General features: G+C 38.1%; 1 protein-coding gene across 1 annotated transcript; it reads right to left on the reverse strand.

Moving 5' to 3' along the window:
* Positions 1-34614: 34614 nt before the first annotated feature.
* Positions 34615-112404, reverse strand: LOC145980571 (uncharacterized). Its single transcript, XM_083113604.1, has 4 exons — positions 112182-112404; positions 107676-107784; positions 102583-102689; positions 34615-34842 (listed from the first exon to the last, which is right to left on the reverse strand). Exons 1-4 carry the CDS (start codon positions 112402-112404, stop codon positions 34751-34753), a joined length of 531 nt encoding a protein of 176 aa, XP_082969730.1. The 3' UTR covers positions 34615-34750.
* Positions 112405-144179: the final 31775 nt, after the last annotated feature.

Genomic DNA, 144179 nt, shown 5'->3' on the forward strand with positions numbered 1-144179 from the left:
TGTTTTTTATATTGCAAGGGCATCGTGGTCGTAGTGAGGCGCGCATGTTATATTCTTATTTTGCGAATTTTGTTTTTTATATTGCACGGGCATCTAGGTCGTAGTGAGGCGCTTTTTTTTCTTATTTTGCGAATTTTGTTTTTTATATTGCACGAGCATCTAGGTCGTAGTGAGGCGCGCATGTTGTTTTCTTATTTTGCCAATTTTGTTTTTTATATTGCAAGGGCATCGGGAACGTAGTGAGACGCGCATGTTATTTTATTATTTTGCGAATTTTGTTTTTATATTGAAAGGGCATCGGGGTCGTAGTGAGGTGCGTATGTTGTTTTCTTATTTTGCGAATTTTGTTTTTTATATTTCACGGGCATCGGGGTCGTAGTGAGGCGCGCATGTTATTTTCTTATTTTGCGAATTTTGTTTTTTATATTGCAAGGCCATCGGGGTCGTAGTGAGGCGCGCATGTTATTTTCTTATTTTGCGAATTTTGTTTTTTATATTGCAAGGGCATCGGGGTCGTAGTGAGGTGCGCATGTTGTTTTCTTATTTTGCGAATTTTGTTTTTTATATTGCAAGGCCATCGCGGTTGTAGTGAGGCGCGCATGTTGTTTTCTTATTTTGCGAATTTTGTTTTTTATATTGCAAGGGCATCGTGTTCGTAGTGAGGCGCGCATGTTATTTTCTTATTTTGCGAATTTTGTTTTTTATATTGCACGGGCATCTAGGTCGTAGTGAGGAGCGAATGTTATTTTATTATTTTGCGAAATTTGTTTTTTATATTGCAAGGGCATCGGTGTCGTAGTGAGGCGCGCATGTTATTTTCTTATTTTGCGAATTTTGTTTTTTATATTGCAAGGGCATCGGGGTCGTAGTGAGGCGCGCATGTTATTTTCTTATTTTGCGAATTTTGTTTTTTATATTGCACGAGCATCTAGGTCGTAGTGAGGCGCGCATGTTATTTTCTTATTTTGCGAATTTTGTTTTTTATATTGCAAGGGCATCTAGGTCGTAGTGAGGCGCGCATGTTGTTTTCTTATTTTGCGAATTTTGTTTTTTATATTGCATGGGCGGGGGCTCGTAGTGAGGCGCGCATATTGTTTTCTTATTTTGCGAATTTTTTTTTATGTTGCACAGGCGGCGGAGTCGTAGTGAGGCGCGCATGTTGTTTTCTTATTTTGCGATTTTTTTTTCTATTGCACGGTTGGCGGGGTCGTAGTGAGGCGCCCATGTTGTTTTCTTATTTTGCGAATTTTGTTTTTTATATTGCAAGGGCATCGTGGTCGTAGTGAGGCGCGCATGTTATTTTCTTATTTTGCGAATTTTGTTTTTTATATTGCACGGGCATCTAGGTCGTAGTGAGGAGCGAATGTTATTTTATTATTTTGCGAAATTTGTTTTTTATATTGCAAGGGCATCGGTGTCGTAGTGAGGCGCGCATGTTATTTTCTTATTTTGCGAATTTTGTTTTTTATATTGCAAGGGCATCGGGGTCGTAGTGAGGCGCGCATGTTGTTTTCTTATTTTGCGAATTTTGTTTTTTATATTGCAAGGGCATCGGGGTCGTAGTGAGGCGAGCATGTTATTTTCTTATTTTGCGAATTTTGTTTTTTATATTGCACGAGCATCTAGATCGTAGTGAGGCGCGCATGTTATTTTCTTATTTTGCGAATTTTGTTTTTTATATTGCAAGGGCATCGGGGTCGTAGTGAGGCGCGCATGTTGTTTTCTTATTTTGCGAATTTTGTTTTTTATATTGCAAGGGCATCGGGGTCGTAGTGAGGCGCGCATGTTATTTTCTTATTTTGCGAATTTTGTTTTTTATATTGCACGAGCATCTAGGTCGTAGTGAGGCGCGCATATTATTTTCTTATTTTGCGAATTTTGTTTTTTATATTGCAAGGGCATCTAGGTCGTAGTGAGGCGCGCATGTTGTTTTCTTATTTTGCGAATTTTGTTTTTTATATTGCATGGGCGGGGGCTCGTAGTGAGGCGCGCATATTGTTTTCTTATTTTGCGAATTTTTTTTTATGTTGCACAGGCGGCGGAGTCGTAGTGAGGCGCGCATGTTGTTTTCTTATTTTGCGATTTTTGTTTTTATATTGCAAGGGCATCGGGGTCGTAGTGAGGTGCGCATGTTGTTTTCTTATTTTGCGAATTTTGTTTTTTATATTGCACGGGCATCGGGGTCGTAGTGAGGCGCGCATTTTATTTTCTTATTTTGCGAATTTTGTTTTTTATATTGCAAGGCCATCGGGGTCGTAGTGAGGCGCGCATGTTATTTTCTTATTTTGCGAATTTTGTTTTTTATATTGCAAGGGCATCGGGGTCGTAGTGAGGTGCGCATGTTGTTTTCTTATTTTGCGAATTTTGTTTTTTATATTGCAAGGCCATCGTGGTTGTAGTGAGGCGCGCATGTTGTTTTCTTATTTTGCGAATTTTGTTTTTTATATTGCAAGGGCATCGTGGTCGTAGTGAGGCGCTCATGTTATTTTCTTATTTTGCGAATTTTGTTTTTTATATTGCACGGGCATCTAGGTCGTAGTGAGGAGCGAATGTTATTTTATTATCTTGCGAAATTTGTTCTTTATATTGCAAGGGCATCGGTGTCGTAGTGAGGCGCGCATGTTATTTTCTTATTTTGCGGATTTTGTTTTTTATATTGCACGGGTGGAGGGTAGTAGTGAGGCGCGCATGTTGTTTTCTTATTTTGCGGATTTTGTTTTTTATATTGCACGGGCGGCGGGGTCGTAGCAAAGCGCTCATGTTGTTTTCTTATTTTACGTGTTTTGCTTTTTATATTGCACGGGCAGCGTGGTCGTAGTGAGGCGCGCATGTTGTTTTCTTATTTTGCGAATTTTGTTTTTTATATTGCACGGGCGGGGGGTCGTAGTGAGGCGCGCATGTTGTTTTCTTATTTTGCGAATTTTGTTTTTTATATTGCACTTGCGGCGGGGTCGTAGTGAGGCGCGCATGTTGTTTTCTTATTTTGCGGATTTTGTTTTTTATATTGCACGGGTGGAGGGTAGTAGTGAGGCGCGCATGTTGTTTTCTTATTTTGCGGATTTTGTTTTTTATATTGCACGGGCGGCGGGGTCGTAGCAAAGCGCTCAGGTTGTTTTCTTATTTTACGTGTTTTGCTTTTTATATTGCACGGGCAGAGTGGTCGTAGTGAGGCGCGCATGTTGTTTTCTTATTTTGCGAGTTTTGTTTTTATATTGCACAAGAGGCGGGGTCGTAGTGAGGCGCGCATGTTGTTTTCTTATTTTGCGAATTTTGTTTTTAATGTTGCACGGGCGGCAGGGTCGTAGTGAGGCGCGCATGTTGTTTTCTTATTTTGCGATTTTTTTTTATATTGCAAGGCGGCTGGGTCGTAGTGAGGCGCGAATATTGTTTACTAATTTTGCGGATTTTGTTTTTTATATTGCACGGGCGGCGTGTTCGTAGTGAGGCGCGCATGTTGTTTTCTTATTTTGCGAGTTTTGTTTTTATATTGCACAAGAGGCGGGGTCGTAGTGAGGCGCGCATGTTGTTTTCTTATTTTGCGAATCATGTTTTTTATATTGCACGGGTGGCGGGGTAGTAGTGGGGCGCGCATGTTTTTTTTCTTATTTTGCGAATTTTGTTTTTTATATTGCAAGGCCATCGCGGTTGTAGTGAGGCGCGCATGTTGTTTTCTTATTTTGCGAATTTTGTTTTTTATATTGCAAGGGCATCGTGTTCGTAGTGAGGCGCGCATGTTATTTTCTTATTTTGCGAATTTTGTTTTTTATATTGCACGGGCATCTAGGTAGTAGTGAGGAGCGAATGTTATTTTATTATTTTGCGAAATTTGTTTTTTATATTGCAAGGGCATCGGTGTCGTAGTGAGGCGCACATGTTATTTTCTTATTTTGCGAATTTTGTTTTTTATATTGCAAGGGCATCGGGGTCGTAGTGATGCGCGCATGTTATTTTCTTATTTTGCGAATTTTGTTTTTTATATTGCAAGTCCTTCGGGTTTGTAGTGAGGCGCGCATGTTGTTTTCTTATTTTGCGAATTTTGTTTTTTATATTGCAAGGGCATCGTGGTCGTAGTGAGGCGCGCATGTTATTTTCTTATTTTGCGAATTTTGTTTTTTATATTGCACGGGCATCTAGGTCGTAGTGAGGAGCGAATGTTATTTTATTATTTTGCGAAATTTGTTTTTTATATTGCAAGGGCATCGGTGTCGTAGTGAGGCGCGCATGTTATTTTCTTATTTTGCGAATTTTGTTTTTTATATTGCAAGGGCATCGGGGTCGTAGTGAGGCCCGCATGTTGTTTTCTTATTTTGCGAATTTTGTTTTTTATATTGCAAGGGCATCGGGGTCGTAGTGAGGCGAGCATGTTATTTTCTTATTTTGCGAATTTTGTTTTTTATATTGCACGAGCATCTAGGTCGTAGTGAGGCGCGCATGTTATTTTCTTATTTTGCGAATTTTGTTTTTTATATTGCAAGGGCATCGGGGTCGTAGTGAGGCGCGCATGTTGTTTTCTTATTTTGCGAATTTTGTTTTTTATATTGCAAGGGCATCGGGGTCGTAGTGAGGCGCGCATGTTATTTTCTTATTTTGCGAATTTTGTTTTTTATATTGCACGAGCATCTAGGTCGTAGTGAGGCGCGCATGTTATTTTCTTATTTTGCGAATTTTGTTTTTTATATTGCAAGGGCATCTAGGTCGTAGTGAGGCGCGCATGTTGTTTTCTTATTTTGCGAATTTTGTTTTTTATATTGCATGGGCGGGGGCTCGTAGTGAGGCGCGCATATTGTTTTCTTATTTTGCGAATTTTTTTTTATGTTGCACAGGCGGCGGAGTCGTAGTGAGGCGCGCATGTTGTTTTCTTATTTTGCGATTTTTTTTTCTATTGCACGGTTGGCGGGGTCGTAGTGAGGCGCCCATGTTGTTTTCTTATTTTGCGAATTTTGTTTTTTATATTGCACGGGGGGCGGGTTCGTAGGGAGGCGCGCATATTGTGTTCTTATTTTGCGGATTTTGTTTTTTATATTGCACGGGTGGAGGGGTAGTAGTGAGGCGCGCATGTTGTTTTCTTATCTTGCGAATTTTGTTTTTTTTATTGCAAGGGCGGCGGGGTCGTATCAAAGCGCGCATGTTGTTTTCTTATTTTCGAATTTTGTTTTTTATATTGCACGGGCGGCCGGGTCGTAGCAAAGCGCGCATGTTGTTTTCTTATTTTGCGAATTTTGTTTTTTATATTGCACGGGCGGGTTGTCGTAGTGAGGCGCGCATGTTGTTTTCTTATTTTGCAAATTTTGTTTTTTATATTGCACGGGCGGCGGGGTCGTAGTGAAGCGCGCATGTTATTTTCTTATTTTGCGAATTTTGTTTTTTATATTGCACGGGCATCTAGGTCGTAGTGAGGCGCGCATGTTGTTTTCTTATTTTGCGAATTTTGTTTTTTATATTACAAGGGCTTCGGGGTCGTAGTGAGGCGCGCATGTTGTTTTCTTATTTTGAGAATTTTGTTTTTCATATTGCAAGGGCATCGGGGTCGTAGTGAGGCGCGCATGTTATTTTCTTATTTTGCGAATTTTGTTTTTATATTGCAAGGGCATCGGGGTCGTAGTGAGGTGCGCATGTTGTTTTCTTATTTTGCGAATTTTGTTTTTTATATTGCACGGGCATCGGGGTCGTAGTGAGGCGCGCATTTTATTTTCTTATTTTGCGAATTTTGTTTTTTATATTGCAAGGCCATCGGGGTCGTAGTGAGGCGCGCATGTTATTTTCTTATTTTGCGAATTTTGTTTTTTATATTGCAAGGGCATCGGGGTCGTAGTGAGGTGCGCATGTTGTTTTCTTATTTTGCGAATTTTGTTTTTTATATTGCAAGGCCATCGTGGTTGTAGTGAGGCGCGCATGTTGTTTTCTTATTTTGCGAATTTTGTTTTTTATATTGCAAGGGCATCGTGGTCGTAGTGAGGCGCTCATGTTATTTTCTTATTTTGCGAATTTTGTTTTTTATATTGCACGGGCATCTAGGTCGTAGTGAGGAGCGAATGTTATTTTATTATCTTGCGAAATTTGTTCTTTATATTGCAAGGGCATCGGTGTCGTAGTGAGGCGCGCATGTTATTTTCTTATTTTGCGGATTTTGTTTTTTATATTGCACGGGTGGAGGGTAGTAGTGAGGCGCGCATGTTGTTTTCTTATTTTGCGGATTTTGTTTTTTATATTGCACGGGCGGCGGGGTCGTAGCAAAGCGCTCATGTTGTTTTCTTATTTTACGTGTTTTGCTTTTTATATTGCACGGGCAGCGTGGTCGTAGTGAGGCGCGCATGTTGTTTTCTTATTTTGCGAATATTGTTTTTTATATTGCACGGGCGGGGTGTCGTAGTGAGGCGCGCATGTTGTTTTCTTATTTTGCGAATTTTGTTTTTTATATTGCACTTGCGGCGGGGTCGTAGTGAGGCGCGCATGTTGTTTTCTTATTTTGCGGATTTTGTTTTTTATATTGCACGGGTGGAGGGTAGTAGTGAGGCGCGCATGTTGTTTTCTTATTTTGCGGATTTTGTTTTTTATATTGCACGGGCGGCGGGGTCGTAGCAAAGCGCTCATGTTGTTTTCTTATTTTACGTGTTTTGCTTTTTATATTGCACGGGCAGAGTGGTCGTAGTGAGGCGCGCATGTTGTTTTCTTATTTTGCGAGTTTTGTTTTTATATTGCACAAGAGGCGGGGTCGTAGTGAGGCGCGCATGTTGTTTTCTTATTTTGAGAATTTTGTTTTTAATGTTGCACTTGCGGCGGGGTCGTAGTGAGGCGCGCATGTTGTTTTCTTATTTTGCGATTTTTTTTTATATTGCAAGGCGGCTGGGTCGTAGTGAGGCGCGAATATTGTTTACTAATTTTGCGGATTTTGTTTTTTACATTGCACGGGCGGCGTGTTCGTAGTGAGGCGCGCATGTTGTTTTCTTATTTTGCGAGTTTTGTTTTTATATTGCACAAGAGGCGGGGTCGTAGTGAGGCGCGCATGTTGTTTTCTTATTTTGCGAATCATGTTTTTTATATTGCACGGGTGGCGGGGTAGTAGTGGGGCGCGCATGTTTTTTTTCTTATTTTGCGAATTTTGTTTTTTATATTGCACGGGCTGCGGGGTCGTATCAAAGCGCGCATGTTGTTTTCTTATTTTGCGAATTTTGATTTTTTTATTGCACGGGCGGCGGGGTCGTTGTGAGGCGCGCATGTTGTTTTCTTATTTTGCGAATTTTGTTTTTTATATTGCACGGACGGGGGGTCGTATTGAGGCGCGCATATTGTTTTCTTATTTTGTGCATTTTGTTTTTTATATAGCACGGCGGTGGGGTCGTAGTGAGGCGCGCATGTTGTTTTGTTATTTTGCGAATTTTGTTTTTTTATTGCACGGGCGGCGGTATCGTAGTTAGGCGCGCATGTTGTTTTCTTATTTTGCAAATTTTGTTTTTTATATTGCACGGGCGGGGATTCGTAGAGAGGCGCCCATGTTGTTTTCTTATTTTGCGCATTTTTTTTTTATTGCACGGGCGGTGGGGTCGTAGTGAGGCGCGCATATCGTTTTCTTATTTTGCGAATTTTGTTTTTTATATTGCACGGTCGCGGGGTCGTAGTGAGGCGCGCATGTTGTTTTCTTATTTTGCGAAATTTGTTCTTTATATTGCACGGGCGGCGGGGTCGTAGCAAAACGCGCATATTGTTTTCTTATTTTGCGAATTTTGTTTTTTATATTGCACTTGCGGCGGGGTCGTAGTGAGGCGCGCATGTTGTTTTCTTATTTTGCGGATTTTGTTTTTTATATTGCACGGGTGGAGGGTAGTAGTGAGGCGCGCATGTTGTTTTCTTATTTTGCGGATTTTGTTTTTTTTATTGCACGGGCGGCGGGGTCGTAGCAAAGCGCTCATGTTGTTTTCTTATTTTACGTGTTTTGCTTTTTATATTGCACGGGCAGAGTGGTCGTAGTGAGGCGCGCATGTTGTTTTCTTATTTTGCGAGTTTTGTTTTTATATTGCACAAGAGGCGGGGTCGTAGTGAGGCGCGCATGTTGTTTTCTTATTTTGCGAATTTTGTTTTTAATGTTGAACGGGCGGCGGGGTCGTAGTGAGGCGCGCATGTTGTTTTCTTATTTTGCGATTTTTTTTTATATTGCAAGGCGGTTGGGTCGTAGTGAGGCGCGAATATTGTTTACTAATTTTGCGGATTTTGTTTTTTATATTGCACGGGCGGCGTGTTCGTAGTGAGGCGCGCATGTTGTTTTCTTATTTTGCGAGTTTTGTTTTTATATTGCACAAGAGGCGGGGTCGTAGTGAGGCGCGCATGTTTTTTTTCTTATTTTGCGAATCATGTTTTTTATATTGCACGGTTGGCGGGGTAGTAGTGGGGCGCGCATGTTTTTTTTCTTATTTTGCGAATTTTTTTTTTATATTGCACGGGCGGCGGGGTCGTATCAAAGCGCGCATGTTGTTTTCTTATTTTGCGAATTTTGATTTTTTTATTGCACGGGCGGCGGGGTCGTTGTGAGGCGCGCATGTTGTTTTCTTATTTTGCGAATTTTGTTTTTTATATTGCACGGACGGGGGGTCGTATTGAGGCGCGCATATTGTTTTCTTATTTTGTGCATTTTGTTTTTTATATAGCACGTCGGTGGGGTCGTAGTGAGGCGCGCATGTTGTTTTGTTATTTTGCGAATTTTGTTTTTTTATTGCACGGGCGGCGGTATCGTAGTTAGGCGCGCATGTTGTTTTCTTTTTTTGCAAATTTTGTTTTTATATTGCACGGGCGGCGGGGTCGTAGTAAGGCGCGCATGTTGTTCTCTTATTTTGCGAATTTTCTTTTTTATATTGCACGGGCGGCGGGGTCGTAGTGAGGCGCACATTTTGTTTTCTTACTTTACGAATTTTGTTTATTATATTGCACGGACGGCGGGGTCGTAGCAAAGCGCGCATGTTGTTTTCTCATTTTGCGAAATTTGTTTTTTATATTGCACGGGCGGCGGGGTCGTAGTGAGGCGCGCATGTTGTTTTCTTATTTTGCGAATTTTGTTTTTATATTGCACGGGCGGCAGGGTCGTAGAGAGGCGCGCATGTTGTTTTCTTATTTTGAGAATTTTGTTTTTTATATTGCACGGGCGGCGGGGTCGTAGTGATGCGCCCATGTTGTTGTTTTTTTGCGAATTTGTTTTTTATGTTGCACTGCCGGCGGGGTCGCAGTGAGGCGCGCATGTTGTTTTCATATTTTGTGAATTTTGATTTTTATATTGCACGGGCAGCGGGGTCGTAGTGAGGCGCGCATGTTGTTTTCTGATTTTGCGAATTTTGTTTTTATATTGCACGGGCGGCAGGGTCGTAGAGAGGCGCGCATGTTGTTTTCTTATTTTGAGAATTTTGTTTTTTATATTGCACTTGCGGCGGGGTCGTAGTGAGGCGCGCATGTTGTTTTCTTATTTTGCGGATTTTGTTTTTTATATTGCACGGGTGGAGGGTAGTAGTGAGGCGCGCATGTTGTTTTCTTATTTTGCGGATTTTGTTTTTTATATTGCACGGGCGGCGGGGTCGTAGCAAAGCGCTCATGTTGTTTTCTTATTTTACGTGTTTTGCTTTTTATATTGCACGGGCAGAGTGGTCGTAGTGAGGCGCGCATGTTGTTTTCTTATTTTGCGAGTTTTGTTTTTATATTGCACAAGAGGCGGGGTCGTAGTGAGGCGCGCATGTTGTTTTCTTATTTTGCGAATTTTGTTTTTAATGTTGCACGGGCGGCAGGGTCGTAGTGAGGCGCGCATGTTGTTTTCTTATTTTGCGATTTTTTTTTATATTGCAAGGCGGCTGGGTCGTAGTGAGGCGCGAATATTGTTTACTAATTTTGCGGATTTTGTTTTTTATATTGCACGGGCGGCGTGTTCGTAGTGAGGCGCGCATGTTGTTTTCTTATTTTGCGAGTTTTGTTTTTATATTGCACAAGAGGCGGGGTCGTAGTGAGGCGCGCATGTTGTTTTCTTATTTTGCGAATCATGTTTTTTATATTGCACGGGTGGCGGGGTAGTAGTGGGGCGCGCATGTTTTTTTTCTTATTTTGCGAATTTTGTTTTTTATATTGCAAGGCCATCGCGGTTGTAGTGAGGCGCGCATGTTGTTTTCTTATTTTGCGAATTTTGTTTTTTATATTGCAAGGGCATCGTGTTCGTAGTGAGGCGCGCATGTTATTTTCTTATTTTGCGAATTTTGTTTTTTATATTGCACGGGCATCTAGGTAGTAGTGAGGAGCGAATGTTATTTTATTATTTTGCGAAATTTGTTTTTTATATTGCAAGGGCATCGGGGTCGTAGTGAGGCGCACATGTTATTTTCTTATTTTGCGAATTTTGTTTTTTATATTGCAAGGGCATCCGGGTCGTAGTGATGCGCGCATGTTATTTTCTTATTTTGCGAATTTTGTTTTTTATATTGCAAGTCCTTCGGGTTTGTAGTGAGGCGCGCATGTTGTTTTCTTATTTTGCGAATTTTGTTTTTTATATTGCAAGGGCATCGTGGTCGTAGTGAGGCGCGCATGTTATTTTCTTATTTTGCGAATTTTGTTTTTTATATTGCACGGGCATCTAGGTCGTAGTGAGGAGCGAATGTTATTTTATTATTTTGCGAAATTTGTTTTTTATATTGCAAGGGCATCGGTGTCGTAGTGAGGCGCGCATGTTATTTTCTTATTTTGCGAATTTTGTTTTTTATATTGCAAGGGCATCGGGGTCGTAGTGAGGCCCGCATGTTGTTTTCTTATTTTGCGAATTTTGTTTTTTATATTGCAAGGGCATCGGGGTCGTAGTGAGGCGAGCATGTTATTTTCTTATTTTGCGAATTTTGTTTTTTATATTGCACGAGCATCTAGGTCGTAGTGAGGCGCGCATGTTATTTTCTTATTTTGCGAATTTTGTTTTTTATATTGCAAGGGCATCGGGGTCGTAGTGAGGCGCGCATGTTGTTTTCTTATTTTGCGAATTTTGTTTTTTATATTGCAAGGGCATCGGGGTCGTAGTGAGGCGCGCATGTTATTTTCTTATTTTGCGAATTTTGTTTTTTATATTGCACGAGCATCTAGGTCGTAGTGAGGCGCGCATGTTATTTTCTTATTTTGCGAATTTTGTTTTTTATATTGCAAGGGCATCTAGGTCGTAGTGAGGCGCGCATGTTGTTTTCTTATTTTGCGAATTTTGTTTTTTATATTGCATGGGCGGGGGCTCGTAGTGAGGCGCGCATATTGTTTTCTTATTTTGCGAATTTTTTTTTATGTTGCACAGGCGGCGGAGTCGTAGTGAGGCGCGCATGTTGTTTTCTTATTTTGCGATTTTTTTTTCTATTGCACGGTTGGCGGGGTCGTAGTGAGGCGCCCATGTTGTTTTCTTATTTTGCGAATTTTGTTTTTTATATTGCACGGGGGGCGGGTTCGTAGGGAGGCGCGCATATTGTGTTCTTATTTTGCGGATTTTGTTTTTTATATTGCACGGGTGGAGGGGTAGTAGTGAGGCGCGCATGTTGTTTTCTTATCTTGCGAATTTTGTTTTTTTTATTGCAAGGGCGGCGGGGTCGTATCAAAGCGCGCATGTTGTTTTCTTATTTTCGAATTTTGTTTTTTATATTGCACGGGCGGCCGGGTCGTAGCAAAGCGCGCATGTTGTTTTCTTATTTTGCGAATTTTGTTTTTTATATTGCACGGGCGGGTTGTCGTAGTGAGGCGCGCATGTTGTTTTCTTATTTTGCAAATTTTGTTTTTTATATTGCACGGGCGGCGGGGTCGTAGTGAAGCGCGCATGTTATTTTCTTATTTTGCGAATTTTGTTTTTTATATTGCACGGGCATCTAGGTCGTAGTGAGGCGCGCATGTTGTTTTCTTATTTTGCGAATTTTGTTTTTTATATTACAAGGGCTTCGGGGTCGTAGTGAGGCGCGCATGTTGTTTTCTTATTTTGAGAATTTTGTTTTTCATATTGCAAGGGCATCGGGGTCGTAGTGAGGCGCGCATGTTATTTTCTTATTTTGCGAATTTTGTTTTTATATTGCAAGGGCATCGGGGTCGTAGTGAGGTGCGCATGTTGTTTTCTTATTTTGCGAATTTTGTTTTTTATATTGCACGGGCATCGGGGTCGTAGTGAGGCGCGCATTTTATTTTCTTATTTTGCGAATTTTGTTTTTTATATTGCAAGGCCATCGGGGTCGTAGTGAGGCGCGCATGTTATTTTCTTATTTTGCGAATTTTGTTTTTTATATTGCAAGGGCATCGGGGTCGTAGTGAGGTGCGCATGTTGTTTTCTTATTTTGCGAATTTTGTTTTTTATATTGCAAGGCCATCGTGGTTGTAGTGAGGCGCGCATGTTGTTTTCTTATTTTGCGAATTTTGTTTTTTATATTGCAAGGGCATCGTGGTCGTAGTGAGGCGCTCATGTTATTTTCTTATTTTGCGAATTTTGTTTTTTATATTGCACGGGCATCTAGGTCGTAGTGAGGAGCGAATGTTATTTTATTATCTTGCGAAATTTGTTCTTTATATTGCAAGGGCATCGGTGTCGTAGTGAGGCGCGCATGTTATTTTCTTATTTTGCGGATTTTGTTTTTTATATTGCACGGGTGGAGGGTAGTAGTGAGGCGCGCATGTTGTTTTCTTATTTTGCGGATTTTGTTTTTTATATTGCACGGGCGGCGGGGTCGTAGCAAAGCGCTCATGTTGTTTTCTTATTTTACGTGTTTTGCTTTTTATATTGCACGGGCAGCGTGGTCGTAGTGAGGCGCGCATGTTGTTTTCTTATTTTGCGAATTTTGTTTTTTATATTGCACGGGCGGGGGGTCGTAGTGAGGCGCGCATGTTGTTTTCTTATTTTGCGAATTTTGTTTTTTATATTGCACTTGCGGCGGGGTCGTAGTGAGGCGCGCATGTTGTTTTCTTATTTTGCGGATTTTGTTTTTTATATTGCACGGGTGGAGGGTAGTAGTGAGGCGCGCATGTTGTTTTCTTATTTTGCGGATTTTGTTTTTTATATTGCACGGGCGGCGGGGTCGTAGCAAAGCGCTCATGTTGTTTTCTTATTTTACGTGTTTTGCTTTTTATATTGCACGGGCAGAGTGGTCGTAGTGAGGCGCGCATGTTGTTTTCTTATTTTGCGAGTTTTGTTTTTATATTGCACAAGAGGCGGGGTCGTAGTGAGGCGCGCATGTTGTTTTCTTATTTTGAGAATTTTGTTTTTAATGTTGCACTTGCGGCGGGGTCGTAGTGAGGCGCGCATGTTGTTTTCTTATTTTGCGATTTTTTTTTATATTGCAAGGCGGCTGGGTCGTAGTGAGGCGCGAATATTGTTTACTAATTTTGCGGATTTTGTTTTTTACATTGCACGGGCGGCGTGTTCGTAGTGAGGCGCGCATGTTGTTTTCTTATTTTGCGAGTTTTGTTTTTATATTGCACAAGAGGCGGGGTCGTAGTGAGGCGCGCATGTTGTTTTCTTATTTTGCGAATCATGTTTTTTATATTGCACGGGTGGCGGGGTAGTAGTGGGGCGCGCATGTTTTTTTTCTTATTTTGCGAATTTTGTTTTTTATATTGCACGGGCGGCGGGGTCGTATCAAAGCGCGCATGTTGTTTTCTTATTTTGCGAATTTTGATTTTTTTATTGCACGGGGGCGGGGTCGTTGTGAGGCGCGCATGTTGTTTTCTTATTTTGCGAATTTTGTTTTTTATATTGCACGGACGGGGGGTCGTATTGAGGCGCGCATATTGTTTTCTTATTTTGTGCATTTTGTTTTTTATATAGCACGGCGGTGGGGTCGTAGTGAGGCGCGCATGTTGTTTTGTTATTTTGCGAATTTTGTTTTTTTATTGCACGGGCGGCGGTATCGTAGTTAGGCGCGCATGTTGTTTTCTTATTTTGCAAATTTTGTTTTTTATATTGCACGGGCGGGGATTCGTAGAGAGGCGCCCATGTTGTTTTCTTATTTTGCCCATTTTTTTTTTTATTGCACGGGCGGTGGGGTCGTAGTGAGGCGCGCATATCGTTTTCTTATTTTGCGAATTTTGTTTTTTATATTGCACGGTCGCGGGGTCGTAGTGAGGCGCGCATGTTGTTTTCTTATTTTGCGAAATTTGTTCTTTATATTGCACGGGCGGCGGGGTCGTAGCAAAACGCGCATATTGTTTTCTTATTTTGCGAATTTTGTTTTTTATATTGCACTTGCGGCGGGGTCGTAGTGAGGCGCGCATGTTGTTTAATTATTATTCGGATTTTGTTTTTTATATTGCACGGGTGGAGGGTAGTAGTGAGGCGCGCATGTTGTTTTCTTATTTTGCGGATTTTGTTTTTTTTATTGCACGGGCGGCGGGGTCGTAGCAAAGCGCTCATGTTGTTTTCTTATTTTACGTGTTTTGCTTTTTATATTGCACGGGCAGAGTGGTCGTAGTGAGGCGCGCATGTTGTTTTCTTATTTTGCGAGTTTTGTTTTTATATTGCACAAGAGGCGGGGTCGTAGTGAGGCGCGCATGTTGTTTTCTAATTTTGCGAATTTTGTTTTTAATGTTGAACGGGCGGCGGGGTCGTAGTGAGGCGCGCATGTTGTTTTCTTATTTTGCGATTTTTTTTTATATTGCAAGGCGGTTGGGTCGTAGTGAGGCGCGAATATTGTTTACTAATTTTGCGGATTTTGTTTTTTATATTGCACGGGCGGCGTGTTCGTAGTGAGGCGCGCATGTTGTTTTCTTATTTTGCGAGTTTTGTTTTTATATTGCACAAGAGGCGGGGTCGTAGTGAGGCGCGCATGTTTTTTTTCTTATTTTGCGAATCATGTTTTTTATATTGCACGGGTGGCGGGGTAGTAGTGGGGCGCGCATGTTTTTTTTCTTATTTTGCGAATTTTTTTTTTATATTGCACGGGCGGCGGGGTCGTATCAAAGCGCGCATGTTGTTTTCTTATTTTGCGAATTTTGATTTTTTTATTGCACGGGCGGCGGGGTCGTTGTGAGGCGCGCATGTTGTTTTCTTATTTTGCGAATTTTGTTTTTTATATTGCACGGACGGGGGGTCGTATTGAGGCGCGCATATTGTTTTCTTATTTTGTGCATTTTGTTTTTTATATAGCACGTCGGTGGGGTCGTAGTGAGGCGCGCATGTTGTTTTGTTATTTTGCGAATTTTGTTTTTTTATTGCACGGGCGGCGGTATCGTAGTTAGGCGCGCATGTTGTTTTCTTATTTTGCAAATTTTGTTTTTATATTGCACGGGCGGCGGGGTCGTAGTAAGGCGCGCATGTTGTTCTCTTATTTTGCGAATTTTCTTTTTTATATTGCACGGGCGGCGGGGTCGTAGTGAGGCGCACATTTTGTTTTCTTACTTTACGAATTTTGTTTATTATATTGCACGGACGGCGGGGTCGTAGCAAAGCGCGCATGTTGTTTTCTCATTTTGCGAAATTTGTTTTTTATATTGCACGGGCGGCGGGGTCGTAGTGAGGCGCGCATGTTGTTTTCTTATTTTGCGAATTTTGTTTTTATATTGCACGGGCGGCAGGGTCGTAGAGAGGCGCGCATGTTGTTTTCTTATTTTGAGAATTTTGTTTTTTATATTGCACGGGCGGCGGGGTCGTAGTGATGCGCCCATGTTGTTGTTTTTTTGCGAATTTGTTTTTTATGTTGCACTGCCGGCGGGGTCGCAGTGAGGCGCGCATGTTGTTTTCATATTTTGTGAATTTTGATTTTTATATTGCACGGGCAGCGGGGTCGTAGTGAGGCGCGCATGTTGTTTTCTGATTTTTCGGATTTTGTTTTTTATATTGCACGGGCGGCGGGGTCGTAGTTAGGCGAGCATGTTGTTCTCTTATTTCGCGAATTTTGTTTTTTATATTGCACGGGCGGCGGGGTCGTAGTGAGGCGCACATTTTGTTTTCTTATTTTGCGAGTTTTGTTTTTATATTGCACGGGCGGCAGGGTTGTAGTTAGGCGCGCATGTTGTCTTCTTATTTTGCGAATTTTGTATTTTATGTTGCACGGGCGGCGGGGTCGTAGTGAGGCGCGCATGTTGTTTTCTTATTTTGCGATTTTTTTTTATATTGCAAGGCGGCTGGGTCGTAGTGAGGCGCGAATATTGTTTACTAATTTTGCGGATTTTGTTTTTTATATTGCACGGGCGGCGTGTTCGTAGTGAGGCGCGCATGTTGTTTTCTTATTTTGCGAGTTTTGTTTTTATATTGCACAAGAGGCGGGGTCGTAGTGAGGCGCGCATGTTTTTTTTCTTATTTTGCGAATCATGTTTTTTATATTGCACGGGTGGCGGGGTAGTAGTGGGGAGCGCATGTTTTTTTTTCTTATTTTGCGAATTTTGTTTTTTATATTGCACGGGCGGCGGGGTCGTATCAAAGCGCGCATGTTGTTTTCTTATTTTGCGAATTTTGATTTTTTTATTGCACGGGCGGCGGGGTCGTTGTGAGGCGCGCATGTTGTTTTCTTATTTTGCGAATTTTGTTTTTTATATTGCACGGACGGGGGGTCGTATTGAGGCGCGCATATTGTTTTCTTATTTTGTGCATTTTGTTTTTTATATAGCACGGCGGTGGGGTCGTAGTGAGGCGCGCATGTTGTTTTGTTATTTTGCGAATTTTGTTTTTTTATTGCACGGGCGGCGGTATCGTAGTTAGGCGCGCATGTTGTTTTCTTATTTTGCAAATTTTGTTTTTATATTGCACGGGCGGCGGGGTCGTAGTAAGGCGCGCATGTTGTTCTCTTATTTTGCGAATTTTCTTTTTTATATTGCACGGGCGGCGGGGTCGTAGTGAGGCGCACATTTTGTTTTCTTACTTTACGAATTTTGTTTATTATATTGCACGGACGGCGGGGTCGTAGCAAAGCGCGCATGTTGTTTTCTCATTTTGCGAAATTTGTTTTTTATATTGCACGGGCGGCGGGGTCGTTGTGAGGCGCGCATGTTGTTTTCTTATTTTGCGAGTTTTGTTTTTATATTGCACAAGAGGCGGGGTCGTAGTGAGGCGCGCATGTTTTTTTTCTTATTTTGCGAATCATGTTTTTTATATTGCACGGGTGGCGGGGTAGTAGTGGGGCGCGCATGTTTTTTTTTCTTATTTTGCGAATTTTGTTTTTTATATTGCACGGGCGGCGGGGTCGTATCAAAGCGCGCATGTTGTTTTCTTATTTTGCGAATTTTGATTTTTTTATTGCACGGGCGGCGGGGTCGTTGTGAGGCGCGCATGTTGTTTTCTTATTTTGCGAATTTTGTTTTTTATATTGCACGGACGGGGGGTCGTATTGAGGCGCGCATATTGTTTTCTTATTTTGTGCATTTTGTTTTTTATATAGCACGGCGGTGGGGTCGTAGTGAGGCGCGCATGTTGTTTTGTTATTTTGCGAATTTTGTTTTTTTATTGCACGGGCGGCGGTATCGTAGTTAGGCGCGCATGTTGTTTTCTTATTTTGCAAATTTTGTTTTTATATTGCACGGGCGGCGGGGTCGTAGTAAGGCGCGCATGTTGTTCTCTTATTTTGCGAATTTTCTTTTTTATATTGCACGGGCGGCGGGGTCGTAGTGAGGCGCACATTTTGTTTTCTTACTTTACGAATTTTGTTTATTATATTGCACGGACGGCGGGGTCGTAGCAAAGCGCGCATGTTGTTTTCTCATTTTGCGAAATTTGTTTTTTATATTGCACGGGCGGCGGGGTCGTAGTGAGGCGCGCATGTTGTTTTCTTATTTTGCGAATTTTGTTTTTATATTGCACGGGCGGCAGGGTCATAGAGAGGCGCGCATGTTGTTTTCTTATTTTGAGAATTTTGTTTTTTATATTGCACGGGCGGCGGGGTCGTAGTGATGCGCCCATGTTGTTGTTTTTTTGCGAATTTGTTTTTTATGTTGCACTGCCGGCGGGGTCGCAGTGAGGCGCGCATGTTGTTTTCATATTTTGTGAATTTTGATTTTTATATTGCACGGGCAGCGGGGTCGTAGTGAGGCGCGCATGTTGTTTTCTGATTTTTCGGATTTTGTTTTTTATATTGCACGGGCGGCGGGGTCGTAGTTAGGCGAGCATGTTGTTCTCTTATTTCGCGAATTTTGTTTTTTATATTGCACGGGCGGCGGGGTCGTAGTGAGGCGCACATTTTGTTTTCTTATTTTGCGAGTTTTGTTTTTATATTGCACGGGCGGCAGGGTTGTAGTTAGGCGCGCATGTTGTCTTCTTATTTTGCGAATTTTGTATTTTATGTTGCACGGGCGGCGGGGTCGTAGTGAGGCGCGCATGTTGTTTTCTTATTTTGCGATTTTTTTTTATATTGCAAGGCCGCTGGGTCGTAGTGAGGCGCGAATATTGTTTACTAATTTTGCGGATTTTGTTTTTTATATTGCACGGGCGGCGTGTTCGTAGTGAGGCGCGCATGTTGTTTTCTTATTTTGCGAGTTTTGTTTTTATATTGCACAAGAGGCGGGGTCGTAGTGAGGCGCGCATGTTTTTTTTCTTATTTTGCGAATCATGTTTTTTATATTGCACGGGTGGCGGGGTAGTAGTGGGGCGCGCATGTTTTTTTTCTTATTTTGCGAATTTTGTTTTTTATATTGCACGGGCGGCGGGGTCGTATCAAAGCGCGCATGTTGTTTTCTTATTTTGCGAATTTTGATTTTTTTATTGCACGGGCGGCGGGGTCGTTGTGAGGCGCGCATGTTGTTTTCTTATTTTGCGAATTTTGTTTTTTATATTGCACGGACGGGGGGTCGTATTGAGGCGCGCATATTGTTTTCTTATTTTGTGCATTTTGTTTTTTATATAGCACGGCGGTGGGGTCGTAGTGAGGCGCGCATGTTGTTTTGTTATTTTGCGAATTTTGTTTTTTTATTGCACGGGCGGCGGTATCGTAGTTAGGCGCGCATGTTGTTTTCTTATTTTGCAAATTTTGTTTTTATATTGCACGGGCGGCGGGGTCGTAGTAAGGCGCGCATGTTGTTCTCTTATTTTGCGAATTTTCTTTTTTATATTGCACGGGCGGCGGGGTCGTAGTGAGGCGCACATTTTGTTTTCTTACTTTACGAATTTTGTTTATTATATTGCACGGACGGCGGGGTCGTAGCAAAGCGCGCATGTTGTTTTCTCATTTTGCGAAATTTGTTTTTTATATTGCACGGGCGGCGGGATCGTAGTGAGGCGCGCATGTTGTTTTCTTATTTTGCGAATTTTGTTTTTATATTGCACGGGCGGCAGGGTCGTAGAGAGGCGCGCATGTTGTTTTCTTATTTTGAGAATTTTGTTTTTTATATTGCACGGGCGGCGGGGTCGTAGTGATGCGCCCATGTTGCTGTTTTTTTGCGAATTTGTTTTTTATGTTGCACTGCCGGCGGGGTCGCAGTGAGGCGCGCATGTTGTTTTCATATTTTGTGAATTTTGATTTTTATATTGCACGGGCAGCGGGGTCGTAGTGAGGCGCGCATGTTGTTTTCTGATTTTTCGGATTTTGTTTTTTATATTGCACGGGCGGCGGGGTCGTAGTTAGGCGAGCATGTTGTTCTCTTATTTCGCGAATTTTGTTTTTTATATTGCACGGGCGGCGGGGTCGTAGTGAGGCGCACATTTTGTTTTCTTATTTTGCGAGTTTTGTTTTTATATTGCACGGGCGGCAGGGTTGTAGTTAGGCGCGCATGTTGTCTTCTTATTTTGCGAATTTTGTATTTTATGTTGCACGCTCGGCGGGGTCGTAGTGAGGCGCGCATGTTGTTTTCTTATTTTGCGAATTTTTTTTCTATTGCACGGACGGCGGTGTCGTAGTGAGGCGCGCATGTTGTTTTCTTATTTAGCGAATTTTGTTTTTTATATTGCACGGGCGGCGGGTTCGTAGGGAGGCGCGCATGTTGTTTTCTTATTTTGCGGATTTTGTTTTTTATATTGCACGGGTGGAGGGGTAGTAGTGAGGCGCGCATGTTGTTTTCTTATTTTGCGGATTTTGTTTTTTTATATTGCACAGGCGGAGGGGTCGTAGCAAAGCGCGCATATTTATTTCTTATTTTGCGAATCTTGTTTTTTATATTGCACGGGTGGCGGGGTAGTAGTGAATCGCGCATATTGTTTTTCTTGTTTTGCGAATTTTGTTTTTTATATTGCACGGGTGGAGGGTAGTAGGGAGGCGCGCATGTTGTTTTCTTATTTTGCGGATTTTGTTTTTTATATTGCACGGGTGGAGGGTAGTAGGGAGGCGCGCATGTTGTTTTCTTATTTTGCGGATTTTGTTTTTTATATTGCACGGTCGGCGGGGTCGTAGCAAAGCGCTCATGTTGTGTTCTTATTTTACGTGCTTTGCTTTTTATATTGCACAGGCAGTCAGGCGCGCATGTTGTTTTCTTATTTTGCGAAATTTATTTTTTATATTGCACGGGCTGCGGGGTCGTATCAAAGCGCGCATGTTGTTTTCTTATTTTGCTAATTTTGTTTTTTATATTGCACGGGTGGAGGGTAGTAGGGAGGCGCGCATGTTGTTTTCTTATTTTGCGGATTTTGTTTTTTATATTGCACGGTCGGCGGGGTCGTAGCAAAGCGCTCATGTTGTGTTCTTATTTTACGTGCTTTGCTTTTTATATTGCACAGGCAGTCAGGCGCGCATGTTGTTTTCTTATTTTGCGAAATTTATTTTTTATATTGCACGGGCTGCGGGGTCGTAGTGAGGCGCGCATGTTGTTTTCTTATTTTGCGAAATTTGTTTTTAATGTTGCACGGGCATCGGGGTCGTAGTGAGACGCGCATGTTATTTTCTTATTTTGTTAATTTTGTTTTCTATATTGCACGGCCGGCGGGGTCGTAGCATAATGCGCATATGGTTTTCTTATTTTGCGAATTTTGTTTTTTATATTGCACGGGCATCGGGGTCGTAGTGAGGCGCGCATGTTGTTTTCATATTTTGCGAATTTTGTTTTTTATATTTCACGGGCATCGGGGTCGTAGTGAGGCGCGCATGTTGTTTTCTTATTTTGCGAATTTTGTTTTTTATATTGCACGGGCATCGGGGTCGTAGTGAGGCGCGCATGTTGTTTTCTTATTTTGCGAATTTTGTTTTTTATATTGCACGGGCATCGGGGTCGTAGTGAGGCGCGCATGTTGTTTACTTATTTTGCGAATTTTGTTTTTTATATTGCACGGACATCGGGGTCGTAGTGAGGCGCGCATGTTGTTTTCTTATTTTGCGAATTTTGTGTTTTATATTGCACGGGCATCGGGGTCGTAACTAGGTGCGCATGTTGTTTTCTTATTTTGCGAATTTTGTTTTTTATATTGCACGGGCATCGGGGTCGTAGTGAGGCGCGCATGTTGTTTTCTTATTTTGCGAATTTTGTTTTTTATATTGCACGGGCATCGGGGTCGTAACTATGTTCGCATTTTGTTTTCTTATTTTGCGAATTTTGTTTTTTATATTGCACGGGCATCGGGGTCGTAGTAAGGCGCGCATGTTGTTTTCTTATTTCGCGAATTTTGTTTTTATATTGCACGGGCATCGGGGTCGTAACTAGGTGCGGTTGTTGTTTTCTTATTTTGAGAATTTTGTTTTTTATATTGCAAGGGCATCGGGATCGTAGTGAGGAGTGAATGTTATTTTATTATTTTGCGAAATTTGTTTTTTATATTGCACGGGCATCGGGGTCGTAACTATGTGCGCATTTTGTTTTCTTATTTTGCGAATTTTGTTTTTTATATTGCACGGGCATCGGGTTTGTAGTGAGGCGCGCATGTTGCTTTCTTATTTTGCGAATTTTGTTTTTTATATTGCAAGGGCATCGTGGTCGTAGTGAGGCGCGCATGTTATTTTCTTATTTTGCGAATTTTGTTTTTTATATTGCACGGGCATCTAGGTCGTAGTGAGGAGCGAATGTTATTTTATTATTTTGCGAAATTTGTTTTTTATATTGCAAGGGCATCGGTGTCGTAGTGAGGCGCGCATGTTATTTTCTTATTTTGCGAATTTTGTTTTTTATATTGCAAGGGCATCGGGGTCGTAGTGAGGCGCGCATGTTGTTTTCTTATTTTGCGAATTTTGTTTTTTATATTGCAAGGGCATCGGGGTCGTAGTGAGGCGCTCATGTTATTTTCTTATTTTGCGAATTTTGTTTTTTATATTGCACGAGCATCTAGGTCGTAGTGAGGCGCGCATGTTATTTTCTTATTTTGCGAATTTTGTTTTTTATATTGCAAGGGCATCGGGGTCGTAGTGAGGCGCGCATGTTGTTTTCTTATTTTGCGAATTTTGTTTTTTATATTGCAAGGGCATCGGTGTCGTAGTGAGGCGCGCATGTTATTTTCGTATTTTGCGAATTTTGTTTTTTATATTGCACGAGCATCTAGGTCGTAGTGAGGCGCGCATGTTATTTTCTTATTTTGCGAATTTTGTTTTTTTTATATTGCAAGGGCATCTATGTCGTAGTGAGGCGCGCATGTTGTTTTCTTATTTTGCGAATTTTGTTTTTTATATTACAAGGGCATCGGGGTCGTAGTGAGGCGCGCATGTTATTTTCTTATTTTGCTAATTTTGTTTTTTATATTGCAAGGGCATCGGGGTCGTAGTGAGGCGCGCATGTTGTTTTCTTATTTTGCGAATTTTGTTTTTTATATTGCAAGGGCATCGGGGTCGTAGTGAGGCGCGCATGTTATTTTCTTATTTTGCGAATTTTGTTTTTTATATTGCACGGGCATCTAGGTCGTAGTGAGGCGCGCATGTTGTTTTCTTATTTTGCGAATTTTGTTTTTTATATTGCAAGGGCATCAGGGTCGTAGTGAGGCGCGCATGTTGTTTTCTTATTTTGCGAATTTTGTTTTTTATATTTCACGGGCGGCGGGTTCGTAGGGAGGCGCGCATGTTGCTTTCTTATTTTGCGAATTTTGTTTTTTATATTGCATGGGCGGGGGCTCGTAGTGAGGCGCGCATATTGTTTTGTTATTTTGCGAATTTTTTTTTTATGTTGCACAGGCGGCGGAGTCGTAGTGAGGCGCGCATTTTGTTTTCTTATTTTGCGATTTTTTTTTCTATTGCACGGCTGGCGGGGTCGTAGTGAGGCGCCCATGTTGTTTTCTTATTTTGCGAATTTTGTTTTTTATATTGCACGGGGGGCGGGTTCGTAGGGAGGCGCGCATATTGTGTTCTTATTTTGCGGATTTTGTTTTTTATATTGCACGGGTGGAGGGGTAGTAGTGAGGCGCGCATGTTGTTTTCTTATCTTGCGAATTTTGTTTTTTTTATTGCAAGGGCGGCGGGGTCGTATCAAAGCGCGCATGCTGTTTTCTTATTTTCGAATTTTGTTTTTTATATTGCACGGGCGGCGGGGTCGTAGCAAAACGCGCATATTGTTTTCTTATTTTGCGAATATTGTTTTTTATATTGCACGGGCGGCTTAGTCGTAGTGAGGAGCGCATGTCGTTTTCTTATTTTGCGAATCATGTTTTTTATATTGCACGGGTGGCGGGGTAGTAGTGAGGCGCGCATGTTGTTTTTCTTATTTTGCGAATTTTGTTTTTTATATTGCACGGGCGGCGGGGTCGTAGCAAAGCGCGCATATTGTTTTCTTATTTTGCGAAATTTCTCTTTTATATTGCACGGGCTTCGGGGTCGTATTGAGGCGCGCATGTTGCTTTCTTATTTTGCGAGTTTAATTTTTATATTGCACGAGCGACGGGGTCGTAGTTAGGCGCGCATGTTGTTTTCTTATTTTGCGAATTTTGTTTTTTATATTTCACGGGCGGCGGGTTCGTAGGGAGGCGCGCATGTTGCTTTCTTATTTTGCGAATTTTGTTCTTTATATTGCACGGGCGGCGGGGTCGTAGCAAAACGCGCATATTGTTTTCTTATTTTGCGAATTTTGTTTCTTATATTGCACGGGCGGCGGGGTCGTAGTGAGGCGCGCATATTCTTTTCTTATTTTGCGAATCATGTTTTTTATATTGCACGGGTGGCGGGGTAGTAGTGAGGCGCGCATGTTGTTTTTCTTATTTTGCGAATTTTGTTTTTTATATTGCACGGGCGGCGGGGTCGTATCAGAGCGCGCATGTTGTTTTCTTATTTTGCGAATTTTGTTTTTTTTTATTGCAAGGGCGGCGGGGTCGTTGTGAGGCGCGCATGTTGTTTTCTTATTTTGCGAATTTTGTTTTTTATATTGCATGGGCGGGGGCTCGAAGTGAGGCGCGCATGTTGTTTTCTTATTTTGTGCATTTTGTTTTTTATATTGCACGGCGGTGGGGTCGTAGTGAGGCGCGCATGTTGTTTTGTTATTTTGCGAATTTTGTTTTTTATATTGCACGGGCGGCGGGGTCGTAGTGAGGCGCGCATGTTGTTTTCTTATTTTGCGAATTTTGTTTTTTATATTGCACGGGCGGGGGGTTGTAGAGAGGCGCGCATGTGGTTTTCTTATTTTGCGCATTTTGTTTTTTTTATTGCACGGGCGGTGGGGTTGTAGTGAGGCTCGCATGTTGTTTTCTGATTTTTCGGATTTTGTTTTTTATATTACACGGGCGGCGGGGTCGTAGTGAGGCGAGCATGTTGTTCTCTTATTTTGCGAAATTTTTTTTTTTATATTGCACGGGCGGCTGGGTCGTAGTGAGGCGCACATTTTGTTTTCTAATTTTGCAGGTTTTGTTTTTATATTGCACGGGCGGCGGGGTCGTAGTGAGGCGCGCATGTTGTTTTCTTATTTTGCGAATTTTTTTTTATGTTGCACAGGCGGCGGAGTCGTAGTGAGGCGCGCATGTTGTTTTCTTATTTTGCGAATTTTTTTTCTATTGCACGGCCGGCGGGGTCGTAGTGATGCGCCCATGTTGCTTTCTTTTTTTGCGAATTTTGTTTTTTATATTGAACGGCCGGCGGGGTCGTAGTGAGGCGCGCATGTTGTTTTCCTATTTTGTGAATTTTGTTTTTTATATTGCACGGGTGGCGGGGTCGTAGTGAGGCGCGCATGTTGTTTTCTTATTTTTCGGATTTTGTTTTTTATATTGCACGGCGGCGGGGTCGTAGTAAGGCGCGCATGTTGTTCTCTTATTTTGCGAATTTTGTCTTTTATATTGCACGGGCGGCGGGGTCGTAGTGAGGCGCACATTTTGTTTTCTTTACGAATTTTGTTTTTTATATTGCACGGGCGGCGGGGACGTAGCAAAGAGCGCATGTTGTTATCTTATTTTGCGAATTTTGATTTTTATATTGCACGGGCGGGGAGTCGTAGCAAAGCGCCCATGTTGTTTTCTTATTTTGCGCATTTTGTTTTTTTATATTGCACGGGCGGTGGGGTCGTAGTGGGGCGCGCATAATGTTTTCTTATTTTGCGAATTTTATTTTTTATATTGCACGGGCGGCGGGGTCGTAGTGAGGCGCGCATGTTGATTTATATTTTGCGAATTTTGTTTTTTATATTGCACGGGCGGCGGGGTCGTAGTAAGGGGCGCATGTTGTTTTCTTTTTTTGCGAATTTTGTTTTTTATATTGCACGGCCGGCGGGGTCGTAGTGAGGCGCGCATGTTGTTTTCATAATTTGTGAATTTTGTTTTTTATATTGCACGGGCGGCGGGGTCGTAGTGAGGCGCGCATGTTGTTTTCTGATTTTTGGTTGTTTTTTTATATTGCACGGGCGGCGGGGTCGTAGTGAGGCGAGCATGTTGTTCTCTTATTTTGCGAATTTTGTTTTTTATATTGCACGGGCGGCGGGGTCGTAGTGAGGCGCACATTTTGTTTTCTTATTTTGCGAGTGTTGTTTTTATATTGCACGGGCGGCGGGGTCGTAGTGAGGCGCGCATATTGTTTTCTTATTTTGCGAATTTTGTTTTTTATGTTGCACGGGCGGCGGGGTCGTAGTGAGGCGCGCATGTTGCTTTCTTATTTTGCGATTTTTTTTTCTATTGCACGGGCGGCGGGTTCGTAGGGAGGTGCGCATGTTGTTTTCTTATTTTGCGAATTTTTTTTTAATATTGCACGTGTGGAGGGGTAGTAGTGAGGCGCGCATGTTGTTTTCTTATTTTGCGGGTTTTGTTTTTTTATATTGCACAGGCGGCGGTGTCGTAGCAAAGCGCGCATATTGTTTTCTTATTTTGCGAATCTTGTTTTTTATATTGCACGGGTGGCGGGGTAGTAGTGAGTCGTGCATGTTGTTTTTCTTATTTAGCGAATTTTGTTTTTTATATTGCACGGGCGGCCGGGTCGTAGCAAAGCGCGCATGTTGTTTTCTTATTTTGCGAATTTTGTTTTTTATATTGCACGGGCGGGTTGTCGTAGTGAGGCGCGCATGTTGTTTTCTTATTTTGCGAATTTTGTTTTTTATATTGCACGGGCGGCGGGGTCGTAGTGAGGCGCGCATGTTGTTTTCTTATTTTGCGGATTTTATTTTTATATTGCACGGGTGGAGGATAGTAGTGAGTCGCGCATGTTGTTTTCTTATTTTGCGGATTTTGTTTTTATATTGCACGGGCGGCGGGGTCGCAGCAAAGCGCGCATGTTGTTTTCTTATTTTACGTGTTTTGTTTTTTATATTGCACGGGCGGCGGGGTCGTAGTGAGGCGCGCATGTTGTTTTATTATTTTGCGAAATTTCTTTTATATATTGCACGGGCTGCGGGATCGTAGTGAGGCGCGCATGTTGTTTTCTTATTTTGCGAGTTTTGTTTTTATATTGCACGAGCGGCGGGGTCGTAGTGAGGCGCGCATGTTGTTTTCTTATTTTGCGAACTTTGTTTTTAATGTTGCACGGGCGGCGGGTTCGTAGGGAGGCGCGAATGTTGTTTTCTTATTTTGCGAATTTTGTTTATTATATTGCACGGGTAGCGGGGTCGTTGTGAGGCGCGCATGTTGTTTTCTTATTTTGCGAATTTTGTTTTTTATATTGCACGGGCGTCGTGTTCGTAGGGAGGCGCGAATGTTGTTTTCTTATTTTGCGGATTTTATTTTTATATTGCACGGGTGGAGGGTAGTAGTGAGGCGCGCATGTTGTTTTCTTATTTTGCGGATTTTGTTTTTATATTGCACGGGCGGCGGGGTCGTAGCAATGCACGCATGTTGTTTTCTCATTTTGCGAATTTTGTTTTTTATATTGCACGGGCGGCGTGTTCGTAGGGAGGCGCGAATGTTGTTTTCTTATTTTGCGGATTTTATTTTTATATTGCACGGGTGGAGGGTAGTAGTGAGGCGCGCATGTTGTTTTCTTATTTTGCGAACTTTGTTTTTAATGTTGCACGGGCGGCGGGTTCGTAGGGATGCGCGAATGTTGTTTTCTTATTTTGCGAATTTTGTTTTCTATATTGCACGGGCGGCGGGGTTGTAGCATAACGCGCATATTGTTTTCTTATTTTGCGAATTTTGTTTTTTATATTGCACGGGCGGCGGGGTCGTAGTGAGGTGCGCATGTTGTTTTCTTATTTTGCGAATCAAGTTTATTATATTGCACGGGTGGCGGGGTCGTAGTGAACCGCGCATGTTGTTTTCTTATTTTGCGAATTTTGTTTTTTAAATTGCACGGGCGGCGTGTTCGTAGGGAGGCGCGAATGTTGTTTTCTTATTTTGCGAATTTTGTTTTCTATATTGCACGGGCGGCGGGTTTGTAGCATAACGCGCATATTGTTTTCTTATTTTGCGAATTTTGTTTTCTATATTGCACGGGCGGCGGGGTCGTAGTGAGGCGCGCATGTTGTTTTCTTATTTTGCGAATCATGTTTATTATATTGCACGGGTGGCGGGGTTGTAGTGAGGAGCGCATGTTGTTTTTCTTATTTTGTGAATTTTGTTTTTTATATTGCACGGGCGGCGGTGTCGTATCAAAGCGCGCATGTTGTTTTCTTATATTGCGAATTTTGTTTTTTTTTATTGCACGGGCGGCGGGGTCGTTGTGAGGCGCGCATGTTGTTTTCTTATTTTGCGAATTTTGTTTTTTATATTGCACGGACGGGGGGGTTGTAGTGAAGCGCGCATGTTGTTTTCTTATTTTGCGGATTTTGTTTTTTTATATTGCACAGGAGGCGGGGTCGTAGCAAAGCGCGCATATTGTTTTCTTATTTTGCGAATCTTGTTTTTTATATTGCACGGTTTGCGGGGTAGTAGTGAATCGCGCATGTTGTTTTTCTTATTTTGCGAATTTTGTTTTTTATATTGCACGGACGGCGGGGTCGTATCAAAGCGCGCATGTTGTTTTCTTATTTTGCGAATTTTGTTTTTTATATTGCACGGGCGGGGGGTCGTAGTGAGGCGCGCATGTTGTTTTCTTATTTTGCGAATTTTGTTTTTTATATTGCACTTGCGGCGGGGTCGAAATGAGGCGCGCATGTTGTTTTCTTATTTTGCGGATTTTGTTTTTTATATTGCACGGGTGGAGGGTAGTAGTGAGGCGCGCATGTTGTTTTCTTATTTTGCGGATTTTGTTTTTTATATTGCAAGGGTGGCGGAGTCGTAGCAAAGCGCTCATGTTGTTTTCTTATTTTACGTGTTTTGCTTTTTATATTGCACGGGCAGCGTGGTCGTAGTGAGGCGCGCATGTTGTTTTCTTATTTTGCGAGTTTTGTGTTTATATTGCACGAGAGGCGGGGTCGTAGTGAGGCGCGCAGGTTGTTTTCTTATTTTGCGAATTTTGTTTTTAATGTTGCACGGGCGGCGGGGTCGTAGTGAGGCGCGCATGTTGTTTTCTTATTTTGCGATTTTCTTTTATATTGCACGGCGGCGGGGTCGTAGTGAGGCGCGCATGTTGTTTTCTTATTTTGCGAATTTTGTTTTTTATATTGCACGGGCGGCGTGTTCGTAGGGAGGCGCGCATATTGTTTTCTTATTTTGCGATTTTTTTTTCTATATTGCACGGGCGGCGGGGTCGTAGCATAACGCGCATATGGTTTTCTTATTTTGCGAGTTTTGCTTTTTATATTGCACGGGCGGCGGGGTCGTAGTGAGGCGCGTATGTTGTTTTCTTATTTTGCGAATTATGTTTTTTATATTGCACGGGCGGCGGGGTCGTATCAAAGCGCGCATGTTGTTTTCTTATTTTGCGAATTTTTTTTTTTTATTGCACGTGCGGCGGGGTCGTTGTGAGGCGCGCATGTTGTTTTCTTATTTTGCGAATTTTGTTTTTTATATTGCACGGACGGGGGGTCGTATTGAGGCGCGCATATTGTTTTCTTATTTTGTGCATTTTGTTTTTTATATAGCACGGCGGGGGGTCGTAGTGAGGCGCGCATGTTGTTTTGTTATTTTGCGAATTTTGTTTTTTTATTGCACGGGCGGCGGGGTCGTAGTGAGGCGCGCATGTTGTTTTCTTATTTTGCGAATTTTGTTTTTTATATTGCACGGGCGGGGATTCGTAGAGAGGCGCGCATGTTGTTTTCTTATTTTGCGCATTTTGTTTTTTTTATTGCACGGGCGGTGGGGTCGTAGTGAGGCGCGCATATCGTTTTCTTATTTTGCGAATTTTGTTTTTTATATTGCACGGTCGCGGGATCGTAGTGAGGCGCGCATGTTGTTTTCTTATTTCGCGAAATTTGTTCTTTATATTGCACGGGCGGCGGGGTCGTAGCAAAACGCGCATATTGTTTTCTTATTTTTAGGATTTTGTTTTTATTTTGCACGGGCGGCGGGGTCGTAGTATGGCGCGCATGTTGTTCTCTTATTTTGCGAATTTTCTTTTTTATATTGCACGGGCGGCGGGGTCGTAGTGAGGCGCACATTTTGTTTTCTTACTTTACGAATTTTGTTTATTTTATTGCACGGGCGGCGGGGTCGTAGCAAAGCGCGCATGTTGTTTTCTTATTTTGCGAATTTTGTTTTTTATATTGCACGGGCGGCGGGGTCGTAGCAAAGCGCGCATGTTGTTTTCATATTTTGCGAATTTTGTTTTTTATATTGCACGGAAGGGGGGTCGTAGCAAAGCGCCCATGTTGTTTTCTTATTATGTTCATTTTGTTTTTTTTATATTGCACGGGCGGTGGGGTCGTAGTGAGGCGCGCATGATGTTTTCTTATTTTGCGAATTTTGTTTTTTTATTGCACGGGCGGCGGGGTCGTTGTGAGGCGCGCATGTTGTTTTCTTATTTTGCGAATCTTGTTTTTTATATTGCACGGGCGGCGGGGTCGTAGTGAGGCGCGCATGTTGTTTTCTTTTCTTGCGAATTTTGTTTTTTATATTGCACGGCCGGCGGGGTCGTAATGAGGCGCGCATGTTGTTTTCATATTTTGTGAATTTTGTTTTTTATATTGCACGGGCGGCAGGGTCGTAGTGAGGCGCGCATGTTGTTTTCTGATTTTTCGGATTTTGTTTTTTATATTGCACGGGCGGCGGGGTCGTAGTGAGGCGAGCATGTTGTTATCTTATTTTGCCAATTTTGTTTTTTATATTGCACGGGCGGCGGGGTCGTAGTGAGGCGTGCATTTTGTTTTCTTATTTTGCGAATTTTGTTTCTTATATTGCACGGGCGGCGGGGTCGTTGTAAGGCGCGCATGTTGTTTTCTTATTTTGCGATTTTTTTTATATTGCATGGGCGGCGGGGTCGTAGTGAGGCGCACATTTTGTTTTCTTATTTTGCGAATTTTGTTTCTTATATTGCACGGGCGGCGGGGTCGTAGTGAGGCGTTCATGTTTTTTTCTTATTTTGCGAATTTTGTTTTTATATTTCACGGGCGGCGGGGTCGTAGCAAAGCGCGCATGTTGTTTTCTTATTTTGGGAATTTTGTTTTTTATATTGCACGGGCGGCGGGGTCGTAGCAAAGCGCGTTTTTTTTTTTTGTTATTTTGCGAATTTTGTTTTTTATATTGCACGGGCTGCGGTGTCGTAGCAAAGCGCGCATGTTGTTTGCTTATTTTGCGAATTTTGTTTTTTACATTGCACTATAATCACTTTTCTGCCTCTCATTTTAAAATTATAATCTTCGATGGTGAATTGGCACGCTACTGTGAATAGCAACATTCAGAATTTCAATTAAATTAAAAATACAATTTTATTCACCCAATGAAAATCTAAAAATGTTGTAGTGAACTTCTGGAGGAAGCCAGTTATAGAGTGAGATTAATTACTTCTCTTCTTGTGTGCTTAATACTTAAGGGAAAGTTTTACAGTACCGGACATCCGACAGTACCGGGCAAATAGCTAGTTCTCTCTTCGGATGCTAGAGAACAACAGTTGCAAGGTACCAGTGCTACTTGTGTGTGTGCCAATGTTCAACATAACTTTGGGCTCGCAATCCTGTGTACAGTATTGTAGAGAAATTGAGTTGTTGAATTAGTTCGTAGGATAAGTAAGTGTGAAAGTTATTTTCACCATTGTATTCCTAAAGTTCGATATATGCAGTAGATACAATTTTGTACTTAAGTGTGGATGTAGGCCTTTTGTTCGTAATAGCTTATCAAGATTCATCACAGAATCATGTACAAAATGTACAATCGGTAAGGTGCTCTCGTGTGACGATCGTAAAGTACCCGAGAACGAAGAGTTTTCCAGTAACGGACAAAATAGAAACAAGACCAATCACATCATACCTGCTTTAAGTGTAATTACACGTTATGGTCTATATTTTTAACTACAAATGATTTCGAGTGTGTTATCAAAATATTGTGTTGTTACCTAGTATTACACAACATATTGATACAGTTAATGTAAATCAGAACGATACGGATTAGCCCAAACGATGTTTAAAAGTTGGTTTTGAAGACATTTGTTTCACTAATGCCATTAATTGATTTGATTTATATTACATAGAATACCTTGCTAATCGCGAAGATGAAGGCAAGTGATAATATGTATGAGTTGAAAAATTCTCACAAGGAAACCACATGACCAAGCCGGGATCCGCACCCGGACTCCGGGCGTCGAAACGAGCTGTTAAATGTAGAGGCACACCTAAGAGTATATACCCTTGTCTGCCATAAAGGCTTGCACTCCGGTTATAATTCAGTAGTGGAAATAGGGTTACAATGAAATAAGTTATTTGAACACAAGGAAGTGCTTCCTTTTACCTTCGTTCATGAAATATGGAAGCAAAAATGTTGTTTTATTTTGCTATTATCAATATAATAAGGAATTTTTATGGTCGATGTCCTTCGTCACTTCTGCCCCTTCAGCACCTCATTTTCAGTGAACCTCAGTTTGGACTTGTGGTCCTTAAACTATTGCTAAGTCAAAAAATATTGCACCTAGTAATATATGAATCAAAGCTAAGTTTTATAAAGCTATACTTTGTTAGGAATATTATTTTGGCTTTCCCAATTAAAACTCAAGAAAATGTCAATGTTTAACTGAAGCAGCAGCAATGTATGAAAATGGTGCTGTACATAAAGTCATTTATAAATAAAGCAGGAAGGAAAATGAAAATATTTAACTCGCAAGATAATTTATTTTGTGTGATACAATTCCATAATTTTGGCCTCCTTAATCTTTCAGGTTTTAAAACGAAACATCAACATTTTTTCGTTGAAGCCTAAAACAAACACATAAAAACGTGGATGCATTTTATATGTGTTTCTTAAGCCTAATATAACTACATATAAAAGCAACAGTCGTAATATATATATTTTTTTCAAAATGTCTAAGGCAGAACACATTATCCGCTAATACAATACATCAACTTCGAACATTAACACATATTCGTCGTCGCCTTGTAATCAAGGGGTCCCGGGTTCGATACCCGGTGGAGGCACAAGTGGTTCGGATCCCACTTTAAACTGTAGGTCCAGTCCCGATTAGCCTTACTGTGCATAAAGTGGACTTAAAACACCAACTCAACCATTAACACATATTTTGAACACACTTCATATATTTCTACACATAAGGTTTCCTCACATTTCAGTTACAACACTGCCGTAACAAATTTGTTAAAAATGCTGTTGTATTCCTTATGCCCTATATTCATCAAAATTATTAAGCAAATTCAATATGCATGTATACTATACTTAGCTGTAATCAGAAAAAATGTATATATTTCTATTTAATTATGATTCAAAATTATTTTTAGTGCAACGTTAAAACACTTTTCAAATGACTGTTTAATGATTATGCAATGATTCTATTCACTACTTATGCATTCACACAATTTTAGGAAATGTTAATAAGATTAGATTGATTAATTTGGTGTTTTGAGTCTACTTTATTCACAGTAAGGCTAATCGGGGTTGGACCTACAATTTAAAGAGGGATCTGATCTACCATGTAACTCAAACAGGGTATCGAACCCGGGACCATTTGATTACAAGGCAACGACACGACCACTGCGCCATCGGGAAAGCCGAAATGTTTATAATACATTGAATTGTAACTGAAGGAAAAGTTAAAACTTTAATAATTTTTACAATAATTTTCCACAGATGAAGTATGTAATTACCTCAACTGTTTTCAAGTTTATGGTTATTTGAGGGTGTTATACACAAATCTTGTTGAAAATTTTAATTACAATACTCTTATCGAAATGTAATTGTCTGATACATCCTGCACAAAACGAATGTAATAGATATAAATAATGTAATAAATGTAAAAGTTATAAAATTAAATATCTTCCGAAATCTTACAAAAGATTCACAAAAATACCAGAAATGAAATTTAGAATATTTTACCAAATTGCATACATTCAAATTCGTCCGGTGAGTATGTGAGTGCGTAAACGTTTTTTTTACGTTTGTGTGTTTGTGTGTTTGTGTGTTTGTGTCAATAAATTTATTTAATGTCATATTGAATAAATCTTTTGACAATAGATGCAATATATGTAACCTTTTATTAATATGATTATAGCAGCACACATTATTTTCTCTTGGAACACATCAGCGTCTTATGTTAACTCACATTATGAATACACTTTACGTTTTCAGATATATGATTTCCTCACATTTCAGTAACAGTACTGACCAAACAAATTTGTTAAATTTGCTGTTATATTCCTTAGGTCCTATATCCCTCACAATTATTAAGAAAACGCAATGTGCACATACAATATATTATATACTATACATACTATTAATCGTAAAAATCATATTTCCATTTACTCATGGTTGAAAAATATTCTTACTGTATATAAGGTGGAAAAAGTTACATTTTTACATATTCTTCACACGATTGTTAAGTAATCATGCAATAATTCTTTCCTCTACATATGCATACACACACTTTTAGGAAATGTTTATACTATATTGCGTTGTTAGTGATGGAAAAGTTAAGGCTTACGGATTTTTACTATTATTTTTCACAGGAAACTATGTAACTATTTTCAAGGTAGTCATGCTGTTCACAGCAGTATAAATATTAAATAAATAAAATAAGTAGATAATGTGTTTGTATCAACTGTGTGCAAATGTATGTATTAAATGAAACGAGGTTTTGATATTTGAGAGAACCATTGGCACATGTACACGTGTAATACAAAATTTTGCTAATAATTTTAACTAAGACAACACTCTTATGAACATGCAGTTCTCTGGTACACCTCCTCCACCAAACTAATGTAATAAATATATAATAATGTGATGTAAGTAATAGTTAAATAATAAAAATATATACCGAACTTCGGGTAAATATGAATAAGATGACAAAATTCAAATTATTAAATTTAAATGTAGGATATACCTTTCTAATACATTCACATTTATTGGAATATGTTTGTATGTGTGTGTGTGTGTGATGGTGTGTGTGTTTGAGTGTGTGTCTCAAAAAATCATTTAATGTCACATAACAGAGGAAACTTGACTATTTTATTTTAAAATCCTTTGTTTATAATATGTGAACCTTATCCAATGAGTCCATTTCTTCTTCATTTTCTGTGTGATCTTGATATACATTTGTTATATCCTTCTGAAACACAGAAGATAAAATATCTCCAAGACACTCAATACACTTGCTCCAAGAAAGAATCCAAATATTCCACCAATAATAACTGCAAACAATTGAAGAAAAAGTTTGTATGAATTGTTGTTTTGATATTTTTAAAATAGAAACAGGTTTATAACTGAAATATATGTATTATGGAAATATTCAAACGTTAGGAATACATCATTTATTTTAATAAGAATGTGTCAAAACACATTTACTAATTTAATGCATTCTCTTTAAAAGGTTTATGAATGTACTAATAGAAAAAGGCGCAAGAGTTATAATAAAGTTTCCATATGTAAGAGTAATTGATATATTTCAATACCTTGCTTGAGATGTTGGTATGTGCTCATATTAAAAGCAAAAATATTTGTTTGAGCATTGATACATGGGATTGGTATTTTAACTTGGAGGAAACGATCTCCAAAAGTAAAAACAGAAGGTCATATTTAAAATGAGTTTGGATTATAACTGAGAAAGACAAGAACTGTTTACACGATATATTTCTAATAACAACTGGGGCAAGAAATATTCTCTCGAGCTATTTTCGTGAAATTCGAACTTTCCTTCGTTAAGACCGTTGACAGACCGCGTCTCTTGATAACGGCGTTTTCAGCGTAAAGCTGTGTTTGCCTATTCCCTTGCGATTCGTATCAGCGGATTCGCTGAAGATTGATGGTGTTGTGTGCTTGAAGGCAGCTCTTTCCAGCTTCTTCCGTAACCGGGTCCTTTTTGTGAAGTGATTAGACTCGTTCGAGTAATATTTTCGGTTCAAAAATGAGGTTTTATATTTTAAAAATTCGGTTGGAAACTTTAATGGGAAATATCATTAACTTCAGGTATATTACATATGAGAAATATTGTTATCATTTCGATAATAATGAAAATGTAATAAATATTCAGTAATATACATACCATACTTGTAGTTATTCACAGGAAATGTTTATCTTTAAAGTTTCTAAAATACCTGCATTAGGTACATATGAAGAGGAGTTATATTAATGTGTTGTATTCTTCTTTAATGATCAATATTATTCCCAACATTCTAGATAATATGATCAAAATAGTGGTTCGGATTCCACTTTAAACTGTCGGTCCAGTACCGATTAGCCAGCCTGTGCACCAAGTGGACTTAAAACATCAACTCTAATGTACGATATACATATGCATGCCCTGACTCCTTTATTTAGGGGTGCAATTAGGAGAGTTTCAGTTGCCTCTGAACATGTTTTTCTACCCCCAGGAAAGTAAATGCAACAACTGGAACAAAGAATGCATAAAATCTGTAGCTCTGTAGTTTTGGGCGTGTGATGTTGAAAGTAAAGAAAACATGAAACATGCATAAACACATATCTTAGCCATTGTATCAATTACCAATCAACTTTTGGCAGGTGTCTATAAACAACCACAAGATTTCAAATTTGAAATGACTTCAAGTTATCCTGTTCAAGGCGTGCAAATGGCATATACATTTGCCTTACGCTACAAGTCTTATTAACTGCGCATGTAGCGAAATGCAACATTTTTTTTTTTTTTTGAAAAAAAAAAGTACTTGTCTTTAACTCTTGCTATACAACCAATAAAGGATAAAAGTCAGTTAATGTTAAATTAAAGAAAATGTTAATTACGTTATGCAGGTGATAAGAGTTTTAAGAAGTGGAAAAACATGTGGGTAGTTTTTAAACATCACGAACATTCTGAGGACCACAAAACAACATCTGTAGTATGGGTAAATTATTCTAATCGTGGGTGTTTAGTGACAACGCTAATTAGTAAAATACTCGTACATTCAAAGGTGATACTTGATTTGGTTGGTTTGTTGATTTAGTGGTTTAGGTCCACTTTATGCACTAACTAACTAACTAACTCTCTAGCCTTCTTAAACCCGAAGGTTCATGGCTGCAGCAACACAGGCCTTCCATGTTTCCCTATCTTGAGCAAGATCTATATACTATTTTCCATCCCTACCGATGTCCCTTAGGTCCATCTCAACGTTGTCCCTCCATCTTCGTCTTGGCCTTCCTAAAGGTCTCTTACCATCAGGTTTCCCAACAAGAATCCTGTAAACTCCTCGTTCCTCTCCCATTCGTGCCACATGGCCTGCCCACCTAAGTCTTCTTGATTTAATTATTCTAATAATATCTGGACATGAATACAAATTATGTAGTTCTAAATTATGTAACCTTCTCCACTCACCTGTCTCCTCATCCCTTTTAGGTCCAAATATTTTCCTAAGGATCTTATTTTCAAATACTCTCAATTTATGTTCCTCTTTCAATGTAAGGGACCAAGTTTCACATCCACATAATAATACAGGCAAAATTACTGTTTTGTATATTTTAACTTTTAGTTTCTTAGATATTAAACGCGAAGACAAAAGTTTATGAAGAGAGAAGTAACATGCATTTCCTGAATTAAGCCTACTTTTTATTTCCTCTTTAATATAATTTTCATTTGTTAATATTACTCCTAAGTATTTGAATTTGGAAACTGGTTCAAACGAGTTGTTATCAATAATTAGATTTTGATTATTACCTAACACTTGGTTTCGGCCTGTAAGCATATATTTAGTTTTTTCTTTGTTAACTTCCAAACCTATCTCTTTAGCAGTTTTGAAAAATATTTTAGCATTATTCTTAATTGTATTCACATCATCCCCCAGTAAGTCTACATCATCTGCATATGCTAACAACTGAGTCACACCATTTAATTTTAGTCCTTCTTTAGTTTCTTTTACCTTCCTAACAGCATATTCTAAGGCAAAATTAAAGAGCAATGGAGATAATGCATCTCCTTGTTTTAACCCATCATGAATTGTAAATTTGTCAGACATATTAATACCCACACGAATTTTACTTTGTGTTTCACTGGAGCATACTTTTATCATACTAACAAGCTTCTTAGGTATTCCAAACTCGACTAATATATAGTTTATCTCTTTTGACCGAATCATATGCTTTTTTGATTACTTACTTTATGCACAGTAAGGCTAATCGGAACTGTACCTACAGTTTAAAGTGCATTCATTGGGTATCGAATCCGGGACCAAAGGTGATTCAAGAAAATTGACACTACATGTCAGTTGTGGATGCATCGCGGTTTCTTACCATTCAGGGACTTCATTTTCGAGAGGATGAGTCTGGTACAAACCTTAACAAAGGGAATTTCTTCGATACTCCTGAAGTTAATTTCAAAATGTGGAGATATTATTTGGAAATATATTGAACTTAAACTTAAAATGCAAATTATACTCAAAATTCGATTCAAAAGACATTAGTCTGCGTAATGTCCACACTTATTCTCAGCAAAGCAAAATAAGGCAGGAAGAGGAATAGGCGAACTGATGTCAGATGAAACAAAAGATCGCGGCAGGTTAAGGATCGCTTTTTATGATTTGCCACTTTTTAATCATTAGATGCAGGTTAGCTCTTTCTCGTATCAGGTGTGCCGGTTAATTATTCTTAATTGATCCGAAAGAAACAAATGCTTTATTCAAAGTATGCGCCATCGCTAGCTATACATTGTGCTCATCTGTCCGTCAAATTGTGGATCCCCTTCCAGAAAAATCGTTTACAATTGGAGGTGATCCAGTCAGCAAGCCATTGTTCGACATCTTCGTAATTGTTGAAGTGTTTCTGAGAAAGTGAGTGAGACATCTATGAAAACAAGTGGTAGTCCGAAGGAGCTAAGTCTGGTGAGCATGGTGGGTTGGGCGAGAATTCCCAGCCATGTGCAGAAATGATGTATCTGACGCCTTTCGCTGTGTGTGATGAGGCGTTATCATGCTGCAAAATCACTTTTCCATGCCTTGTCGCCTAATCTTGGCGCTTTCGATCAATGCATGCTTCAAATTGATGAGTTGTTGACGGTAGCGAACGGCAATCACTGTTTCATCTGGTTTCAGAAGCTCATAGTACACCACACCCTTCTGATCCCACCAAATGCACAGCATTGTTTTCCTTCCGAAGCGATACGGTTTTGCGGTCGATGTTGAAGGTTGCCCTGGGTCAACCCATGCCATTTTGCGTTTTGGGTTCTCGAAGTAGATCCATTTTTCGTCCCCAGTCACTATCCGATGCAAGAAAGACTATCTTTCATGCCGAGAAAGCAACACTTCACACACCGTTTTTTGCATTTCCATTTTTCTGTCGTTCAGATGACGTGGGACCCATTTCCTGCCTTCTGGATCTTTCCCATTTATTTATTGAAATTTCCAGTACAGCAGAAGCCATTTTGACATGAAGACGATCCGATATGGTTTGGCGACCATCATTTAACTTCTCTCCCAGTTGTAGTTGCGTTTTCGTATCGTCTTCGTCCAACAGTGCTTGCAATTCAGCGTCTTGGATTTTTTCGGCTGGCCCAGTTGATTTTTGTTTTTCATGTCGAAATCACCACTTTTGAATTGTCGAAATCACCACTTTTGAATCGTCGAAACCATCATCGACATATTTGCCAAAGAAATACAAGATGAAGAAAGAGGGATACTGTTGGAGCTCGAAATAGAAGAAGAAGACAAGATAAGCTACCTAGATATATTGATGAAATGGAAGAGATGACAAGAAATTGAAACCGCTTGCCATCAGAACAAGTGTGTCGCAGGGGTGTTTTGCCAGAAAGAAGTGCCCAACCCTGTGGCCGAGTGGTTAGCACATCGCGCTGCGACGCTAAGGGTCCCGGGTTCGAATCCCGGTCGGGCTTGGTTGTTTGTGAATGTCCATTCATCAATTTCATCATTTCATCACTCATCCCCATCTTCGCAAATTAGCCAAGAGGCACAAAACGCGAAGTAAAATAAAATAATCAATCAATCAATCAATCAACCACAAAGAAGTGATGTAACTGAGGTGACAAAAAGAATTCATAAAAAATATGGAGAACAGAATCAAGAAAATATGCACGGAGTAATGTGATAAAGAAGGCAAAATAAATATCCAATATAAACACCTGGAAATGAATGGCTACGAGAAGGAGGTTATACTGGACATAAACAGAATAAGGAAATAAAGTGCCGAGCGAGAAGAGGAAGAGAACAAAAAGGATCTGTGGTTTGGAAGAAGGAGTATGGGGAAGACCACAGAAAATATATGCAAAGTGCTTAGGAAATATGGCATTAAAACTTTCAAGAAAGGAGGGCGAAGCATCTTAAAAACAGCGAAGAATGCAAACAAGAAATTTGAAAACAGAGAAGAGGAAGAGGAGGGGATTATCTACGAAGTGAAGTGTAAAGGATGTCAGAGTATGTACATAGGAGAAACGAAAAAGAAGCTGAAAGACAGGTTGAAATAAAGTAGGGGTGATGTATGACGTAAGAGAGAGAGGAATGCGATATTTAAACACACAAGAGAACTGGACATGACATAGATTGGGATGAGGCTAAGCAGATGCGAAGAATACACAATGAAATAGAGTGTGGTACTCAAGATAAACCAAGAATGGAAGAAGGCGTTAGAAAGAGTGAAAAGGACAAGAGAAAAAAGGAAACAAGAAAGAAGAGGAATGAAGAAAGAAAGAAAGGGGAAAGAGAATGTGATAAAGAGTCCAACCACTTTCCAGATGAAAGGGAATGTTTAGCTAAATCGCCTGTCAGGTGAAAGTACAGTTCACAATGGAAGGCCACCTGGTGGAATGTTACAGAAAGAACTTTCTAATAATCTTGTGTCTGGAGGGAAATGAGTTTTTGTATATATATCTTCCTGTTTTGTACCTTGTTTTATTTGTACTTGATACAGAGTCTGAAGAAGACCTTTGCTAGAAGGTTGAAACGTTACGTTTAGTTTATGTTTTATTATAAAACAAATTTCTGCCTTGTTCAGAAAATTGAATTTTTCTTAATATGACTACATAACGTGATGTGTACCAAGTTTCAATAGTGTTTTCGTTTTAAAATAGGTTTTGAAAATGATTGGTAGATGTAAGCAGGCACCTTTTCGCAAAATCCATGGTGCCGCTCCTGCTCAATATTTACATGATGCGTAAGTAAATATTAAAGTTTCTGAGTATTTGTTATCACTTTAACACAGGTTCTTCTATCGTCGTTACTATATTTATATTCTTAAAATATAAGAATAAACAATTGAAAATCAATACTAATACAAGGCTACATCTCTATAGGTAATATTAGCTGAATCCCTCTAAATAAATAGATCTCTCGGTTAAGTTTTTCCAAGTTTTATAATATGCATAACCTCATAAAATATAATATTGTACCTCATCATATAACAATTAATGTAATTCTAAGTGGTATACTTTCAGTTTTCTCATGAAAACAAAATATGAAAATCAATATTTTCAATATATATTTTAGCTGCAGAAGCTTCATTAAGGGCATATATATAATATACGGGGCTTCACCTATCTCTCGACTGCCATTTTCTCTTCCACAATTGTACCTAGAGATATGGAGATCTTCAACTGGTAATGGTGTTGACATGGGGTCAGCACTTAGAACCATAAGACTTTATAATCAAGGGGTCCCTGGTTCGATACCCGGTGGTGGCACAAGTGGTTCGGATCCCACTTTCAACTGTAGGTACAGTCTCGATTAGCTTTACTGTGCATAAAGTGGACTTAAAACACCAAATCAAACAAACATAAGACTATATAGAAGATTTCGTAGACCGGATTAAACTACTCACTCGTAGCTCCCCAATTTCATCACGATGGTGGATTGCCACCGACCTTATACACAGGTGGGAAATCCAGATCCCTGGCGTACTCGAACCAATGCTGTTCCGCAATCAGAGCACAAAGTTCATCACTAGGCCTCGAAAGTTGAGGAAAAATCCTTTTTTTCTAGTGTCTGAAGACGAGGGCGAACATAATATGTGTTAATTTTGGGTCATTGTAGACCAGAAAAAGGTGGGTTTTATTTGTCCTTTTTTGCCTTTTTCGGCGTTTTTGGCTTATTGGTCTTTTTTATCCTTTTTTAGGTCTTAACGGCTTTTCTTTGCAACTTGACCTTCTTTCGACTACGTTTTTACTGCCCATTCTCAATTCGAATCATCATCAGTTCATCACCTCTTAAACATCCTTTCTGTAGTAAATAAATAGATAAATATATTTTTGGACGACTGAAGCATATACGGTACAAGGTCCTTTAACCGTAACTTGTCTGGAAGGTCGTGCTGTAAGTGGTAACTTTATCTTGTTTTGAAGCTTTCAGTTTTTCGCACTGTGTGTTCCATACCACCAGAATTTTGTATTTTATGTTAATTAAATATGTAATTAAAACTGAAGTTATTAATTAATTTCGATCACATGTATACGTCCCTTTTTCTCTTTTTAGGTCTTTTTATAGGTCTTATTTGGCTTTTTTAAGGTCTTCAACTTCCGAGCCCTACTTATCACCTTAGTCAGCCACTGAGGAGAATATATATATTTGTGTATGTGTATGTATGTACTAAATGTTCAGAAAGTAAATTCTCGGTAGCTGTGGCCAAATCTGTAACTAACGTTTGTATGATAAATTATTTGCAACATAGAAGAATGCCACTTCGCATTTACAATACATGAGATTTATCACGTTAGATAAAAATACGTTACCACAGGAGTCTAGTTATTAGTTGAAGACCACAAGTCTATTACAGGTTGTAGAAATAAACTTGTGAAAACAGCAGGTATATTAAAGAAGTTTGCTAGATTACTGACAACTCTTAAGACATTATTTCAACTTCGTTTGATCGTGTAATATAGTGGGAAAGTTTTAAAGAGCTGTCCCAGCTGTCTGAACGTAGTGAGTGCTGAGTTTTGGTATTGGTCAGACTTGTCTGAGAGAACTCCGTTTAACGATGCAGGCTTTCAGACTGGGTACACTTCCACATCAGGTCAAGTGCACACCACAGCCAAATACCTAGAAAAACATTTTGAGTGCGATAGTTTTCGTGTAATTGTAGTGGAAAGGTTGAACACTTTACAGTTGTCATTAGAAAGACTACATCAGCGTCCGACGACACTAGCTACTCATGAATGGCTAAGAGACGTTGTTCAGATGCAATTTGAAGAAGTTTTTATTATCGAAGTGTACTATGTACGACGCCAAATCTATGTTAAAGTAAATAGCGACAAATTTTGCGAAGAGGTACTAGTAGTGTGTTTTGTGGTACAACCAGTGCCGGAAAGTATGAACCCCCCTCTGGCAGATTTGTCTACACTTAAAACTTGCTCAAGATGCCCATATGAGCTTTTTGCTCAAGTGTGGAACCCCGTCTAATCCAAGATTTTTGTAAAAATGCCCTCGGGAATTTCCTGAGAAAGTATGACCCCCCTCAGATTGATTTGCATACACTTATAAAAGGCACTTCTGTGAGATTGTTGTCCATAAACCTGTCAAAAATATGCCCCTCTTGATATTTTTTTGGCCACACCTAAAACTACGCCAAACGTATTAACACACACACACCCACACCCACCCACACCCACACATATTTACTTCCGGTTTAAGTTCAATTGGGCTCCAGCCTCAACTTGTATATCTAGTATCAAGATAATGTAATTTTTCTAGAATTGCTCTGTGACTCTCTCATTTCTTACATCATAAACATATGATATTTCACCTATGAGAATAACACTACATATGGTGTCATCAGGGAGTGTTTCGTGGAATTCACAGATAATTTTAATGTTTGTCCTGTCATTAACCACAACTTGTTTCCTTTTTGAAGTGTTGATGACAAACATGGGTCTCTGTGCTTTGAATTCATCTGGTGTGTAATACATGTCAGTATTGCCAGTAGTGACCCTTTTGTATGCTGTAAATGCTTCATATAATTTAAGGAAATCATCCTTGGACATGTCTAAATTATAATTTTCTCTAGGAAATACCTCATTTCTGCCATTTTTAAGATATATGTTCTTGATGTTGCAGTTATCAAATCTACTTGAATTTTTTTCCTGCACCCACACCCACACATATTTACTTCCGGTCCACTTCCGGTCCACTTCCGGTTCACTTCCGGTCCACTTCCGGTTTGCCTACTTCCGGTCCACTTCCGGCCCACTTGTGGCTTATTTCTGAGCACAGCTCTGTTAGAGATAGGGATATTATATAAATTTAAAAATTATTTCATTATTCACAAACAAATCTCATCTAACAATTCCATAACAGTTCCATGCTCAGCTCTGTGTGAGGCAAGCACAGCTCTGTTAGAGATAGGGATATTGAGTATTGAAACATCTAGAAATTATTTTATTCTTCTTAAGCTCAGCTCTGTGTCTGTGTGGGGATTTGTACCTAATAACATCAAAACAACACAGCTCTGTTAGAGACAGAATAGTCAATTCCATATCTATAACATCTCTGTGTAATTCCATAACAGTTCCATGCTCAGCTCTGTGTCTATGTTGAGCAAAACAGCACAGCTCTGTTAGAGATAGGTATATTATATAAATTTAAAAATTATTTCATTCTTCACAAACAAATCTCATCTAACAATTCCATAACAGTTCCATGCTCAGCTCTGTGCCTGTGTGAGGCAAGCACAGCTCTGTTAGAGATAGGGATAATAAGTATAAATTTAAAAATTATTTCATTCTTCACAAACAAATCTCATCTAACAATTCCATAACAGTTCCATGCTCAGCTCTGTGTCTGTGTGAGGCAAGCACAGCTCTGTAGGAATATTAAGTATAGATTTAAAAATTATTTCATTCTTCACAACTAGCAGATCTATAACAGTTCCATGCTCAGCTCTGTGTCTGTGTGGGATTTGTACAGCAACATAGCTTTGTTAGAGACAGAGTAGATGGGTACAAATATTATTTCATTCAATTCTTCACATTTATATCCATAACATCTCTGTGTCTGTGTGTCAGTACAGCACAGCTCTGTTAGATATTGAGTATAGATCTATTGGAAATTATTTCATTCTTCACAAACAAATCTCATCTAACAATTCCATGCTCAGCTCTGTGTCTGTGTGGGGATTTGTACCTAATAACATCAGTACAGCACAGCTCTGTTAGAGCTATAACATCTCTGTGTAATTCCATAACAGTTCCATGCTCAGCTCTGTGTCTGTGTGGGATTTGTACAGCAACATAGCTTTGTTAGAGACAGAGTAGATGGGTATAAATATTATTTCATTCAATTCTTCACCTCTATATCCATAACAGCTCTGTTAGAGATAGGGATATTAAGTATAAATTTAAAAATTCACAAACAAATCTCATCTAACAATTCCATAACAGTTCCATGCTCAGCTCTGTGTCTGTGTGAGGCAAGCACAGGAATATTAAGTATAGATTTTAAAATTATTTCATTCTTCACAAACAAATCTCATCTAAGAATTCCATAACGGTTCCATGCTCAGCTCTGTGTCTGTGTCTGGATTTAGCTTTGTTAGAGACAGAGTAGATGGGTATAAATATTATTTCATTCAATTCTTCACATTTTATAACAGCTCTATTCTTCACATCTAACAATTCCCATAACAGTTTCATGCTCAGCAAGGCTCTGTTAAGTATCTTAATATTTCATTCCTTCATAACAGTTCCTGTGTCTGTGTGGGGATTTGCACCTAATAACATCAAAACAACACAGCTCTGTTAGAGACAGAATATTCAATTCCATATCTATAACATCTCTGTGTAATTCCATAACAGTTCCATGCTCAGCTCTGTGTCTATGTAGAGCATTTAAAAATTATTTCATTCTTCACAAACAAATCTCATCTAACAATTCCATAACAGTTCCATGCTCAGCTCTGTGTCTGTGTGAGGCAAGCACAGCTCTGTTAGAGATAGGGATATTAAGTATAAATTTAAAAATTATTTCATTCTTCACAAACAAATCTCATCTAACAATTCCATAACAGTTCCATGCTCAGCTCTGTGTCTGTGTGGGATTTGTACAGCAACATAGCTTTGTTAGAGATTCATTCAATTCTTCACCTCCATATCCATAACAGCTCTATGTTTATAATAGATAGGAATATTGAGTGCATCTAACAATTCCTGCCCATAACAGTTCCATGTTGTAGAAATATCAGCAAGGCTCTGTGTCTGTGAGATTTGAAACCTTGTTCCCAATCAGTTCCAAGCTGTACAGCTCTGTGTCTGTGAGATTTGAAACCTGTTCCTGTACAGCTCTGTGAGAATTTTCATAGTGCCTAATAATATCAGCACAGCTCAGTTAGGATCGCATCTAACAAATATCAAGGATTTGTACCTAATTACAGTAGCACAGGGATAGGGATAAAAAGTACAGACTATTGATATAGAAATTATTTTATTCTTCAATCTTATTCATAGCAGTTCTATGCTCCTATGTGTCTGAGCAACATCAGTACAGCACAGCTCTGTTAATTAATATCTATTGGAACATATGTCTGTGCGGGGATTTGTACCTAAGTATAGCTATTATTGAGTATAGAATTATTATATCTAGAACCATTTTCTGTGTCTGTGCAGGGATTTGTACTTAATAACATCAGTACAGCATTGCTCTGTTAGAGTATAGATTTATATTATTATTGAAACATCTCTTCACAAACAATCTCATCTAACAATTCTATAACAGTTCCGCTCAGCTCTGTGTCTGTGCGGGGATAAACATCAGTACAGCACAGCTCTGTTGCTCATCTTTTCAGCTCTGTGTCTGTGCAGGGATTTGTACCTAATAACATCAGTACAGCACAGCTCTGTTAGAGTATAGATTTAATTATATTATTATTGAAACATCTAGAAATTATTCTTCAAACAAATATCATCTAACAATTCCATAACAATTCTATGCTCAGCTCTGTTGCTCATCTTTTCAGCTCTGTGTCTGTGCAGGGATTTGTACCTAATAACATCAGTACAGCACAGCTCTGTTAGAGTATAGATTTAATTATATTATTATTGAAACATCTAGAAATTATTCTTCCTAACAATTCCATAACAATTCCATGCTCAGCTCTGTGTCTGTGCGGGGATTTGTACCTAATAACATCAGTACAGCACAGCTCTGTTAGAGATAGGGATATTGAGTATAGATTTAATTATTGAAACATCTAGAAATTATTCTTCAAACAAATATCATCTAACAATTCCATAACAATTCCATGCTCAGCTCTGTGTCTGTGCGGGGATTTGTACCTAATAACATCAGTACAGCACAGCTCTGTTAGAGACATTTAATTCTTCACATTTATATCCATAACAGCTCTGTGTCTGTGTGAGGCAAGCACAGCTCTGTTAGAGATAGGGATATTGAGTATTGAAACATCTAGAAATTATTTCATTCTTCACAAACAAATCTCATCTAACAATTCCATGCTCAGCTCTGTGTCTGTGTGGGGATTTGTACCTAATAACATCAAAACAACACAGCTCTGTTCGAGACAGAATATTCAATTCTTCACAATTCCATAACAGTTCCATGCTCAGCTCTGTGTCTATTTAGAGCAAAATAGCACAGCTCTGTTAGAGATAGGGATATTAAGTATAAATTTAAAAATTATTTCATTCTTTACAAACAAATCTCATCTAACAATTCCATAACAGTTCCATGCTCAGCTCTGTGTCTGTGTGAGGCAAGCACAGCTCTGTTAAAGATCTTCACAAACAAATCTCATCTAACAATTCCATAACAGTTCCATGCTCAGCTTTGTGTCTGTGTGGGGATTTGTACCTTATAACATCAAAACAACACAGCTCTGTTAGAGACAGAATATTCAATTCTTCACACCCATATCCATAACATCTCTGTGTAATTCCATAACAGTTCCATGCTCAGCTCTGTGTCTGTGTGAGGCAAGTACAGCTCTGTTAAAGATCTTCACAAACAAATCTCATCTATCAATTCCATAACAGTTCCATGCTCAGCTCTGTGTCTGTGTGGGGATTTGTACCTAATAACATCAAAACAACACATCTCTGTTAGAGACAGAATATTCAATTCTTCACATCCATATCCATAACATCTCAGTGTAATTCCATAACAGTTCCAAGCTCAGCTCTGTGTCTATGTAGAGCAAAACTGTTAGAGATAGGGATATTAAGTATAAATTTAAAAATTATTTCATTCTTCACAAACAAATCTCATCTAACAGTTCCATAACAGTTCCATGCTCAGCTCTGTGTCTGTGTGAGGCAAGCACAGCTCTGTTACATGATAGGAATATTAAGTATAGATTTAAATTTTATTCTTCACAATCAAATCTCATCTAACAATTCCATAACACTTCCATGCTCAGCTCTGTGTGAACATGTGAACATATGTTGAAACGTTTATATAGAAACAATAGGCATTGATTGCCACTTTTCAGACAAGTTTTAAATTCCATAAAAATACAGAGTTGAAACTGTCATGGCATAGGGATAAAATAACATCTAGACACTCAATAGATGTGAAGAATTAATTATACCCTAACTGTTAGTCCCTATCTCAGAGCTGTATTCTGTACAAATGCCATACAGACACAGGAACTGTTATGAAGGAATGAAATATTAATATCCCTATCTACACAGACACAGAGCCTTGCTGAGCATGAAACTGTTAAGGGAATTGTTAGATGTGAAGTATAAATTTCACAGAGCTGTTATGGATATGGAGGTGAAGAATTGAATGAAATAATATTTATACCCATCTACTCTGTCTCTAACAAAGCTATGTTGCTGTACAAAACCCACACAGACACAGAGCTGAGCATGGAACTGTTATGGAATTGTTAGATGAGATTTGTTTGTGAAGAATGAAATTTAAATCTATACTTAATGTTCCTATATTTAACAGAGCTGTGCTTGCCTCACACAGAGCTGAGCATGGAACTGTTATGGAATTGTTAGATGAGATTTGTTTGTGAAGAATGAAATTTAAATCTATACTTAATATTCCTATCATGTAACAGAGCTGTGCTTGCCTCACACAGACACAGAGCTGAGCATGGAACTGTTATGGAACTGTTAGATGAGTTTTTTTTGTGAAGAATGAAATAATTTTTAAATTTATACTTAATATCCCTATCTCTAACAGTTTTGCTCTACTTAGACACAGAGCTGAGCATGGAACTGTTATGGAATTACACTGAGATGTTATGGATATGGATGTGAAGAATTGAATAGTCTGTCTCTAACAGAGCTGTGTTGTTTTGATGTTATTAGGTACAAATCCCCACACAGACACAGAGCTGAGCATGGAAATGTTATGGAATTGATAGATGAGATTTGTTTGTGAAGATATTTAACACAGCTGTGCTTGCCTCACACAGACTCAGAGCTGAGCATGGAACTGTTATGGAATTACACAGAGATGTTATGGATATGGATGTGAAGAATTGAATATTCTGTCTCTAACAGAGCTGTGTTGTTTTGATGTTATAAGGTACAAATCCCCACACAGACACAGAGCTGAGCATGGAACTGTTATGGAATTGTTAGATGAGATTTGTTTGTGAAGATCTTTAACAGAGCTGTGCTTGCCTCACACAGACACAGAGCTAAGCATGGAACTGTTATGGAATTGTTAGAAGAGATTTGTTTGTAAAGAATGAAATAATTTTTAAATTTATACTTAATATCCCTATCTCTAACAGAGCTGTGCTATTTTGCTCTAAATAGACACAGAGCTGAGCATGGAACTGTTATGGAATTGTGAAGAATTGAATATTCTGTCTCTAACAGAGCTGTGTTGTTTTGATGTTATTAGGTACAAATCCCCACACAGACACAGAGCTGAGCATGGAATTGTTAGATGAGATTTGTTTGTGAAGAATGAAATAATTTCTAGATGTTTCAATACTCAATATCCCTATCTCTAACAGAGCTGTGCTTGCCTCACACAGACACAGAGCTGTTATGGATATAAATGTGAAGAATTAAATGTCTCTAACAGAGCTGTGCTGTACTGATGTTATTAGGTACAAATCCCCGCACAGACACAGAGCTGAGCATGGAATTGTTATGGAATTGTTAGATGATATTTGTCTGAAGAATAATTTCTAGATGTTTCAATAATAATATAATTAAATCTATACTCTAACAGAGCTGTGCTGTACTGATGTTATTAGGTACAAATCCCTGCACAGACACAGAGCTGAAAAGATGAGCAACAGAGCTGTGCTGTACTGATGTTTATCCCCGCACAGACACAGAGCTGAGCGGAACTGTTATAGAATTGTTAGATGAGATTGTTTGTGAAGAGATGTTTCAATAATAATATAAATCTATACTCTAACAGAGCAATGCTGTACTGATGTTATTAAGTACAAATCCCTGCACAGACACAGAAAATGGATCTAGATATAATAATTGTATACTCAATAATAGCTATACTTAGGTACAAATCCCCGCACAGACATATGTTCCAATAGATATTAATTAACAGAGCTGTGCTGTACTGATGTTGCTCAGACACATAGGAGCATAGAACTGCTATGAATAAGATTGAAGAATAAAATAATTTCTATATCAATAGTCTATACTTTTTATCCCTATCCCTGTGCTACTGTAATTAGGTACAAATCCTTGATATTTGTTAGATGCGATCCTAACTGAGCTGTGCTGATATTATTAGGCACTATGAAAATTCTCACAGAGCTGTACAGGAACAGGTTTCAAATCTCACAGACACAGAGCTGTACAGCTTGGAACTGATTGGGAACAAGGTTTCAAATCTCACAGACACAGAGCCTTGCTGATATTTCTACAACATGGAACTGTTATGGGCAGGAATTGTTAGATGCACTCAATATTCCTATCTATTATAAACACAGAGCTGTTATGGATATGGAGGTGAAGAATTGAATGAATCTCTAACAAAGCTATGTTGCTGTACAAATCCCACACAGACACAGAGCTGAGCATGGAACTGTTATGGAATTGTTAGATGAGATTTGTTTGTGAAGAATGAAATAATTTTTAAATTTATACTTAATATCCCTATCTCTAACAGAGCTGTGCTTGCCTCACACAGACACAGAGCTGAGCATGGAACTGTTATGGAATTGTTAGATAAGATTTGTTTGTGAAGAATGAAATAATTTTTAAATGCTCTACATAGACACAGAGCTGAGCATGGAACTGTTATGGAATTACACAGAGATGTTATAGATATGGAATTGAATATTCTGTCTCTAACAGAGCTGTGTTGTTTTGATGTTATTAGGTGGAAATCCCCACACAGACACAGGAACTGTTATGAAGGAATAAAATATTAAGATACTTAACAGAGCCTTGCTGAGCATGAAACTGTTATGGGAATTGTTACATGTGAAGAATAGAGCTGTTATAAAATGTGAAGAATTGAATGAAATAATATTTATACCCATCTACTCTGTCTCTAACAAAGCTAAATCCCCACACAGACACAGAGCTGAGCATGGAACTGTTATGGAATTGTTAGATGAGATTTGTTTGTGAAGAATGAAATAATTTTAAAATCTATACTTAATATTCCTACAGAGCTGTGCTTGCCTCACACAGACACAGAGCTGAGCATGGAACTGTTATGGAATTGTTAGATGAGATTTGTTTGTGAATTTTTAAATTTATACTTAATATCCCTATCTCTAACAGAGCTGTTATGGATATAGAGGTGAAGAATTGAATGAAATAATATTTATACCCATCTACTCTGTCTCTAACAAAGCTATGTTGCTGTACAAATCCCACACAGACACAGAGCTGAGCATGGAACTGTTATGGAATTACACAGAGACGTTATAGCTCTAACAGAGCTGTGCTGTACTGATGTTATTAGGTACAAATCCCCACACAGACACAGAGCTGAGCATGGAATTGTTAGATGAGATTTGTTTGTGAAGAATGAAATAATTTCCAATAGATCTATACTCAATATCTAACAGAGCTGTGCTGTACTGACACACAGACACAGAGATGTTATGGATATAAATGTAAAGAATTGAATGAAATAATATTTATACCCATCTACTCTGTCTCTAACAAAGCTATGTTGCTGTACAAATCCCACACAGACACAGAGCTGAGCATGGAACTGTTATAGATCTGCTAGTTGTGAAGAATGAAATAATTTTTAAATCTATACTTAATATTCCTACAGAGCTGTGCTTGCCTCACACAGACACAGAGCTGAGCATGGAACTGTTATGGAATTGTTAGATGAGATTTGTTTGTGAAGAATGAAATAATTTTTAAATTTATACTTATTATCCCTATCTCTAACAGAGCTGTGCTTGCCTCACACAGGCACAGAGCTGAGCATGGAACTGTTATGGAATTGTTAGATGAGATTTGTTTGTGAAGAATGAAATAATTTTTAAATTTATATAATATACCTATCTCTAACAGAGCTGTGCTGTTTTGCTCAACATAGACACAGAGCTGAGCATGGAACTGTTATGGAATTACACAGAGATGTTATAGATATGGAATTGAATATTCTGTCTCTAACAGAGCTGTGTTGTTTTGATGTTATTAGGTACAAATCCCCACACAGACACAGAGCTGAGCTTGAGAAGAATAAAATAATTTCTAGATGTTTCAATACTCAATATCCCTATCTCTAACAGAGCTGTGCTTGCCTCACACAGAGCTGAGCATGGAACTGTTATGGAATTGTTAGATGAGATTTGTTTGTGAATAATGAAATAATTTTTAAATTTATATAATATCCCTATCTCTAACAGAGCTGTGCTCAGAAATAAGCCACAAGTGGGCCGGAAGTGGACCGGAAGTAGGCAAACCGGAAGTGGACCGGAAGTGAACCGGAAGTGGACCGGAAGTGGACCGGAAGTGAACCGGAAGTGGACCGGAAGTAAATATGTGTGGGTGTGGGTGCAGGAAAAAAATTCAAGTAGATTTGATAACTGCAACATCAAGAACATATATCTTAAAAATGGCAGAAATGAGGTATTTCCTAGAGAAAATTATAATTTAGACATGTCCAAGGATGATTTCCTTAAATTATATGAAGCATTTACAGCATACAAAAGGGTCACTACTGGCAATACTGACATGTATTACACACCAGATGAATTCAAAGCACAGAGACCCATGTTTGTCATCAACACTTCAAAAAGGAAACAAGTTGTGGTTAATGACAGGACAAACATTAAAATTATCTGTGAATTCCACGAAACACTCCCTGATGACACCATATGTAGTGTTATTCTCATAGGTGAAATATCATATGTTTATGATGTAAGAAATGAGAGAGTCACAGAGCAATTCTAGAAAAATTACATTATCTTGATACTAGATATACAAGTTGAGGCTGGTGCCCAATTGAACTTAAACCGGAAGTAAATATGTGTGGGTGTGGGTGGGTGTGGGTGTGTGTGTGTTAATACGTTTGGCGTAGTTTTAGGTGTGGCCAAAAAAAATATCAAGAGGGGCATATTTTTGACAGGTTTATGGACAACAATCTCACAGAAGTGCCTTTTATAAGTGTAGGCAAATCAATCTGAGGGGGGTCATACTTTCTCAGGAAATTCCCGAGGGTATTTTTACAAAAATCTTGGATTAGACGGGGTTCCACACTTGAGCAAAAAGCTCATATGGGCATGTTGAGCAAGTTTTAAGTGTAGACAAATCTGCCAGAGGGGGGTTCATACTTTCCGGCACTGGTTGTACCACAAAACACACTACTGGTACTGCAGCGAAGTAATGGATCGTTCCTATATATAGAAGAAAGTGGTGAAAATGTGCTGCTAAGCCAGTTACGATAGCCATTGGTACGATAGTCGTGCCAATGGAATTGACCGACAGTGTAATAACGAATGTTCTGTCAGAATATGGAACTGTGCAAATGATGAAAGATGAGATATATATTCAACTCCCAAAACTTTCGCGGTAAGAAGGGGAAGAAAGATAGTGCGGATTATCTTAAAAAAAACAGTATCCTCGTATGTAACGCTAAAATACGATCGTTAATGGACAACTTACGATGGTCAACCAACAACGTGCTTCCTATGTAACGGAATCATTTAAGTCACGAGAACAAACAACAGAGAGAAGCGAATTCCAAGTCTACATGCTACGAGGCAGCGGTGGAAATCACATCCACCCACCACAGAAGTGTTGCCACTTACACTCTTGAACCAACTACAACCACGGTATTTTCAGTTCCGCCCTTTCGTTAAGAGTCGGTCAAAAAAAGACGCAATGGTAATTTCAGTCCCCCGTTCTACAGTTCCCCGTCCCACCATTTTCAGTGCAAGGTAACAAGTAAACAATTCGTCTGATAAAGAAAAAGAAGAGACACAGAATAGTCAGAAAAACCAGCAGGTGATAGTACACTTCTGTTCAGAAAAAGTGGTACATTAGATTGAGTTGAAGTCCAATTTGATAGGCGATCGTGTCTGGCAGTCAGCCCAAGTTCGGAAAACAACAGTGTTGTTTAATATCAAACATTTTAACCACATGCAGGGAATTGTGTGTGTCTCAGACTCAAAGTAAAACGGTAACGGAAAGATTGTAGCGTTAATATTAATTAAGTGGACTGTCCACGTCTATAAGCAAAGTAATGTAAATGCGAAACATTCGTGAAAAATACATAAAAAAAGCATTTTTCACATTCGTGAAGAAATGGTTATCACAATGCGTTAGAATGCGAGGGTCCCGGGTTTGAATTTTGCCTTAGAATGGGTGTTCATTTTGAGTCTCCTCACCGTTGCGAGTAGCCGAAAAAGGAAGGGAAGCAACACTAAATTATGAAAAGAAAAAATAACGCAATTAGAATAAGCTAGGCGGAAATAGTGCTCTTGAGAGTTCTGAAAATGATAAAAGATAAAAACTTATTTTTTCTTTCGGAATTGTTGTTACTCAAGACCGGAAGAAGGCTTGAAAAAGATATAAACTCCTTCCCCATCTACTTTGGTAAACAGAGTCGCAAAGTTGGCGATGAGAAAATAATAGAAATCCGAAAGCAAGAAGAGTTTATATCACAGTCAGGGAGGCACGTGAGTGTATGTACCCCCCCCCCCCACACACACACACACACACACACGCACACACACACGTATCAGTCATCCAGGCTATTGAAAATATATCATTGGTTTTCCTCTCATTTAACTTTAACAGTAAAATAATTGTTTTTAGAAATAAAAATCTTCAGGCTTTTTTACAAGTGCACGTTGGTTTCGTAATGGATCACATAAATTGAATGTTGACTCTCATAAAAAAATGAATGTCTCCGTAGATTCCAGAATATTAAATCTTCTTTTTCATACAAATAGTTCAAAAATAATGTAATATACGTGAGTTGGTTAATAAGATTCTTCGACACATACCAGAATCAGCTATGTCGACGGAAGCTAGATCACGATTATCATTTAGGGTTGGAAACACTATAGTTCCATCAGAACAACTTCAAAAATGTTCATGCACAAGCTTGGCTCGTATTTTGTCAGCAATGTGTACAGCATACAAACACTATCTGATGAAGCGTATTGCTTTCAAATGAATGTAATTAGCGAGAAGCGACATCAGAAGTTTCGATTTGGACAGTAAAAGATGCAATCTTATGGAGAAGTTACCTGAATAGCTTGGTTTCCTTACCGTGGTTTGTGGCCATGTCGGCTGAAGGTCAGCTTTATAAGCTAAAATCCTATGTTCGATTCCCCTTGTGGTCGCTTTTCTTTACCAACTTGTAACACATATTTTTTTCATTGTCACTCGTGGGACCGAGTATCGAACACGGGACCTCCTGGTTAAAGTTGTCACACAGATTGTAGCGTGTTTTATTGTTCGTGTGGGAAGATTAAAATAAAAAAATGACATCCACACATCTTCTGACAGTCAAGATAATTTTGAGTCTAATTCACACAAGGTTCCGTAAGTACGGATATATACGTCCAGTAATGCACATATAACATAATGACCAAAAGTTACTAAGTCGTAAGAGCTAAGTTCTACGTTCTAAGTCTACAAGTAACTGAATGGAGATAATCTAATATATTAAACTATATATACTATAGAAGTATAGTAAAACTTACTTTTACCTAAGATTGACAGAAGCGACACCATCAGCGACAGGCAGAAATTTCCCTAGTACAGGATACTGTTTCCTAAAAGGGATGCTTTTTATACTATTTCAGTCAGTGTGTCTCGATACTTGTCCTAACTTTCAAGCAACCTTCTCTATTCCAGTGGCCATTTTCGCCTAAGTCCATTTAATACTGTCTTGCCCTTCTGAGGACAAGCTATCAGGGCGATCATTATCTCATGCGCGTGGAGGGGATGGGTGAACACATATGCATGTGGAGACCCTGGGGAGAGGACACTAGCGATTGCTATCTGACCTAGTCTCCTCTAATGACAGATTAACTTAAACTTGCGTTTGCTAGCCCACATCCTGCTATTCAACTGTGATGTTTACTAAGATGAGGGAAGATGGTATCTTTCCTCTTAACATTTCCTATAGTAAGTATCGGACTAGCAATCTCTGTGGCTTGTTTGGCAGAAAAACTGCACAATAAGGATTTTACTTAACGCAACTAATTGTTGGAGACTGGTGTCACTATTGCTAATACAATATAGAATTTTGCTCGTTACAACATAGAAATATTATTCCGTGATACATATGCTTGTTTGTTTCAGTTTAGAGTTGAAGTCCACTTTATGCACGGCAAGATAATAGGAACTCGATTTAAAGTTTAAAATGGAATCGAAATCACATTTTCCTCTACCAGCAATGGAACCTGGGACGTTATCTATGTTCCCTTCTCCTCGCGTAAACGTACACACAAACATAATAATAATACTCCTTCGCACGACAGCCCTGTAAAGGCCCTGGCCTATCTCCCGACTGCCAGTCTCCCTCACACAATCCTACCTAAATTTGTGGAGTTCTTTAACTGGTAATGAGGTGACGTGGGGTCAGCACGTCGAACCTCCAGACACACACACACTATATGTAGGTTGATATATAGACACAAGTGAGTTTCTGGGTGCACGTACGCTTCTACCTGTATATCACAATTTCTTGTACGGAAGTTATCACATCAACATATGCCTTCCCCTCTGATTGCAGAAGGTATTGTCACAAGCATACAAAGTTGTCTTGTAACTAAATTAACCGATGAAAATATAATTCGCCTTTGTCAGTATGTGAAAGCGCATTAAATTGTTATTCTCTTTGAGCATTTCATAATGAAAATAATATCTAGCTCTAAAATTAAGGCATTATAATTAAGGTATTGCACCTCAAATGGGACTTTGGTATATTAATGTCAAAAAATAAGGCGAAGAGAGAAGAAAGTATGTTAATTTCATGAAGTAAGATTGTAATGCGACCTTCTTATATAATAACTTCACTATCCGAAATTTACTCTGTGTTCAAAACTATTCATGTAATGTGACATGGGGGTTCCCATTTCGAATTTGCTCATTTTTTGTTTTAAAAAACTAGCGGAAGGCTGTTCTTGTGTGGCACAGTGATATGCATATTGTGTCAACTGCATTACTTTAACTCTTTTTTAAATAGTGAAAGCGGGAAGTAATTTCCTATCTGCTGGAAACGTTTGGCCACACAATCAAACAAACGTAATTTACACGCATATATTGAAACTTCTATGCAAAGTATGGCATTTCATTCTTCTGCATGAAAATAATAACTGATAATACAAGGGAGTAGTATAATCAACCTGCTTGAGAAACTTCAAGTGAGTCTCAGTGTTTCCAACCCACCCCAAGAAAATTTCACCATATGATATTTTACAGGCGAAGCTAGCCTACCAATAGGAGTTGGCAACACTGACTAGTTGCTTCACAAACCTTTTGATTTTCAAATATTTTGCCATATGATATTTCACAGGCGAAGCTAACCTACAAATAGGAGTTCACAGCGTAGCCTTCTAAGATGATAAGTATGCAGTAAGATGAAGAAGAATTAATGACGCTAACTGGCGGCGCAGTGTTAATGCTTCCTCTTGTTCTTCTTTCCCCTACTCTTCTTCTTCATCTCTGTATTTTCTAGCACACTGATCTATTGCATGCTAACCAAACCTCTTGGGAGGCAGGCCACGGGTCCTCCACATGTATGTATGTATGTAATGCTATTTGGGGGAAGAGGGAGCCAAAATTTTGAACTTACGGCTGGAAAAAGTGTTTTCCATAACATGTTTTCGATCGAGGCAAATTCATAGATAGATATTGTTAATAAATATTAATATTTTGCTATTAATTGTAAATATATATACTTATTGTATTTAGTATTTTGGTATCGAAAAGCGACTGTCATCGTATTTGAAAATTACGCTTTGCCTGTGAACATCTAGAAACGACAATTTCGTCATTCTGCGTGCTAACAATGTTGACAGAATACAGAAATTTAACAATAAGTACGGCCTTGGACTTCGGAAGTTATACTTCTTTTTTCAGTAGCTGAACGATGGAATTCCTCACTGGCCAATTTTAACCTTACAGCTAGAAATGTTTCTATAAAATAACCATGCCTATGAACCTGTTTGGCTTCAGGAAGCAAGCTATGGAAGTGCCCGTCCAGCCTACGTCGTCGAGCTTCAACGAACTCATGCCTTCCATGCTATCTAAACTTAACGGTCTGTTAATTATATACTTGAATAGCATTCTGACCCAGTATGACGAGGATGTGGGCAAAACTTTCTATGTATTCAACAACAACTTGGATTATTACCGGTCCCCATCTCCGGCAAACATAAGTTCGACATGAATCCTCAGAAAAAAGGGGAGGCCAACGTTTCCTCTGGCAAGAACATCTATCGCATCAAGCATAATGGATGGATGCGACTACAACGTACGATGTGTCTGCTGGCGATTGCCTGTACGTGGAGCTCTTGGACGACTATGACAAACTCATCCCTCTTTTTGTGGAGATGCGAATCACCTATCCTATAATAAATAAACATAGCAACAATGACTAACGATATTTTTGGTCACACGAAACGCGATGATCACGGCGACGGGCTACTCATGCTCGATGTCAGGGTCAAGAAGTTGCGAAGCGACCTGCAGGCCCCGCAGTCCACGCTCACCTCCAGCCTCCAGTCAGAGATAGCTAGCCTGCATGTCAGTGCCTGGACCCCGTACTCAAGATCGACGCCGAGCTCAAATCGCTGCTGCAAAAGTACACCGACCTCGCGTCAATAGACAACTTTGACAACTTGGCGCTGAGTGTAGGTAAGCTCCAAAACGAACTTGTGAAGCTGCAGCAAGCGCAGACCTCCGATGTGGAACAGCTGAAGCGACACTTGCAGGACCAAACGAGCACCATCCAGACTGAACTGCAAAACATTATCCAGAGTATAAAAACTCAAGATGACTACGATCGCGTGAATGCCAGTATTGCCAAATTGCACGAACAGTTTCAATCGTTCGAAATTCCTACGTTGGAAAGCATCAAGGCTGAGCTTCAAACGGACGCTTTGCATGCAGCCATCAACGAAGTCAGAACTAAACTCCAAACGCTACAGGACTTTATCGACAATCTACCTTCGTCCAGCGAGCTGAATGCCATTGCCCGTAGTGTGGCCAACATAAAACTCCGACTTGAGACCTACGAGGATTTCGGGAAGCTGCAAGACACCATAGCTCATATTGAGGCTTCTCTCGCTGTTATTAGAAATAATCTGGCAAACGTACACGAAGCACTGGAATCCAAACTGCCTGGCATCAGGGATACTCTGGCCAGCGTCCAACAGCAGATCACCAAGTTGCAAAATCTAAACACCGAATCAGATTTGTCGCATTTTCATCACTTGATCGACGACATACAGGCTAAGTTGGAAACTTTGCAACAATCCACCCCCACCCAGGACCACATAACACAATTACAAGAAGGCATACGCGCTGCTGCTGCTGCTGCCTTAGAGTTGGATGCGATGAAAAAAGCTTTGGAGTCGCTCCAAAACACTGTGGCCACCCTGCCTACCTCGCAGGAACTGAAAAGAGTGAAGAGGGCTCTCAACCGAATACTCAAATCCAACGACATCAAAAACATCCAAACCGAAATTGAATTGCTTCGGGAGTCTGTTGCAAACTTGCCTACCAACCAGAACATAAGCGAGCTACATGGCTTGTTTGCGGAAATTAGAACCCAGGTCCACGGCCTCGCAACCGAGAGCTCCAAGTTGACACTCGTGGAAAGTCTACAGGAGATTATCGCCAATGTGAAAGACCAAATTGGCAGTATCGAGGCGAGCCAGAAATCGGTCATAATCAATTTCAGTACCCAACTGCATGAGTTAAACGAAAAATTCAAGAGGCTAATTGTCGATGTGAAGATCAAGCCCAATTACGACACTGTTGTCCATGCTATTGAGGAACACCTGGAATCGGTGAAGGATGTGGAGGATGTGGAGAGCGAGGTTCGAACCAATGTAAACACCCTGAACGCCAGCATCGACAATCTCAAGTCCACTGTTGTCATCGAACTGTACAGCATTCCAAACAGAGAATTTTCCTCGCTCTTCCATCCTGGTGCCAAACTTTACATGCTGACCCCTGCCAAAGCCTATCACCAGTTTTTAATTGCTGGCACACTTCAGTTCGTCAAGGTTTCATACTGGTCTTTGCCTCACGCAACCCACTACCCAACCATGACCGTGACGAACATCAGTGACGATCCTAAAATAAGAGGAGTGGAGTTGGTTGTTTTCAGCCACCCCGAAACTCGCGAGACTGTCTATGCCGAAGATGCCACTCAAATTATCGAAATAGAAATAGGTGATAAGCTGTACATAGAAAACCCGGCATTGTCTGCGGCCAAAAATCCCATCCAAGCTATGTTCTTATTTTCGCGCAATGTCTAGGCAGGCTATTGTGAACGAGCTGCACAAACCTGCACGGCGAAACTACAAACGACTGGCGGTAGTGACCAAAATCATAGACGACTTGTGGGACGCGGACCTTGTGGAAATGAGCAGTGGCAATTTAAATAATTTACATAGAATCAACAAGGGGTACAAGTATCTTCTCACCGTTATAGACACATTTTCAAAATTTGCGTGGGCTTTACCCCTCAAGGCAAAAACAGGAACCTGCGTAGTGGAAGCATTCAAAACTATTTTCGATGAAAGTGGCAGGCGACCTCGATTTCTTCAAACAGACAACGGAAAAGAATTCTACAACTCTGTCTTTCTTCAATTTATTCAAAAACAAAATATTCAACATTACTCCACCTTTAGTTACATCAAAGCCAGCATAGTGGAACGCCTCAACCGAACTCTCAAAACACGGATGTGGAAACCATTCACGCTTCAGGGGAATTACAAGTGGCTCGACATGCTTCCGGAACTCGTTAACAGCTTTAATCACAGTTTGCATCGCACGATAAACATGAAACCAGCTGGCGTCAACAAATCTGACGAGCGGCGTTTAATTTCTACGTTTTATTGTCCAAATTACAAATTTACAAGCAAGAAACCGAAATACAAAATTGGAGATCAAGTGAGAATCAGTAAAGTTAAGCGTGCGTTCGAAAAAGGCTTCACAAAAAATTGGAGTACGGAACTTTTCACCGTAGTTCGAGTCTTACCCGGAAACCGTCACACGTATATAATAAAAGATAATCGCGATAAAATTCTGAAAGGAAGATTTTACGAAGAGAAACTTTCTAAAATAAAATACCCCGACACGTATCTTATTGAAAAAGTATTACGTAGAAAAGGTGACAAACTGTTGGTGAAATGGCTGGGACTCGAGGAAAAAAAGTTGGATAGACGCAAACGAGGTGATTGTGTAACGGGTGCTTGGGACTTGGTACGGCGACTGCCAGATTTTCCATCGGAACGTCAGTATAGGAAAAATGGCGAGCTACTACCCGAACACATTCGCTGTCTTATTGTTGGACCTTCTGGATGTGGAAAAACAACGTTACTTATTGATAATTTTCTTCTTGCACCCAACCGGTTAAACTGGAAGAACAGGCACCTGTATGTTTTCTCCAAAAGTTTGGAGCAATCGAAGTATCGCCAGCTGTCGAAACTGTACGAGGTACTAGGCATAGCTATATTTGCTTCTGAAGTGATACCACTAGGCTGCTGTCTCGAGAATTCGGTGGTGGTTTTTGACGATGTGATCCTGGAGAACCAGAAACAAATTCGAAATATTTTTACTGAGGGTCGGCACAGAGGCATGGACTGCTTCTACCTTGGTCAGACTTTTTCCAAATTCCCCAAGCAGCTACTCCGAGACAATGCTAATTTCATTTGTTTGTTTCGTCAAGACTACACCAATTTAAAACAGGCTTACGATGATTATGTAGGTGGGGACATAAACTACAATCAGTTTTCCAAATTTTGCTCTTCATGCTGGAACCAAGATGATTTCGGATTTGTCACAATAGACATGACGAGGAAACCCAATAACGGAAAATACAGAAACAAAATTAATAATTTTCTAAACGTTGAAACGTTACAAGACCTATTATAAATAACTACATACAAAAAAATGAAACGCAAACTTGCAGACGACAACCTGAAGCTGCGTAGAGAATCGCGGAATTTACGAAGAGAAAAAGCGTCAGGACCAACCTATCATCGATGCCATCAGTGGACTTGGTAAACAAATCAAAGATGTCACCGAGCAAAACAAAGAGTTAATCAACGAGCTTGTGCCACTCACCGCTCGAAATTATACCATAACCACACCGATATCCAGCATTCACACTACCCTATTCGAACTTGCTCCGGCTCCGAGACGTCAGGCCCTAGGCAGTACCTCTTCGGACAAGCTAGTCGAGCTGGGTCCGTTGGCGAGGGATTACCTAAGCACCGGAAAATTCGAAAAAGACGAGGTATTCGGATTATACCCAACCATGGAACATAACGAGGGTGTGGTTTGGAAAATTGGAAAATCGAAAGTCACGTTCGAGGGTGACGACGTAAAAATCAATTTGGGAGAGAAGAACAGCTGGACTAGGTATCCCGGCACGGTGGGACTGTGGGAACTTATCAATAAGGAGCAACCTAAAGATTATACAGACGAGGATTACCAAAGTTACACAGAAATTTTGATCATGACGGACGCACTGTACCAAAACAACGACGCAACACCGAATCGCGTAATATCTAGCAGTGGAGAAAAGTACAGGAACCTCATCAAGCCAATATGGACCCAGCTCAAGACTGGCAGCGGTGTGAAACCGTACAATACCCTATCTAAAGAGTTTGTTTGGGTAGAAGCTTGTAGATCGATTGCTGGTTATCGCAGGCGAAGAAAATGCAGGCAATCGCAACTTCCACAACGAGAAGGTGGGCATCATGGACATGATTAGCACCAAGCTTAGCAACTTCATTGTCAACGACAACAAAGATATAGGTTACCTCATCAAAATCATCAACACCCAGCCTCCCAAATTCTGGAATGTCGCCGAGGGTCGAGGTTTGGTGAACGATATTATCAACAAGCTACCCTTCGAGATGCACCTGCCAGATTACCAGTACTGCGATCCGGGTACCAAACTCGAACAGCGACTGGAGAAAGGAGACAAGGGTGTGAACCCCCTGGACGCAGCATGCAAGGATCACGACATTGCCTACAATACTCCCACAGATCTCGACGCACGTCATGATGCCGACAGGAAGTTGGAGCATGCAGCTTTCGGGAGACTCGTCAGCAGAGATGCCTCGCTAGGTAAACGGGTTGCTGCATTAGGTACCTCCATCGCCATGAACACAAAACAGAAATTGGGGTGGGGGCTCTAACTAAATAACCCTTGTGAAAAAAGCAACTTGTATAACCAACCTATTACGGGCCAAAGCCTTACCTTTTTCACGATATATAAATAACATACTATCACCATGAAGCCCAAACGTGTCGTTTAACAAATACCCTACGCAAACCTCAAGTCTCTCGGAGCTCTTGATGGATTGCTTACCAAAAAGCAGCGCGAGAAGAAACATTCCTGCTTGGCAAAAGGTCATGGAATGAAATTGCTGCTTAGCATTCCTCAGTTGAGAAGGTTACAAGGTTCGCGAAAGCAGCAGAAGACTGGAGGTTTCATATTCAGCATCCCGGCTATCTTGGCAGTATTGGGCGCTGTAGGTAGCTTGGCAGGAGGTAGTGCCGCCATTGCCAAGACCGTCATCGATGCAAAAAAGAACAATGCCGAGCTGGAAGAGCAGAAACGCAACAACCTGGCTATGGATAAGAAGGGGAAAGGTGTGACCGAAAAGCGAAAAAACAACCTCAAAGCTTTGAAAAAGTTTAAAAAAAGAAGAGCCCCTGTCCAACTTCGATATTGAATCTTTGATCGAATTGTTGGGGGTCAAGCACTTCAGGGGCGTTTTCATGTCTGATTCTCTACCTTCTGTTGTGAAGAAAAAAGAGTGTGGCGTGGTTAACCTGGACAGTTACGAAAATCCTGGTACACATTGGAATGCTACCACAAAGCCAACAACAACAAAGCATTTGTTTTCGATTCATTCGGAGGCATACCACCTGCTGGGTTGGTAAAGTATCTCAGTGTTGCCAACCTCTACTACAATGACGAACGTCTCAGCGATGTGAACTGTGGCCATCTCTGCGTTTCCATGCTTGTCTTCCTCTCGCAATTAAATAACCCAACAATCGAGGATTTTCAGAAAGCATTGTGGCACCTAAAGCACTATGGGAGTATTCCATCTCACAAGCGAGACTTCATTTCTGAAACTCACATTGCATGACGATATCATCTATTCTAAATCTTCGTGCATTCTACAGCATGTACCTGATACCTAAGGCGACGGTACACAACAATACCATCAAAATTAGCCGCGAAAAAATCAGCATCACCCCTGGCCAGTACAATCTATCTACCTTGCAGGCTCAATTACCAAGAAGTGTACTGCTGTCGCAAAATTCTGTAACTCACAGGGTGGAACTGGTGTCTGCCACGGAAACCGTAGACCTGGGTACCATCGGAGAGCTTTTGGGATTCGAGAACAACACAAAGCTCGAACCTGGCATCAAGCATATTGGTGCTAACATTCCTAAATTTCTAGCCATCGAGACTCTGAATATACATTGCAATGTGGCAGAAGGTATGATCACCAAATCCTCGGACGACATCCCAGGGAGTCACAAGCAAACAGGTATTATCGCTACGTTCAAACCAAACTCTGAGATCATGCAGCCAATTATCTACAAACCCTCCCCACCGATATACTTTCCTGTATCTCGTAATCGCATAAACAACATAGAATTGGCAATTACCAACGAGAAGGGAGAGGTGGTTGATTTTGCAGGAGCCACGACTACTGCCGTCGTGGAGATTAACATATAATAAATAACCATCATGGAGCAAATCGAAAGTTCGAGTTGCAGTCCTTCCCTCCCAATCGTCGCACGTTTGCCAACCTCAATGAAGCGAGTTGAGAGATAGAATACGACGTGGACGTCGGGGATGGATTCATCCACCTTCACAGGGCTGATTTGTATATCAAGTTTGATGTTGTGAAGAGAGACAACGGCGAAGCATTCCTTGCCAATGCAAATTTAAGACTTGTAGATAATTTTGTGCCGTACTTATTCTCGCAGGTGGAAGTTAGAAAGCATGGCACCGTCAGCGATAGGGTTGACTACTCCGGGATTACCTCTACAGCTGTGGGGACACTGAAACTCTCCAAGACCGATGCAGCATACTACCAGGCAGGAGGATTCGAAGCAGGTACAAAAATCAAAACTCAAAGTCACACAGTACTGTTTCCCATGCGCCTGCTTCCTGGCTTCTTCTCCGACTACACAGAGATTATGTGGAATGGTGGTTTGCGCGTCACTTTTCGCAGAAGCGCCAATGACAACAATGCGCTGATGCGTTACAGCACCTTGAGTGCAGACGGTTCAGCACTTCCCAACACATCCAGTCCATGGAGCTGCGCATGCCCGTAGTGGAATACGAAACTAACTACGCTCTCAAGTACAAAGCAGACATTTTGAAGAATTCCCAAGTACCCATCCAATTTTACGGTTACCAGTGCGTGCAGAAACCTGCTTCCGGCAACCATTTTGAATTTGACGTGACCACACAGTTTAACAGCATCCGGTACGATATGCCAGAGTTTGTGGTCGTGCTCTTCCAGACGGGGGAGGACAACAACCAAGAAAAAGATTCGAGCCAGTTTGACAATTGCAAGATCAAAAACATCTACCTCAAAAATGGCAGGAACGACATATTCGCACATGAGAACTACAACCTGAACATTGCAAACAACGGCTACCTGAAACTGTACGAGGCATACACAGCTTACAAGAGAGTGACCTCCGGCAATGTGGACTTGTACAGTGGTGGAAAAAAGTTACCTGTTAGGTTGAGTGTAGGAAGAAGTGTCGAAATACCCAAGCATGGAAGGATGTTTAAGATCTTCGTAGAGGTTAGGTGTTTGTATGTCATAAATAAAACTATCGGTGTCTATGTACAAAATAGACAGCTTATCATTATAGAAAGGTTTTATAATATTATAATGAAATTCGAACGTGTACAATTTCGACAAGTCGAGAAATGTTGCACCAACGTAAATAGGTTTTCTGAATTTTATTAATTTTATATATATTTTAAAAGTGTTAAATTCTCGTTGTAAATTTTTCGCGATTTGAATCTAGGATCAGATACCAATTTTCTACATTTATTAATATCTGAAACCAATTTTATGTCTATATGCTTTCTGACGTTCTCCATCGTTTTTCCATAAACAGCATTATTCATTAGTTTATAAAATTGTTTATCTAATTCTGAAATGGCAGCTGTTCTGTGTCTCGTGTTGGTCTCAATATACGATTTTAACCATGGAGAGTGATTGAACTTGAGAATTCTCACATTTATTACCTGAACACCCTTCCCAATCAAAACTTTAGATTCTTGTAGTGGACGACATATTTCTCCTTTCTCTCCAGAGTTAACATAAGCTTGCTTTGATTAGAATCAGGTGGACATTTAATTTCGGGAACCAGAGGTAAATCGGAAAAAAATATCATGCAAAGTATTTGGAAATTCAATGTCCACCTCAATAAACAGACCAAATTCATGATCGTCGAAATGATTAATATCAATTGAAATGGGATCTATCCACTCGAAATCTCCGTAGGAAAGTTTTTGTATCATTGCGAATCCGTAAAGATTGTTTACTTCAGCGTAAAATATGTAATTCGAAGGTCGATTTGCATCGTATTGATTCTCAGACATGTGGATGATGTTTGCCTTTGCGTATTTCTGCGAGCATTGCACCATCCCCCCACGTATCCCCCTTTCTATAAAAAGTAACATGTCCACATCCAATATCAATTCCAACTTGATCCTGGTTTGGAGCAACATATAAAACCACGCCAAACCAGGAAGACTGTAGAAATATGCTGGATTTAATTTATAACTATGTATTGCTGTTTTTCAGAATACCTGAAAAACATCAGCAAGTATTATTACGTCTAATTTGAGATATGCATCGTTATAATCCCTGAGAGTATTGCATCTCAATTCCTTCCATATTAATTTCGCATGTTCGTATTCTTCATTCGTAATTTCGTTGTTTTTTTTAGTTGACTGAAGAATTATTTTTGAGATGGGAGAGTGTCATAGTCAAATTTAGATTCATGGGTTACATATTCATTTTTTACGTTTAATTAGTTCTATGTGTATGTTGGAAAAACTAGCTATTCTAATTTTCATTTGTTCGTCAGTAAGTTTACTCGCTAAAGCATCGAGACTCGCCGCTAGGAATCTAAAAGAATATAGAAACCTCATCTCTATGATTTCATTCGTTCCTAAAATATTAACTTTTTACTTCGTTTTGAGCAAGAACATCTATTTTTTGCGTATCGTATGCAAGATTCCTAATTAAAATATGGAAGTCGTATTTGTATCCATTGTAAAAAAATATTGGTACGATTTTTTCTGGATCTTGAGGTTGCAGGTGTTACAGATTCCAATAATGTAGTTTCCGGTGAAATGATTATGGTGAAATACTTTCCGATTCTCATCCGTGAAATGTTGATCACACACCGGACACGTTTCAAAGTTAATGTAAGATTGAAGTTCATCACTGGATAATGGAAGCATTGGTTTCGATTGGCATAAGAGGCTGCCTCTTCTCGACCTCCTCCACCATCTTTTTAAGAAAAGAGTTCAATAACATTCGGTCGCGATATATATATATATATATCTATGATTTATCTATCTTATCCTGCCAAACAACTACATATTCAAAACTATTTGGATCATGAAGCTGGTACGGTGTTGTGGAAGAAAATTCGGGATCCGGATTGCAATAAGACAGTGCTTTGAGAAAAGCCTCAAAGTCTGCGATGATAATAGCCGGATGTTCCAACAAAGTGTTGTGCATTTTAAATTATTCGAATTCATTTGCTTTGGGAATTAACGTGCGAGCCGGCTGTTGACTCCACAGTAGACTTTATGTTCAGCAAGTTTTTGTTTGGCAATTTCTTGATTTTTGAAATATTGGTAATTACGTTGGTCACGATCGTCGAATAAGCTTAAACATCTTCGACAAACTTCGATGTGTGCACAAAACTTGGTTGTTTGGCTTCTGACCAAGCGGGAGGGTGAACGAATTAGCGTGTAATGATGAACAGCATCGTCAGCAATGAGAAGCAGATTGATTTCCATGGCTTCTTCATCAACAATATTAGTTATGCTAACAGGATGCACAAAATGCTTAACTGAAGCATACGAATAAACATTTATAGCTAATCGTTTTTCTTCTCCATTTCCTACCCTGTTATCAAACTTTGTTATGTCCGAAATAGCAACAGGGTATTTGATGCCTGTCATAGCATATTCAATGTCATCGATATATTTATTATAGTGACTAACCTGTTCCGGATTATTTGAACAATGAATCGGGTGAAGCGCTGCTAAAATGCACATCATAAAACACTTATTGTCAGTGTTATGAATGTTCAGCACAGCCCTCTTATGTTGAATTTCTACTGGAAGTGGAACGTAGCTCGAAGCAGAAAAAGGTGTAAATTTGTTTACATAAGCGATTAATCTGTAAGGACTTCTACCAACCTGATCCCTTAGCCTCGAATTCATCGTGTTTCATAATCATATTCACTAGTAAAATTAGAATAAAAAACATTCAAATTATCAATGTCCGCCAAATAAGGATTTTGGTTTTTCGTTTTGTGAAAAAAAAAATATTTCTTGTACCATTTCGATCCCCGGCCGGTTCAAATCCGGGAACTTTTCTAACGTTGGAAGCTGCCCCGGCGCACACCCAGCGTCGAATAACATGGGTACCTGGGGGAAACCCTGGGGGTTAAAGGCGGTCAGGGGCGTGGTGCTGATCACATCACTCCCACTCACAACCGGATCAAGAAAGTGTGGGGCGTTACCTCCACACCCCCTATACGCCTTCATGGCGTGGTGCTAAGCACAGTGCAACACTTTACCTTTTTTTACCTTTATTGGTTTTCTCATATTTACAGATTAGATCAACATATACTTTTAAGGAGTTGTTTTCAAGTTTATTTTTCAAAATATTGATGAGAGATGTTTTAATTTCACTCAAAAAACTAGAAATATCACAGCCTGGTGTCGACGTAAAAAGACAATCCAGGAGTTGGTTGTTGAATGCAGATCTAATCGGCTTTTGGTCATTAGACATCTTAATTTGTTTCGAAGTAGAAACTTCAGTTTCAGGATGATCAATTTTTCTTTTCAATGTTCCATGTCCGGTTGATGCCTTGCAAATTTTCATATGTTTACTTAAATTAGTAATGCTAATTATTTTTCCACATTGAGTACAAGGCTTAGTAGATAACAAACGATTTATTTTTGAACCTGTATCGCTACATCTTGCCCTATGCTTGTTAATATTAGTTTTGGAGATGAATTTCCCACAAATAGCACATTCGATGAACTTGGTAGATGACATATTTTTAATTTACTTTAAGTAAATAACAATAAGAAACACAATCAACTCAAAATTCAATAAGATTCTATTTACTAAAAAAAAACACTTTTAAACTTACGATAATTGATAGAATGTAACTTAAAAACAACAATAATTATAATTATAATATTTTTTCAGCTATGGTATTTATTTATAAATTTTCTCGGGAAAAAATACAAAATTCAATACAAATACAAATTTATACAAATTCAATCTGTGTGAAAAAACGACTTGAACCACCTTCAAAATAAAATAATTTTAGCTATTACGATAAAATTTTCAGCTATGATATTTATACAGAATTTCCAGAGACAACAAGTAACATCTGATCACATCAAAACTCAATCTGATCGAAATTACTATGGAAAAAAATCACTTGATACACTTTTCTTAAACTTAAAATAATAAATAGTATGTAGCTTTAAAATAAATTAAATACTTAACTTTTAACACTGAAACAACACATCCGTACTCTTCAAAACACTCTCACTATACTGACTGATCTGTAATGCGAAAACCCTTTAAGTAACCTAAGCGCGGATGAAAACATTCGAAACAGTAACTCAATCAACCAACAACATGCTAGATACGGGTCTGCGTAATAACTTGTTGCGTAAACATTGCACAATAGTTTACCTTACGAGCCATCGCAATGTTGGGTACTTTCAATCGTAAGAAATTATAACACTCGTGCCAAGTGTGAGGTGAAAAAATTACAGATTTGAAATAGTATAAAATCGACAAAAAACATCGTCAAAATAAGTTTTCCACTGTGGTTAAATTAATAAAAACAATAGGCCTCGTACCAAGTGTGGGCTCTAAACCCCCAAAATATATGTACTTATAAAAAACTAGAAAAGCCACAGGTGTCTGTCAAGTAGACCGGAAGTAGACCATAAGTAGACCGGAAGTAGACCGGTAGTAAACAGGAAGTAGACCGGAAGTAAATTTGTGTGGGTGTGCGTGGGTGGTTGTGGGTGTGCGTGGGTGGTTGTGGGTGTGCGTGGGTGGGTGTGGCTGGGTGTAGGTGGGTGTAGGTGGGTGTAGGTGTTACGTACTTTAACTCGAAAGAAATTATGACACTCGTACGAAATACGAGATGAAAAATCACAGTTACAATACTATAAAATCGACAAAAACATCGTCAAAATAGGTTTATTATTGTGCTTAAATTAATGAAAATAATAGGCCTCGTACCAAATACTACTTTGAACATATCTGATTACACTACTTACAAAATTATTTAATTGCAACTCGTACAATAATTGTTGTTTTATGTGAGAAAATTTTAAAAGGAGTGAAATATGGACAGTGGAACATGCCATCACGGCCTACCTCAATGAAGACATGGGTTTGAACGAAGTGTGTCGACAATATGAAGTACCAAAAGCAACACCGAAGAGACACTTGGATGGGATAAACAGTTATGCTGTGGATGGTAAGAGAATTATTGGTAGTTTAGGAGATCTACCTCCTGAAGTGGAACAGGAGCTAGTCAACCACGCTCTAAGACTAGAGGAGGCATTTTTTGGAGTTATTGCAAAGATTTAAGAGCATTAGCATTCCAAAAAAAGTGACATTGTACATAGATTCAGCAAAGAAAAACTATCAGGTGAAAAATGTGGTATTACAATTTTATGCGACGATACCCATTGTTAAGTATAAGGCTTCCCGAAAACACATCTATTGCTCGCGCGTCTGGATTCAGCAAGCCAAAAGTCCATGCGTTCTTTGACGTTCTTGAAAACTTTGTTGCTAAGTATCATCTTAATGGAACAAAGACATTTAACATGGATGAAAGGGGCTACCAGGTTTCTATATTGCGCCTATGCACATTTACAAACGTGCTAGAGCGTGTGAAGACTTCAAAGATGGTCACCACCTGGGACAGTGTTTGTCTTTAATCCCGGGAGTAGCTATATCAACAAAGACATTTTCTGAGAGTGGATGGCAGTAGAGAGGCAGCACTTCGTTCCTACGCGTCAGCAAAAATTCGATGCACTGGTGTTATGTTACATCCGGTGTAGCGGGGTACGAGCGATTTTATGTTGAGTCAGCAGAAAGTGTCTGATCACGTTGAAGGCAACGGAAGCGGTGGGGGAGGGGGGTCAATGGATTTGTCACGTTGTTTCTTGATGTATGCTAACCTAACACGTGCGTATGTTGGTGTGTGTGTGTGTGTGTGTGTGTGTGTGTGTCTGTGGAGGAAATGCGCGCGCAACCATTGCGTATGATGCAAACACATGAAGAAATGATTTAAAGATGGCGCCGAATTTTGCTGTACCGCGAAAGCTTAGCGGCTAAGGTTATTGCTCTGTAAAACAAGAGGCGTCGAGGGTTTGATTCCTGGTAGAGTCAATATTGATTGATTGATAGATTGAGTTAGTTTTTTTAAGTCCATTTTATGTACGGTAAAACTAATCAGGATTGGACCTACAGTTGAAAAGTGGTGATTCGGACCACTATGTGCCTCCACCGAGTATCGAACCTGGGACCCTTTGATTACAAGGCGACGATGTCAATATTGAATGGTCTCGATTAGCCTGTGTGTACATAAAGCCAACAAAATGGTTGAGTTCGAAAATCGAGTTGGGTTAGTGGTTAATGTTGTCAGATGGCAATGAAGAGGTCGCGGGTTCGATTCTCTAGGTAGTTAAATTAGACCAATTGTTTAGTCCCGCCATTATAGGTCCCGATTAGTCCATCTGTGCATAAATAGTATTTGAATAAAATCAATATGGCGGCCGCGTTTTGTGTTCAGCGGCGGCGGCGCGGGGCGTGTTTTTTTCTTCCGCGAGATGTTTTAACCAAGTGGTTGAGGGTTCGATTCCCAATGTTGGTGAAAATTGGATATTCAATTGTATTTGTTTAAAAGTTCCGATTTGCTTTTTCTGCACAAAGAGAAAATGAACTAATTGGAAATAGGATGTTTATGCTGTAATGAAAAGGTCCCGGGTTCGATTCACAATGTCAAATTGGCTGATAATGATGGTGTTTTTAAAATAAAAAAAAAGAAGTGTGGTGAGTCCCCATTAGTATTTATGCAGGAACAGATATTAAAAATCAAAACAAAATGGCTGTGACTGGTGTTTAGTATTCGAAAGGTTCCAGGTTCGAGTTCCTAGTTATAATTTGATTTTTTTTAGTTTACAGAATTAATCCCCATTTATTGCATTTTGGCGAACACGTCCTCCCCCCTTTGTGGCATTTGGACATGTTGGAGATATACATAGAAATTGTTGTCAAAGTGCCTAATAATGATTTTCTGTTTAAATAAAAAAGAAGTGTGTTATCAGTCCCGATTAGCACAAACAGATATTCAAAAAGCAAAACAAAATAGCTGATATTGTTGTTTAGTATTCAAAAGGTTTTGGGTTCCAATGCTGGCAAATTTGCAGAATAACATTGATTTGTTTAAAAAGTGAGTCACTATTCCCGATTATTTTTGATATAAAAATAGAAAATGGGGTGATTTTGGAGTTTTGCAACCAAGGGGGGTCGAGGGTTCGAGTTTCATTAGGGGCTAATGTTGGCGTTTTTAAACGCAGTCCCGATTAACCGTAATGCATAAATCTGTTTCAACGAATATCGAACCTGGAACCTTATGATTACAATGCAAAGACTTTACCACTAATGTATGCTATGTTTTAAAACAAAAAATAAATAATAGTATCGAATTTTTTAAAAAATGCGTTACCAGTCTCGATTAGCCATTATGCACAAACAGATGTGTTTTGAAACCAAAGTGGGGTCGAAGGTTCGATTACAACTGGGTATGTGTGTTGAGGAAACTAAAGGTCAACAGGCATGGAAAGTTTTTACTCGCCATCTCAAAATAAGTTTTTGGGCTTGGTACAGGTAGCTTTTTGTAGAAAGCCCCACAACGACATCAACGTGGCTACCATCTGTGGGGGCCTCTTTTTTTAAGTTGGAGAGGGGCACAAAGCCGTTTGTACCATACAACGTTGCACCGAAGAACCAACTTGTCAACTAGTCACTCACTCCATCATTAAATTGCACAACATAATATCAGATTTGCACTGATAATAAGCACAAAATTATAGCGGCTGCATAATTATATTTCAATGACAGCAAATGGTTTCAAATGAATGGTTTTCAATTTATTTTTTACTAAGTAACAGATTTGGTAATGAAAAGCTTTAACATTTGCATATAATATGAGATTTCTTTTGGTATCCAGTTTGTATGTTGACCAAATCACAGATATACTATTACTAAGGATAGCATTAACTTAATCTAATAAAAATATATTGCACTGCATTATAAAATTAACTCATTCTGTTTTCTGTTGTTTGAATCCATATGGTAAAGTCTCGAAATTTGATGCACATCTTTTTCTTTTGGTATATACCACCTGAAAAACCCTTATTTCCGGCTTACTAACAACGGAATGTGTTTTTGTGCGTACGATTTTGTTCGAGTTGAGTAAAGTTAAAGAGCAGGTGTTGTTGAGAATAGCATTGGTGAGTGATTCGAAATTGATTGTGCTGCTGTTTTTATGGTTTAGACATATGCCTTTCACCTTGCAAACAGTAGTAACATTAGTATTGTATTGATTTACTACCTCAAATGCATAACTTTTCGGCCCACTGGATGAAAATGCTCTGATATAAGCATTTTTCCCATACAGTTCTAGTTCATTTGTTAACTCCCCTAGGTAGTCTCCAACAGGCAGATCAACATCACGTGGCCTTTGAATATAAATAACACTATCGGTATCATAGTACAATACATTTTCGCCTAATGTATCCAAATATTCATAAAGCTCTAGTCGTGCATGGGTTGTAGTGTATGCTGCAATAACTAAATTTACAGTCGATAATGGAAGTGCAGATTCTTCGAGATATTGCCAGTGAACTATCAACATATTATAACCGATGTGCCAATTACAACTTCCAATCTCCATCGGTCTTTCTACGCTTTCCCCCAAGATCTTATTTTTCTGCTCTCTAAGAAGAAACCCAGCTGCCTCGAGAAACCAGCGTTCTTTCCCATGAAGCCCCGCATATATCACCACCCCTACTCCAAGGTGAAGGAAACAGTGTGTCCGGCAATAAACTCCCATATCTGTCCCGTACAAATTCATCTAAACTCTGGCTCACGTCAAGATAATTTCAAGCCCAGATGGAGCCTATCACGGAACTTCGAGCATTTTAAAATTTAAAACCACCAAGAAGACTTTTTCCCTCGTTTAAACAAAGATCCTCTGTTTTCGAGTGAGCTTGCAGGTGGCCAGGCTCGGATTCGAAACAATCACCCCACACATGTCGGCCTGGACGAGACGTCATATATTCGGCTCAGTGACAGCGAAGTGACAAGCGTAAATAGTATGAGATTTTGAACTTCAACCCCGCCAGAACATTTCTCTTCGTATCTCTTCGCTTCAGTGGGATTTTGGCAGCCAAGGAAGACATAACTTTAACGAAGTGTCCGAGTTGGGAGCGATATAAATTGAGCTGTGAGCAATTAAATTTAATTGGAACATGTTACTTTTCTTCCTCGAGATCAGCTCTCAAACAAGGTGCTATTGTGTTTTTATGTTAAGCGATTCTCACCCTTATCCCCCCGTGTGTAGCGATTCTCGCCCCTACATGCAGAAGTGACCACATGTGGGCGGAGCTAAAAGTTCAACGACCAATAGAGTGAAGGACAATTCTTCCGGGAACGAAAAGAAAAGACGAAGTAAGGACTTAGAAAAGGCAGTTCGGTATTCACTTTTAATAGAGACAGTTTTAGAACATTGATTCACAGTTAAAAACTTTCAGCACCTTTGTAGGTCAGAGAGAAAATGTTTTCTCTACTCTGGACCAAGTTTAGATTCCTAGCTTTGTGATTTCAAACTTCTTTAACTACTGGTTAGGCTATGGTGCTTGAGACATAGCGTTTATGTACATATAACGCCGACCATCAGCGGTCTGCGCTGCTAACTTGTTTTGACCGGGGCATCATGGGTCCGCGAGTGTTTTGTCTTGTGTAGTTGAGCGACCAGAGATTGTAAGTATTTCTACAGTGATGTATTAAATATTATATCGTAACATGTTTGAGTGTTCTGATTTCTGATTTTTCAATTTTTGATTCCTACATGTAAAAACAACATTTGGCTTGTAAACGAAGACCGATGAACAAGGAACTTCATCGTCCTTTTGCATCGGCCGAATCTTGGACCGACCTCACGACGAATAATACCGTGTATAATTCTAATTCTCATGGTACATTTTAATCTCCCTACACGTAAGGACATCCATGCCTAATAATTAACGTAACATTGTGGTTCGAACCTCTAAACGACACGCCTTTAAAATTTTGATTATTGTTATAAATGGCTTTTCCCGAACAGGGACTTGTTTACAAAGCCAAGTTGTCATTTGTTATGTACTACTAAAATTCTAAATTTGCCCTAAATTTTACAAGAAATCAGGACACTGCAATAGTTTCTTTTTGCATGCCACGCGAGTGCACTAACATGCGCTAAAACTAACAACAAACACTTGTTTGATTTTTTTTCTCTCTCCCTTTCTCTCTGGTAAATTTTAAATGCTCATAACCAGAAAAATGGCACTGACCATGGAAGAGCTTAAGGACACCCTAATGGAAATGCTCAAAGCTAATAGTGAATAGTTAGACTCGTTAAGTAAGAAAGTGAAAGCAACCAGAGAGGAATTGAATTATAAGATAGAGGCACAAATAAAGAAATGTGAAGTAACAAGAGGGAAAGTAGACCAGTTAGAGAAGCGAGTGGAGAAGTCAGAGGGAGAAAATAGAGAGTTGATTGTTAGAGAGGTGCAGCAGGCAGAGGGTAGACTTAACAGGGAGGCTGTTAGCTACATGAACTCATTAAGGGATGCCAGGGAACATGAGTTCAATACCTACAAGATCAGCTTTGAAGCGAAAAGTAAAAAAGAGCTTGACGTGATTAAGCTCAGAGTAGCTGGTATTGAAGATCTTAATAAGGAAGGGAATGATCAAGTGAATGCTAGGTTGGGTGAGTTAGAAAAGAAAAATGCTAAAATTCTGAATAAGTTACAGAGCAGATTAGATAGGATTGAGAACCTATCTAAAAATGTAAAAGGAAAGAAAGATCATAGTGGGGAAATTGTCAAATTAGAGAAGGCTATCGAAGACCTAGAAAAAAGGTATGAGAGCAACCAGGGGGAGATTAGCCAGTTAAAGATAAAAAAGGAAAAACAGATGGTTAAGCCTAAGGTTCAATCCCAAAGCACCCCTTATGCTTCCTCGGACTCTGACAGTGACTCCGGGTAGAGCATAAGCCAAAGCCAAGGAGAAAGACTACCATCAGGTTTGGGGACCTAGAAAAACTCCCCAAATTCAGTGCTGCAAGACCTGAGTACCTAGCCTCTTAGTTCTTGGCAGACATTGAAGAGTCTTTTTGCTTGCTGGGTGTGCAGGAGGAGGATATTTTATCCTACCTGCCAAAGTTACTGACAGGGGTAGCCAAAAACTGGTACCTCCAAGTAAAGGGGAATTTTGATACATATTCGGGGTTCAAGGCATTGTTTCTGTCCACGTATCAATCAGATACGTGGAAGTCAACGTACCTAGCTAAGGTAATGAACAGTAGGTACACTGACCATAGCAAGGGCTCCATGCTTTCTTATTTTTGGCAACAGGTCAACTTACTGAATAACATACAAACTGGCATGACGGACCAGCAAAAAACGGTCATCATAGCCAACCAGCTCCCCAACAAGGTTAAGGAAGCTCTCTTAATCCACCCCCACATTAGCCTAGAGATGGCAGCCGAGATTGTAGCCAGGTTAGACATAGTGTCCCAATCCAGTCAAAGGGAGGACCAAAGGAGGTTCCAACCCCGGTACCCCCAAAATAGACAAGAAAACTTTCAGGCTAGGCAGGTCAGGGCACAGAGACCTAGGTTCGAACCCAGTCCCCCACGAAGACCTGAAAATAACTTCCGTCGGGGTAACACTTGGAATGGCAACCCGCGACGAAACAGTTCGTACAGGGGCAGGTCAAACTCTTATGCCGATAATCGTAACGGAGGAGGAAATAGTTTCAACTACCGTAACGGGAGAGGAAACTCCCCGGTACATAGGAACAACAACCAGGCTAGCCAGGGTCGGGGTCCCACTTATGCACAAGTGGTGGCTGCGGATCGAACCCGAGCACCTGAACAAGGCCCCACCTTAAATCCTAACAGCCCTCCATTTAGAACTGGTAACCAGCCTACCAGATCTTTAAATGCCTAGGCTCCCCTCTTACAGAAGGTAGGCAAGGGGGAAGCTCCATTGATACCGATGACAGGGAAACACAAATAAAGCAACTGGTGAATGATGACAATAAATATGAAATTTGTAGGGTTGATTTGAATTTTTATGAAGATTTTGAAGATAATGAGGAATATTATAGTGCAAAAAACCTTTCATTGCCAGTAAATATCAGGAACAAAGTAAAATGTAGTTCATTTGTTAATGTAAGTTTCAATAATAGAGAATATAAGGCACTTGTAGACTCGGGAGCAGAAATTTCTGTAATGGCTGAGAGTGTTTGGAGAGAAATAACAAGTGAAATTTCAAGACCTACCTTGCTTAATACTGATAATATAATGCTGATAGATTACAGTGGGAAAAAGAGACAAAAATCACTAGGGAAATTCATTACAGATGTGAATATTGGAGGTAAAATAGTAACCGTACAATTTTTAATAGTCAGAGAACTACCAGCAAGAATTTTGATTGGGTTGGATTTACTTTTTGCACTAGAGGCTATGCTAGACCTGAAGGAAAGAGAATTGTTATTAAACACTGAACAAGGAAGTAAAGTAGTACCGTTGTTACCCCTACCACTTGTTGAAGGCACTCAGGATTTAGATAATCCTTGTAACCAGGTACACAGGCAACCTAGGTATACAGTACCAGTTGGGAATATTTATTTATTTATTTATTTATTTATTGAGAAAATTTCAGATACAGCACATAGCCATTTTACACTGAAATCAGTAACAATGAAAATAACAAAAAAGAACAAAAATAAAAATAGCAAAATAAGACAAAATATTAATATAAATTGTAATACACAGGCCACATCCCAAGAACTTTTTCAAAAAGCACAAGATGCAGAAATTCTAAATCCTACAGAAAAGGATGTACTTTTAGATACATTATTAGAATTTAATGTTTTTGATGATAAGCCTGGGTGTTGCAATAAGTATGTGCATAAAATAGAGGTAGATACCGCGGAACCTTTGGTAGCGAAGACTTATCCCATACCGTATAACTATAAATCTCAAGTCAGGGAACACTTACAGAAACTTTTAGAGTGGGATATAATAGAATTTAGTGAATCTTGTCACCTCAACCCCCTGGTGGTAATATCGAAATCTGATGGGTTGCTACGCATTTGCACTGACATGCGTAATGTCAACTTGCACCAGAAATTAATTCAAACAAAGCCTATTAGGATAGATGAGGCTTTGCAAGGTTTTCAAGGCAAGAAATACATAACCACCATAGACATGTTTTCAGGTTTTTACCAGATTTTGATTACCGAAGATTCTAAACCACTTACAGCATTCAGTTTCGATGGTAAACTATACCAGTATAAAAGGTTAGTTTTTGGTTCTTCGAACGGAGTGCAAGCTTTTACTGAGGCTATGAATAGAACACTGGGGGATACACTTTCAGATAAAGTAATGATCTATGTAGATGATTTGTGTATTAGGACAGAGACTTTCGAAGAACACATAGAGCTTTTAAAAGAAGTATTTTCAAAGATTAGGGCTGCTAACATGGCCATCAAACTGAAGAAAAGTTTCTTTTGCAAGGAGAAAATAAACTATTTAGGCCATACAATTGAACAGAAAGGGATTCACATAAATCAAGATAGGATACAGTCAATAGTTGAACTTCCTAAACCTAGAACTAGGAAACAACTACAGAAAATTTTAGGTGCTTTTGGCTGGTTGAGAAAGTTCATTCCCAGTTATTCAGAAATTTGTAAACCACTAACTGACTTGCTTAAGAAAGACAAAAAGTGGGAGTGGGGTAGAAAAGAAGAAAATAGTTTCTTATCTATGAAAGATGCCATAGCCAGGGATGCTACATTACATCACCCTGACATGCAAAAGGAATTTTTCATACAGACAGATGCGAGTGGAATTGGCATAGGGGGATATCTATTTCAAATTAATAACGGGGAGCCTCGTGTCATCTATTATGTAAGTAGAACATTGAGACCATATGAGGAAAAGTACACTACAACTGAACTAGAGTGTTTGAGTATAATTTTTTGCATTTCCAAATTTAGACAATATGTAGCTGGTACTAAATTTACAGTCATTTGTGACCACCATGCTTTGCAGTGGCTAAACAGCTCAAAAAACTGGAATGCTAGGCTAACCAGGTGGTCTTTACAGTTGCGAGCCTACCAGTTTCAAGTACATTACTGCAAGGGCAAAGAAAATGGTCTGTCAGACCTGTTAAGCAGGACTTTTGAAAATAAAGAAACCAAAAACTTACATATAAATGCCACAAGTGAACCGTTCCGTAACGAGATACTTGACTTTTCCGTTGACTTCGTAGCTGCGGAGCAACGGACAGACCCCATACTTCTTCCTATCATACAGTTTTTGGAGGGTACACACACAGAAAATTCAACCAGGTCTAGAAATTGGTTTAAGTTTTACAAAATTTTGCCAAATAACTTGCTAGTTACTAGGGATTATCATTTTTTGAATGAATGGAAGCTCTGCATACCAGAATCATTTGTACCAGTAGTTCTTAGAGCTTACCATGACAATTTAGGACATTTTGGGGTAGATAAAATGATGAGAAGGATTTTAAAACTGTATAATTGGAGAAATATGAGGAAAGATGTCAGATCTTATGTTGCAGACTGCATTACATGTCAAAGTACTAAAGATAACACACACCCACCTAGAAAAACACTGTTAATGCACAGTATGGAAGGTAAAGATATTGTTTTGTTCATAGATATTCAGGGCCCATTACCAAGGGGTAAGAGAGGTGAAAGGTTCTTACTAACTATTCAAAATGCAAAAACTAGGTTTCTAACCGCATACACATTACGTAACAGTACTACCGACAGCATACTGCGGAAGCTAATTGATGTCTATTTTTTACATTTCGGGATCCCAAATTTAATAGTAAGTGACAATGGAGTCCAGTTCAAGGCAAATAAATATGTACAGTCATTAGCCTCTCTAGGCATAAAGGTTGCTTACACCCGGGTATACAAACCAAGCAGTATCCTAGTAGAGAGGATACAAAAAGATTTGAACCGGCTTATTCGAGTGGTCTGTGAAGGCGCGCATAATGCTTGGCCAGAGCATGTCACCAAAGTTGTTAACTTGTTGAATGGAAGTGTCAACCATTCCACTGGTTTTGCACCCATAGAGCTTCAATTAAATTATCCCATAGACAATGCAGTAAAAACACACTTTGATTTGCCAGCTGGTGAAGAGATGAACTGGGAACATAAGCTGTACATGGCTAGTATTAATACAGCGGGTGAAAGAAACAAAAGAAACGCCAGGATAAATACACAATTGTCCCAAAGGCAAAATGTCTCTGTAGGTAACTTAATCTTTTTGAAAACACACTTTCTTAGTAGCTTATTGGATGCCATAACCAGGAAATACTGCAATACCTTCTCCGGTCCTTATTACTGCTACCAGGAGGAGAGAGTTGATGTGTTCACACTATTGGACTGCTGTACCGGCCAGATGGTAACCAATCAGCATGTGGAAAACATGAAGCTGTGGCACTGTACCGAAGGTAAAAGGACATTGTACCTCAGGATGTTGAAGGGTAAGAGACCAGATCTTTTTCCACATGATGTTAATGATACAAATGTTACATAACACACATATTTCTCAAGGGAAGTCCTCTTAAAGGACTGGAGGCTGGGAGACTCTTTTACACTTGATTCTCAGGATGGCGTAAATAGAATCTTGTTCTTTAATTCTCCTTCAACCTAAAAATTGGTTCTTAAAAACAATATTTGGCTTATCTTTCATTTTCCAAACTTAAAAGCGTTACGCTGTTAAATAAGACACTTAAAATGAATTTTGAACATAAAAGCTACAATTTCTGTAACAAATTTTTACACTTAGAACTTAATAATAACAATTAAACTATAAATTACTTACATATAAAGAGTTAAGCTTGTATTGCTTCATAAAATTGAACTGCAGTGACATAAAAATCCAAATTTTGTCCAAACTAGTACTTTTGCAGAGAACTTGAATTTTAAATCAGCCATAAAATACTCAATTACAGTTGGATCTTTATGAAAACTAATTACTGGAGTCATAAATAGACTACCCTTGAAGGAAATTACAAAAAATCAACCAGGACTTGCATAATTTTATTTTTAAATATCCAGTATTTATACGAAGGTGTCGTATCGGAGGCTCGTAAGACCGAGAAACTTCGAATTTATGTAAAAATTTTACTTTTATTTCATGATATCTACTTCAAACTTGTTTCATTATTTAACATAAGTGTTGATGATGTTTTGCAACCAACTACCATTTAAAGTTAGTAAAAATCAGTGTTGCCAGCTAATTTTTTAGAAAATTTTTGACGTTCCGAGGAATTATTTTCCGAAATCACATTTTTTTGAAGTACTGTTTAAACCAACACACCTGTGACTTGTGTAATCATACAGTATAGTAGTTACTAAGTAACAATTCATAATAAATGGTTTTGCAACCATCAACTTTAATATTTTTCTCAGCATGCGTGCTTACTTGCACATGCTGAATGCGACGGATGACCTGATGATAGATAAGAATTTATAATGAAAGGGAGACCAACTTCTTTGTTTTATATATCTCCCTAGGGTTAATTTCTTGCTATAGAGAACCTCAAGGATCAAAATTTCTATTCTCAAAGGAGACTAGAACCCAAAATTTATTTTGCCACCATTTTGGAATACTTTTGGTATACCCCGGGTAACTTGGAAAGATTTTTTTTGGTGTGGAAGTTAAGGAGTTAGGAAGAGGAAGACTGGAGCACACCGCGTGTCACCTTTCCTCCCAACAGCTCATAAGACGCTATGGCAGCGTGAGCTAAACATGATTTTAAATATGGATTTGACTTAATCATGGCGGAATTCGACAGTTTTCATGCGCGGAGCATAATTTATTTTACACTTTGCCTTCTTTAGGCTTTAAGGGATTTTTTTATCAACATATCATCTTGCTGTCGGATTCAAGGGGGGACTCTTTTATATATACATGCGGGTTGGGTTTGGACGTGTTCGATTCCTGGATTCTATCAGCCACGTGACAGGTCGACATTTGGCTGATAGAAGTTAGGTCCTAACTACATAGTCCTCATAAAATTGCCCTGTGTGGCTAAAACATTACAACAGTTGCTTAAGAATAAGTAAGACAACAATTACACTCGACAAAAAAAACAAAGATTCTTACACATGCGTACACTTGTAATATAAATGTATTTTAATCTTTTGATTTGTGTTTTATGATGTAACTAACAGAAGGTGGTGTTAAGTCATCTGTTTGTACTCATCTCATGCATTTGCTCATATTAACTTCTTTATTATATTTAAACAATAATATCCTCTTATTATTTTTGATGTGTTTAAATTTTATGTTTTTGTCATTTTGTAATCCTAATTTTTGTAAACTTGTGTAATCAGAAAAACTAAATATGCTGACCAAGGCAGTAATTTATTTTATTAAAAAACATAAACTAACGTAACGAAGAAGACACAATGAACTGGAATGGGGGACTGAAGTTAAACAAAGAATGGAAGAAGATGTTGGAAAGAGTGGAAAGGATAAGAGAAAAAGAGGAGAGGAGAAGGAAGAAAAATGAAGGGAAAAGAGCTTGAGATTAAAAAGTCCAACCACTAAAAAGTCCAACCACATTCTATATTGGAAGTAATTGTGTTTAGCCTTTTAGGTGAAAGTAAAGTTGGAAAGTGAAAGTCATCTGCTAGAAAGTTCGAAACAACTTTCTAAATAGTCTGGAGGGAGTAATGTTTGTGTATATATATTACCCTTCTTGTTGTATCTGGTTACTTTTGTACTTGATACAGAGTCTGAAGAAGACCTTGCTAGAAGGTTGAAACGTTACGTTAGTTTATGTTTTTTAATAAAATAAATTACTGCCTTGGTCAGCATATTTAGTTTTTCATAATCATGGAAACAAGGCTTAATGGAGTTATAATTGTGTAATCAGGTGCAACACTCTAAATGCACACACGTGACTCAGTAAGTCACCTTATCATTTTATTAATGTCTAGTTAGTGATGAAACTTATAATTTTGTTTATTAAGGATAATTAGCACAGTCATAGTGTCATGTACATTTTTTATTTTTTCCTTAAGAGTTTTCTTAGATTTTCTTTTAATTTGTTTGTCAATATTTACAGGAAAATATTAATATCAATTGATTATTGTTTGATCTATTTCTATGTTTTATCTAAAGGTGTATTTTGATTTATTATAGTTAATATTTGATAGGCTAGACACACCAGACCAACCAAGTCATGGAACGGCCAGTAATGTATGATAAAGAAAATAAGTTTGGTCTGTATAGTAAAATAAGGATTAGGTTTTTATAATAACCATGCACCATTTAGCTTTGATCAAGAGAAAATGGAGGCTAGATCTCCATAATAATTATTCACTGTTTGCTTTTTATGTTGATAAGGAGAAAATTTAAATTTTTGCATCTTAAGTGGCTCAAGTTGCATATTTTTACTTAATGTGAGGTATAAGACACAGAATAAATACATCTACCACATACACTTGCCAACAACACATAACAAGGATGGTATTCTTATAAGAAGTTTGTAATTTTAATTTGCCCAAGGAGGCCCATGCTTTACATAGCATAAAGAATGTGCCTATGATGCACACATAATTCCTGCCATAGAGCAGAAGATTTGCCCATAGTGGCCATTATAGTTTTAAGTATGCACATGTAAGGGGCTGAATGCCCGTGCAGTAAATACTGCCTTACCTATGAAGTGTGTTAGTGAAATAGACTTGTGTTGGTAAAGCCTTGAGCCTAGTAATCGAATATGAAGTAAGCTAAAACGATGAGATAAAGTTGAAGAGGAGGGTGCATGAAAGAAAAAGAAAAAATAAAGGGAATTTTCTTATTTTAATATGTATATCGATAATTTTTCAATTTTTAATTTCAAAACTAGCCAACAAATTTTTATATAATATCTTATTAAATCATGTATTCATTTTCATAATTATACTATCTATGTAGAAGCTACAAAATTTTTGTGTAATTTTCATTGCTCGTAAAAATGTATTCAAGAGACATAGTGGTCAAGTGCACGAAGACAAGGAACTTAAAGTGGTAAAGAGACTTGAAGTTGTGACATGTGAACGAAGTGCATGAAGATAAGTTAAGACTTTCAACTAAGCATGTTCTAATGCCTTTAAAACTTTCACAGAATAAAATACTACAGCCAAAGAGATGGCAGGAGAAGAGGCACCAAGGAGACTCCAGACACATTTCTCCAGCTGATACGGGAACTCCAGCCAGGCAGACCAGATGACAGAAGAAGAGGCCAGGATGAGCTACTATTCCAAGATGACTAGGCCATGAGGGCGGCACAAAATTATTACCAACCGTACTCCTCAGCCACTCGACGCCCGAGTTAGCAGTTGGAAGAAGGAAGAAGATGCCATGGACACCAAATGAAGCAGCGAGGGCACCACTCACTTGCCCAGGGCCAATCCAGGAAGGAGGAGAAGCCGCACCAGAGAGCTACGGCAATGGGAAGAGGAAAGGGACAGGCAGACTTGCCAATAAGAGGCAGATGTGACCCGAACACTTAAGTCTACGGGTGCTAGGGTTACATTCTGACCTAAGTTAACATCGTGAGGCAAGACACATCAGAAATCCTTCAGTAGGTAACACAACAGCTAGCCGAAAAATTTGCTTCACTACATTCCAGCAAATTTATTCGGGAGCAGGGGGATGTATAACCGATGTGCCAATTACAACTTCCAATCTCCATCGGTCTTTCTACGCTTTCCCCCAAGATCTTATTTTTCTGCTCTCTAAGAAGAAACCCAGCTGCCTCGAGAAACCAGCGTTCTTTCCCATGAAGCCCCGCATATATCACCACCCCTACTCCAAGGTGAAGGAAACAGTGTGTCCGGCAATAAACTCCCATATCTGTCCCGTACAAATTCATCTAAACTCTGGCTCACGTCAAGATAATTTCAAGCCCAGATGGAGCCTATCACGGAACTTCGAGCATTTTAAAATTTAAAACCACCAAGAAGACTTTTTCCCTCGTTTAAACAAAGATCCTCTATTTTCGAGAGAGCTTGCAGGTGGCCAGGCTCGGAATCGAGACAATCACCCCACACATGTCGGCCTGGACGAGACGTCATATATTCGGCTCAGTGACAGCGAAGTGACAAGCGTAAATAGTATGAGATTTTGAACTTCAACCCCGCCAGAACATTTCTCTTCGTATCTCTTCGCTTCAGTGGGATTTTGGCAGCCAAGGAAGACATAACTTTAACGAAGTGTCCGAGTTGGGAGCGATATAAATTGAGCTGTGAGCAATTAAATTTAATTGGAACATGGTACTTTTCTTCCTCGAGATCAGCTCTCAAACAAGGTGCTATTGTGTTTTTATGTTAAGCGATTCTCACCCTTATCCCCCCCGTGTGTAGCGATTCTCGCCCCTACATGGAGAAGTGACCACGTGTGGGCGGAGCTAAAAGTTCAACGACCAATAGAGTGAAGGACAATTCTTCCGGGAACGAAAAGAAAAGACGAAGTAAGGACTTAGAAAAGGCAGTTCGGTATTCACTTTTAAGAGAGACAGTTTTAGAACATTGATTCACAGTTAAAAACTTTCAGCACCTTTGTAGGTCAGAGAGAAATTGTTTTCTCTACTCTGGACCACGTTTAGATTCCTAGCTTTGTGATTTCAAACTTCTTTAACTTAACTGGTTAGGCTATGGTGCTTGAGACATAGCGTTATGAACGTATAACGCCGACCATCAGCGGTCTGCGCTGCTAACTTGTTTTGACCCGGGGCATCATGGGTCCGCGAGTGTTTTGTCTTGTACCAGAGATTGTAAGTATTTCTACAGTGATGTATTAAATATTATATCGTAACATGTTTGAGTGTTCTGATTTCTGATTTTTCAATTTTTTATTCCTACATGTAAAAACAACATTTGGCATGTAAACGAAGACCGATGAACAAGGAACTTCATCGTCCTTTTCCATCGGCCGAATCTTGGACCGACCTCACGACGAATAATACCGTGTATAATTCTAATTCTGATGGTACATTTTAATCTCCCTACACGTAAGGACATCCATGCCTAATAATTAACGTAACATTGTGGTTCGAACCTCTAAACGACACCCCCTTTAAATTTTTTATTATTGTTATAATATCTTCATTTATAGGTATAACTTGATGTACTCGAACATTGTGATTTTCTAATTTATCGAAAAAATCCTTAGGATTGTTGATAATACTAACTTGACCAGGGTTTTCTCTCTGTCCAAATTTACCCCAAAATGAATTCAGCATAAGTTTTGCTAAGCTTCGTAATCCAGCATTAGCACATATTCTGTTTTCATCCAACAACACACCCTCCTTTTCAAAATAGTCAGCTATGTATTTTTTTTGATTCTTCATCAATACACCACAATGGCCAGCCGCTTGCTTCAACTTTTGCTTTGAGAAATGTATTGATGTACTCTGCAAAAACACCACCTGATTTTTTTGCAGGATCATATTGTTCAACATTATATTCCCATACCTTGTAATTCTAAAATTTTGTATTTCTTTTGAACTGTCTTCTGAACTTCATCCACAACCCAGGTACCAGTTATAGCTCTTTCCCTAGCAGTATGGTTACATTCCGCCTGGTTTATTTCATCGGCACAAGTTCTACATAGAGGGAAAGTTAATTTTGAATTGGTTCGATATGGTAACACAGGATGGTACAGATCTCTCGGTGGAAGTATTGTTGCTTTGACAAGCCCTTCAAAAGAATAAATATCGGGGCATTCTTCCCCCACATAAATTTTCACCGGATGGCCAACTGGAAACTTTTTAACTTTGCAACAATAAGGGTACAGGCTACACACATCCTTATATTGAATTGTTTCATTTTCTTTCACAGTGTAATGTAGTTTGGTAGCATTAGTTCTACCACCATAAAACGCCTCCCGGGGAATTATGGGAGCTTTAATTGAGAACGGATGTTTTTCAACATAATGTTTCATGGTTTTGTTATTTCTCAACTGCTGGTGAAATTCGCACCCCCACATCTCATGGACAATGTAGTTAAGTGCTTTTAATCTGGTAATTTTATTTTCTGTTCTTTCATACCGAAAAGACAAAGTATCATATGGGTCATCATGAAGAGGTTCTGTACGTGAAGTAGGGAAACATTTGACACAACCATGTGTTCTGCATCCTTGATATTCAAATACATGCTCTTGCCCCTTTTGATCTTTAAAATATCCATATACTTTCAAATTTCCTCCAACTTTTACTTCTGATCCTCTGGCTGCATGTTGGATTTCGATTTTATGTTTTTTTTCCTCCCATACTAACCATTGAATAGCCTCTATAGACTGAATATCACACCATCTGTATCCGTTTTTAGGAATAATTCCTATATGTTCTGCTTTCAAAAATCTTTTACGGAATACTTTATTACAAGCTGAAGCGATGGTGATGGCTTCCAATAATGGGTTCACTGTTGTTTCTTTTTCAAAAGTGGTCATGAATTTCAAACAGGGAGCACGTAGTACATTAACATCTTCTACACAGTATTTTCTCAACTCCTTCTGCATATCGAAAACTACCCCTGTTTTCTGTTGTTCACTATGCCATTCCAAAAAAACTGGTTCTCTGATTCTCCATCATAGAATCAACAGCGTAAAATTCAGTACCAGGGATACATCCGACATATTCTTTATTTTTCAAAGTATTAAAAAAATGAGGAAAATACCCTTTGGACATTGGGAGATCAAATGCTTTCGGTAATTTGTTGAGCGCCATTGGAATAAAGTTGAGAGAATCTATGAAATGGATATTGTGCATCTTCAAAGATAATATTTTGGCTCCATTCATGATAACAGACGGTGTCCATTTCATTTTTTCGATCATAGTTTGCAGTACAAAGTGCGAATCATAACCTCTACTATTGTGTGCAATACACACAATATTGTTAGTTTTGGTGCGGTGAGCTGAAACAAATTGCAGAAAATTGTAAACAGGTTCTGTACTATCAAAAATGTGCTGTTTTTTTCCCGCATACACTGCATCATTCAGACATATCTTTGTTCTCAATGCAATTATAGCATACATTTTGGCACACCAAAAGATTTGGAATATGCAGAAAATTGTTTTCAGTGCCTTCTAGTTTTGTGTCCTGCCTCGATTCAATATCGTAGAAAACAAGCATTGCTTTTTTATATAAGAGAAGATATTTGTTTGCTATAATTTTTTTGGATGTGACATAGATGTTCAGATGGTACCATATTTTTACAGCTGACACAGAATTTCTCCCCACATATATGAGGATTTCTGTTTGTACGGATAGCATACGCTTTCAGGCATTTTTCACAACATTTTACTGTCTGACAAAGAGAGTTTTTTCTATTGTAACATGTTTTATGATTATTGTAACATTTTTGACCATAGAAAAATCTGTTACAATCAGTGCACTTTATTTTGGTTTCTGAAACAGTACATTTGGGCTTTTCTTGGCATTGTGAACAAACAGCTGTACAGGATCCTAGATGTCTAGAAACATGATCATATTTTTTATGGCAAGTTTCACAATAGAAATTAGCGGAGAATGCAGCTGTAAGAGATGTTATAACATTAAAATGGTTGTTTATGTACACCAAATTTAAAGTTTCGCGCCTAGGTAATAAAGGACCTTCATATATCACATCACTTCCGGAAAATCCATTATATACGGTAATTTTGAAATCAGATAAATAGTCCTGAAATTTTTGAATTTCGGTAGTTCCTCCACCACTATTCAAATTTTCCCTAGCTTCTCTGCACAGTTTATCCACTACTTCCATAACACATTTATGTTGTCTAACATACTGATAAGGTTTTTCAGGTTCATTTTTGTAAACATTAATACCTCTTGCCACAACCAACGCATAAGCCAAACACCTGCTATCGGAATTTTTAATAGTTATAATTCCTTCTTTTAGTTTACAGAATTGTTCCCCATTCATTGCATTTTGGCGAACACGTCCTCCCCCTCGTGGCATTTGGACATGATGGAGATATACATAGAAGTTGTTGTCAGATAGAAATGTTGTATTGCTCTGCAATACTTTTTCCAATGTTGCCCACAATATCTCCATATTTATCGCATGTGCTTCCCGAAAAGATAACCAAAAAGGGCGATCAGGGTGATCTTCATTTCTGATAGTAATACCAACTTGGTCATGCTCGGCCACATCACGTAGAACATATTGGATCAGTTCTTGCAATCCCTCCTGAACCCATATCACCCGATTCTCATTGTGTGGTGCCCCCCGAAACCGAGCATGCACCATTCGTCCTTCCATATTGAATCTTTGGTAACGCCTTTTTGTCTCTTCTATAACTTCAACATGATGTAACACTGCATCATCACCACCGCCTACCTGTCTGCACACTTCCGCTTCCTGAATACAATCCCTAAGAACCATTTGGTATAACGCTGGCGAAATATGATTTGTACATTGCTCCAATTCTCTAGTCTCTAAAACAGATTCTAAATGGAAAAGATCTCCACGTTTTTCATCGGTTGTTCCAATACACCCAAATATCCCTGTATTCTGGTTGTTATATTTGTTAGGAAACATTTCAACATGTTGGTTGGTCTCACTAGAAATAGAGACAAAGGGTCTGGATTGATTGCTGTTAATAGCAGTAGAGGTAGAGGGGGTAGATTGGTTGAGATCATGAACAGTACTATGAACAGTAGGAGAGACATTTTGTTTGTGCTTATTATGCTCTTGTGAATAATCGACCCCCGTTGATTTATTAGCATTATTTTCCCCCAATTCATTGGCAATAGCAACAAAAATATCCTGAGTATCAATGTTTACAGATTTGTCTATGTTGTCAATCGATTTATTTGCTCCATCTGTACCCAAGGCCAAATCCAGATCACTGAGCATACACTGAGTGGATATACAGCTACTCTGACTATATTCACCAATTTCATTTCTGATTGTATTCAAAACCTCTTGGGTGCTTATTTCAATACCCCTCTCAAAATTAGCAGTGCCTGCATTTTCCATTGAGGTGGAGGGCGTAGATTGGATGTAGTCACTATAACTACCATAACTGTAAACAGTAGAAGAGACATTTTGTTTGTGCTTATTATGCTTTTGTGATTAATCAACCCCAGTTGATTTATTAGCAATGTCTTCCCCCAATTCATTGGCAACAGCAACAAAAATATCCTGAGTATCAATGTTTACGGATTTGTCTATGTTGTCAATCGAATTATTTCCCCCAGCTGTACCCAAGGCCAAATCCAAATCATTGAGCACACCCTGGGTGGATATACAGCTACTTTGACTAAATTCTCCGATTTCATTTCTGATTTTATTCAACACCTCTTGGGTGCTTATTTCAATAACCCTCTCAAAATTAGTAGTACTTCCAGTTTCCATTTTTCGAAGATATCTGAAAATTATAAATTTCAAAATTACCTAACAACATGTGTTTTTATTTTCTATAAATACACAATAACTGTAGAGTCACCCCTTTATAGCTTATCTGTGAATAATATGTATTTACATAAAAAAAACCTCAAACTATATGGTTTACAGTTCAACAAGAATGCGTTGAAAACATATTTTAAACACACTTTAAACTGTAGGACCAATCCCAGTTTGCCTATCTGTGTATAATATGGCTTTTTTAAACAATCATTTATTTATTTATTATTTTTTTTTGCACAAAGGCAGATTGAGGCTGGAGACAATTTTACAAACACGGTTTTATATAGATAAATAGATAATATCGACCCCGCTTCAAACTGTAGTTCCAGTCCCAATTAGCCTATCTGTGTATATTATGGCTTTTTAAACAAATACAGAAATCCAGTTCCGATTACCCCATTTGTGCAGAAATCAGCCTTCTAAACAATTTTTTTTCTGCATACAGCGGCTGATTGGAACTGGTGACAATTTAAAAAATATATATATAGATACATATAGCTCTGCTTCAAACTGTGGGGTCCAGTCCCGATTACCCCTTTTTGTGCATAAAACGGTCTACTAAACAGTTCATCTTTTTGCGCACAATAGCTGATTGGGACTGGCCTTCTAAACAATTTCTTTTTTTACGCACAGCGGTTGATTGGGACTGGTGACACAGTTTTAAAAACAAATGTAAATAGATACATATGACTCCGCTTCAAACTATATGTAGAGCCCCGATTACCCCATCTATGCATAAAGCGGGCTTCCAAACAATTTCTATTTTTTGCGCACAACGGCTCATTGGGATTGGTAACAGTTTTAAAACAGTGATTTTATATAGATACATATGGTACCGCTTCAAATTGTAGGTCCAGCCCCGATTACCCCATCTATGCATAAAGCGGCATTCTAAACAATTTCTCTGTTTGCGCACTGCCGCTGATTGGGACTGGTGACACAGTTTCTAAAAACTAATATAAATAGATACATATCACTCCGTTTCAAACTGTAGGTCCAGCCCCGATTACCCCATCTATGCATAAAGCGGCATTCTAAACAATTTCTCTGTTTGCGCACTGCAACTGATTGGGACTGGTGACACAGTTTTAAAAACTAATTTAAATAGATACATATCACTCCGCTTCAAACTGTAGATCCAGCCCCGATTACCCCCATCTGTGCATAAAGCGGCCTTCTAAACAATTTCTCATTTTCCGCACAGCGGCTGATTGGGATTAGTGACAGTTTTTAAAAACTAATTTAAATAGATTCCGCTTCAAACTGTAGATCCACCCCCCGATTACCCCATCTGTGCATAAAGCGGCCATCAAAACAATTTCTCTTTTTGCGCACTGCGGCTGATTGGGACTGGTAACACAGTTTTAAAAACTAATTTCAATTGATAGATATTACTCCGCTTCAAACTGTAGTTCCAGTTCCGATTATGCGATCTATGCATAAAGCGGCCTTCTAAACAATTTCGCTGTTTGCGCACTGAGGCTGATTGGGACTGGTGACACAGTTTTAAAAAGTAATTTATATAGATACATGTAACCCCGCTTTGATTCGAACCCAAGAATTTTTTATTGCAGTGTTAATTTTATTCCATTTCAATTTGGTTTACATTTTATTGTTGGTGAATTCTACTGTTGGTTGAGCTACATTGGTCAAACTACACACCAGACACACACGCACTAGAGATTAAAAGTAGTAAGCATTAGAGAAATAGGGTAAGCATTTTGAAATAACAGTTAACTAGAAAAACAAACTTATATCACGCACTTACCTCCAGTTGCATTGTGGTGTTGAAGCAGAAATAAAAAGGTATAGCAGCGAAACAATCGGCTTAACTTTTTCTCACTACAGAGCACAGCAAACTGAGTTTTTGAAACTATTTTTGAACTTAAAAATACTGAATAATCACTTTCTGCTGGATGGGGGCAAAAGTTGGACTTTACTACCTGTGACTCGGGGGATTTTTAAATGCGCCTTTTCTAACAAATGAACTAGAACTCTATGGGAAAAATGCTTATATCAGAGCATTTTCATCCAGTGGGCCGAAAAGTTATGCATTTGAGGTAGTAAATCCAGACAATACTAATGTTACAAGGTGAAAGGTATATGTCTAAACCACAAACGGCTTTGTGCCCCTCTCCAACTTAAAAAAAGAGGCCCCCACAGATGGTAGCCACGTTGATGTCGTTGTGGGGCTTTCTACATAAAGCTACCTGTACCAAGCCCAAAAACTTATTTTGAGATGGCGAGTAAAAACTTTCCATGCCTGTTGACCTTTAGTTTCCTCAACACACATACCCAGTTGTAATCGAACCTTCGACCCCACTTTGGTTTCAAAACACATCTGTTTGTGCATAATGGCTAATCGAGACTGGTAACGCATTTTTTAAAAAATTCGATACTATTATTTATTTTTTGTTTTAAAACATAGCATACATTAGTGGTAAAGTCTTTGCATTGTAATCAAAAGGTTCCAGGTTCGATATTCGTTGAAACAGCTTTATGCATTACGGTTAATCGGGACTGCGTTAAAAAACGCCAACATTAGCCCCTAATGAAACTCGAACCCTCGACCCGCCTTGGTTGCAAAACTCCAAAATCACCCCATTTTCTAATTGTATATCAAAAATAATCGGGAATAGTAACTCACTTTTTAAACAAATCAATGTTATTCTGCAAATTTGCCAGCATTGGAACCCAAAACCTTTTGAATACTAAACAACAATATCAGCTATTTTGTTTTGCTTTTTGAATATCTGTTCGTGCTAATCGGGACTGATAACACACTTCTTTTTTATTTAAACAGAAAATCATTATTAGGCACTTTGACAACAATTTCTATGTATATCTCCAACATGTCCAAATGCCACAAAGGGGGGAGGACGTGTTCGCGAAAATGCAATAAATGGGGACTAATTCTGTAAACTAAAAAAAATCATATTAAAACTAGGAACTCGAACCTGGAACCTTTCGAATACTAAACACCAGTCACAGCCATTTTGTTTTGATTTTTAATATCTGTTCCTGCATAAATACTAATGGGGACTCACCACACTTCTTTTTTTTTATTTTAAAAACAACATCATTATCAGCCAATTTGACATTGTGAATCGAACCCGGGAACTTTTCATTACAGCATAAACATCCTATTTCCAATTAGTTCATTTTCTCTTTGTGCACAAAAAGCTAATCGGAACTTTTAAACAAATACAATTGAATATCCAATTTTCACTAACATTGGGAATCGAACCCTCAACCACTTGGTTAAAACATCTCGCGGAATAAAAAAACACGCGACGCGCCGCCCCTCTCCGCCCTGCGCCGCGCCCCCGCCGCCGCCGCCGCCGCCGCCGCCGCTGAACACAAAACGCGGCCGCCATATTGATTTCATTCAAATACTATTTATGCACAGATGGACTAATCGGGACCTATAATGGCGGGACAAAACAATTGGCCTCATTTAACTACCTAGAAAATCGAACCCGCGACCTCTTCATTACCAGGCTACAACATTAACCACTAACACAAGGCCGCCATATTGATTTTATTCAAACACTATTTATGCACAGATGAACTAATCGGAGACCTATAATGGCGGGACTAAACAATTGGCCAAATTTAACTACCTAGAGAATCGAACCCGCGACCTCTTCATTGCCATCTGAGAACATTAACCACTAACCCAACTCGATTTTCGAACTCAACCATTTTGTTGGCTTTATGTACACACAGGCTAATCGAGACCATTCAATATTGACATCGTCGCCTTGTAATCAAAGGGTCCCAGATTCGATACTCGGTGGAGGCACATAGTGGTCCGAATCACCACTTTTCAACTCTAGGTCCAATCCTGATTAGTTTTACCGTACATAAAATGGACTTAAAAAAACTAACTCAATCTATCAATCAATCAATATTGACTCTACCAGGAATCAAACCCTCGACGCCTCTTGTTTTACAGAGCAATAACCTTAGCCGCTAAGCTTTCGCGGTACAGCAAAATTCGGCGCCATCTTTAAATCATTTCTTCATGTGTTTGCATCATACGCAATGGTTGCGCGCGCATTTCCTCCACACACACACACACACACACACACACACACACACACACACACACACACACACACACACACACACACACACACACACACACACACACACCAACATACGCACGTGTTAGGTTAGCATACATCAAGAAACAACGTGACAAATCCATTGACCCCCCTCCCCCACCGCTTCCGATGCCTTCAACGTGATCAGACACGTTCTGCTGACTCAAAAATTAAATCGCTCGTACCCCGCTACACCGGATGTAACATAACACCAGTCGCATCGAATTTTTGCTGACGCGTAGGAACGAAGTGCTGCCTCTCTACTGATGGCCATTTTATAAAAGGAGTAAAATCAAATAAGCAAGATCCTGTGCATCTATTTTGTGATAAACATTCTACTCACGCTAAAAATTTGGAAACCATCGAAATGGCCAGAGCTAATGGAGTCATTAAGTTGGCTCTGCCCAGCCACACAAGTGCAAAGCTCCAGCCACTTCATGTCGCTTTTTCAAACCATTATCGACGTAATTCACTATGGAAATACCTTAATGTTCATCCTGATCTACTTGGAGTTACATTTCGTAAAGTTGCCGATTCATTTGGAAAGCTGCAACAATGACTACTGCTTTCGGTGCTTTCAAAGCATCGGGACTATGTCCGGTCAACAGGGATGTTTTCCAAGATTACAATTTTGCACCACATACCGTCTTCGAATCACAACCTACAACACAGCACAGAAAAGACGTTACACCATAAGACATTCCATCAACCAAAAATAAGAGTAAGCAGCTTCAACCTGGCCCCAGTAAAGAATAAGATGTATCTGCAAGCGGCACATGCAACAATGTGCAAGAAAGCTACAGTTCGAAGATTTCTCCTTTGCCACGAGCTGCAGTCCTGGTTCAGCAAACAAAGCGCCCCTATTTTGACATCTTCACCTTACAGGTCACAGCTTGAAAAATCCACCCAAAAAAGGATATTAATGAAGCATCAACTAGACTCCACAGAAGGAATGAAGAAGATAAGAAATGCTAATGCATGGAGCTGGTTCTGTGATTTACGTGAAGAAGACGCTCAAAAAGATATGATTCAGTGAATGATATTTAAGAAGTGGGTGCATGAAGAATTTGCTGATGTTAAGAAAGGACAGAAGAAATACTTCTGTAGGGAATGCAAACAATAAACAAATGCAGCTATACTTTGCATAATGAGTAACTGAGTAAAACTTATTTTTGCGTAAGAACTCCATGCAAAACTTCATTGTGTGTTTGATACATATTTTTCAATTTTTTCCATAAGAACTTACACACATGTTGTTTAAATCTGCCGCTGAACAGTTCGAAATATAAAACATGTCAACGATATGTTAATTATAGTCATCAAGAAATATGAGAGATTTTCATAAAAAAATATAAAAATTGTTCAAGATATGAATGCTGATTTGACTTTTTCAGATAATTTTTCGTAAGTTTTGTTTTACCTAAGTATGTATTTCATTGTTTCTTGTTCTCATGTAATAAAAACTAATTCCTTGATACAGTTTTCCTTCCATTGACTGAAACTCGATGGTCAATTCATGCAGACCTGTTCTCATCTATGGACTATTTATTACAATTATTATTTTAATTTTTAGACCAATAACAAAAAAATACATCAACATTGTAAATGTACATGGCTGTTTAGAAAGTGACATACAAAATATTTCCATATACAGAGTTCAATTTAGGCGAAACCTATTATCGGAAGAAGTTTAATATTTTTATGTGGTCCATTGACAGCAACCTTCCCCTATCTTCTTTAATATTGTGACTAGTTTTATTTTAATAGCAGAGATTATTCGATATTAGAGTCTAGCAAGGTAATCGCAAAGTAGAGTTCACACAATACGTATCATAAGTTTGGTGTAGGAAAAATTAATTTATAAAAAATAATTATTTAAAACATCGCTAAACTTGAAAATGATAGTTGTGCTTTTCTTTTTCAAGACGAACTTGCTAAAAAAAACCATGTCCGGAAATTTAAATCTACAAATTATGCTAGCAAAAGGCCTTTTACACTTGTAAAAAAAGGAAAGATAAAATTGGAGAGCTTCGGATTTGAACCCACGACCCTTTATTCTTAGGAAAATATATTAGTGATACGAGTGCTTTGACAATACTCTACAACATCGCTTGTAGCAAATGCTTCAAAACATGTTGATGATTGTTAAAGCTACCACTTATCTTTGCGACGAACAAACATATTTTCGCTGCAATTGCTAGATTCCATAATATTCGCTCATTGCACAGTACTTTGCAAGGTGCTGTTGTATTTTTTTGCACAACCTGTTCGTAATTATGTTATTTTGTATTCAACCTTGACAGAGATCACCTCCAGATGTACCACGAGCGAGTGCAGTGTTTTCAACCTCAAACAGTTTCTCTGTTTCCAATTTTAACATGCCGAATACCAAGTTTTCTGTTACATTATTCCTCGTACTTGAGTTTTCCATATCGTTGTCTATTAATATATTGGTCAAATATAGTTTCAAACTTCATGTTTCAATTTGAATTTGATTTTAAAATTGTGGAAGCGTCAGCACTTAGGCTATTTTGCTCCCGTCACATTATACGGGGGCAGCCCCTTATCATTACAAAGAACAACTCTAACGTTGCATAATTAAAAATCTTAAAATGTTCTGATTTATGTTAAAAGCTGAGGCTTTAAACGGGCACTCAGCACACATAAGGACAACAGGACAATACAAAGAAAATTATACTGGCCATGGGGCCAGTCGCCAGAGCCTCGTTAGTCTTCAGTCCAGTTGTACTAACGTGGAAGTGAGATTGACATTTGGGTAAACTACGTGGAAGGTCACCCCTTACACCCCTCCAACTTCATGTTGTGAGTGAGTGAGTTGGTTTGTTGTTTTTTAAGTTCACTTTATGCACTGTAAGGCAAATCGGGACTGGACCTAAGGTTTGAAGTGGGATCCCAACCAACCCGGGACCCCTTCATTACAAGGCAACGACGCTATCACTGCGCCATCGGGGAGGCCCTTTCTGACTTCATGTTATGAAGAACTATGTAAATGTCATGTAACTTTTGGAGAAGTGTAACTTGGACAAATAGGGCAAGGCAAAATTTTGTTAAATCTATTACGATAGTAGGAAACAATCAAATATCACGTGGATGGCTTAGAATCGTTTCCAAAAGCAAAAAAGTATTGATTTCTGACATCTATTGGAATAAATACAGAATGATGACAGTATGTGTCATTGATATTTTTGATAACTCATACTATGTAGATTTATTATCCACTTGATTCCATCTTGGTATAATACATTTTTATATATATATTGCATTACATATACCAATTTTAATATATATTTCATACATTTATACTCATGAAAAATTGAAACAGTGGCAAAAATATAAGTTGTTGTTACAATCGAAGTAGTGCCTCAGAAAGAAGAAATGATAGAGAGAGTGAGAAAGATAGAGAAGAAAGAGAGATAGAGAGATAGTAGAAGTCCATAATTATACTTGCAATATGTGTTGCATTGTATGTGAAAGCGTTAAACAAACGTATTCATTTCTGCAATAAAAATATTTGGTGTTCTATTATTTGCAAAATAATATTTAATCATATGAAATATACATATTGATACGGTCCAGGTATTAAGCGTATGGCTACAAGGTATGGTCTTCACGGCCAGAAGAAGACGAATCATAAGTAGATGTATTCTGTGTAATTCTTGCTGTATCATGTTTCAATGTACTTGAATGTTTCGGACATAACGTCCAGTTTATATTAAATATGTTAATTGTTCACCGTCTGCTTTTTATCTTGTGCGACTTAGTATTAACATACATTACAATGTCCTTCACTCCGAAACTATCAATTTGGCGCTGCGGACCGATATTTCGTAGACATTACGAAGTTTCTTACGGTATTCGAGACCGTGTTCAGGATTCTATTCAAAATCTAGTGAAAGTAGGATTATGGGAACCGGTCGAATATTCTGATTGGGCCTCACCACTTGTCGTTGTTACCAAGAAAGATGGTTCACTTCGTCTCTGCACTAACGTCTCAGGAACGATGAATAAAATGACTGAAAACATCAAGTTTCCCATTGTTAGAATCGAGAATATTTTCTCTAAGTTGGCCAGGTGTAAATACTTTACGGTAATTGACCTTCAAATGGCTTACGGACAGTTGGAACTTTCTGAAGCTGCCAAACTCATCACTGTCGTCAACACACCTTGGGGATTATATAAACCTCACTACTATATTTTGGCATAAACATAAGTGGAGATCTGTTTCAAATGTCCTAGCGAAGATCCTAGATGACATTCCCGGAGTTTCTTTCTACTTTGATGACGTCATCGTTGGAGGTGAAACATTGCAAGAATGCTTCACACGCACGTGTCATGTCCTGAGTCGTCTGGCCAAACACAATGTGAAAGCGAGCCCCAGCAAAAGCCAATTCCTAACCTCATCTATCGAGTACCTAGGATACAAGATTGACTTCACTGGTATACGGCCGTCAGACAAGAACTTGGAGCCGTGCTAAATTCTCCACCACCTCAAGACAAATCACAATTACGTTCTTTCATCGGGATGACCAACTTTCATCGAAAGTTCGTTCCCAACTTAGCTTCGAAACTTCACCTCTTGCTTTCTTTACTCAAGGAAAACGTCTCTTGGTACTGGGATGATAATTGTCAACACGAGTTCGACAGCATCATGGTGGAACTTCGACAGGTAAATCCTATTGTCTCTTTCGTCCCAATAAAGCCAGTTGTACTTATCACCGATGGTTCTCCTTTCGGCTGTGGCGCGCAATTATGTCATCGAGTTGATAGCGGTCTAAAGACCATCGCCTGCTCTTCTACCACCTTCAGTCAGACGGAGCGGAGATACTCCCAGGTAGAGAGAGAAGCTCTAGCCATAGTTCACGGTATCAAGTGATTTCACAAATTTTTACTCGGATGCAAGTTCGAGATTGTTACAGACGCACGTGCTGTAAAGTTTATATTTTCTTCTGATCAAGCCATTTCAAAACATTCATCCAGTAGATTGATGAGATGGGCTCTACTTTTATCTTCATACCGATATAATATAATTCATTCCAGCAAGGTAGAAGTAGCTTACATGCTAAGCAGGTTGCCTACGCAAATGCGTGACACAATACCAGCTGGAGAAGAATAACTTCATGCATATTTCTGGTCCATTGAAGAAGCTGTACCTCCTCTTTCTCGAGATTCAATACAGAACGCCACTTCAGAAGACCCACTGCTCTCATTAGTTGTCTCCTGTGTAGTAAATGGTTGACCAGATCAACTCGACACGTCTACCGAACGGAAGAAGCTCTTACCTTTCTTCGAAAGAAGAGATCACCTTACGTATGAGCAGGGAACGCTCATGTGGTCGGGGAGACTTATCATTCCCACAGTTAAACAGAATGAAGTTCTTATAGCTTTACACGATGGACACATAGGTTCAACTCGTATGAAAGAGTTGTGTCTATCCAGATTTTGGTGGCCAGGCATGTCAGCATGTAAGCAGAGATTACGGATTTTGTAGCGAGCTGCAATACATGCCGAGCTAATGCTAACAGGCAATGTTACTTCTTATTTATTTGAATCGAGCTGGAAGAAAGCATATTCAGATAGGGGGATAAGGTCCGCAAAGGACCCGATTCTTCATGGCCTCTCGCTTCGTACGTGAACGAGAGATGGCATATAGACCACTTTTTCTTTGCAGGGCGTAAGTTCCTACTGATAGTAGACGTCTTCAGCAAGTGGACAGATGTGTGGCCTGTACACACATTGGACACAAAGGAAACGATCCGCTGGCTTATGCAATCTTGCTCCACGCTAGGAATACCAAATACAATCGTATCCGACAACGGCCCAACGTTCACTTCTCTCGAATTTCGTAACTTCTGTCTTAAGAATGGCATCAGACATGTTATTTCACCGCCTTATCACAGCCCTAGCAACAGCTTAGCCGAATGATACATTCGTACTGTCAAAACCGCTCTTGTCAAGCTTATAACTGACAAACCCAATCTGAGCACGCTTGAACTTGATATGGGGATCGCCAACCATCTTTTCATCCTTGGGAAAACGCGACTGGGTGGAAAAGGAAGCCTACCAGCACTTTCGGTCTTGAAACACCGACCCAGATTTTGGTGCAAACCTAACAATCTGCCTCTGTCGAGTGAATCTCCTTTCAAGCCGAGGAAGTCAGCGAAGTTTCGGAACGACTCTTCGTTGAAATATGGTACTTTCGCCATCAACTCAGCAGTTTGGGTTCAATCTCCTAAACACGGTATTCCGAATTACATCCCAGGAGTTGTTATTCGTCGCATTGGGGATAGCTTCCTCTACGAAATCATGCTAGAAGATGGAATCAAACGAGTGGTACATCCAAGGTGGTTGAAGAGACGTGTTTCACGTGACACTGCAGATGACGACGACTTCAACGTTACAATACCAAATAGAAATTCAGCCAACCCCTGTGGAACAGTACCAAAACCTACCCCGGACAGAGCCGGATACCCAGAACCAGGTTCTAGCACATCTCACTCATCTCCAAGAAGGTCTACCAGGATTCGCCGCCCACCAGATCGATACGATCATCAGCATACCTGATTTTTTTTTTAATGGGACACCTGGAGGGATGATACGGTCCAGGTATTAAGCGTATGGCTACAAGGTATGGTCTTCACAAACAGAAGAAGAGGAGTCATAAGCAGATGTATTCTGTGTAATTCTTGCTGTATCATGTTTCAATGTACTTGAATGTTTCGGACATAACGTCCAGTTTATATTAAATATGTTAATTGTTCACCGTCTGGTTTCTATCTTGTGCGACTTGGTATTAACATACATTACCATGTCCTTCACTCCGAACCTATCACATATATATGCTAAGACGTTCATATGAGTTTCTTATCACTTATGGACACTACGGTTGTTTACATTAACTGTATTAAACGTAAGTAATCGTGTACGACTACTTCGAAATTTTCACTTGCAAAGTTGCTTTTACTGCTTCATAACCATAATATCAACGTGCTGTTTGATATTTCGAAATGCAGTTTGTTAATAGCATTGTATTTAAAAACAACAATTGAATATAGTCTACCAGCTCAAAGCACTATCTCTTTCAACACATTAAAGCTATGATGTTAATATATTCAATATTTGATATTAACGAGAACAAAAGTTGTAATGTTACATACCAAACATGTCCTTGAATTCGACCAGTGATTCCAATTTGTATGAAGTCTGCTGAATGTCCACGAGGTCGACATGTACGTTCCTTATGCCTTGGTCCTCCTTCGTGTTTCTAGATAAAGAATAATAGAGTAGGAAAAAATGTAAAAACTGGACACGGAAATATTTGAATGTTCTATCACATTTATCATTTGAGATTGAGAGCATTTATTGGATGGTTGCTGGAATGCTAATCATCAATTCCACAATAGTGGAGCCACTTTTACGCTTAGTTTCTCCTGCCCAACTGGGACGAAAAGGTAGTTCGAACACAAATCCAACTTTTATGCAAATTCTTTTACTGTTACCTCAGCAGGCCTTTGGAACAAGTTGCCACCTGAAATTCATGTCTCTTCCTCAATTGTGACGTTCAAAAAATTGTTAAAGTTACACATATTATACAATGAAAATTAAATGTTTGATTTCCCTATTAATATGGCGGGTGCAGAGAATGATAGAAGGACGTAAGGCACTAAAATGAATTAGAGTAATAGTTAAGATGAATTATCATCAAAGTATACCGTATTGGACTGTGTTTTAAGTATGTGTAATATTGGACTGTGCTTAAGTAAGTGTAGTGTTATGTATTTGCTTGTACGTGTGTAAGGGCAAAGATATGTATGTGGGTGTGTGAGTGTGTGTGTCCGTATCTATAGGTTAGATTACCTTTCTTATATGTAATTTCTCTTTGTATTTTTTTATTTCTCTGTAATTTTTTATATATTTTTTTTCTTCCTCTTTTTTTTCAAAATTTTAATTATTTCATATTCAATTTTTTTGTAAACATGGTCAAGTGGAAGAAAAGGCTCCACAGCCTTAACTTCGCTATGTAAAAGAAGACGAAATAAATAATAAATAAATAAAACAATCCATATAAAATTGTCCAATTAATAAAAATATTTATTTTTTTAATAATAATAATAATAATATTGATAATAATATTAAAGTTTTGTCTGATAATTATTTCTTAAAAAGTAATCCCTACAAAGGTGATGAAACGCTATTGTTTTCCCCCGACACCATGCAATCCACCAGATTCCAGTTCGTGCAAAAATAACATTTTCGTCTTTCGTGGTTCTGAACACTAGACAGAACGGCTGTACTTTCTTTCACTTATTACATTAGGTCCTCTTCTTCGCATAATTATTGGTGAATTCCAGCAGCATTAAGACACAGACGACCATTCTCAAGTGGCGGGATCCTGTAATCGCGCAGCCATCTAACACTCTGTAAAGCACAGGAAAATCAACACCTAACTACCGAAAAATAATATTCATGAGTCACCAATAAAGCAATTGATGTTAGCAAGCACAACCCGATACAAATATTTTACAAATAATTTCCCCTTTCTTTTGAAACACGCCTGATAGTTTCATTCGGATACTTTTGACATTTACAGACAGTTCCGATAATTTGGGAAACACAGCTAAAGAAACATAGAAATATAAAGTATAAAAAATGTTTGTAGTATATTTCAAAATCAGTGTTTGTCTTTCACAAAAATAAAAATTTAGGATATTTTAGAAGGGAAGAACCATTATTTCAGGACTTTGTTTTTACAAGGAAGAAATTTTAGTACAAAATATTTGAACTCTGTTACTGTCTTTCTCTTTTTGTCATAGCTCTTTGATTTTTTTAAATTCAATCATCCAATACTGGATCACTTGGATGGACTGGTCCTAGTTTTCTAGAGCTACCATGTATTTCATCGCATTTGTACTCATAAGAAGTAATATCAAATACAACATATGCATATTTGAGGACTAAAAGTGGTAAACCTTGTAAGTGCCGAAAGGAGCGTGTTGGGACAACGGATCGTTCCGCACATCAGCCCGTGAGAACGTGCACACTATTGACCTCTTTACACGCCTTTGAACTACTTACAGGGCTACCAGCCACATGTTACTTTTGCCACATTATAAAACATAGAACATTTCACAGTTTTACGTGGAAAACGGTGTCTGAATTATTGTGGCACTTACAGCGTTTATCAATTTTAGTCTTTGTTTGTCAATTCAAAATTGAAATTAGATGCCTTCATAAGTGTTTGTTAGCCAAATCAATAGATGTCATAGATTATTTTATCTACTTTTAGAAGTAGGATAGCCCAGGGAATTACGGATTGATCTAAGATTATCGAAAACTGTTTTAGTTAAGAACGTGCAAAAAACAGCAGATCACACTGCCATCTTTCCTCTTACCTGCGAACTGCCTTTGTTCGCGGTGGCAGTTGACGAGCGTGTGTGAGAAGTGATTTTTGATAAGCATTATGATGAATACTGTGCGAAAAAGTAGGAATTGTAAAAGTTCTGCGACATTTGATAAAATTGCATTTTAGAATGTAGTGGTGTAAGCGGTCCATTATTTCACACGTCAAAAGGTATGATGTGTCATTGTGTTGTTTTAATATTTGATATGGTTAACTGAGCTTGTTCCCACTTAATTTGCATTACGGATTACCGAAACGGGTCAAAACGGATTTTCCTCCATTAGAACGTTTAACGTAGTGTTACTTAATAGTATCTATTCTCACCCGACGCTTTCAAATTGCAGATGTATGCGAAGAGAACATCATTGAATTATTATTATTACGTCCTACTTACATTACCCACATATTGCAACATCTTTACGTCTTTGCTTTCAAATAACTGATATCATATTATCACCAGTATGCAACGCAATGGCAACACCAACATCGTACTCGTACTATTACTAAGTTTGCGTTTGGACCGATTTTCAAGAGGCATAGAGAGAGGCAGTAAGCCAACCAACATTGAACATCACAACGCCACAACACATTGCAGTAATATAAGCAAAACAAAACGCAACAATCACATCTACATCCAAAGCCAAGATGAAAGTAGTAAGTTTCAAAAGGCAGGACAAGAAGAAATCTGATGTCTAGGAATTCTTGCAGATTTTGGCTTATTTCATACGATAACCCAACAAGTATTAATACGCAGATTGGAGACTAGATTCAGTGTCGTCAGTGCTGCGGAAAATTGTATCACTGGCGTTGGGAAAATGTTGTTTGGAGAAATCAGTTTGTGCTAGTCATATGTCAGGTCACACAACTTTAATCCAGCACTTGCTTATTTATCATATGTCTTTTGTGTTATTATACTTATTATTACACTAATCAATTTTACCCGGTAGTGATCCGTTTTAGCCGCGCTTTCAGGGCAAAACGAATCAACTGCAATGTCTAACATTTCTTTTAAATGAATATTGTCGATAACTTCTGGTTCCTACGTTGCTGTGAACATGTAGTAGAAACGGCTAACATTATTCGATTAGCAATAAAACGGTTGTGAAGCAAAAATTTATGCATAATGTCCTAGTCTCCCATACATAGCGCGGCACGGACCTGTCCGTGCACCGTGTCGACTCGGTCTGTTGTTTCTGAATGTTTAAATGCTTGTCTGTAGAATGAAGTGCTGCAGATAGCCGTGCTGCTTGTCTCTTCGGTATGAACACCCTAAGACACTGTTCGCGTGTTCCATGTCATCTCTATACACTGTCCCGGCTATCTGAAGAGCAAACGAAATAAAACAAGTCTCTGCGCAAGTAGTGAAGCTACACGACTACACCAATGAACAGGTGAGAGGAAAGTGAGTTGCGTGTACGGGAGAAGCGACTATAGTTTCCAGCCTTTGCCGTTGAATGAAGCGCTTCTCATTGCCCACTCTTCTCTGACATCATGCTCGGCCTTGCTTCAGAGATACAGTATACCTGAAATCTCCCTATAAGAAAGCATTCACATCGCTTATGTGAAGAGAAGAACGAAATAACACAAAGTGTGGTATTAATAGAACGTCCCACTCTGAGTAGCACCAGAAACGTGTCGTGTTGTTTCGGTTCAAAAGCTTGTATTAATTACTATCGGTCTGCTTCTAACCGAAACGTGTTGTTTTGTCACATGTTTAATTTCTAAGAAACTAAAAGCTAAAATATACAATACAGTAATTTTGCCTGTAATATTATATAGATGCGAAACTTGGTCCCTTACATTGAAAGAGGAAAATAAATTGAGAGTGTCTGAAAACAAAAAAATTAGGAAAATATTTGGGTCTGAAAGGGATGAGGAGACAGGTGAGTGGAGAAGATTACATAATTTAAAAGTTTATAATTTGTATTCTTGTCCAGATATTATTAGAATGATTAAATCAAGAAGACTTAGGTGGGCAGGCAATGTGGCACGTGTGGGAGAGGAAAGAAGAGTTTACAGGATTCTTGTTGGGAAACTTGATGGTAAGAAACTAGTAGGAAGACCAAGACGAAGATGGAGGGATAATGTTGAGATGGACATAAAGGAAATCGGTAGGGATGAAAAACAGTACAAGTATATAGATCTTGCTCAGGATAGGGACAGATGGAAGGTCTATGTTGCTGCAGCCATGAACTTTTGGGTTCAAGGAGGCTAGAGAGTTAGTTAGTTAGAGATTTCAAGGTTCATGGAGCATCTCGAGGATGGAGAAATTTAAAATGTAAAGTGCTCCCTTGTGCATTGCACCACGCCATGATGACGTATAGGGGATGTCGAGTTGGGCCCTACACTATCTTGATCTCGGCCGAAGGTGCGGGGTGATGTGATCAGCACAACGTACCTCGTCGCCTTTATCCTCCAGGCAGTAAATATATTTTCAACACTTTTTATATAAATGCATGAGTAGAAAATTTGTATAAGAAATAATAAACTAAATTCTTGTCATTTAAACTTCAAACGAACACACGTTTGAAATTTATTCAAACGAATACACGTATTTTCAAAAATACTTAAAAAATGGAAATAAATTCATTATTTCTACAGATTCTGCTTCCAAAGAGAAAAATGAAAAATGAATCGGTGTTTAGAGTGTTGGTGTTGAAACTTTAAGAAAAATCTCCCTGCCTGATGGAACCAGAATGTGGTTAGAGCAGACATGTAAACTACTCATTTATTTAAATATTACAGTATCTACAATTATAATTACAGTTTGTTGGCCAGATAGTCATAACAAGTTGATATTCGTTAACGGCAATTTTTTTTCATTTTGTCAATGTATGTCTGCTTACTTACAATATGTCGAGTTTAAACTGGAATCTCAAGTCGTGGCAGTTAGGGTAGCAAAAGCACTCGAATCCTGGAATTGTTTCGTTGAAAAGATAATCTTGATCATACATGATTCCTGAAATGAGGAAATAATTACAAGTTACACTATTCGTTTAAGCAACTTTTTACATCATACATATAATAGTGCTTTTCCAAAATATTGTCATTGCTCTGATAATTTTTCTAAGTATTTTACCATGAAATGGGTCAATTGAGGAAGGTAGTTCCGTGTTTTGAAAGGAACTAAAACTGCGCTCAGAAATTCAGCGACGGAGAGAAGACTTTCTAGTTTGACATCCCTAACAGCGAATGATTACATCTTGCTAAAATTTGGCTTTGGGTCTTTCATTCACCAAATTGCTGCCATGAATGACACATGGAAACAGTTTTAAGTAAGTCTTCTCTTGTGTATGGTTTTATCTAAGTTCAATAAATAATATTATAATCAGATGTGTCTATATTTCAAAGTTTGCAAGTGTTATTAATACAGAGTATGGAAGCAATTGGTGGAAGTGAAGTGTCATAAGAACAAATCTGTTTATAATAGTGATAATAATAATAATCGTTTATTTTAAGTGTTGAGCAGAGTAAGAAACCTAATACAGCACTAAGTCAAATACAAAAGTACAAAGTTACACGAATAAAATACGTAAGCTGTAGAATAACATAACATAACAAGTTAGCATATTTACACTTCAAGTTACAGTTTTCAACTAGATCTATTATATCTCTGATACTAATAATTGTTTATTGTTATATAATATTGTGCAATTACCTGTGTATTGTTCTAATAATCATAATCATCATATTTATTGAAGTGATGGTAACGATTAAACAACCAGGTATATCACTATGTCAAAATTGGTTATACAAAATTAAAAAAGTGAATACATAATTATAAAATAAGGCAGTGGATCCTACAATCTTATACATCAACATAAATTCAAATTCTAGGTTTCAACAAGATCAGCTACTAAACCTCTTGCCTTGTTTAGGCATGTGAGAATATCTGGAAATTTTATAAGCTATATTATTCAAAAAGTATTCACTGTCAACTTGGAAATTTAATATCTTCTCTACAAAATTTATCCTTTTCATGTTTCTTCTTTCTTCTAAGGAAAACATATTCAACTGTGATAACCATTCAGAGTAATGTTGGTCATAGTAATTTTTTTTAAACTTTGTGCATACTAACCTGATAAAAAGTTTTTGAACTGATTCAACTTTTTGAAGGTGACTGGTTGCAGTCAGAAACCATAATTCATTTGCATATTCAAGAATAGGACGAACTATCGTTTTATACAGGAATATTAAGGTATCTTCTTTTTTAAAAACTTTCCATGAGAGAAATATATAACCAAGCATTCTCTTTGCTCTTTTGCAAATTTCTGAAATGTGCTCATCAAATATGAGAGAGGAGTCTATTAATATTCCTAAGTCTTTATGACTGTCGCACACTTGATTTTATTTTCAGAAATAAAATAGTTGGAGACTATGTAATGAACTTTCTTAGTACATCTTAAAACTTTACACTTTTTCAAGTTAATTTCCATTTCATTAATCTTGCACCAATATGTCATTCTATCGAGATCAGCCTGAAGTTGAGCGACATCATTATTTGTTAAAATACTCTTAAAAATTTTTATATCATCTGCATATAGTAAACATGTGCTAGATTTAAAACATAATGTAACATCATTGATAAAAGCAGCGAACAGAATTGGGCCAAGTGGCGACCCTTGAGGCACTCAACAAAGTATTTCTTTTTTAGAAGAACTTGTTTCACCAATCTTAACAGAGAAACTTCTATTTACTAAAGAGTTGGAAAACCATTTCAGAAATCGTGGTGATAATCCCATTTGGTCGAGTTTGTATATTACTAGCTGATGGCTGACACTATCAAAGGCTTTAGCCAAGTCAATAAATAAAATATCGGTCTGGGATTGCTTCCTAATGTTAGATTTAAGAGAGTCTATTAAAACCAATAAATTTGTAATAGTAGACCTTTTTCTAAAAAATCCATGCTGATTTCCATCAATATATTGTTTAAAAGAAAAAGACAAATAGTCAGCAATTATGTGTTCAAAAACCTTTGCCATGGAATTTAATATAGTAATTGGTCTATAATTATTAAGATCATTGACTTTTCCATCTTTGTTTTTAGTTACAGGTACAATAAACACATTTTTCCAGATATCTGGAAATATTCTAGAAGTAAGTGACATGTTGTAACTTTTAGTTAACAATGGTTCAAAAACATCTTTGTTTGCTTTCAAAATAAAATTAGGAATGCCATCAGGACCTATTGAAGACCTGCCTTTTAGTTTGTTAATTTTATCACTTGCATCCTTTTCCAAGATAACAGGTACATCAATTAAGTTGGTATATGAATGAAGATTAATATTTTTAAAATTTACATGACTTCTTTTTGAGAAAGATTTGTGAAAGAGCTCACTAAAAGCATTAGCAATATCATATTCATTGAACAGTACATCATTATCATGAATAATTTCAGTGATAGTATTTTCTCTCTTCTTTCTATTAAAGTGAAACCAAAAAGCATTCTTGTCACCATTAACATTGTTTTCTAAGGAGTAGTAGTAATGCTCCTTTACATTAGAATATTCCTTTTTAACATCTTTCCTTAATTGGGGATAAGTACTGAAATATTCACACTTATTTGTAAGTTTAAATTTATCATGATACCTTCTCTTTTTGTTGATCATTCTCTTTAGTTTCCTTGTCATCCAAGGCAGTTGATTGTTTGTTCTTTTAACTTTTGAACGAATATTGTTTTTTTAATATTGCATACACATTTCTAGTCAGTTCCATATCAGATTGTTGTACATCATTAGATATTTCAAACATATATGGTAAATGCAACAATTCATTATAAACATTCACATGACATCTATAAATAATATTTTCCCTTGTACCTATATTGTCTTTTTTAGACCTATCCAATTCAAAATGAAATGAGAACGGTGGATGAAAGTTATCAATTTTAGATAAAGGATGTTCATTAAAACTAATGTTACAAGTGGAAATGTTAGTGAGTAGCAGATCTAAAACATTAAAAGGCAGTGAAGGGTCATACGATACATTGTGATGAATTAGATTTGAAAGTGTTGCGATTTCAACAATTTTTTCAGCCTTTCTTTTAACATAATAATTAGAGCAATACAATTCCACCAGCATTAAAATCTCCAACTAAAATTATTTTATTGTGTTTCATTAACATCTCTTGAACTACCCAATCAAAGTAGTTTGCAAATAAGTCACAGTTTAAATCAGGTGGCAAGTAATGCAATCCTATTATGGTTGGATCAGAATTATTAGACAGTAATTTTATCCAAATTACATCCAATTCTGTAAAAGGTGATTCCAAGATCATAAACTGAACCTTTCTTTTAATAAATAAAAGACAACCACCACCACCAGATTTCTGTTTGTTTAAATCCAGATTTCTATCTTTTCTTAGCACCCTGTACATTGGATCTAAATTTATAAAATAATCTCTATCTTGTTTACACCAACTTTCTGTAAGAAAAATTATATCATAATTTTCAATATTTATATTGCTTACTAATGTTTCAAATTTGGTGTTAATTCCTCTAAGATTCTGATAAAAACATTTAATCATATTATTACTAAGGAAAGAACCACTTAGTTTTTTGAAGTTGAGTTTTCTCCAGACTTATTGTTACTATTTGTATCAGATACACTTTTGTCTTTGTTGGCAACTATATTGTCATTTTTCAATTAGCCATAAAACCTTGTTACTAATACCTCTTTAGGCCAGATATTTTCATCGAATAGTACATCATAGTCATCCTGGGAAAAAGCTACATGAAAAGAAGAGTAAGAATCATATTTAGTTTTCAGCCTTGTACATACCATTTTCTTTACGGAAGAAGTTTCAGCAATATATTGCTGAAGGTCAGTATTTGAAACTTCAGGATGAAGTCGAGTCACAAATAGAGCTCTCTGAGGAAAAGCATTGCGTTGCACTGATAAACCTATTAGATGGATTCTGACCTTGCACTGATTTCTTCACGTCGTTCACCTGTTTGTTTAGATTTTGCAAGGTCGAAGCTTGACGAGTGTTTTTGGAACCAGATGTATTTAAAACCTGGTTGTTTTCTATCGACTGCACTGATTGACCCAGAAACTTATCAGATGCCTTATCTGTGTGAGTTTTGTGAGCTACTGTAGATAAAGGTAAACAAGGAGTACTGCAGGGCATTCTGATTGTGTTTTGTTTTTCTTTCGGAAGATTCGTTTGAATTACTTGTGCATAAGTGTTTTGTAGAGTCCTTTTTTCTTCTGTTTTCATTAGTACTTCATTCTGTTCTTTCAATACAATCACTTCGGCTTTAAGAGATTGAATTTGATCACTTAAATTCTGCACTGTCGAGATCAATGTTGACATAATGTCTTTAACATGGCAGCAACTGAGACAGTTTACATTACCTGGCTTTTGTCCTCCAAGTTGATGTTCTTGATCAATATCATCTTCATCACTATTATCACTGTGTATTGCCATTTCTTCATTATTTTCTCTATTTATGTCCATGTTTTCATTGGCACTATCGCGAGCAGCTACACGATCCACCGGAACGGGTCGTGGCTTCACAGGAGTTTCATCGCTACGCTGTTGACATTTCGTACATTTATAGGTAGATATGTCCTTCATCATAAAAAATTCAACTTCATAGTTAGAAAGTTTCAAACATGGTTTAACGTGAAACATTATATATCACAAACAGCATGCCAATACCTGTTCCTTTCCATAAATTCCTTTGGAGCAAATTCCACAGTGATCAGAGGCAGGCGCCATGTTGAAACGATACAATAAAATACTAAAACCAATAATAATAATAATAATTATTATTATTATTATTATTATTAATAATAATAATATTATAACGAAAGAGCCCAAAACGAAGTATAGCCCAAATTTGATACCTCATACTTCCTTAAAAAAAAACTTCAATCATGCCAATCTAAAGTTGCAACCGGTCAGATACGGAATTTATTTTAATGATGTCTAATCTTTGAGATTCCAATTTTACCTTTGTATGTCCTGTATTTAAAGATGCATACGCATTTTTCTTACATCCACGAAGGTAAGTCTTCAACAGATTGCTTCAACGCAGGCTGCTACTAGTAAAATTAGAATTGATTTTATCCGAAAATTACAAAGATTGCATCCAATTCCAAATTCAATAATGCCGCCAAAATGTTATACTTGATTCATCTCTTTTAAGATCAACTTATTTTTCGAGAGAACTTTGTACGCTTCTATTCACAAAAAGTGGCTCACTCCAGTCCAGCTTCGTAGACGATCGTGTCTGGCAATACAGCCGAAGTAAGTGTTCGGAAGCAGCAATGTTGTATACTATCAAACATTTTAATCTCATACAGGGAATTTTGTGTCTCTCAGACTTAATGAAAAGAGCTAACGGAAAGATTGCAGCGTAAATATTAATTAAGTAGAATTTCCACGTATACAATCAAAGTAATGTAAATGTGAAATTATCCTGAAATGTATTTTAAACAGAAAAGTGTTTTTGACGCTCGCGACGAAATGGTTATCATAATTCGTTAGAATGCGAGGGACCTGGGTTCGAATTTGACCTGAGTATAGGTGTTCTTTTTGAGTCTCTCCTCATCGTCGAGAGTAGCCAAGAATGGAAGAAGAGCAAACCAATTAAAGAAATTAAAGAATGAACAAAACTGAATTTTAATAAGCTAGTTGGAAAAAGTGATGTTGTAATTCCTTACAAATGATGCCAAAAAACATTTTTTTTATTTCGAAAAAATGTTTTTCCTATCCCAGTAGAAAGCTTGAAGAATATATCAACTACTTTCACATTGAATTTGGCAAACAGAATCGCGAAGTCGGCATTAAATATGCAATGGTTAAGATAATAGAAATCTTGAAGTAAGAAGAGCTTATGTCACAGCCAGGGAGGCACATGAGAGGATGTACCCACACCCATCCCCAACACATCAGTCACCCAGGCTATTAACATTAAGTAAATGGTTGTCCTCTGACTTAAAAGTACATTTTAAAAAAACAAAAATTGTTGGGCTTACTTTTTTAACATGTGCAAATTTTGTTTCTTAACATAAAATCAAGCACAAAAGTAGAATAGTGAAAAATCAGTAAAATCAGAACATCCTAAATGAATGATGTCTGCGTAGAGTCCAGAATTATTTCCTTCGCGAAATTAATATGTTAATATAGGTATATATATATATATATATATATATATATATATATATATATATATATACACACACACACTACGCTTACAACTTTTACGTTTATTCTTTAAAACAAATTTACCGCACCGCAGCTTGTGTCCAAGTTGGATAAACATCAGCTTTGCAAGCGAAAATCCTAGGTTTGATTCCCCTCGCCTCAAATTATGTAGAAAAAGTTTATTTGTAGACAAAGAGAATTCCTATAAATGTTGATGTATGTGAATACTTAATATTTCGACACACAATATGAAACGTAAGTGTCACATGTTTAATTTACATGTTATCCTTGTGTTCCTTTCAGTAAACAATGCAATCAATTGATTTCCATTTATGTGATGTGAGTCAAGCTCACCTTAAAGATTCGGGTTATATCTCTCAGTCCTGACGTCATCATATGGAGGCGATGATCTTAATGTAGTGAACCCTTTGTTGTAAAAATACAATTTTTAATCGTCCAGGTTTAACGTATGTATAATTCTTATTCTGAAAGATTCATTTCTCAAAGTAAGATATATTTTAACCTTTACAATCCCAGTGAGTATAGTAGAAAAAGTATTACCTTGAATGGCCTACCTACGTGGCGGAATACCATGGGAATTCGTTTCGATTCGATGTTTTCTGTGACCGTGTCTTCATTAATTTGGCGATTAGCGAAACGTGTCACAAAGAAAGAAAAAATCTACTATAAAACAAAAATGAATTAAAAATGTTAGAAAATTGCGGGCGTAAAATATGGATAAGTTATATTTATTTGTGAATTAACAGGACGTGAAATTAACATATAAATATTGAGTTTTTGAGATTAGTATTTAGCACATATCTCTCTTTACTACTGTGCTCCTAAGGTGTTAAAACACCATGATAAAAGTTGAATGACGTATGTTCTGCAAAACTAACACTGTAGGTTTTTAATAGTAAAAAGGGGATGTTACAGGATAATTAACGATGGAGGCAGCTCTCATCTTTAAACTCGCCATCTTGAACTAAAGGTCAAAATTTTAAATGTAATCCACAGTTTCGTACACCTGAATTCAACAGGGAACGTTTTCAAGAGTTCAGTTTTATTTTTTCTGTTACTCTGCCACCAACCGTGACGAAGATATTGACGTATCTATTTTTGCTTTCACCACCAAACAGGGATAATTATGAACCCAAGAGCACTTACGTTTAAAATCGGAGTTTAATGTGCTGCCAGTGCGATGAACTGTTAGAACCATTATCGATACCCATTCGTGAAAGCCCTGCTTAAAGTGTCTGTGGTAATGATGTCACATGCGTAAATGGTTTATTGCTTAAGATGTTGAACGTCCAGATTGTATACTCAATACACAATGGCGGATTATGCCGCGGTGACGTGCAGATTCATCATACCATTGCGTATTACTCTCCGAATAACATGAGACGTTCGGCTTTTTCCGTAAATGAATTTTTACGTATTTGCTCTATGCCCATTCCGCAAATTATATACAGCGATGAGAATCGTCTTCTAACATGAGATGGAAAAGTTTCATCTTATAGGGTTACCACATATGCAAAACTCGAACTCCGCAAAATGGACGTGCCGCTAACGCCGCATTTGTAGGCTGTGCGACGAGTTATTAGTTTCTCAGTCTTGCAGACTTCAGGCCAAACTACTGCGGATGTTTCTTCATCCGTCTATTTGCCTGACTTGTCTGATTTAGGTACAGTATATTATCAATAGACCTGGTTTCCCGAAATTTGTGATGCCTTGTAATCAAGGGGTCCCGGGTTCGACACCCGGTGGAGGCACAAGTGGTTCGGATCCCACTTTAAACTGTAGGTCCAGTCCCGATTAGCCATACTGTGCATCAAGTGGGCTTAAAACACCACCGAAATTTGTGAAGCACCTTACCGACCTTACCATGCTGATAAGGGGCCCTATCTGAAATATTTTGCAATCAGCATAGTAGTTTGCTTGCCTGAGATCAGCAGGATTTCAATGCGTTCTTCCTACGTCAAAGCCATAATGTGTTACTTAACCTGCAACGCTAAAACAAACAAACAAACGTTAATAATCGAATCACGATTTGAGCTAAAGCAACAATAAGCATAAGATTGAATTCATAAGCGTTTCTATTCAAATGAGGTGTCACGAGCTATCGTGGCCGTCCTCGACATATGGTTTCCCTCCATTCCTATTCCAAACATATATTACTTTTGCGAAAGAGTATGTCATTCAACTTTTATTCGGGTGGGTCCATAATATTTTGACCACTCTGGCTTTGTGTGTGTGTGAGAGAGAGAGAGTGTGTGTTATGTGTGCTTATGCATGTATATATGTACATCTATACTTGGAGGACGTGACCATGAAAGTTGATAATGCGAAATATCTCACACCCCAATCGTTTCGAAAGAAAAGTTAGTGTCACGATGTATGTCTCAGTATATACGTCTCTTGAAACACATTTAAAGGTATTTTTTAATGGAAACATTATTATTCTCTTTAACCCTCCTACGTCCCTTACTCCATGCATACACTTAGGGTCCTTGAGTCCAAATGGAATTTTACACAACTTTTTAACATTCTACGTTGTGATATAAGATTAAAATATTCACAGTGAATACTGCAATATTTTTATCTTGCATATTTATGTTGTGAAACAAGACTAAAATTTTCACAGTGAATACTGCAATATTTATATTTTGCATATTAAGTTCAATAGCTTTCAAATTTACTAAACATATATTTACTGCATGTATTTTCATAATACAATATAATCATTTTGCACATTTTGTGTACATAGCATGTTAAAGTTACTAAATATTCATATATGTATTTTCATTGTTATATTCAGCCCCAAACAGATATTATGTACTATAACTACATACTTGAGACACGTTGGTTTTAAAAGCAAATTTGTTATACTTTCAAAATTTTACATTGATTTTACAAAATTCAACGTTTCACGCACACAATATACTGCAATATATATTTCCCTCAGCATATTTTGTTACATAGAATGCAAAATTCTATAATCATTGAGATATGTATTTTCATTGTTTGGTACAACCCCAAACAGACCCTATGTACAGTTACTACATACTTGAGACAAATGGATATTCCAAGCAAATATATTATATTTTCAACATTTTACATTACTTTTTCTGTCAGTTTCATGCACACAATATTCTGCATTATAGGTCTATTTATTTTGCATTTTTGGTTTCTTAGAATACAAATTTACTAAACATTTAAATGTGTACTTTCATTGTTTGATACAACCCCAAACAGACCTTATGTACAGTTACTACAGACCTAAGACAAGTGGGAGTTGCAAGCAAATTTGTTACATTTGCAACATCTTACACTACTTTTATTATCAGTTTTTTTTTTTTGCACAAATGGAATCTTCCTCGTTTTCTGGAGCCTGCTTCAGTTGATGATGTGTGTACTGCACTTGGTCCTGGCTGTTCCTTTTGAACTTGCTCTACAATTTCTCTGGAATCATTTGTTCTTGGAAGTTGTCCCCTTCCCTCAATTGTCTGTCTTATCAAAGCATCTCCCAGATTTTGAATGTAGATTGTTCTTTTTTTAATAATTTTATTTCCAATGTGGGTTAATTTTTGTGAAAAGAATTCAAGCATTGACCGCTGAGATGTCAATTATATTGAAAAAAAATTGGCCATCGCTTGGTCATCCTTTTAGTAGTGTAAGTTTACACCATTTTATCCAAAGTTTCAACAGATCCTTTTGTTGAGTTGTAGTCCAGTATGATTTCAAGTTTTTAGTTTCTGAATCACTCACCTGTGCATCGGTATGAAGCGTACTTTGTAGTATCACACATTTATTTTTCTTTGGAATGTACGAAACCAGTGCACTGACATTGGTGAAAGCAAAAGTAGGGGTGAAGTTGGGAATTCCTCTTGTTTACTGCAGTTGGGGTGGAATTGTAGATTTATTTTTCCGAATCGTACCTATCGTAGTAATCTTCTTCCTCAGTAACTCTTGTCCAAGTTGATGTCAAGTGAAGAAGTTGTCACAAGTCACGTTATGTGCTTTCAGTTCATTTAAGCAGCAAATTTGTCTATTTCATGCGTTGTAGCTCTGGTCCCACGGTCATCGAACCTAATAACCCTTGATATAATTTTGAATATTTTTATAGACATGGTAGCTCTGAAAACGTAATGCATAAATATGGTTCAATGATGTTTCTTTTTGCCTGACGCGAAAGCATAAGCATATATATTAGCATAAGGGGTTGCGACATTCTTCTTCCAAACTTCCCTGCAGGAGTTAATCGGAAGTAGCTTCACTTTTCGTGTCCGATGAGCGTTGAAGTAAACCCATTTATATATAGTTCAATCATAAATTCAAACGTACGTTCGGAAAGGACTACACCAAAAACTTGAACACAGAACTTTTCACCGTAGTTCAAGTGTTGTCAGGGAGTAGGCACAGCTATATAATGAACAACAATCGGAATAAGTTTTGAATGTGCCCTTTACGAGAAGGATTAAATATCGTTGTTTTGGTACAAGACATCCGACGATATCAAAATTTCGGTATAATGTACGTAATCTTTGTCGGCGTAACTTTCGAGTACTTCTCGGTGATGAGTTCTTAATTACCTACGGTGCCAGGGTACTTAGCCCTGCTATTCTTTACACCTGGTTTGATTATCACATCATCACCGTCAAAAGTGATTTTCTATTTTCCAATCTGAGGATGAAAATCTGGATAGTTTCGAGCAGTCAGCAATACGAGCTCCGTGATGAACTCCTCATCGATACGTGATACCTTTGGTCTCTTAACCGAGAACGCTGATGTCATCGATATAGGTTCATAGTGACGTTTCTGCTCTTCGTAGAATCCGCGATTCTCGGATTTCCAAAACTTGCGTGATTTCAAATTGTCCTCGATTTTATTTTTGGCGATTTTTTGTTATTATTTTTTTAAAACTTTACAACGTTTCTCGCAAGGTTAGTAGAGGGAAATAGGGCATTCTGGCAACAAATCAGAAGCTATATTTTCATATCTTCTGGTGGATTTAGCTAAATCATAGGTGTAGCAAAATGGTCTAATCATGCTACGAATTCTAAAACCCTTGTACCATGATGGTTAACATTCTTGAATATCTAGCTTGGGAATTCTACATCCAGTGTCACGTCAGACCCCACTGTTGATTGTTTGAGAGTGTATTTTTATATATATAAGTATGCATCTCCTCATGAATTTTCTGACCTTACCTAATTCTGGCCAAAAAAATCGAAAAAATTGGAAAAATTCAAAAACACAATTATAAAAAATAATTTAAAAATAAAAAAAATAAAAAGTTGAAAAAAAAATTTCGAACAGAAGAATTGCGAAAATATTTTTGATACACTTGCTCATAGACTTGTGTCTTCAGCAAAATCTATATATAATAACCACTATCCAAAATAATTTACACTTAGACATACACTTCTGTCTCCAGGAAAATCTATATATAAATACACTACCCAAATAATTTTACTATTTTTGGTACACTTAGGTAAATAATTCTCTCCAGCAAAATCTATATATAAATACAATACCAAAAACTACTTTCTATTCAATTTTTTAAAAATATTTGTGCTAAATATCTTATCTAAAAGTCAAATTGAAATACTGACGCCCTCTAGAGTTGTGATATATGTAGATAAAAATTTTATATAAATACCAAATAAAAAGAATAGTTAATCCTACTTGTAAAACTGAGTGCCACGTTTGTAGTACATTCATATTCAAAAGAAATTTGTCAAAACACTTGGTAATATGTACTGGTCTATCAGAAGATCATAATTTACCAATTCAATCCTGTCCTTATTTTGGAAATCTTATTAGCATACATAATATGTGCAAACATAAGAAGAGTTCTGATTTTCAACCATCAACCAGCCAGACTAATCCAGGAAAATTAAAAGCAGATATATCCCACCTGATGATCCTGAATCAAAACAAAGTAAATTTTTGACTACACCTAGTGCAACATCTTTTGGTGGTCGTCTCAATGATTACCCTTTTGAATCAGAGCCACACGGTCATATCAACAATTTATTCAAGAACATAAAATCTTCAATAATAGAACTCCTCGAGAAATTAACTTTAAAATAAATTTATCAAGTTTAATACTACTCTATCCTTTGAATATGAGAAACCTGATGAAACACATCAAATACATCACCAGTTTTAAGACTCAGCTTCTATATTTGAGTTGTATAGATAATTTAGAGCAAATTTATACCCAGCTTATGGACACATTACTCACAAAACATGAGAAATTTGAGGCTAAAAGATCTGGTTGAAAATTATGTGGACTTCCACATCAAGTAAAATTGAAAATAAGTCAATTTCCACCGGTAAAAATCTGATAGCCCCAGGACACCTATAACTTTGTCGTTTTATTAATTTTTGACATTCGTACTTACCTATGTGCTTCACAGAACATTCTTGAAGGTGCATTCACGTATTTTGATGAAAGTTATTGCAAATTTGCACATTTCGAGTACTTTTTCCTCGTAGTCTTTCCGCTTGCTTGACACAAGATATGGCGCGTACACGTTCATAGGTAATCGGCCGTCGTGCTTGTGTTTTGTCGATTTTCAATTGTTATGCAGTGTTTCAACCTTCGGAACCCAAGAAATGTTCGTGAAGAAAGCTCGTGATCATTTTTTTACGACGAAAATTGTAATGGTTCGTGGGGCTATCCGTGAATGATATTTGGGGCTATCCGTCCAGAAATCGGTGTGAAATGAAACAAAAATTGTTTAGTTTCGAATTTTTGAGTCCAAATTTCCCACCGATTCCTGGCTCCGCCCCTTGGGGTAGTTGACCTACCGCCCCCAATAGCTACCGCGGCACCACCTCCGCTCCGCTACGGCTCCCCGGCTTTTTCTATAGACTCCATGTTAAAGGCATGTTGGAAATTGGCAGTTACCTGCCCCCAAATTTCACCACGCATCCACGACACGTCATATTAGGCAAACATAGTTACAAGCTTATTTTGTCCTATGAAGGTACCCACTTTTGCCGATTTTTGAAATCTACACGGAACTCTTTTAAACCAAAACTTTCCACGTTCCTGTACTCTTTTTAATACTCATATACCCAGAGCCCATTCCTTCTAACGAGTAGCTTACCTTCACTGCCAAACTTTGAACATTCAATGCCTTCCTTCATGATCCCATGATCAATTACAAAATCCACTGGATCTTCAACGCCCAGTACAAATTTAACCACTCATCCACAACACGTCATACTTCTGACTTTCGGTGTAAAAAGAGACGGGTCGAAACACTTCGTCGAAATATCGCATAACCAATGAACATGAACAAAACACAATCACGACACGTGATGATGTAGGAAGGTGACGAGGAAAGTGTACGCGCAGCAAAGACTATTCTCTGTTGGAGAATTAATTGTCAACAAACAACATGAATTTCCGCTATGAAACAGTCCCACATCACACAAAACACCTTGCAGATGTTAGACAATGCTACACGAACTTATTACCGTAAGTATTTTCTTCTGTAAAAATTAAGAAATCTGTCCGGAGACTAGCAGATTAGTACTACCTCTCTCTGCTTCTACTCAAGTTCTTCTTCCAGTAGATATTCAAAACAAGAAAGCTGTGGTCAATATAAAAAATATAGATAACAAGTGTTTTCTGTGGTGCTTCTTGGCTAAACTTTAACTAGTTGATAGGAATTAACAGCTAGTTCATCATTATATAGAGTATGAGAAAGAGTAAAAGCATATTATGTCAAATATCCAACATCCTGTTGATATATCTAATCTAAAGAAAATTAAAAAAGAAGCAAAATAACTCTTGGCAATTAATGTGTATGCTTATACAGAGAATAATTTTGTATATACTCTTAGAGTAAGTAATATTAATAATTGTAATGTTATTGTTATAAATTTGTTTCTTATTTCAGATGACAAAAATTTCCATTACTCTAATTCGTAATATTTCTTGTCTGGTTAGATGTCAAGATGTGGAAATCAAGATTTCTCATAGGTGTTTATCCATATTTCATAATCAGAAGTATGATGCTATCCAGAAACGTGAAGAACATTACTGTGGTGAGATCAAGCCTGTGCGTATGATTATGCCCAAACCAAAATAAGTTGAGAAATTCAAACAACACAAAACCCTGTTGTAGCATCCAGCTATAATAATAGTAGATTTTGAAGCATTACTCAAACCATTCAACTATTCAGACCATGACCCTTTTTAGTCTTCTACTACAACTTATCAGCTCCATAAGGTTTGTAGTTATGGTTACATAGTTGTGTGGCAAAATTCATTAGAACCTATTGAGCCTTATGTATACAGAGGACCTAAAACTCTTTTTCCAAACAAAAGAAGAAGTAGAAGAAGTAATAGAAATTGGTAGTGTATTATCTGTGTCAAAACCAAGAGTATCATTATATGCTGCTGAAGAGCAATTATATGATGCTACTGAAATTTGCCCACAATTCATATTTTACAAATGAAAATAAGAAAATTCATCATCATGACCATTTCACAGAAGAAAATCTTCTCCCCTTATACAATATAAATTGCAATCTCCAAGTACAGAGAAACAAATTTGTTCCTATATTCTTCCAGAATAGCAGTGGTTATTATTTCTACCATTTGGTTAAACATCTCAGTTATGATACAGAAAATATAGAAGTCCTAGCAGAAAATCATGAGAGATATATCAGACTTAGCAAGACAGTGAAGATTGCTGGTGATTCTAGACTCTATGAGACTTCTCTCTGCTGGCCTGGTTGCAACAAATTATATGATGATCAGTTTCAAATTACAAGAATTAGTTTTCCTGGCTTAGGCATAGAACACATTTCATAAAAATTGGTCTACCCATATGAATATGTGACTCAAAATACTAAGTTTAATGATGAAACTCTTCCTCCTGTCAAGGAGTTCTACAGCCAACTCAGAGAAAATAATATTACAAATAAAGATTACCATTATGACAACTAATGTGGAAAAAATAGAATGTAAGACACTGGGAAACGACCATGATGCTTATCTAAAATTAGATGTGAAAATTTTTGCTGATGTTTTTCAAGCTTTTGCCTCCCCGATGGCGCAGTGGTAGCGTCGTCGCCTTGTAATCCAGGGGTCCCGAGTTCGATAACCGGTGGAGGAACATAGTGGTTCGGATTCCACTTTAAACTGTAGGCCCAGTCCCGATTAGCCTTACTGTGCATAAAGTGGACTGAAAACACCAAATTAACCAATTAACCAATTAAGATTCCAAACTTTTAGAAAATTGTCTATGAATATCTATAAATTGGACCCTGCACATTTCTACAGACTCCCAGGGTTAAGTTGGTAAGCTATGTTGCTAAGAACAAAAATTGAGCTGGAGCTAATTTCAGATGTGGATATGTTTTTTTATTATAGAAAAAGCTATACGTGGGGCTTAGTACAATGTATACAAAGATATGCAAGAGCTAAAATATATATATGACAAAACAATATAATTGAAATGAACTCTAGAGCTACATATTTTGTATTGATGTAAATAACTTGTATGGTGATTTAATGACGCAGAAACTCCCCTATGGTGATTTTGAGTGGATAGACCCTACATCAATAGAAATAGAAAATTCTGATGACACTGAGGATGGTTTCTTTGCTGAGGTGGATCTTGTTTTTCCTCATAAGTTCCATAATCTGTTTTCTGATTTGCCACCAGCTGAGTTCAAGTGACCACCTGAATAAAACGAAAAGAACGTTCTGATGACTCTTGACCCTAAAGAAATATATGTCATGCACTATAAAAATCTCAAATTTGTAATAGAGGAAAAGGTTCATATAGTGGAAATTCGAAGAGTTCTCAGATTCAGGCATAAGTGGTGGTTCAGGCCATATATTGAAACTAACACAAGACACAGAACATTTGCTACTTAAAATTTAGATAAGAATTTTTTGAAATTGATAAATAATGCTGTCTATCCTAAGACATCTCAGAATATTAGGAAGCATGTAGATGTAAGACTAGCTTCTGATCAAAAAAAGTGTAACAAATTAGTAGCAGATCCAAAATTTAAATTTCGTACAGTATATTATGAAGATTTATCAGTTTTTCCAATGGAAAAGTCATGGTTCAAATTTAACAAACCTATCTTTGTGGGAGCTGCAGTTCTGGATATGTCTAAGCTCCACATGTTGCAACTTCACTATAATACAATAAAGCATTTTTATAATAATGACATTTCTCTTCTGTATGTGCACACAGATAGTTTTTTATATCGTATCAAAACACCTAATCTGTATGAAGATATAAAACATCCCAAGTTGGTTGATTATTTTGATACATCTTCATACCCTCCTAATTTTGATATTCCTTCCAAAAATAAAAATGTACCTGCATACTAAAAGATGAAAAAGAAATGATATTAGTAAGGAATTTATTGGATTACTATCAAAGATGTATCCAATTAGATCAGAAAAATATATTATTAAAAAAGCCAAGGCAGAAGGTAGAACCATAGTAGAGAATAAATTCTCCATTGATGATTATTATACCTGTCTCAAAACTAAGTTTCCCAAACTAAGGGAAGAAAAAAGAATTTAAAGTGTTGATCATATATTAAAAACAAACATAAGAAAAATTGCCTTGGATTCAGAGGATGACAAGAGACAGATTCACTCATGTGAAAAACATACATTACCATGTGGTCATTATTGCCTAGGAGATGACAACCAATGTAATATTTGCCAATAGAGATACCATTGAGTCTATTTGAATTTAGAAAGCAAGCTATTGAAGTGCCTGTTCAGTTAGCATCACCACATCTTACTAATTTCTTGTCTAAACTAAATGGTCTATTAATTATCCACTTGAACAGTATCCTAACAGAATGCAATTATGATATTAGTAAAATATGATATATTTTTAATAACAATCTAAATTATTATAAATTCTACATCGGTGGGAAACTTCAGTTTACTCTAAAACCTGAGAAGAAAAGTGAGATAAAAATATTTACAGGGAGTAATATCTATCGTATTAAATATGATAACATGCATACTGTCCATAAATATGAAATATCTCCAAATGATTGTCTGTATACAGGCATACATATATTATAAGAGACAATTGCAATGAAATATTGAAAGAAAGATTTCATGAAGAGGAACTTAGCGAAACTGATTACCCAGATACATACCTAATTGAGAAAGTATTAGGTAAAAAAAAGTTATTAGTGAAATTGGTGGGACTTTCAGAAAAATGTTTGATTACCACAGATCAAATAATTCTATGACATGGAATGTGGTAAGACGTTTGCCTGATTTACTAGAAACTAGAAAGATAAATGGTGAGTTGCTACCTGGCAATCTCAGATGTCTCATTGCAGGTCCATCTGGTTGTGGAAAAACTACAATACTTTTAGATAATTTTCTGCTTGCCCTCAATTGGTTAGACTGGAAGAACAGACACTTGTATATTTGCTCAAAACGTTTAGACCAACCGAAATACCAACTGCAAATGAACCTGTACGAAGGACTGGGCAAAAAGAAAGCCACTTGACAATTGTCTTGAAAACTCAGTTGTAGTCTTCGATGAAGTAATTTTAGAAAATCAAAATGAAGTACGTATTTTTTTAGTCAGGGCCGTCATAGGGGAATAGACCGTTTTTATCCAGCTCAGAATTATTCTAAGATTCCAAAGCGTTACTTCGTGATAATACAAATCTAGTTAGTCTCCTTCGTCATGACCACACTAATCTTAGACATGTATAGAACGACTTTGTAGGAGGAGATTTAAACAACAGTCAATATTCAAAATTCTGCTCTTTATGCTGGAACAAACATGATTTGATATGACTCAAAAAACAAACAATGAAAAATATAGAAACAAAATTTAAAATTTTATAAATGTTGAGTCATTATAAGATACGTTTTGACGTTATAAATTACCTATTAACCAAAATTACAAAACGTGAAATTGAATACAATCTGAAAATACCTGACTATATATCTAAAATATTTAAAGGCTAGAAATCTGAGAATACAGGATACTATGAACAACACAAGCGTCAGGATCAAAAAATTATTGAAGCTATCAGTGGTCTTGGTAGAGGAATTAAGGGCGTCACAGAACAAAATAAGAATCTAATAAACGAGCTAGTGCCCTTGCTGCTAATGCAGATTGTCTTCCTGCAAAATTATCTACTATTCATACTCCTCTAGTACTCCAACAACCACCTACTAAGGCCATAAGAGATTCAGAAGAAAGTGAGTTAGGTCCCTTGGCAAGAGATTGCCTAAGTACTGGGACATTTGACAAAGATGAAGTGTTTGGATTATATCCAACCATGGAGCCTAATGAGAGAGTACTTTGTAAAATTGGGACATCTAGAGTTACATATCAAGGAGATGACGTAAGTCAATGTGGATGGAGCAAGTATATGGTCTAGATATCCTGGCACTGTGGGACTGTGGGAACTCTTCACCAAAAAACATCCTAGATATTATACAAATGAAGAATACCAGAGTTACTCAGAAATTTTAATACTGTCTGATGCTTTATATCAAAACAATGATGCTAGTCAGAGTAGAGTTAAATCTAGCAGTGGAGACAAATACAAAATTTCATTAGATCTATATGGAACCAACTCTAGAATGGTAGTGGGATTAAACACTATAATACTTTCACTAAAGAGTTTGTGTGGGTGGACGATGTGAGAAAACTCGTAGATAGATTGTTGGTCATAAAAAGAGAAGAAACTGCTGGCAACAATAATTTCTATAATGAAAAAATAGCCAGTGTAGATATGATTAGTACTAAACTAGCCAATTTTATTTTAAAGGACAGTAAAGGCATAGGATAATTCATTCAAAGTTTTAATACTCTACCTCCCAAATTCTGGTAGGGTCAGGGTTTAGTTAATGACATTATTTACAAACTTCCTTTCTAAATGCACTTAACAGGTTACCAGTACTGTGGTCCAGGGACTAAACTAGAACAAAGACTGGACATAGGAGACGAAGGAATTAATCCTTTGGATACAGCTCGTAAAGACCATGACATTGTCTAAAATACTCACAGTGACCTTAGTGTTCATCATAAGGCTGATCAAAAATTGGAACAAGTAGCATTTGGAAGAAGCAAAGATGCTTCATTAGGTGAAAAAATACAAAAAAAATTAGGGTGGGCACTATATTTCTAAGTATATATATAAATACCCATTATGATGAAACCTAAAGGTATTGTATACCAAGTACCTTATTCAGATCTGAAACCTCTAGTATCCTTAGACAATCTTCTCACTAAAAAAAAATGTTTGAGTAAGGGTTATTGATGAAATTAAACTTAGTACACTTCAGATGAAAACGATTGCAGAGTTCAGAAAAAAGAAACACACTGATGGATTCATACTTAGCATTCCAGCTCTTTTGGCAGCTCTGGGTGCTGCGGGAAGTATAGCAGGGGGTAGTGCAGCTATAGCAAAATCAGTAATTGACGCAACGAAGAACCAAGCTGAACTAGAAGAAAAAAACGTCATAATCTTGCAATGTTAATTTCAAACAGATCCGCCAACCTGAGTTCATCGATTCCATTTGCTACTACTGAAAGTCGCTTGTAGTTAGGGCGAGCTGTTCTGCGTAGTTTATTGTCTAGACATCGAGTAGGGTGAGAGAAGATTACATAATAGGGATCATCCTCGGGGTGTAATTGTTTGACTAAGAATAATAATTGGTCACCAGTTTCAAAATCAAAAACAGACATTTGTTAATCCTGGTGTATTTTATATTTCTTGGTGGTATTGTCCTAATATGGTATTGGTATTTGAAGTGTTCTGAACAGTTCATCTCTTCTTTGTATTGTAGATGGTTACGAATGCGGGTGCAGAACGTTTGCTTCCTAGTGTACTTCTCGTCCGGTTCCCTCCGTCTCCTGGAATGCTCCGGCTTGAAGAGGAGAATTCCACAGGAAACGGAGGTTGCAAAGTACAGCGGAACTGGCTACTATTTAAGCGAAGGGTGCCTTGTCACCAGGCCTTATTTCAGTTGTAATCAGTTGGTGGATCATTGATAGTAGCAGCCAGTGCCGCCGCCAGGAAGCAGAGGTAAGTGCTGGCGCATCCCTCAGCCATTTCATCCCATTTGTTTTGCTAGTAGAACATTAAAAGACACAGAAACCAGATATGATATCTTTTCACTAGAAATTCTTGCATGCATCTACGTCTTACGTAGCTTCCGCTACTATGTGTTAGGCAAAACACTGCAATTAGTAACCGGCAATAAAGAAGTCACGTTTTTGAATAACAAAACCAGCCTAAATTCTCGCATGACGAAGTGGAGTCAGTATCTGCAGGAATACGAGATCGTACCTATCCACTTAAAAGGCACACTCAACAAAATGGCGGATGGAATTTCAAGAGAACCGCAAGAAAGGAACAGGGATGACGAGGATGTCACTGACGACACACTTGTCTATTTTCTTGCCGACCCGAATTTCAACATTAGAGACTTGCAAAATTCGGATCCATATTTTTCCAAAATTTTAGCTTATCTTATTGAAAGTGAAGACCTGGACCCAAAATACGAAAGAGCATCGTATCAATACGAAATTGGTGAAGAGCGACACCAAGGAGTATTTTCCCTTTTTCAAATATCCAAACTTCAGAAACCGAACATTACTGCTGAGGAAAAATTAATTAGTCTGTGTTTATGGATATAATTTGTAAATATTACCAGCCTTAACATATGCCCAGTGCCCTCTCAGTTTATGAGAAGTACGTAAACTAGCTACAGTATTCTGGAGTGCCGTCAGAGCGTTTTTCACAGCATCAAATTCGGTGGCATCGGCGACAGTACTCAGGGCATGTAATGAGTTGTCTTATGTCATTTTTGTCATTTTGTGTAGGTGTAGATTATTACAGTGTTTCATCTATCAGATGATCAGATGATGCAAATAGTTCGGATTCGGTTTTCAGATTTTACAGCTTGGCAATCTGCTGTTGGACTATGCTCAGAGTTTTGGGTGATCCCGAGGAATTTCGATTCCAGGGTTTCCTGGACTCTCGTCAGTTCCGTTTTCGTGGTTGCCAGAGTATTTTTGATGTAGGCTGTGTTGCATTGGATTCTCCCGAAATCCTAGTAAGTCTCGAGCTGGAGTTTGATGTTGGTACCACTGGGAGAGAGGACATTGAGTTCACTGAAGAAGGGCAGATTGTTAATAAAATTTTCCAATATTTGAAGTTTGCCTTCGACTTCAGTTATGGCAGTGCAGCTCATTTGTTTGTAGTTTGCTTTGTATACAGAAGGTTGTTTCACGTTGATGGTAACGATTTCGATCACCAAGGAGCAGCACGTAGGCATAGCAGAGAGCAGCCAGTGTCAGTAGGACAAAAGTACTGTGTGTTGACTTGCAAAAACGATAGTTGGTGTGTGAGTGAGTGTTTATATGGCACCAAAAATTCCAGTATTTTGGGAGGGGTACATCTGTGCCCTTTCCGACTTTGGTTATAGTTATAGCCAGATAATTAAACAGTGCAACATGAAAGCATTCCATGTGTCAAAGAAGGGCATCAATGCAGTATTGAATCGCCATTAAGCTTGCACTGTACATGTTGCTGAAACCAGTCAAAGTGGGCCTCGGACATATCATAAGCCAAAGCGTTCCTCCGATGTTGTGCGGAAAGTGAGATCCGTGGTGCGATGTGAAAACAATGCAACGCAAAGAGTGATTGCACAGGCAGTGCAATGTTTCCCTGCAACTGTAAATCGCATCATAGCCCAAGATTTACAACTTGTGTGGAAGCACAAGGCTCAAGTTCATAAGTTGCGTGCCTCACATGTCCATGAGAGGAAGACCAACAGTCGGAAGCACTAGGAACGACATCTGGCAGGGGACCGCTGGAAGTATGTGGTGTCCCTGGATGAAGCATGGGTGTATCTGTCGGGATGTGGTAAAAAAAAGGGCAATCTACTATCGTCCACGTGATGCAAGAGGTCGATCTGAGTGGGTACGTGAATGTGCTGAAAGTTTTCCACGCGGGTTCATGGTTGTTGGTGGTTACTGCCATAACTGCAAACTTCCACCGCGCAGAGTGGTAAAAAAAGGCTAAAATAAATGCAGCCTATTACCAGAAGAATATTTTGGAGCCACTTTACAGACATGATATTCCTTCTCTCTATGGCAGCGACACATCTCGTGTTGTCATCCACCAGGACAAGGCTTCCAGTCATACATGGATCGGATGGCACATGAAACGGGCATTCATGCAATCCCCTTTACAGACATCCCTGTGAAATCCCCCGATGCCTCTTCCATGGATTTTGGTGGGTTTCCGTTGTTGAAACGAGCCTTGGGAAGCAGACGACCCCGCACAATTGAGGGTCTTTGGAAAGCTTGTCAGGAGGAATATGATCTTTTGGACCAATGTGTCCTTCGACGCAGTCTCCTCCAATGGAATCTCCGCTGCAAGGCCATTGCTGCCAGACAGGGTTATCACGTGGAGCGTCATCGTTTTTCTTAAGGTCAGGTGGGTTCTAACTTTGTTACCATGGACATGAAACGACCTTCTGTATTTCTAGTGTAGGAATCTCTAACGATTGAAACTGTTCTCGCAACTCGGCAATTACACTACAATAATCCTCTTCAGTTTTGATACTCTGGATGATGGCTTGTAGTTCTGGGCGAATACTGTCTGTTTGACCATTCACTTGTTGTTTGAGTTGTTCTGTTTTCGTGGTCTGGGCTTGTCGGAATCTAACGAGCTCATTTTATAATCTGCCTACTCTCTCCACTAAGTTTTGAAGATTGTCCATTGAGGCCAAATTGGTGTACTCTTGCAGTACGGATTTAAGTTCGGCATCGATTTTGTGAATAGGATCCAGACATTGAGTCTGGAGGATGACTATCTCGGATTGGAGACTGGAGTTGCGAGTGTCCTGTAATGCTCGCAGTACAGTGTGTACTTTTTTGTCTCTAATTTCAACCACAAGATTCTCATAGCTGTGATCATATTGTTTTGTGTGTCCGAAAATACCATTAAGCTTTTTGGTGATTTATTTTTATAAGATAGGTAATTCTCAGCTCCAGGAACATAGGGATGAGTTTGTCTTAATCTCCAGCAAATCTATATACAGACAATCATCCGCAGATGTATCATATGTGGTGGCAGAGTCCATCTTATCACATTTGATAAAATAAATATTCCTCCCAGTAAAAAAAATATCTCACCCTTGTTCTCGGGATTTATGGTGAATTGTAGTTTTCTATCAATAGGATTGATTTCATTGATTTGTTCTTTTAAGTCCACTTTATGCACAGTAACGATAATCGGGACTGAACCTACAGTTTAAAGTGGAATCCGAACAACTATGTGCTTCCACCGGGAATCGTACCTGGTACCCCTTGATTACAAGGCCATGACTCTACCACTGCGTCATCAGGGAGGCCCCCACCAATAGGGAATTTTTAATAATTTAGATTGTTATTGAATATTTAAATCATTTTACCAGATCATCATTGTATTCTGTTAGGATATTCTTCAAATCAATAATTAGCACTCCACTTAGTTTAGACAAGAGATCAGTGAGATTTTGTGGAGCTATCTGAACAGGCACTTCCATGGCTTGTCTTCTAATTCCGAACAGATTCGTGGTTACATTATTGGCAAATGTTACATTGCTTGCCACTTTTTAGGCGATAGCGACCCCATGGTAATGTATATATCTCTTGTCGTCCTCTGAAACTAGTGCAATTTTCCTCACTTTATTTTTTGGTCAATATCTTATTGACACTTTCGATTCTACTTTCCTCCCTCAGTTGGGAGGCCTAGGTTTGAGGTAGTCTTAATAATCATCATAGTAGAGTTTGTTCTCTACTATGGTTCTACCCACTTCCATGGCTTTCTTTAGAGTGTCTCCCTCTGATCTAATTGCATACATCTTTGCGCGCAATCCGACAAACTCTTTAATAATATTACAATTTTTCTCGTCCTTTAGTTTGCCCGACACCTAAACTAGGCTGGCATGAAGATGTGTCGAAATAATCGAGCAAATCAGGGTGTTGTATGACTTCATACAGATTATGTGTTGTGATGTGCTATACAAAACAATTTGTATCCATATACAGAAGAGAGAGGATATCTTTATAATAGTTCTTCATTGTATAATAATAGAGCACCAGCATGTGTAGCTTGGACATATCTAGGACCGCAGCTCCCACATAGATTGGTTTGTTGCATTTAGTGAACGGTTTCTTCATTTGGAAGAGTGACAAATCTTCATGATATGTTGTGCGCGATTTCAATCTTGTATCTGCCACCAATTTATTACACTTTTTTGATCGATGACCAGCTTCACATCTGCACGTTTCATAATATTCTCTATGGTCTTACCATAGACTGCATTCATCATCTATTTGTAGAAATCCCTTTCCAAATTTGAAGTTGCGGCTGCTCTGTGTCTTGTGTTGGTTTCAATATAAAGCCTCAACCACTTCCAAAAGCCTGAATATAAGTACTCTTTGGATTTGCACTATATGGACCCCCATCTCCATCAGGAATATGCGGAATAACATATTATACTGAATGACATATCTCTATTCAGATTCGAGTCATCAGAAGCGTTTTCTGTTTTGATTTTGGTGGAAGCGAACTCGGGAGACGGTGGAAAATAGAAAAACAGTTCGTGCAAATCATGAGGGGAAATCGAGATCCACCTCGGCTAAAAACCATACTCAGTGTCATCAAAATTTTGGATATTTGCTGACGAGGGATGCATTCACTCGAAACCACCATAGGGGAGTGTCTATATCATCGAAAAAACATATAAATTATTCGCATCTACATAGACTATGTAGCTGAAGGATTCATTTGGGTTACATTCATCTGTCCTATGTATGTTGTTGGCCCTCGCATATCTCTGTATGCATTTCACCATGCCTCCCCCTTACAGCTCTCACTATGAAGAGAAACATGTTCACGTCCGTAATCAGCTCCAGTTTGATTTCTGTTTTTAGCAACATGGCCGACCAAGCCAATCCCGGAAGACTGTAAACGTGTGCCGGGTAAAATTTATAGATATCCATGAACAATTTTCTAAAAGCCTGGAATACATCGGCGATAATTGTCACATTCAAATTTAGATTCTAATTACTCCCACATAAGTTGTGCATGATGGTAAAATTGATCTGTGATATTCCTGTCTATAAGTTGTCTGTAGAACTCCTCTTGAGTAGGAAGAGACTCATAATCAAATGGTCAGTCACATATTCATATATATACTCCATTTTTTGTCTAATGTGTTCTATGGCCAAGTTGGGAAAGCTATTGATTGTGATTTGTAACTGGTCATCGGATAGTTTACTGGCGAGACCATTCAGCACAGCAGAGAGGAATCGCATCGAGTCCAGGAATATCATCTCAACAATGCCACTGAGAGTGCTGAGACTGATGTATCCCTCTGGATTCTCGGCTAGGATATCTATGCGCTCTGTATCATAACTGAGATGCCTAACTAAATGGTGGAAATCATAACCACTGCCATTATGGAAGAATATGGGGACAAATTTGTTTCTCTCCATATTGAGTTTGTAATTGTTGCATAAGTGCTCGATATTTTCTCCCGTGAAATGATCATGGTGATGAATTTTCTTATTATCATCTGTAAAATATGAATTGCACTTAGGGCATCATATAATTGGTCTACGTCAGCTGATAATGGGGCTCCTGGTTTCGACACAGATAATAACCTACCAATTTTTGTCACCTCTACCATCATTTTTTTGGAAAAAATGTTTGATGGCATCGGGTTCTCGGTATACATAAGGCTCGTTGGGGTTTCATGAACACAAAATATGTGTCCAAAACTACAGACTTCAGGGAGCTGATAAAGTTTAGTCGAAGAAATTTCAAAATCTGAAGAGTTGATAGGTTTGGGAATTGTCTCGAAATATGCTATTATTATAGCTGGATGCTCTAACAGGTCCTTGTGTTGTTTGAATTTCCAAACTTCTCTTGTTTGGGCGTAATCATACTACGGGCTTGTTGTCAGTACAGCATAGTTTAAGCTCTTCAAGTTTATGGATTGCAATTTCTATCCGTTATAGTTCTGTTGAACACAATTATGTAATGTGGTCAAACACCTATGGCAAATCTTGATTTCCTCGTGAAGCTTGGCTGTTTGGTTTCTAACCGGACGAGAGAGATTGCGAATAAGACAGTAATTGTAAATATTGTCATCTGAAATAAGTAAGAAATTGATAACAGTAGATTCTTCATAATTATTGTTGGGGCTTATTCTGAGAGGCTATACACTATTACTGGGTTTTGTATAGGCAAACCCATTGATTGGCAAGATATCTCATACCCGTATTTCAAATTGCCTGTTATAGCCACAGGATACTCGATAGCCGACATCGAATTCACAAACTCGGCCTCATACTGCACATAATGATGAACCCGCTATGATTTGTTCTTCCTATGAACTGGATGAATTTTCGCCAAGACAAACCAAAGAAAAGACTTGTTATCATCATTTTTTTATATTGACTACTGCTTATTTATTCTGAATATCTGCTGGATGAGGGACACAGGTAGAAGCAGACAGGGGTGAGATTTTGCTATTTTAGTTCAGTTTGTGTGGACTCCTGTACAATTTCCAAACCAGATCCTTTGGCCTCAAATTTCTCGTTTTTGTGAGCAGTATGTCTATGAGCTGAGCATAGATTTGTTACAAATTATCAATATCAGTCAAATAAAGAAAAACTCATTATGATGAATAAGGCAGAAAATTTATTATATTTTAAAATGTAAACTAAATGTAATGTTTCAACCTTCTAGCAAGATCTTCTTCAGACTCTGTACCAGTACAAATGAAACAAGGTAAAAAACAGGAAAATATATATATACAGAAATCACTCCCCGACAGACACAAGATTATTAGAAAGTTTCTTTCTCTCTAGAACATACCAGCAGGTATGTGTCTTCTTCTTTCTTGTCTATTTCCTTGGCCTCCTTCCATTTCGTTACTAGTACTCTCTTCTCCTTTCCTATCTGGCTAGTCGCATCCCACTATATGTCATCTCCTGTTTATCTTGTATTTAAATATCCCATTCTTCTCTCTTTTTAGTCCTACATCATCCCAATGTTGTTTCAACTTGTTTTTTAGTCTCTTTTGCATTTATTTTATGTACAAACTCTGACATTCCTTTCACTTCACTACGCAGATAATCCCTTTCTCTTCTCTGTTTTCCTTTTTCTTTTTTTCCATTCTTTCGTATTCTTGAGATGTTTCTACCTCATTTCCTGTAAGTTTTAATGCCCGCTTTCCTAAGAAACTTGCGTATCTTTTCTGTGGTCTTCCCCATACTCCTTATTCCAAAGCACCTCTCTTTTTCTTCCTCTTCTCCCCTGCCCCTTTTTTCCTTCTTCTGTTTATGTCCGGTCTCCTTCTCGTAGCCATTCTTTTCCAGCTGTTTCCATACGCTATTTATTTTGCCACTTTTTCACATTCTTTCTTGAATATTTTTTTGATTCTCTCCTCCATATTCTTTATAATATTGATTTTTGTCACCTCACGCACATCACTTCTTTTGTTGCAGAATAGCCCTGCTGCACACTTCTTCAAATGTCAAGCGGTTTCAATTTATTGTTATCTCTTCCTTTTCATCAATATATCTAGTAGGTAGCTTATCTTGTTATCTTCTTCTATTTCGAGTTCGAACAATATCCCTCCTTCTTCATCTTGTATTTCTTTGTCAAATATGTCGAGTTGCCTTTTCATTAACTTCCAAATGCCAAAACAATCGTCCACATTTCTGCAAAACAGAATTATTTTGTCACCTCCCTTTTCGTACACATTTTTACGAGAGAATATACATTTTACGAAATGAAAAGCTGGCAGAGAAGTTTAGAAATTAAAAGTAGAGTTGAAGAAGGAAGGAGAGGGACAACGATGGAAAGAAGAAAGAATAAAAGAGGAAGAAGAGAGGACATCAGAAGAAGAGTTGTGGTAATAGGGAATGTAGACCTATTAAAAGACCTATTAAACTAGGAATAAGTTTCAACGTTAAAGAAAGAAATGTAGACTATGAATAAATTATATATGACATTGAAGATGCTGTGAACCATATAAAATAAGAACCAGAAAGAGACAAGATTATAAGGATAACAGCAGCCATACTAAAGATAGAAAGGAAAAAGCAGGAGAAAGTAGATACCTTGAGTTAAAAAGAGAGGAAAATCAAGACAAGGAGTGATTTGGTGGAAAGCAGGCAGATAAAGGACGAGCCATTGTGGTGATGGAAAGATAATGGTATGAGAGGAAGTATGAATACCTAAAAGAGAACGAATATGATGAGATTTGTGGAACAGAAGAAGAACAAACTATAAGAAAAGGGTCATACAAGACTGTAGGAGTAGAGGATGCAAGAAATTCATAAAGGAGACAGGAAGACTGCCTAGATTGAAAGGCTTTCCAAATATACGCAAAGAGTAGATAAAGTTGAGACCAGTAACTGAAAGCAGAAACAAAAATTTGGAACCGTTGGAAAATAAATTAATGAAAGTTATTGAAGTGTTATCAACACAGTAAGAAAGCAGTGCAGTGAGGAACAGTGAACAAGTGGTAGACCTCATAAAATGATTTAAGTTGAATGAGATGAAGACGACATTGTTTAGCTTAGACGTAAAAAGTATGTTCGCAAGCACCAAGAGGGGACACGTTTTGGACATTCTTAAAAAGACAATGGGATCAGAAATTATACGAGAATGGGATTGTGAAAAGGTAGTGAAGGGCATTGAAGGCGCTGGAAACCATTTGGAATAACGGTTACAGTGAAATGGGGTATAATATAAAGTTAATGAGCGAAGGACGTAATATAGACTCTAACCTAACCCCAGCATTTGATGAATTGGTTATGAATGAATTGGAAAAGAAAGTGTTCGAAAAGGGAGGTGACAAAACGATTCTGTTTTTCCAGGTACGTAGATGATTGTTTTCGCATACTGAAGGGAACGAAGAGGCAGCTCTACATATTTGCCAAAAAAATTCGAGATGAAGAAGGAGGGATATTGTTGTAACTCAAAATTGAAGAAGAAGACAAGATAAGCTCCCTAGATATATTAATGAAAAGGAAGAGAGGACATTAAATTGAAACCGCTTGTCATTAGAGGAAGTGTGCAGCGGGGATATTCTGCCACAAAGATGTGATGTAAGTGAGGTGACAAAAATAAATTTTATAAAGAATATGGAGGTGAGAATCAAGAAGGAAGAAAAGTGGCAGGGTGAAGAGGAAGAGAAAGAAAAAGAGGAAGAGAAAGATGGGGAAGACCACAGAAAAGATATGCAAAGTGCAAAACTTACAGAAAAGGAGGGAGAAACATCTTAAAAATAGCAAAGAATGGAAAGAAGGAATAGGAAAACAGAGAAGAGGAAGGGATTATCTGCGTATTGAAATGTAGGTAAATGTCAGAATGTGTACATAATGAAATGAAAAAGAGGCTAAAATACAAGTTGAAACAACATAGAGATGACGTAGGACTAAAAAAGAGAGAAATGAGATATTTAAACAAAAGGTAAACAGAATATGACATAGAGTGGGATGAGGCTATGCAGATAGGAAGGGAGAAGAGATTACTAGTAAGATAATGGAAGGAGGCCAAGGAAATAGAGAAGAAAGAAGAAGACACAATGGACTGGAATTGGGGACTGAAGGTGAACAAAGAATGAAAGAAGGTGTTAGACAGAGTGGAAAGGACAAAAGCGAATGAGGAGAAAAGAAGGAAGAATAATGAAGAATGAAAGAAGAACGTGAGATAAAGAGTTCAACCAAATCGCCTGTCAGGTGAAAGTATTCTACTGAAATATTCTAGAGAGAAAGCAAATTTCTGTGTAAATATATTGCAAAAACAAAAAACAAACAAAAATAATAGAAACTTGAACCGGCGTACGTAAAGAACTGTTTTGGGGTTTGTTTCATTTGTACTGGTACAGAATCTGAAGAAGACCTTGCTAGTAAGTTGGAACGTTACGTTTAGTTTATGTTTTAAAATAATATAAATTTTCTGCCTTGGTTAGCATATTGCGTTTTTCGTATCATGGAAACACGGATTAATGATGTGATAGTTCAACTATAAAATCTGTGGCTTGGATGAAAGGTAAAATATATGAGGTGTTTCATCGGGTTTTTCATATTCAGAGGATAGGAAAGTAATGAACTTAATAGATTTATTTTTAATTTCATTTTTCAGGAGATCCATTATTGAAGATTTTATGTTTTTCATGAAATTGTTGATATCACAGCATGGCGATCATTCGAAGAAGTGATCATTGATTAGATCACTGAAAGCCGTTGAACTGGGTGTAGTCAAGGATCTAGTTTGTTTTGGGTTAAGGCCGTCGGTTGGAGCTATATCTGCTTTTATTTTTCTAGGATTGTTCTGCCTAGCAGAAGGTTGAGATTCGCAACTCTTCTTATGTCTGTTCAGATTGGGTATGCTAATAGGATTTTCATAGCAGGAACAGTTTTGGATTTGTAATAGAGGGTTTTTCTGTTGACTGCTGCATATTACCCGGTGTTTTTACAAATTTGTTTTGGATATGAATTTACCACAATTCTGGCATACGGTTTTAGGGAAGGTGATTACCATTGTTTTTATTTGGTATTTGTGTACATTTTTTTCTGGAGAGTTTCGATATTTCAATCTCGCTTGCAGATAATATATTTAGTACAAACACTTCTAAAAATTTAATAGAAACTAATGTATGCCTAATTGTACCAAAAATAGCAAAATATTTTTGGTATTGGTTATTATATTATACATTATATAGATTATTCTAGAGGCAGGAGTCTATTGCTGACTATAACATGTAACATGTATAGCAAAATATTTTCGGTAGTAGTATATATATATATTACTAGAGACACAAGTATTTGCCTTAGTGTATCAAGAATAGCATCACGCAAGCTGGATTATCACGAGAGCTGAACAACCGGTTAATACAGCTAGACTATCACACAAGCTTGTCCGTTCAATATTCAATATTCAACTTATCAACAGGGTCACATGAATGGGAAAAAGACACGTGACTCACAAAAACGTTACTCGAGTTTCGATATTTCACTCTCGCAAACTCACATAACTAATCGGCCAGAGTTTCAATTTAAATTTAAATTTTCCGTTATTAAAGGGCGAGGTTCAGCCTGCGGATGTTTCTACCAGCTAACTCCAATGGATACATAATACATAAACATACATACTAAACCCATTCTATATAGTAAATGTTTGTACAAATAACAAACAAAAAAACAAATGAAGAAAAACGAACCTGAACCACAAAAGAAACAAATATAAAATTGATAACAAAGACGTAACTATACATTAAAAAAAGGGGGAAAAAGATTGAAAACAAATACACAAAGCATCCACAAATTAATTGGCACAATCGTGCTTGTTGTGATATAGTTAAAACTAATACAAATTAATATTATTTAAAATGTTCTTAATATACAAGAAAGGAAAAAATATCGTCAAGAGCTGGCAACATGTAAGGGGGAAAGTAAAGAAGCAAAATGAAAATGAAAATACTTTTTTTTAGGAAGTTGGTCATTATCCGTGAGTGATGGAACAGAGATATTTTTCATTTAGCAATACATTTTTGAGTTCGTCTTTGAAGTTGTTGCGATTAGTGAAAGACATCATGGAAGGAGGAAGTTCATTCCACGCTCTTTCAGCTGAATATGTAAATGATGATTCGAAAAGCACTAGGTGTTTAGTTTGTAAAAGACTATGAATAAAACAAGAAAGATGTAATTTTCGACGTCTGGTCATTTTTAACATTTTGTTTACTTTTAGGGTTGAGAGGATATGATTATATTTTCTTATATGATACACGAAACAGAAACACAAATTTGGACTTTCTTAATCTTGGTTTTGTTTCGAACGGAGAGATTTAGTCAGTAAATTAGGTCGCAGTAGTCCAGTATAGGAAAGATCAGTGATTGTATCAGTCTTATATTAATCTCGGTTGTCCGGCATTCTTTGAAGCTGTACAGCGATCTTAGCACAGCATAAGGTATTTTTATTTGTTCTTGTACAAGATTATCCCAGTTAAGCTGTTCATCGAAAATGACGCCTAGATTTTTCATATCTGTTGAATAAGGAATTTTATGTGTTTAGTTTGATGCATATCTTCTTAGGATTTATCAGAGAGAGACTATTTCGAGAACCAATAACAGCGAAAGTTGATTTTTGTGGGTTTATTTTTAGACGGTTACTTTTATGCCAATTACTTCTGCTGGATAAATCATCATTGAGCAAAGTTAAGGCTACATTCGGTAACTTCAGTGGAAAAGTAATTTGTAGTTGAGTGTCATCTGCTTAAAAATGGACATTTGGTGACTGATTACGGTAGGTATGTCGCCTGTAAAAATGGTGTAGAGGAGATGTGCTAAAATGGATCCTTGGGGACACCAGTTTTCATTAGCATGGTGCGAGAGAGAGGTGGCTTGGCAGGGTTTATGAATACTCTTGGTTGTCTGTTGTTCAGATACGACCTATACCATCGGAGAACGAGAGGTGAAAAATTGTAGAATTTTAATTTGCTTAAGAGCAGGTCATGACGAACACTGTCAAATAATAAAGTGAGATCCAGTAATACTAACGCTACTGCCATCCTCTTGTCTATTGATCGTAATAAATCGTACGTTTCTTTAAGTAACGCCGTTGCTGTGTGAAGAACGGATACCAGATTGATATTTCGGAAGCAGATCTAGGTCATTAACGTGCTTACGAGTTTGCTTGTAAACTATTTTTTCAGATATTATGAAAAATATAGGTAATAAAGTTATTGGTCGAAGGTTGACTAAAGTAGTAAGGAGTAAAGTAAGTTGGCAAATAGAGGGGACATTTGTACATTGTAATAATATATATGGGGTAATAAATCAACTAGCTGTGGTGTATTTTTGGATACTGGTATTTATATATAGAGAGACGGGTCTATGCCTTAGTGTATCAACCATAGGAAACTATTTTTGGGTACTGGTATTTATACTGGAGAAACAGGTAATTCCTCTCACGAAGACCTGCTTATAACAACTCTCAGTGACAACTGTTTTTGACTACTAGTAACAACACTCGAAGAGAGGCCATACTAATATATATACCCAACCAATCAACAGGGCTCATGTGACCCTTGCGGGACATTCCCGAGCCAGCTCAGCTCTTGGGTCATTCCCCCCAGGGTTACTGACTTTGGCGGGACATTCACGAACCAGGTCAGCCAATCAAAAGGGGTCACGTGACCCTAGCTGGACATTCCAGAACCAGCTCAGCTCTTGGGTCATTCCCCACAGGATTACTGACCTTGGGGGAACATTCCTAAAAGCTGAGCTCTTTAATCATCCTAATACTAGGATTTTAAACCTCGTATGATGAGTAATTTGTTACACTTATAGATTAGCTAAATCCACAAAAATATATAAAAATATAGCTTAATTTTAGTCAAAATAGACTATGATATTAATTATCCTAATTCAAGGTTGGGCGGAGAATGACGAAATCTCCCCTAGTATCTTCTATTTCCCCAGCATTCTTCATAATCACTAGATTCCTCATTTTCAAGAGCCAGAAGGAAGCATTTACCCTACTTATTTGAAACGTTTTCTTTTAAAACGCTTAATTTGTTAGATATTTCCGCATTATGAACTTAATTGGTGGCATACCCAGTACATATATTTACGTCCTTTAAGAGCACGGCAATTTTTTTATTGATGTAGATATTGAACATGTCTTACTGCAACAGATGTTTGTTAAGATTACAAGCCAAGCATCATTTACGAAATATTTTTACTAAAGTATGGTTATAGTTATGAAAAAAAGCAACTTACTAGCATATCCAGATAGACATTTTATGCCGGTGTAATCACAATCTGGGAAATCATCTGAAAGAAGAAAGGAATGAAATATAATTATGGCACAATTGTCTAATAATCAAGAATTAAACGAAACTAAAATCTTGCGATTTCTGCAGAGAGTTTTATTATTATTGTGAATATAAAATAGTGCAGATGAGATTCATGTTAGATAATAATCATTGATGATACTCTATGGAAATTTTTCAGAACTTAAGAAATTATATGAAAGAAGCTTTAGAGGCTATAACATGGGCAGCAGAAAACATACATTCATTCAGTACATTTTTTCTCCAAATCAATGTACGGATTATAAATCGATGAATCTTAACAGTGACTATTGTAAATGTTTTATCATTTCTATATTTTAAAATATATTAGCCGTCAAATTTCTCAGTTTTTGGATCGACGTATAGAGCCCGATTCTAAGTTACTGTACAAATTTAATTTTGCAAGTTTTCTTGCATCATTCCTGAGAAATTTGATTTTTCTTTTATTCAAATCGAGAGGCTCATTGTTCCAACAAGCTATTGTAAACATTGATATGCATTTTGGAAAACCACAAAACGTCCTCTCTGAATCACTATATTCGAGTGCTACAAGTTCAGCCGTCTGCCGATAGATGGTTATGACTACAAAAGACAGAGCTAACAACTTTCTCATTGACTTCTCCGTTGGGGGACATTTTTGACCGTGCTCTGACCATTGGGAGAACTCCACATTTGATTTTTCTTACCCGGCTGTACATTGTATTTCATTTGTATTATTGCCATTTTCTCAACGTATAATTACATCAAAACAGATTGTTCAAATTGAATCTTATTTAAATGATAGCAAAATTAAAGTTTGTTCTAAGTCAACTTCATGCTCAGATAGGGAAATCGGGACTGGACCTACAAGATAATCGGAATCCAGACCACTGTGTAGTTCCACCGGGGATCGAACGTGACACCCCTTTAATATAAGGTGACAGAATTACTACTATTCCATCGGGGAGACTCAGTGACTTACTTAGGGGGTCTAGGGATACAGACCCCCATCCCATGAAAGACATACTAAGTACTAAAATTTAATAATTAAAATGTACTTGCTCATCACTTATTGCATAGGAACTGAAGGTACCCACGACCATTGTGTTTGGGTGGCAGGATGTGATGTCCCAATATGAAATCACCTACTACATTGTATGCACATAGGTATCGTGCCTATATCCTACATTCAAACCATAACACTACTGTGTCATAGTGCCCAAGTGGTAAAGTGTTCAGCTTACATTCAGTACGTTGAGGGTTCAACTCCGTGACCATCGGAAAACAAATTTCATTTTACCACTGTAGGTTTTGGTATCGTTTCATTCATCTTACGTATTATTCTTTGTACGGGTGTTTCTTCCGTTACAGATGGGATGGATGTTTTTTCATAGGCTCTCGTTGATTCCCTTCACACATCACACTCTCTCCATCTTTTACAAACTACCAACCACCGCTAAACACTGTTTTCCCATGACATTGGTCGCCAACGAGGATTTTACTTGCATTTACTGTCAGTGTTGCTATGCCCAATGCCTCTCTGGCAACGCAACCATGCTAAAATTATCCCAGTTTCGTCTATCGGGTTTCCATAATTGTGAATGGTATCTGGATATCATGTAATTGACGTAAATCTGCATCCCCAGATACCCATTTCACGTAATCTATCTAGGGTAACTCCATTTTGTATGGCGAGTCCCTTCCGCATAGGTCCCACAGATCTCTCATGGTGCCTTTCTGGTAGAGCGCATAAGATTCCTTTATGATTTCTTTGAAACCCCCTTTCTAACTGATATAGTACTCGTCCTACAGAGGTGTGAACTGTACTTTCCCACACTTTGGGTTGTGTCTAGCTCCGACACTGATCATCTGTCGGAAAAGTGGAAGAGGAACTCTCTTCTGGGTTTGACGACATGTATCACTGGTTACATTTATGAACATCACTTATGATACACCCTGTATATTATGCATAAAACATTAATCATGAATTTTTACTTTCCGTCAACAGAATCTAACATATTTTATTCAATAGGTATTCAATTCTTCATCAATTTGACATGAATTTCTTTAGTAGGGCACTTAGTTTTATGTACATTATGCCGCTCTTAACTACAGGTAAGCTAGAAAATGAATACGTACTGTTATATCTCTATTGTTATTCGGTATTTTTACTGATTTATGCAATAATTATATAATTTTACCTTGAACAATATTATTATACTTTTTCCAGAGACACATGGATCGGTGTGTCGCTTGACGTTTCGGTGAGTTTTCGCTAAGAGGGTGAGTGACA

The sequence above is a fragment of the Lepisma saccharinum genome, chromosome 28, assembly GCF_977018435.1.
Source record: "Lepisma saccharinum chromosome 28, izLepSacc3.1, whole genome shotgun sequence".
Classification (NCBI taxonomy): Eukaryota; Metazoa; Arthropoda; class Insecta; order Zygentoma; family Lepismatidae; genus Lepisma; species Lepisma saccharinum.

Excerpts from the sequence above, each read along its gene's own strand:
- LOC145980571 (XM_083113604.1), bottom strand. The coding sequence starts at position 112,404 with ATGAAGGACATATCTACCTATAAATGTACGAAATGTCAACAGCGTAGC. Across the intron at positions 107,785-112,181 it reads ACTTGGAGGACAAAAGCCAG|GAATCATGTATGATCAAGAT; the intron begins GTAATGTAAACT and ends TCCTCATTTCAG. Across the intron at positions 102,690-107,675 it reads CAGTTTAAACTCGACATATT|AAACACGAAGGAGGACCAAG; the intron begins GTAAGTAAGCAG and ends TTCTTTATCTAG.